Source organism: Thalassophryne amazonica, chromosome 1, assembly GCF_902500255.1.
Source record: "Thalassophryne amazonica chromosome 1, fThaAma1.1, whole genome shotgun sequence".
NCBI classification, from domain to species: domain Eukaryota; kingdom Metazoa; phylum Chordata; class Actinopteri; order Batrachoidiformes; family Batrachoididae; genus Thalassophryne; species Thalassophryne amazonica.
In genome coordinates, this window is record NC_047103.1 from 128,860,877 (window position 1) to 129,005,055 (window position 144,179).

Genomic DNA, 144,179 nt, shown 5'->3' on the forward strand with positions numbered 1-144,179 from the left:
TATCCCCATCTGACTCATCTGAGTCTATTGGTCTGTTCTGACATGAATCTTCATTATGACACATAGAACACAGTGCGTGTGATCCCAGCACTCCTACAGCTGCAAAAGGCCTTTCACTGCAACATGAACGTTAGGGTTATGACAAACGTCAAATTTATTAGCCTGGGATTATAAATGATGAACTTCTACCTAAAACTCACAAAAATGTCTTTGGTTTTGCCCGACCTTGAGAAAAACCTCCCGCACCTAAGACAGTTTCATATTTCACATTAAAACACCTAGCGGCTCAAACACTTTTTATTATAACATGTCAGTTTTACATATAATACACACGAGGAATACATGAAAATGAGTATATATAGCATTTGTAGTGTTTTTAATAGTGCTTCAGATTTGTGTATTAGTGTTAATAAATTTGCTGTTAACTCACACGATGCCATTGACTCTAAAACGCGTGTTTTCCGATAGTAACACCCCGCTCCAAAGACGTGTCATCGAGCCAATTTCTTTTCTTTTCTTTGCTTGTGGTATGTTTGTTGTTAACATGGACACAGAACTCAATTTTCTATGGGTCTTGAAAAAACACTCAGATGCTGAAGAAATCCTGGCACTGGGATGTTCTGAACTTTGAAAATGGCTGGCCCTCAATGAGTTAAGATATGTCTGTTCTGCAAGTAGAACGAACCTCCTCCATCAACTTTACAGCTCTCTGTTACTATGCTGGAGCGAGGCACATCAAGCACTGATGGTTCCTTTTTCCAGTGAGTAAAGAAGCATTTCACAACTTTGGGACACTTAAGTTTGGATATTGATGACAGCAGGACTTCATAATCCGTCTCTGAATAGTGTTGGTTAGAAAACCAGGCCCACGACCATGTAGTTGCAATGAAATCACAAGTTACCCTCAGCTGTTCTTGCCAATTTGGAAGAAGGAATAATGCAATAAGTGTAAAAAAAATTCCTTGTGAGTTCCACCTGGCACTGTGAAGTGATGGCAGCTTGTGCCATTTGATGCAAGGCCATTTTCCTCTGTTTTGTAAAACTTATATGCTTTCACAAAGCTCAAAAAGGAATTTAAAATCATCTCTCCAGCCAAGGTTCTCATACTCTGGTATCACTTCTATGCCCATGTATGCATTTTGCAAATAATCATACTGTTCCAAAATCTCATCAAACTCGTAGTTAATGTTAGGTGACCGTGACCGTATAGGAAAAAAGAAGTTCAACACGTCGCAGAACAAGATCAAGAATGCGGTGTTGGCAGCCGATGTATTGAGGTTCATTGAATCCCTTGTGTCAAAATGTTCTCTGAAGCCTGGCTACACCATTTTTGCGACCAGTATTGACTGCTGTTGTGTCAGAGATGATCATCTGAATACTGTTACATGCATTGTACTCATCAAGCAGGTCCTATAGTGGTATATAGATGTCTGCAGCAGTTCCACGGTCACAAGCCAAAATGCTAAGTTGTAATGTTTTTCTGTCATTCTTCAAGCACACAACTTGGTACTCTTTATTATTAATTTTCTTACCATCAAACTGCAAACAAAATTTGTCTTCAGAGATCAGTTCCATGAGGCGGTTCTTAACTTGTTCTGCATCTCTGTTCAACGCCAGACTCCAGACTGTGATGGTGTTGGGACACTAACTCCATCTTAAGCTAGACTTTGAAGCACCTGTGGCGCTTTTCTGGTTGACAAAGAGTGTTTAGACACCAGTTTGGCAGCAGACTTTGTTGAGTGGCGTGTTCAGTTTTATCTATTTTACCTTTATTTTTTTTATTTCTTTTAATTATTGTTTATTAATATATGTTAGCAATATTTATTTGTATTTTTTTTTGTTATTTCTTGATATTTGTTAATTCTTTTCTTGTTACGTTATTTTTTAAAAACGTATTGTGCAAAATTTTTTAAAGTGATGTGGCGCTAGGTGCGGGAGGTTTTTTCAAGAAATAAACTTCAAAAAAGTGATCTATGGGTAAAGGTTCATCAAATGCAACATCAGGAAAATGAAAGTTTTGAAAAAAAGTTTTGTAGTCATAACCCTATAGAACGTTTTGTCAGCCCCAGTATCTTGGCTGGTACCAGTTGCACCCTCTTGGCCACAGTTGTTAAACGGAGGATGTTGGATCCCACTTCTTTGGATCATCCATATGATGCTGGATCAAGATCAGGTGGCTCTGATTCCAGTGACTTTGCCATTTGGAGGTGTGCTCTGACCATGTTCTGCCTGAAAGACTCATTGGTGGCAAGGAACTAAGAAGGTGCAGCAGCTTTACTTCTTCACCCTTTCTGAGATTGATTAATCCTAATAATTCCAGTTGATATTTTCCAGTTCTTAATACCTTGAGCCCTGTTAACTTTACAGTTCCAAAACAAGTCACTGTATCACAGCCAGTGAGTGTATGTGTCTGTAGAAGCTCTGGTATATCTGTGTGCATTGCTCTGATGTTCAAAACACCTCTGCCTACAACTGGAGAGACAGTCATAACAGGACAAGTAATATCACCACAATCTCCAGAAGTACAACAGATGCAGAAAAATACGTCATCTGTGATGACCGTGACTGTACCTCTGTAATGGATGTCACCTGTTGTACAATTAATTATTGTGTCGGTCTCTTTGTGAGTAGTTCTGAGGGCTTCACATTGAGTAACCTGACCGTAGGATATCTCCACCGGCATAGGTTGCGTTCCATTGGATTCACCCACAACATTTCAGTTGTAAAACATGAGACATCATACAACACTATAGTGACCGTTCTTTTCTTGATATTAACTCATTTGAAACATTATATTTTACAGATTATAGTAAATGTCTTATTAGAAAATAAAGCAAAGTTGACAAGCACACAACACTCATGGGTTTTTTTGGGGTTTTTTTTTTTTTGGATTTTCATGATGTTGCAATGCAGATATATAATCTTACATATCACCTACATGTAAGAAACCTGCGATTAGGCGCCAAGATGAAGTCTCTCTCACTTGGGTTCAGCGATACGCAGTGATGCCGGTAACGCGTTACTCTAATCTGACCACTTTTTTTAGTAACGAGTAATCTAACGCGTTAATCTTTCCAAATCAGTAATCAGATTAAAGTTACTTCTCCATGTCACTGTGCGTTACTATTATTTTTCATTGTGGGTCGATAACAGCATTAAACTTGGTCTGTGGGCAGGAGGTCGGGGTTCGACTGAACTGCCCACTTTAAGCGAGCTGTGAGCTTTTCATCCGCGTTTTTTGCAGCTGCTCGACTCGTCCTCACCTCTTAAAGCGCGGTGATCAGCACACCTGCACTGAGCTTTACAAAGACATTTTTATACTTTTTCCCTCCTTTATTTAGAATTCTGATCTGAGCCGCTCCGTATCGTCTCGTTAAAAACAGCTGATCCTCCGCGACGCGTCAACAACTAACACTATTTTCCACTCAAATGCACCTAAACTCTCTTTCTGAGGACCACATGATGTGAAAACGCAATAAAACTTTCTTACCTGTAAATCTGGTCCTGTTTTCTGCATAAATAAATGTTATCCATTCTTTGTGCTCAAACGCCAAAGCAGGGGCGAATCCTGATGGAATGGGGGCGTGGGGCAAGGATGTGCCCCCTCCCCCACAACACCCCTAGATTAAAGGTCCAGTTTTGAAGCCGTTTTGTACTACAACTACTAATATTGCTTAAAATAATAATAATTTCGACAAGTAAAATGTTTAGAGAATTTAAATGTTAGAAAAATGTTTGAATTTAATAGTTACATTTATAAACAATGTAGGGTTGAAATTGCAAGTTTTACTGTTACAGTGCTGTCAACAGTTAATTATGAGGTCAAGAAAGAGGTCTTTATTTTACTTTTTATAAAACAAGTATTTGTTTTCATTGAAGTCAAGAAAGGGTGACTATAAAGTGAGTTTTGGCAAAACAGGTATCATTGTCATGTTGACATGGGTTGTTGTCGGCAGCTGGGGAAAGTAACTAAAAAAGTAACTAGTAATCTAACTTAGTTACTTATACAATTGAGTAATCAGTAAAGTAACTAAGTTACTTTTTCAAGGAGTAATCAGTAATTGGATTACTTTTTCAAAGTAACTGTGGCAACACTGGTGATACGTCACATTTAGCAGATACAACCCCTGGCAAAAATTATGGAATCACCGGTCTCGGAGGATGTTCATTCAGTTGTTTAATTTTGTAGAAAAAAAGCAGATCACAGACATGACACAAAACTAAAGTCATTTCAAATGGCAACTTTCTGGCTTTAAGAAACACTATAACAAATCAGAGAAAAAAATTGTGGCAGTCAGTAAGGGTTACTTTTTTAGACCAAGCAGAGGGAAAAAAAAAATATGGAATCACTCAATTCTGAGGAAAAAATTATGGAATCATGAAAAACAAAAGAACGCTCCAACACATCACTAGTATTTTGTTGCACCACCTCTGGCTTTTCTAACAGCTTGCAGTCTCTGAGGCATGGACTTAATGAGTGACAAACAGTACTCTTCATCAATCTGGCTCCAACTTTCTCTGATTGCTGTTGCCAGATCAGCTTTGCAGGTTGGAGCCTTGTCATGGACCTTTTTCTTCAACTTCCACCAAAGATTTTCAATTGGATTAAGATCCGGACTATTTGCAGGCCATGACATTGACCCTATGTGTCTTTTTGCAAGGAATGTTTTCACAGTTTTTGCTCTATGGCAAGATGCATTATCATCTTGAAAAATGATTTCATCCCCAAACATCCTTTCAATTGATGGGATAAGAAAAGTGTCCAAAATATCAACTTAAACTTGTGCATTTATTGATGATGTAATGACAGCCATCTCCCCAGTGCCTTTACCTGACATGCAGCCCCATATCATCAATGACTGTGGAAATTTACATGTTCTCTTCAGGCAGTCATCTTTATAAATCTCATTGGAACGGCACCAAACAAAAGTTCCAGCATCATCACCTTGCCCAATGCAGATTCGAGATTCATCACTGAATATGACTTTCATCCAGTCATCCACAGTCCACGATTGCTTTTCCTTAGCCCGTTGTAACCTTGTTTTTTTCTGTTTAGGTGTTAATGATGGCTTTCGTTTAGCTTTTCTGTATGTAAATCCCATTTCCTTTAGGCGGTTTCTTACAGTTCGGTCACAGACGTTGACTCCAGTTTCCTCCCATTCATTCCTCATTTGTTTTGTTGTGCATTTTCGATTTTTGAGACATACTGCTTTAAGTTTTCTGTCTTGTCGCTTTGATGTCTTCCTTGGTCTACCAGTATGTTTGCCTTTAACAACCTTCCCATGTTGTTTGTATTTGGTCCAGAGTTTAGACACAGCTGACTGTGAATAACCAACATCTTTTGCAACACTGCGTGATGATTTACTCTCTTTTAAGAGTTTGATAATCCTCTCCTTAGTTTCAATTGACATCTCTCGTGTTGGAGCCATGATTCATGTCAGTCCACTTGGTGCAACAGCTCTCCAAGGTGTGATCACTCCTTTTTAGATGCAGACTAATGAGCAGATCTGATTTGATGCAGGTGTTAGTTTTGGGGATGAAAATTTACAGGGTGATTCCATTATTTATTCCTCAGAATTGAGTGATTCCATATTTTTTTCCTCTGCTTGGTCTAAAAAAGTAACCGTTACTGACTGCCACAATTATTTTTCCTGATTTCTTATAGTGTTTCTTAAAGCCAGAAAGTTGCCATTTGAAATGACTTTAGTTTTGTGTCATGTCTGTGATCTGCTTTTTTTTCTACAAAATTAAATACCTGAATGAACATCCTCTGAGGCCGGTGATTCCATAATTATTGCCAGGGGTTGTATTCATGTGCTGGTGGCCATATTGGATTTTTGAGTTTTAAGCAAATTGCTCAAGGCTGAGAGCCCAAAACCCATCCGAATGGCATTCTGTCGTCTAATTCTGCACTTTTTATATATTTTTTAATCCATCAGCTTTAGTAGCATTTTTGGTTTGCACCTTTTGCATGCTGTATCGATTTTCAGAAACGTGTGGGTTTTTTTTCTCAAACATAGGCTTTGTAATGGGTGATCGTAGTTGCTGAATTAAACCATTGCTAGCATGAGACAGTTTTTAGCACTTTACACATGATTTTATATATATATATATATATATATATATATATATATATATATATATATATATATATATATATATATCATCATCAGCATCAATTTTATTTATATAGCGCCAAATCACAACAAACAGTTGCCCCAAGGCGCTTTATATTGTAAGGCAAGGCCATACAATAATTACGTAAAAACCCCAACGGTCAAAACGACCCCCTGTGAGCAAGCACTTGGCGACAGTGGGAAGGAAAAACTCCCTTTTAACAGGAAGTAACCTCCAGCAGAACCAGGCTCAGGGAGGGGCAGTCTTCTGCTGGGACTGGTTGGGGCTGAGGGGAGAGAACCAAGAAAAAGACAAAAAAAAAGTCAGCAAATTACATCATAAGAATGTTTGCACATTTCAAAAACAGCATTCAAGCATATAACCCAAGAGTATTTGAATATATACAAGTAGATATCATGTAATTAACCTTAACTATTGTTTAAATGTTTAATAAGCATTGATAAATATTGATCACTATGAACATATGAGTAATATATTCTTCAGCAACAAGCTCTAGTAATATACAAATGATGACTTCTAAACATTAAAACACACTCATGTAACAATATATTGTTAGCTCAATAAAAGATAAATAATATTATGATGATACTGAATGGGGAAAAAGCACAAAGGTTAATGCATAGTTTAAGCACATTTAGGATATATTTCTTCAATTTCCCCCTTTTGACCTCTGATACCAGAGGTCAACACCTTAAAGCATGATTTCCAATTCTGGTCAATTTAATATGATAATTCAATTCCTGACAATGATCCAATACTCCAATCAAAGCACTACTGCGTAAACATGTAGGCATATAGGCAACCATCAATTCGACCCCACCGCAGTACCCCTGTGCCGAACCCTCGTAACCAGACGTAGTGAGTCAGTGTCCCACAGAGACAAGGTCGAGTAATCGTGACTGTGCCTGCTTTAGGTTGTCCCAGGATTTAAGATGGGATCTTACCTGTCATGGGCCATCCAGCCTTCCAATACTCGCCTGAAAAAGGATACCAACTGGGCAGGGGGACCAAGGGGTGGGGGAACAACCATTTGAGGTGTCATGTCAAAACAGTTTTGAATTTTCACAGATCATCAAATTTGTAGGATCATTGAAAGTGAATTGAAGTTCCTCTTTAATAATTTATCTTCAGAATAGAGCTGTTGGATCAATCAATGCTTAAACAAAACATGACAGTAGTATCATAATAATAATAATACTAATAAGAAATATTAATAATAAAAAAGTGAACAAGGACAGGATCAGATATATATCATTACAGAATCTAAGGCCCCATTCAGTTTAGCCCGAACCCGTCACCGTGATGGTGTATAAGCACTTACTTCACTGCAGCACCTACATATCAGTAACAAAAAGGATGTAGCAGTTCTTTGTTGCCAGATTTAAGAACAGGAAAAATTCTTCATTGCACAGTGCATTATGGAAAACATCTACAGTGCGTATCAGTGACTCACTAAAAGTAGAAAATAAATAAAAATTGTGACAAAAAGAAGAGAGAAAAATAAAACATAGGACATAGTAATAGCAGTAATATCATATTGGTCTTCATTGAAGGTCTGGTTTCATTAGGAGAGTGCTGTACAATTTATTAGGGGTGAAGGGCCCCCAATTTGTTTTCAAGGCAGCAGTGATGCATCTGAGAGACAAATGTCTTATACAATGGACCAGTACAGTTACTGATACAAAGAAATTAGAATTGAAGCTACCAGTCCTTTCCACTTGCCAAAATGTTTGTAAAATCAGCTGTTATATTATTAATTGCAGATTTTTCAGCCAATTCCTCAGAGAGTGTCTGTTAGTCCTGTCTGGGCTCTGGTTACAGAACCGTCAAATACAACACTGTTTTGGGATAAATGCACAGCACTCTGTGGCCAAACATGTGGCATACATCCCCCTTCGGCTATAACAAAGTCCAAGTTCATTTTGCACATATTACATTGTAATATATAAATGCTACTGGGTAGCATTAGCATGGCTTAAAAAAAAACCGTCCTGCAATTTACACTCTAGTCACCGGCTGTCAAGGTGCGCGCTTGCCTCTCACTTTAATGTTCCTGGATTAAATGTTGACTCAACATTTAGCATTACCTGTTTCAGTGTCATCTGTGCACTGAATTCCCGTGAGATGTCCTCTATTCATGCAGATCTCTTTTTTTAAATCGAGACAAAAAGTTACACAAAAACCTTACAGAGGATAAACATACCAGCACATAAATAACATAATGAAAAACATTCGCTGGTATTATCAGTATTATTATTTTATTATTGCTTCTATTTTGTCATTTGATTTCTAAATGAACCACAGTGGAAATAAGTGTCTTCACTTTCTTGTGTCATCCATGTATTTTTAATGTATTTACAATTATATTATGTACCTACGATGAACTTAATAAAATTACAGTGAGGAAAATAAGTATTTGAACACCCTGCGATTTTGCAAGTTCTCCCACTTAAAAATCATGGAGGGGTCTGAAATTTTCATCTTTGGTGCATGTCCACGGTGAGAGACATAATCTAAAAGAAAAAATTCGGGTAATCACAATGTATGATTTTTTTTAATAATTTATTTGTATGTTACTGCTGCAAATAAGTATTTCAACACCTGTGAAAATCAATGTTAATATTTGGTACAGTAGCCTTTGTTTGCAATTACAGAGGTCAAACGTTTCCTGTAGTTCTTGACCAAGTTTTCACACACTGCAGCAGGGATTTTGGTCCACTCCTCCATACAGATCTTCTCCAAATCTTTCAGGTTTGGAGTTTTAGCTCCCTCCAAAGATTTTCTATTGAGTTCAGGTCTAGAGACTGGCCAGGCCACTCCGGGACCTTGAAATGCTTTTTACGGAGCCCCTCCTTAGTTGCCCTGGCTGTGTGTTTGGGGTCATTGTCATGCTGGAAGACCCAGCCATGACCCATCTTCAATGCTCTTACTGAGGGAAGGAGGTTGTTTGCCAAAATCTGACCACATGACCTTCTCCCATGCCTCCTCTGGATCATCCAGATGGTCAATGGTGAACTTCAAACGGGCCTGGACATGTGCTGGCTTGAGCAGGGGGACCTTGCTGCCCTGCAGGATTTTAAACCATGATAGCATCATGTGTTACTAATGTAATCTTTGTGACTGTGGTCCCAGCTCTCTTCAGGTCATTGACTGGGCCCTCCCGTGTAATTCTGAGCTTTCTCAGAATCATCCTTACCCCACAAAGTGAGATCTTGCATGGAATCCCAGACCAAGGGACATTGACAGTCATCTTGTGTTTCTTCCACTTTCTAATAAATAATCATAACAGTTGTCTTCTACAGAGCTGCTTGCCTGTTGTCCTGTAGTCCATCCCAGCCTTGTGCAGGTCTTGGAGTGTGATTGATTGGGTGTGTGAACAGGTGTATTTTATATAGGTAACAAGTTCAAACAGGTGCAATTATTACAGGTAAAGAGTGCAGAATAAGAGGACTTCTTGAAGAAAAATTAACAGGTCTGTGAGAGACAGAATTCTTGCTGGTTGGTAGGTGTTCAAATACTTATTTGCAGCAGTAACATACAAATAAATTATTAAAAAATCATACATTGTGATTTCCGGATTTTTTTTTTTTTTTTAAGATTATGTCTCTCACAGTGGACATGCACCTAAGATGAAAATTTCAGACCCCTCCATGATTTCTAAGTGGGAGAACTTGCAAAACCGCAGGGTGTTCAAATACTTATTTTCCTCATTGTATGTACGCATGCTTTTAATATACAGGTGATTTACTGCCCCCCTGCTGGAATAGTGTGTTGAATCCAGAATTTAATTGTCAATGTCTATTTCTCAGTGTTGTTAGCGAATATCTGTAGTTTCTCCAAAAATATTAGCCCTACCAATGTTCTGTTTTGGCGGCGTTCATCCTTTACCCAAAATACATAAGCATACCAAAAGGCAAATGTCAGCTCTCCCCAGTTTGTCCATGATCGAAGCCATGTATACATGTTCCCTTAGAATTGCAGTTCTGTTATTCATGCACGTGTTATCTCAAAACTCCTGTCATCAAAGTTTCAGGAATATGACAAAAAATTTGAATACCACAAATTAATTTATACAACATGTACTAATGCTTGCTTTCTAACCACAGTGTGAGTTACAATGTGACCAGATGCAGAAGTATGCCTGACTGCAAATGTTGTCTGAATAAGGTAGTAATACTAGTGCACCCCCTATGTAGGTTTGTAGGTAACTATATGTTATCTGGAGAATTGCTTGTCAAGTCTCTGTGGTTTGTTTCTGGCCTTATTTGTGTCCAGATGTCGCCGACTGAACGGTCTCTAAAAAAATCAGTCCACCCTGCCTTCACTGCACATGCATCATTTCAGACCACAGCAGCATGTTTGAGTCTGAGTCTCTACACCCAAAGCGATTATTAACCATCAAATGACAAAGTAAAACCTCTTAAATCGTTCTAAAGTCAGTTTTAAGCAGAAACGAGGCAATAATCGGTGAGTTGCTGACGGTCTGAAATGACGTAGGCGCAGCAGCACGTCTGAGTCAGACGTGCTGCTGTCCACTGATCTGTATATAACACTGCTGTGGCCCTCTGATCGATCCTCGTCTTTTATGATGAAATAATGCTGAATTTATGTGGAAATGATTGTTGTACAAAACCTTCAGATATCTGTCGCTGAGATAGATGATGACTGGAGTGCAGTTTGAAGCCACTGGTGATGCTCAGAAATGACACATCCACAGTGAAGGCAAAGGGACCAATTTTTAGGGGGAACCGTTCGGTCAGCGACACCGGTGTTTAGAGGAGAGATTGACTGAGTGGAGACATCTGGACCTTTTTGTTTCTGGTTCAGTTATTCACCGATCAGCTCACTCTTTGTTTTATTCTAGTTACAAATGTTTCTTTAAATGCCTCATTTTGTATTTCTCTTGTAGATGGTTAGTCTTCAGCTGGAGATAATGTGTCATATGTCTTACAGGTCTCCTGCCAGCAAAAAAAAAAAAAAAGCAAGTCACTGGTGTAGTTGGAGGAGGTGTGAATATTGATTTACTGGTGTTTTTTTTTTTGTTTGTTTTTTTAAAGGGCAAAAAAGCTTGCAGGACCCCTGAATTCAGTTCAGCAGCCAAATTCACATATTTTGCTTAACCTTGTTTGTCCAATGTAGTTCTTTCTCTGTTGATTATGTATGGCTGGGATCCCCAAAATGCCATCCAAATGGGCGTTGGACTCACCCTTCAGGTATTTGCTTAAAACTCAAAAATCCAATATGGCCACCAGCTCAAAATGAGTATCTGCTAAATACCTCCTAAACTAATTCAGTGAGAGACTTCATTTTGGTGTCTAATCATGTTTTGACATCTAGAAGCCCCTTGGTGACATTTCCATTTACCTGTCTTTATTGAAATGTGTTCAAATTAGAAAATGGCAGATCACATGGCCTATTTTCTTGCTAAAAAAAAAAAAAACACACCTTCCATTGCTTTGTAATAGTCTCTAATATATAATAAAAAATTCAGTTTGTCATGAGTGAATGGAGTAATTATTTATCCCCATCTGACTCATCTGAGTCTATTGGTCTGTTCTGACATGAATCTTCATTATGACACATAGAACACAGTGCGTGTGATCCCAGCACTCCTACAGCTGCAAAAGGCCTTTCACTGCAACATGAACGTTAGGGTTATGACAAACGTCAAATTTATTAGCCTGGGATTATAAATGATGAACTTCTACCTAAAACTCACAAAAATGTCTTTGGTTTTGCCCGACCTTGAGAAAAACCTCCCGCACCTAAGACAGTTTCATATTTCACATTAAAACACCTAGCGGCTCAAACACTTTTATTATAACATGTCAGTTTTACATATAATACACACGAGGAATACATGAAAATGAGTATATATAGCATTTGTAGTGTTTTTAATAGTGCTTCAGATTTGTGTATTAGTGTTAATAAATTTGCTGTTAACTCACACGATGCCATTGACTCTAAAACGCGTGTTTTCCGATAGTAACACCCCGCTCCAAAGACGTGTCATCGAGCCAATTTCTTTTCTTTTCTTTGCTTGTGGTATGTTTGTTGTTAACATGGACACAGAACTCAATTTTCTATGGGTCTTGAAAAAACACTCAGATGCTGAAGAAATCCTGGCACTGGGATGTTCTGAACTTTGAAAATGGCTGGCCCTCAATGAGTTAAGATATGTCTGTTCTGCAAGTAGAACGAACCTCCTCCATCAACTTTACAGCTCTCTGTTACTATGCTGGAGCGAGGCACATCAAGCACTGATGGTTCCTTTTTCCAGTGAGTAAAGAAGCATTTCACAACTTTGGGACACTTAAGTTTGGATATTGATGACAGCAGGACTTCATAATCCGTCTCTGAATAGTGTTGGTTAGAAAACCAGGCCCACGACCATGTAGTTGCAATGAAATCACAAGTTACCCTCAGCTGTTCTTGCCAATTTGGAAGAAGGAATAATGCAATAAGTGTAAAAAAAATTCCTTGTGAGTTCCACCTGGCACTGTGAAGTGATGGCAGCTTGTGCCATTTGATGCAAGGCCATTTTCCTCTGTTTTGTAAAACTTATATGCTTTCACAAAGCTCAAAAAGGAATTTAAAATCATCTCTCCAGCCAAGGTTCTCATACTCTGGTATCACTTCTATGCCCATGTATGCATTTTGCAAATAATCATACTGTTCCAAAATCTCATCAAACTCGTAGTTAATGTTAGGTGACCGTGACCGTATAGGAAAAAAGAAGTTCAACACGTCGCAGAACAAGATCAAGAATGCGGTGTTGGCAGCCGATGTATTGAGGTTCATTGAATCCCTTGTGTCAAAATGTTCTCTGAAGCCTGGCTACACCATTTTTGCGACCAGTATTGACTGCTGTTGTGTCAGAGATGATCATCTGAATACTGTTACATGCATTGTACTCATCAAGCAGGTCCTATAGTGGTATATAGATGTCTGCAGCAGTTCCACGGTCACAAGCCAAAATGCTAAGTTGTAATGTTTTTCTGTCATTCTTCAAGCACACAACTTGGTACTCTTTATTATTAATTTTCTTACCATCAAACTGCAAACAAAATTTGTCTTCAGAGATCAGTTCCATGAGGCGGTTCTTAACTTGTTCTGCATCTCTGTTCAACGCCAGACTCCAGACTGTGATGGTGTTGGGACACTAACTCCATCTTAAGCTAGACTTTGAAGCACCTGTGGCGCTTTTCTGGTTGACAAAGAGTGTTTAGACACCAGTTTGGCAGCAGACTTTGTTGAGTGGCGTGTTCAGTTTTATCTATTTTACCTTTATTTTTTTTATTTCTTTTAATTATTGTTTATTAATATATGTTAGCAATATTTATTTGTATTTTTTTTTGTTATTTCTTGATATTTGTTAATTCTTTTCTTGTTACGTTATTTTTTAAAAACGTATTGTGCAAAATTTTTTAAAGTGATGTGGCGCTAGGTGCGGGAGGTTTTTTCAAGAAATAAACTTCAAAAAAGTGATCTATGGGTAAAGGTTCATCAAATGCAACATCAGGAAAATGAAAGTTTTGAAAAAAAGTTTTGTAGTCATAACCCTATAGAACGTTTTGTCAGCCCCAGTATCTTGGCTGGTACCAGTTGCACCCTCTTGGCCACAGTTGTTAAACGGAGGATGTTGGATCCCACTTCTTTGGATCATCCATATGATGCTGGATCAAGATCAGGTGGCTCTGATTCCAGTGACTTTGCCATTTGGAGGTGTGCTCTGACCATGTTCTGCCTGAAAGACTCATTGGTGGCAAGGAACTAAGAAGGTGCAGCAGCTTTACTTCTTCACCCTTTCTGAGATTGATTAATCCTAATAATTCCAGTTGATATTTTCCAGTTCTTAATACCTTGAGCCCTGTTAACTTTACAGTTCCAAAACAAGTCACTGTATCACAGCCAGTGAGTGTATGTGTCTGTAGAAGCTCTGGTATATCTGTGTGCATTGCTCTGATGTTCAAAACACCTCTGCCTACAACTGGAGAGACAGTCATAACAGGACAAGTAATATCACCACAATCTCCAGAAGTACAACAGATGCAGAAAAATACGTCATCTGCGATGACCGTGACTGTACCTCTGTAATGGACGTCACCTGTTGTACAATTAATTATTGTGTCGGTCTCTTTGTGAGTAGTTCTGAGGGCTTCACATTGAGTAACCTGACCGTAGGATATCTCCACCGGCATAGGTTGCGTTCCATTGGATTCACCCACAACATTTCAGTTGTAAAACATGAGACATCATACAACACTATAGTGACCGTTCTTTTCTTGATATTAACTCATTTGAAACATTATATTTTACAGATTATAGTAAATGTCTTATTAGAAAATAAAGCAAAGTTGACAAGCACACAACACTCATGGGTTTTTTTGGGGTTTTTTTTTTTTGGATTTTCATGATGTTGCAATGCAGATATATAATCTTACATATCACCTACATGTAAGAAACCTGCGATTAGGCGCCAAGATGAAGTCTCTCTCACTTGGGTTCAGCGATACGCAGTGATGCCGGTAACGCGTTACTCTAATCTGACCACTTTTTTTAGTAACGAGTAATCTAACGCGTTAATCTTTCCAAATCAGTAATCAGATTAAAGTTACTTCTCCATGTCACTGTGCGTTACTATTATTTTTCATTGTGGGTCGATAACAGCATTAAACTTGGTCCGTGGGCAGGAGGTCGGGGTTCGACTGAACTGCCCACTTTAAGCGAGCTGTGAGCTTTTCATCCGCGTTTTTTGCAGCTGCTCGACTCGTCCTCACCTCTTAAAGCACGGTGATCAGCACACCTGCACTGAGCTTTACAAAGACATTTTTATACTTTTCCCCTCCTTTATTTAGAATTCTGATCTGATCCGCTCTGTATCGTCTCGTTAAAAACAGCTGATCCTCCGCGACGCGTCAACAACTAACACTATTTTCCACTCAAATGCACCTAAACTCTCTTTCTGAGGACCACATGATGTGAAAACGCAATAAAACTTTCTTACCTGTAAATCTGGTCCTGTTTTCTGCATAAATAAATGTTATCCATTCTTTGTGCTCAAACGCCAAAGCAGGGGCGAATCCTGATGGAATGGGGGCGTGGGGCAAGGATGTGCCCCCTCCCCCACAACACCCCTAGATTAAAGGTCCAGTTTTGAAGCCGTTTTGTACTACAACTACTAATATTGCTTAAAATAATAATAATTTCGACAAGTAAAATGTTTAGAGAATTTAAATGTTAGAAAAATGTTTGAATTTAATAGTTACATTTATAAACAATGTAGGGTTGAAATTGCAAGTTTTACTGTTACAGTGCTGTCAACAGTTAATTATGAGGTCAAGAAAGAGGTCTTTATTTTACTTTTTATAAAACAAGTATTTGTTTTCATTGAAGTCAAGAAAGGGTGACTATAAAGTGAGTTTTGGCAAAACAGGTATCATTGTCATGTTGACATGGGTTGTTGTCGGCAGCTGGGGAAAGTAACTAAAAAAGTAACTAGTAATCTAACTTAGTTACTTATACAATTGAGTAATCAGTAAAGTAACTAAGTTACTTTTTCAAGGAGTAATCAGTAATTGGATTACTTTTTCAAAGTAACTGTGGCAACACTGGTGATACGTCACATTTAGCAGATACAACCCCTGGCAAAAATTATGGAATCACCGGTCTCGGAGGATGTTCATTCAGTTGTTTAATTTTGTAGAAAAAAAGCAGATCACAGACATGACACAAAACTAAAGTCATTTCAAATGGCAACTTTCTGGCTTTAAGAAACACTATAACAAATCAGAGAAAAAAATTGTGGCAGTCAGTAAGGGTTACTTTTTTAGACCAAGCAGAGGGAAAAAAAAAATATGGAATCACTCAATTCTGAGGAAAAAATTATGGAATCATGAAAAACAAAAGAACGCTCCAACACATCACTAGTATTTTGTTGCACCACCTCTGGCTTTTCTAACAGCTTGCAGTCTCTGAGGCATGGACTTAATGAGTGACAAACAGTACTCTTCATCAATCTGGCTCCAACTTTCTCTGATTGCTGTTGCCAGATCAGCTTTGCAGGTTGGAGCCTTGTCATGGACCTTTTTCTTCAACTTCCACCAAAGATTTTCAATTGGATTAAGATCCGGACTATTTGCAGGCCATGACATTGACCCTATGTGTCTTTTTGCAAGGAATGTTTTCACAGTTTTTGCTCTATGGCAAGATGCATTATCATCTTGAAAAATGATTTCATCCCCAAACATCCTTTCAATTGATGGGATAAGAAAAGTGTCCAAAATATCAACTTAAACTTGTGCATTTATTGATGATGTAATGACAGCCATCTCCCCAGTGCCTTTACCTGACATGCAGCCCCATATCATCAATGACTGTGGAAATTTACATGTTCTCTTCAGGCAGTCATCTTTATAAATCTCATTGGAACGGCACCAAACAAAAGTTCCAGCATCATCACCTTGCCCAATGCAGATTCGAGATTCATCACTGAATATGACTTTCATCCAGTCATCCACAGTCCACGATTGCTTTTCCTTAGCCCGTTGTAACCTTGTTTTTTTCTGTTTAGGTGTTAATGATGGCTTTCGTTTAGCTTTTCTGTATGTAAATCCCATTTCCTTTAGGCGGTTTCTTACAGTTCGGTCACAGACGTTGACTCCAGTTTCCTCCCATTCATTCCTCATTTGTTTTGTTGTGCATTTTCGATTTTTGAGACATACTGCTTTAAGTTTTCTGTCTTGTCGCTTTGATGTCTTCCTTGGTCTACCAGTATGTTTGCCTTTAACAACCTTCCCATGTTGTTTGTATTTGGTCCAGAGTTTAGACACAGCTGACTGTGAATAACCAACATCTTTTGCAACACTGCGTGATGATTTACTCTCTTTTAAGAGTTTGATAATCCTCTCCTTAGTTTCAATTGACATCTCTCGTGTTGGAGCCATGATTCATGTCAGTCCACTTGGTGCAACAGCTCTCCAAGGTGTGATCACTCCTTTTTAGATGCAGACTAATGAGCAGATCTGATTTGATGCAGGTGTTAGTTTTGGGGATGAAAATTTACAGGGTGATTCCATTATTTATTCCTCAGAATTGAGTGATTCCATATTTTTTTCCTCTGCTTGGTCTAAAAAGTAACCGTTACTGACTGCCACAATTATTTTTCCTGATTTCTTATAGTGTTTCTTAAAGCCAGAAAGTTGCCATTTGAAATGACTTTAGTTTTGTGTCATGTCTGTGATCTGCTTTTTTTTCTACAAAATTAAATACCTGAATGAACATCCTCTGAGGCCGGTGATTCCATAATTATTGCCAGGGGTTGTATTCATGTGCTGGTGGCCATATTGGATTTTTGAGTTTTAAGCAAATTGCTCAAGGCTGAGAGCCCAAAACCCATCCGAATGGCATTCTGTCGTCTAATTCTGCACTTTTTATATATTTTTTAATCCATCAGCTTTAGTAGCATTTTTGGTTTGCACCTTTTGCATGCTGTATCGATTTTCAGAAACGTGTGGGTTTTTTTTCTCAAACATAGGCTTTGTAATGGGTGATCGTAGTTGCTGAATTAAACCATTGCTAGCATGAGACAGTTTTTAGCACTTTACACATGATTTTATATATATATATATATATATATATATATATATATATATATATATATATATATATATATATATATCATCATCAGCATCAATTTTATTTATATAGCGCCAAATCACAACAAACAGTTGCCCCAAGGCGCTTTATATTGTAAGGCAAGGCCATACAATAATTACGTAAAAACCCCAACGGTCAAAACGACCCCCTGTGAGCAAGCACTTGGCGACAGTGGGAAGGAAAAACTCCCTTTTAACAGGAAGTAACCTCCAGCAGAACCAGGCTCAGGGAGGGGCAGTCTTCTGCTGGGACTGGTTGGGGCTGAGGGGAGAGAACCAAGAAAAAGACAAAAAAAAGTCAGCAAATTACATCATAAGAATGTTTGCACATTTCAAAAACAGCATTCAAGCATATAACCCAAGAGTATTTGAATATATACAAGTAGATATCATGTAATTAACCTTAACTATTGTTTAAATGTTTAATAAGCATTGATAAATATTGATCACTATGAACATATGAGTAATATATTCTTCAGCAACAAGCTCTAGTAATATACAAATGATGACTTCTAAACATTAAAACACACTCATGTAACAATATATTGTTAGCTCAATAAAAGATAAATAATATTATGATGATACTGAATGGGGAAAAAGCACAAAGGTTAATGCATAGTTTAAGCACATTTAGGATATATTTCTTCAATTTCCCCCTTTTGACCTCTGATACCAGAGGTCAACACCTTAAAGCATGATTTCCAATTCTGGTCAATTTAATATGATAATTCAATTCCTGACAATGATCCAATACTCCAATCAAAGCACTACTGCGTAAACATGTAGGCATATAGGCAACCATCAATTCGACCCCACCGCAGTACCCCTGTGCCGAACCCTCGTAACCAGACGTAGTGAGTCAGTGTCCCACAGAGACAAGGTCGAGTAATCGTGACTGTGCCTGCTTTAGGTTGTCCCAGGATTTAAGATGGGATCTTACCTGTCATGGGCCATCCAGCCTTCCAATACTCGCCTGAAAAAGGATACCAACTGGGCAGGGGGACCAAGGGGTGGGGGAACAACCATTTGAGGTGTCATGTCAAAACAGTTTTGAATTTTCACAGATCATCAAATTTGTAGGATCATTGAAAGTGAATTGAAGTTCCTCTTTAATAATTTATCTTCAGAATAGAGCTGTTGGATCAATCAATGCTTAAACAAAACATGACAGTAGTATCATAATAATAATAATACTAATAAGAAATATTAATAATAAAAAAGTGAACAAGGACAGGATCAGATATATATCATTACAGAATCTAAGGCCCCATTCAGTTTAGCCCGAACCCGTCACCGTGATGGTGTATAAGCACTTACTTCACTGCAGCACCTACATATCAGTAACAAAAAGGATGTAGCAGTTCTTTGTTGCCAGATTTAAGAACAGGAAAAATTCTTCATTGCACAGTGCATTATGGAAAACATCTACAGTGCGTATCAGTGACTCACTAAAAGTAGAAAATAAATAAAAATTGTGACAAAAAGAAGAGAGAAAAATAAAACATAGGACATAGTAATAGCAGTAATATCATATTGGTCTTCATTGAAGGTCTGGTTTCATTAGGAGAGTGCTGTACAATTTATTAGGGGTGAAGGGCCCCCAATTTGTTTTCAAGGCAGCAGTGATGCATCTGAGAGACAAATGTCTTATACAATGGACCAGTACAGTTACTGATACAAAGAAATTAGAATTGAAGCTACCAGTCCTTTCCACTTGCCAAAATGTTTGTAAAATCAGCTGTTATATTATTAATTGCAGATTTTTCAGCCAATTCCTCAGAGAGTGTCTGTTAGTCCTGTCTGGGCTCTGGTTACAGAACCGTCAAATACAACACTGTTTTGGGATAAATGCACAGCACTCTGTGGCCAAACATGTGGCATACATCCCCCTTCGGCTATAACAAAGTCCAAGTTCATTTGTTTTGGTAATCCATCATTATAACTTTTAGTTGTCCATGTGATCCAGTCACAGTGTCTCTGATCAGATTATTCAATCAATGCACATTGAAATCACTGCAGAACTCTGATGCATTCCTTAGTTTACTTGTTGACTGCATTGTGGTGTTATGACTGTCCATTCGACACCTGCTGGTCTCCATTACATAAACTCAATTAAAATGAGTGAATGGAATGCACTGGAAATACATTACCAACACTTAAATGCCCCAAAACGTAAATGCACCTAAAGGAAGTGTGTTGTTATGACAACAAGTCATTTTTGAGTTAGTTTAATTAATGGAAATGAGTGACTAGAGCTTTTTCCAAAGTTTGAGTTTCATTAATTATTGTGTTAACATGGAGTGTTCGGTTTTAACAGTGAATTGATATACTTAAACCTATCTACATGTTTTGGTTATCTTGTACCCCTAACAGATGGTCGACTCAATCCCACTACAATTTGATCCTCCAATTTATATCCATCGGCCAACCCCTTTTTACCCCAGGAAACTACACTCATCACAAGGGATACAGCAATAGCACAATGCAGACATTGGATTCACTTAGTTATTTATATATATATACGTATATATATATATATATATATATACGTATATATATATATACGTATATATATATACGTATATATATATATATACGTATATATATATACGTATATATATATATATATACGTATATATTATAGTTTCATCTTCAGATGACCAAATAATATTATTCCTCTCAAGTTGTCACTCGAATCCTTTATTTTAAACAAATTTGGAACATGTTGGACTTCTGATGTTTTATAAAATGAAGACATCAGCTATATGTTTTAGTTTTAAAGTATTCCACAAATTTTGCAGGTTTTAGTTTGGACATGCTGTGTCCAGGTGCATTATGGGTAACTTCAGTACAGTCATGACAGGAGAAATGCATTTGAGACGCTCTGATCAGGCTCCACACAGACAACAGCATTAAACTCTTTGTATATTGTGCCTAAAACTCTCGTGAGAATATATTCTCTGGGTTTATAGACGTTATTGTGTTTATGTAAAAATGCCAGAAGAAGCTTTGGTTGCTTCTCCACGCAGATTAAACATAGTACACGGATAATTTGGAATATTTCTTTTGGCAAGTTTTCACGGTTTCTATTGCCATCTACTGGCCAGTAGTGTTCATGGCAGTATTTGCCCTGGCTATTGAGATATCTCATAATCCTTTGTGTGACAGAGTTGTTGCAGCCTCTTGCAGCAGCTAAAGAAATAAAAATGTACATTTTGGTTGTATAATGTTCATTTACAATTGTTGTCATGGATTCTGTTGTTTAAACAGCAGCTACTCTGGCAGGTGAAACAAAAACCCAAAATAAAACAAAAACTGGCATGCAAAGGATTATGGGTAAGGGTCTGAGCACCTGGGCAGTGTTCTATGCATTTTGACCCCGGTTATATAAGACAGTTGAAAAATCACAACTTGACTTTTGGCTTTTGCAAATGGCTTTTTTTTTTTTTTTTTTTTTTTTTTACATATGAATAAATTGGCATATTTTACAAAAGCACATTTATATGTAAATATTAACACACACGTCACATCACATTAACGTGTTGGTTTTTACATAGAATGAATGAGTCAACCAATCAGTGAGGCTCATTTACCAATAATCCCTTTGGCATCTGTCTGTGTTTGTTACAAAACTTCAGAATTAGTGCATTATTTAAAATTAAAAGATATGTGTTATATTTTAACTTTGTGCAAATGACAGAATTGGCATTAATGGCATTATTTTTAACCAAAACCATAAGTCAAAACTGCTTTATTTTCCAAGACCTCTGCCTCACGGTGGCATAGCTATATTCTGTTAAGGAATAATGACTTGTTTTGTGTGTAGAGTTGAGCTTAGCTCCTCTCAACTGCTTCACTGTTGCAAAATATGTAGCAAACAGGAGCTTCCAGCAGTGGGCAGCGCACACAAAGACAGAGGTTGTTGCAAGTGCACTGGAGACAATACTGAAAGTTATCAGTTAGTTGTAGCTTCTGATAAATTTTTGGGTGGTTTATCGGTTTAGCTTTATAAAAGATAACTTTTCGGTTAGCTGATTAGCTGTTATCGAAGCTAACTTTTTGGTTAGCTGTGCTCACCACTGGACCTGTGCACCTGCAGACAGGGTTCCTACAGTTTTTCCATACTTAGTTTCAGACTTTGTGGATTTCAACATACAACTAACTACTCATATATTGAAATATGTTATTTAAAAAGTTAACTGTTGAAGGAATATATATCCTAAATGTGCTTAATTATGCATTGACCATTTGTGCTGTTTCCCATTTTTCTTATAATCACTAGTTCATCTATATCTCTCATTACTTAGAAGTGATCATTTACTCATTTATTAATAGAACGTTTTGCTGTGCAGGTTATGAAGCAACAGATATATGCGCAGGTGGTTATAAACTGTTGTGAGGATGTTCAGTTTTGGTTCTGTTTCAACTGTGGTTAACTGTGGGCTTACTGAGAATTGCAGATGTTCCAGCAAATGTCACATTGTAGCTTTCAGTTACATTTCAGCTAGAAATGGGTCAAACAACTCCTTATTAGGTAAAGGTTAGGAGTCAAATGGAGACATGTCAAACGAAGAAGATATCACAGCGCAGTGGACAGGACCAGTGGTGGGCACAGATAACCAAAAAATTATCTTCGATAACAGATAATCAGATAACTGAAAAGTTATCTTTTATAAAGCTAAACCGATAAACCACCCAAAAATGTATCAGAAGTTACAGATAACTGATAAATTCCAGTATTGTTTCCAGTACACTTGCACCTACTAACAAGCTGATTTTGAGTTTTAACACCACGATCGCTTCTGGTAGCATCAAAAGCGACAACAAACCCAAACAATGGGTCAGCACTATTATCTTTGAACATCCAGCCCCCTGCTGGAAGCTCTTGTTAACTACATGGCTTCTAGCACAGAAGCAAAGCTCAACTCTCTACTCAACCACAATGCTGCCATCAGGCTTGGAAAATAAAGCAGTGCTGAGTTATGGTTTGGTATATAAATAAAATGAATACTGACAGAATAACTCCATTAATGTCAATTCTGTCATTTGTACAAAGTTAAAATATAACATATATCTTTTAATTTTGAATAATGCACCAATTCAGAAGTTTTGTAACAAACACAGACAGATCATAAAGGATTCTGGGTAAAACGTGCCTCTGCTAACACTGATTGGTTGACTCATTCATTATGTAAACCAACACGTCAATGTGTTGGTGTTTACAGATAAATGTGCTTTTGTAAAATATTCCTTTTATTTGTAAAAAAAAAAGGCATTTTCAAAAAAAAAAAAAAAAAAAATAGAACACTGCCATGATATATTGGTGCCAGACGTTCAGCTGGGTTTACACTGTGAGTTTTGGCCCTTTTTCAGTTGATTTTTCATTTGTGCAAGAATTTCTTTGGATCGCATCGAGTCTCTGGTTAATTGCGCGTCCTGCATCGTTTTGTATACATGGAGTAACGAGCTGCGTTTAACATCTCACGCCCACCTCCTGATCGGCGATCATATGGTCAGATGAAAATCAAACCTGTTTGATATTCTGGTCGGCCGTAGTGAGGGTATCCTGCTGCTGAAGTGCTACAAGCGTCCAACCTCTCGCACTGTGCCTGTGCAAACACCGCAGACCTGCCTTGTAAATTTTTTTTATTTTTATTTTGATGTCTCCCATTGAGAGTTTTTGTAAAAAATAAATGTAAATTAAGTTTGAAAAAAAAGCTTCTGTTTACGTTTTGCTTCTGGAAACACGAGTCCGACGTGGTTTTTCAATGTACGTGTGTGAGAACATAAATCGGGCGCTCTGAACTTTTACACCATGCAGTTCTGTCATACAGTTTAGCTGGAACTGAGTACAGTGACTGAAAATATCATACACTGTCTGCCCAGCTTCAGGACGAATACTGCCATGAACACTACTGGCCAGTAGATGGCAGTAGAGACTGTGAAAACTTGCCAAAACAAAATTCCAGATAATCCGTGTCTGCTACATTTAAGATGTGTGGAATTTAATAAACACAAACACAATAAAAACATCTATTAACCCAGAGAATATATTCACGAGAGTTTTAGGCACTAGAGTTGATCTGGTGGAACTCTATGTGCCGGCCCGGGCTTTGCGGTCGCAGGATGCGGGACTTCTCTGTGTTCCCAGGGTAAAGAAGAAGAAGTCAGCAGGTCAAAGAGCCTTTTCGTATTGTGCACCCACCCTGTGGAACAGTCTTCCTGCGACCTAATTAAATTAATTAGAGTTTAATGCTGTTGTCCGTGGAGCCTGATCAGAGTGTCTGAAATGCATTTCTCCTGTTGTGGACGTACTGAGATTACCCTATCCTACCCACAATGCACTTGCACAGCATGTCCACACTAAAACCTTAAAAATTAGCACATTACTTTAAAACTAAAACATATATCTGATATTTTCACTTTATAAAACTTCAGACATGACATTAATTTAAATAACTTGTCGGAAATTAGTTTGGTTAAAATTTGAGCCATAAGTTAAAAATGTATGACTCTGGATGCCTTGGGTGATATTGCCCGCATATCAGTATGGGGTTAAAAGAAGTGAGAATTTTTTTGTTGTTGTTTGTTTGTGATCAGTTCTCATTTAACTGCAAAGGATAGTGGTTACTTCTAGAAGCAGCTCTTTCTGTTTGCAGAGGGTAGAACTACACAACTGCTACGAAACATTTAACAGGTAGGTGCTCAACTGATTTTAAATTTTATAAAGGTCTGTAGCTGTTCAGCTTTGTTTACCACGTTAACGGTCTAAAAATTATCGGACAAAAATTTATCTATTTAAGATTATTATTTTTATTATTATTATTTAAGATAATCTGTCCGATAATGGTTTTTAAAGTTATCTGAAAAGATAATCCAATAATGAAAACATTATCTTTGATAATTATTGGTTATCGGATTATCGGAACTGTGCCCACCACTGGACAGGACTATGCCCCAAAGCAGATGAGAGAAGACCAATCAAAGAAGGACGACACCTAAGAGTAGAGTGACTTTGTCCAGACTAGGCGGAGCAGATTCGACCATTAAAAAAAGGGTCCAGGGAAGGATAGTTTCAGTCCCTCCTGATGTAATCTTTCCTGCTGCTGATCTGCTAGAGGCTAAGCTGAGGGACAGACTTCAGAACAGACCTACAGAATTCTGTATACGGTGTATCTTACTCACTCTGTTTCTTAATCAATTTTGTGTAATAAATTCCCGCATGAGAGGTCTATCTCCCGGGACAATTTGAATCATAATTTGGACTCTTGTAACCTTTGCATCAACGGACACGCGGGGACCAGAAGAGAGGACAGGGTCCTCTAACGAGGTCACAGGCTTACCTGATTTCCAACACTATACACATGTACTGTATGACACATTGTGGCATATCACCATATAACATGCCAAGTTATGGCATATCATAAAATTTAGTAGACCCCGAAGTTTGTATCAGCACCCATGGGTAAGTAGCCTACTCTACACTTACAAATCAATTGTGACCACATGAACCTGGAAATTAGGCATCTTGGAGATATTGGTTTTTCCAAGACACTAACCATTTTCTTTACCGGCCTCTATTCTTAGTGTTATAATGCTGTCATGGTGAATTACTGTCACATCATCGGTTGCCACGATAGCTCAGACAGAGTGACGGACCTGCATGACTATAGGACTGCCGAATGTGATTAGGAATCAGGGTGCAACTTGTGGAAAACTCAGATAAAGAACACATCTACGACTACTGCGACTGCAACAAAGTTTTGATGAGAAATACATGGACATCTGTGTATGCTCTTTACATTTCGTAAAGGAATTCTGATTTAGTTGCTGAGAGTGAGACAGATCAGCATTTTTAAACTTGTTTAAAAAATCTGTACTTTTTGTAATGTTAGCGTTTAGTTTGACTTCGTTCGACCAGTTGATTGTTTTCATACAGTGCAGAAGTTGGTTTGTGAAAGATGGACAAAGTGCGAGGCCCCTTTAGGCCCCCAGAAGCCAACGGTTTCTAGATAAGCTCAGATGCATTCTGAACACCCAGAACAGCAATTTTAATGTTTTGAGAAGACCATAAAGTGGACACCATTTGACTTATGCAATTTGAAACTGTGGATATTAGTACTTTATTCTGAGAATAGTCAGCATTGATTTTATTAACATCCTGGTGTAAATAAGGTATCACCACATGTGTAGAACTCAAAAAGAATCATAGGTTGAGTTTTCATTAAAAAAAAAAAAAACAACTGCAATGTGGTAAAATGTATTCATAAATATGAAAGAACAGGCTTTTAATAATTAACTATTGCATACTGTATTTTTTTTTCCTCAAGATTTGTGTTTGCTTAAGTTTGAAAAAACAAAACAAAAAACAAACAGACCATAAGTTTAGGATAAATTACTTATGAATTTAATTTTCGAAGTGGCACTAATGACAACACTCATACTGAACATAATTTCGCTTGCATAGACTGATTTTAGAGATCAAGCAATAATTGCAGATGGGCTTTCTGAGGTCCCAGATAGCTTTTCTGATTTCCTTTTCTAACTTTCAGAATTTAGTAAATTAGCATATGGTCCATTGATACTTATGTGTAGACACTGGTCCCTAGAGGCAACTATTTTTGGTTTCAAATCTGGGCAAATGCATTCCCAGAAAATTCTGAATGTGACAAACAAGAAACAGGTGTTGTAAACAAGTCAGTGCTGCTAAAAATACAAACTTGGAGAAACAAAGATACTATTCTGACATGGTTTGCACATAAGACTGGCATAGCATGTTTCAAGTACACACATATATGTCGGGGGGGGGGGGGGGGGGAGACATTTATGCATCTACCTAATTTTGTTTAAAGAATTATTGCACACTTTCTGAAAATCCTATCAACTTCATTTCACTTCTCAAATATCAGTGTGTCTGTCTGCTATATGATATGTTTAACTGAAATTGCTGATCCAAACAACCAATGATTTATAAAGGAAAATCATGGAAATTGTCAGGGGTGCCCAAACTTTTACATAGTGTTCAGAATAATAGTAGTGCTATGTGACTAAAAAGATTAATCCAGGTTTTGAGTATATTTCTTAAACACCCATTTCAAGGGCATGTCCTCTTCAGCATAAGGCAACATGACCTCTTCAAGTATTTTGACATATCCAAACTGATCCATGATACCTGGTATGCGATATATAGACCCACCACCATAGTAGGAGAAACATGCCCATATCATGATGCTTGCACCACCATGCTTCACTGTCTTCACTGTGAACTGTGGCTTGAATTCAGAGTTTGGGGGTTATCTCACAAACTGTCTGCGGCCCTTGGACCCAAAAAGAACAATTTTACTCTCATCAGTCCACAAAATATTTCTCCATTTCTCTTTAGGCCAGTTGATGTGTTCTTTATGTGTTTCTTCTATTGAAACCTACGCAAACACACGAGACAGCCTCAACTGATTCAACACAGAACCAGCTCACACTGCTGCACATCTTCACTTGGCTAAATATAGCAACATATTTCTTTGGTCTAAACATTTTATCTGGATTTTATGCTACATTTTAATATAGAACATAGTGGCAAAAGTGTGGAAACTCATATTTCCCCATACACCAATTCCCTTTTTGTATACTTATCCAGAAATGGAAATGACTATAATCAAATTCCATACTGCATAGGAACCATGTGCAGACATGGACAAAATTTGCAGATATTTTTGAGAGGTGGGGATGGTCTGGTTGTCTGGGTGGTTGCCATTCACGATTCAAAGTGTCTCCATGGTGTCGTTCACGCGGCAAAGCGTGTCAATGGCGTGTGCTCCCAGACTTGACTACCAAAGTGAAATGCAAAGTGAGTTACTAATCAACTGTCTAGTTTATCATGGGGTCCATAAAATCATCCATCTATCCATTTTCAAAACCCCCTGATTCTAGTTAAGGGTCATGGGGCAAATCTTGAAATTTAAACAAAATCAAGTGGGTTTTTCTGTATTGTTGAACTATTATCATCATCTTAGGGCTTGAACAACTCTTGCTTCATAGTGAAGTGGAGCAGAGAAAGATTTTCTTTCACTGAAACAGATGAAATCTAGGCTTGCATCTCAGACGTACCTTCTGCCAAATTATAGCTGAACTTTCTAGTTGTCTTTTGAAGAAAATCCTCCTCTATACCACTTCATCATGAAGCTGTATAACTGGGGATACAAAATACAAAACATCCACTGTGCACAATTTCTCTAATCACAGCCAGAGAAGCCTGTAATTTCTTCTGTGTTGTCTTGGTGGCTTTCCTCACTCTTCTCCTTCACAGTCACTCAGTTTTTGAGAACTGTCTACTCCACACAGATTTACCATAGAGTACCATACTGCATGCACTTCTTCATAATTGGTGTAAATAAAGTCCAAGACATATTCAGTGACTTGGAAATGTTCATGTATCCATCCCCTGACTTGTCTGAAGAAAAATGACAATAAAAATGATTTACAGATATTATACCAAAGGGGCTCATTACTTAAGCAACCAAACAACTTGGCTTTGATAATTTTATTTAATTTATATCAAGTTGTAGAGATTTACTCTGAGTTCAAGTTTAAGGAAGACAATTTTAGAAATTTGAATATCAAGAAGCCTGAATTACTTTTTGTATTTGAAATGGCATAAACAATTTACCAAGGGGCCGAATACTTTATCAAGGCACTGTATGTTACTTATAAAGCAAAAAAAAAAAAAAAAGAAAAAAAATTAAGAACTTCCAGTCAGCAAACTGCATTTTAAATTATTAAAGTATTTAAAACTGACCTGTATGTGTTCACAGACTCCCAAGTGTGTCAGACCCAGTACACTACACCACTGTGGCCAGCTGTAAAAATAATTATTAAAATAAAGTGAAACCCTGGGAAGTAGTTACACAGAAAAACCAGCACACCAGTCACAGCTGACCAAACAACTGACATGGACATAAATGAGGTACGTTGTGAAAGTAATGCATCTAGCGCCACATTTTCAGTCATGTGCTGTTACCTAACTGGTGGTGCCTTCGCCGCTCCCTCTAGTTTCATTTACGGTGCATCTGTAAAGTATTCACAGCACTTCACTTTTTCCACATTTTGTTCTGTTACAGCCTCATTCAAAAATGGATAAATCAGTCCCCCCCATCTCTAACAATTCTCCATAAAATACCCAATGACAATGTGAAAAGAGATTTTTGCAAATTCATAATAATAAATCAAATGTACATAAATATTCATAGCCTTTGCCATGAACCTCAAAATTGAGCTCAGGTGCATCCTGTTTCCACTGATCAGCCTTGAGATGTTACTACAGCTTAACTGGAGTCCACCTGGGGTAAATTCAGTTGATTGGACATGATTTGGAAAGACACACACCTGTCTACATACAAGGTACCACCGTTGACAGCGCATGTCAGAACACAAACCAAGCATGAACTCAAAGAAATTGTCTGTAGACCTCAAAGACAGAATTGTCTTGAGGCACATATCTGGGGAAGGGTACAGAAACATTTCTGCTGCTCTGAAGGTCTCAGTGAACACAGTGGCCACCATCATCCATAAGTGGAAGAAGTTCAGATCCACCAGGACTCTTCCTAGAGCTGGCCGCCTGTCTAAACAGAGATCAGGGGAGAAGGGCCTTATAGTCACGGAGGTCACTCTGTCAGAGCTCCAGCATTCGGACAACCATCTCTCCAGCAATCCACCAATCAGGCTTGTATGGTAGAGTGGCCACACGGAAGCCACTCCTTACTAAAAGGCACATGGCAGCCCACCTGGAGTTTGGAAAAAGGCACCTGAAGGAATTCTCTGGTCTGATGAAACAAAGATTGAATTCTTTGCTGTGAATGCCAGGCACCACGTTTGGAGGAAACCAGGCACCATCCCTACAGTGAAGCATGGTGGTGGCAGCATCATGCTCTGGGGATGTTTTTCAGCGGCAGGAACTGGGAGACTAGTCAGGATTGAGGGAAAGATGAATGCAGAAATGTACAGCGACATCCTGGATGAAAACTTGCTCCAGAGCACTCGTGACCTCAGAATGGGGTGACGGTTCATCTTTCAGCAGGACAATGACCCTAAGCACACAGCCAAGATATCAAAGGAGTGGCTTCAGGACAATTCTGTGAATGTCCTTGAGTGGCCTAACCAGAGTCTAGACCTGAATGTGATTGAACATCTCTGGAAAGATCTGAAAATGGCTGTGCACCGACGCTCCACCATCCAACGTGATGGAGCTTGAGAGGTGCTGCAAAGAGGAATGGGCAAAACTGCCTAAAGATAGGCAGCAAATACAGCCTCAAGTCTTCTTGCATGTGATGCCACAAGCTTGGTGCACCTAAGGTAATAAATTTGCTAAAATAAAATAATTTAAAAAAGCACTTTTCATATTGTCATTATGGGATGTTGAGAATTTTGATGGAAAAATTTACTCCTTTTTGAAGTAAGGTTCACATAAAGGTTTCCACATAAAATGTGGAAAAAGTGAAGCACTTAATACTTTCCAGATGCACTGTATTTTGACAAAGCTTGTATGATAAAGATTAATGACAAAGATGAGTGTCAATCATAAGCGAGGCTTAAGTACAGAAGGAAAAAGATCATTATCCAGGAGTCATTTATTATTATGCAAGATAAACATCTGATTTAATAGTGTTTTTTGCAGCATTCAGATAATTCACAATCTCCAACAATTTCAATCATAAAAAAAAAAAAAAAAAAAAAAACACTGCGCAAGTATAGTTCAATTTTAAATTACTGTGACAACTAAAAACAATGCTGCTGCAGGTCGCCAACAGACATGTTTGTACAGTAGCTTGTATCACATAATGTATCCTGCAGTAAGTAGTTGAGAAGCCTGCTGTCACTTAACTAAGCTGTACTTTAAAGCTACAGTGAGAAAGATTGGGGGGGTGTACATATGTTTGTAACAGTGTAATGATCTAAAGTGAATTTTCATGAGCTGACAATGAGTCCATATCCACATGGGAGAGAGACACAGAAAGAGCTAGAGAGAAAAAAATCAGTAGCTGCTCTCCTGTACACAGTCTGTCTACTGGTTCCTATTGAGGGGTACCAGGTTGGAGAACCCTCATTTTTGTGAAATGGAAGCTCATACATATTGCTTATCACAAGTGAAGGCAAGGGAACATGAATCCCCATCACCAAAGATCCACAAATGTAAAGATGAACAAACTTCACCACTATATGTCACTAAATTCTGCACACTGTAGCTTTAAGATGGATTCAAACAAATCATGCATTTTTCACATCTCAGAAGATAAAGCGCAGCTGCTTTCTCCTATACAAATCCCCTAAAACAGAGGTCTAAATTAAACATGACCCGTGCTGGATTTCAGCGTTCATGAAATCCAGCACACACGTAGATTTTTCCAGCACTGAAGAGCATGTATTTGTGAAAGCTAAATTCTGTGTTTGATCTCCAGAAATTGCGCTGAAGCTGCCAGAATGTCATTTTGTAAACTCATTTAAGAATGTTTCCCATCAGCCTCATGTGATTGACAAAATGACATCAGCTCGTAGTTTAAGACAATTAATTCTACAGCCTTAAAAAATAAGTTACTGAATCCCGTTTCAACTATAGCGAAGTGACAAAGCATAAGCTGCTTTTGTACTTGAGGAAAAAACTAAACAAAAACAAAACAGCCAAACAGCAAACTCAATGGTATTAATTAATTTTAAAATTATGCCACGGCTAACACCACAACCAAATTTTCCAATGTTAAAGGTGTAAAGCAGTAACTGTACAGTACTGACTAGGCCTTGTTCACCTCTCTAGGTAAGTGTTTCTGCATAATGGTCCACAGGGACCACAAGTACTGTACATCTACAGCCGTTTTGGCTAATCAGGCGTGGGTAGAGCAGACAGCCAGGCAGAATATAAACTGCTTGGGTCTCTGAACACCAGACTGAAGAGGAGGTAGTACCATTACCTATGTCATACCTCTTAAAACTAACCAGTCACTGTAGTTAGGGAATAACCCTGTTGTGTCTGATGATTTGCGGGCGTTAATGCTGGATTTTACAGTTGCAAATTGAGTTTTGTGCGTTAGACATTTGCGACCGTAATCCAGCATTAACAGCCGCAAATCATCAGACACGAGGTTATTCCCATTCTAATCCAATTCCATCGTTTGTCCGGTTTATTTTTCTGCAAGTAATTCGGTCAGCGAAGCTCACCGCAGCAACAGTGTCTTTATGCCAGAGTGGTAATTCTGTGAGCAGACCCACAGATTTCTCCATCTCGTCAACTGCATTGAGTAATTCTGTATCAGAATCCACATCAATAATTTCGTATGATAGATTAAATTCACCCATTTTGGTATCATCATCGCTGCACCAGTCAGGGCGTGGAGTAATACATCAATTGTGAAACAGTCAAATATTTTGCCACCAACGCTATATTTTATGGTCTGAAATCTCATATGATTAACCAATCAGATTTGCAGCACAAATGTAACTGGATTAGAACAAATATTTAACTGCCTTTAGTGATGTGTCAGATGAATAAAACAAGTCACTTCTTCACATATGCATTGCTCAAAAATTAAATTTTTCCAAAACAAAATAGTCTGATACATTCTATAAAACACAGATCTTATATATCAAGTCATCCTATGTAAACAGCTTTAGCATTACAAATTACTCAAAGTGCCAAAAACAAAAACAACAAAAAACATTTCAAATAGACAATACCTTTTACAATCCGAATTCATAAGGTGTGTGTGTGTGTGTGTGTGTGTGTTTGGGGCAGCAACTTGACAAACTGATTAACAAAGTAGTAAATTTAAAACAATTATACTGATGCGGTCAACCTGAAAAGGCATTTGGTCTATGAACTACGAAATCATAACATGAACAGAACTATTTTTGTTGTTGTTAAAGTATGATTATTCTGAAGCTATGTTTATCACACAATATCTTTTATCTTCATATCTTTAATCTTTCATGTCCCTGCTTAAAGGATCATGCTGATCATTTTCAGGTTTGAGCCCAATATATGCAAGCTATTATACATATTACTGCACAGTTATTTTGTCACTCAGAAGAGGTTGAAAACATATTTACCTACATCTCCTTGCCTGGGCTCTTCTGACTTCTGTTCTTTCTGGTACAATATTAACTATAACCTGTGTCAGACACGTTCAGTGCTGCTGTCAAAGTTTAACTAAGCCTTTGACATTTAGCTGCATTGGACTCATGTCAGGACTTTGACCACAATTAAAACAATTATTTAAAATAGATTTTTTTTTTTTTTTTTGGTGACACTATTTCTTCTGTGTTCAGCTGAATTCAGTACAGCTGAATGTGGAAAAACTGTCAAACCTTACTAGAACAATGCTCAACAATCTTCCTCTAATTACCCAAGATGGAGCCCCAACATGGGCAACTCAGTCATAGTGGTTAGCAATGATGCCGCACAGCGAGAAGGTCTCAGGTTCGCTTCCCACCTAGTCCTTTCAGATGGTGTTTGAATGTCATCTCTGTGTTTGCCTAGATTCCTCTGGGTGCTACAGCTTCTTCACACCTCCAAAGACATGTAGTTAAGTGAAATGGTGACTGTTGGCTAGACATTACCCTTGTGAAGCATATTGGGGCAACCTATATTGTGATTTGGTGATATATAAACAAACTGAATTGAAATTGGCCATCGGTGTGAGGGAGTCTGAATGAGTTTGACTATATGGGGCCCTACGACAGACTGGCAGCATGCCCAGAGCATACCCTGCATCTCGCCCAGTGCCGGCTGGGATACACTCCAGTTTCACAACACTGAAACAGCTTTAGTCAAACTAATGATATCAGATTAAACAGACAAACTTTCCATTCTCATTTTACAGGATCTCACAGCAGCCTTTCATATCATAGACCATGAGATATTAACAGGACTCCACAACAACACTGGACTCTGGCACCATCTTATTTTGTTCTCTTGCTACCTCAAACAGTCATTTCTTTTTGTCCATTCATAACTTTAAATCTAATAACTTCCAAATTACCTCTGGTGCCCCATAAGGTTCTATTTCAGGCCCGCTACTCTTCAAACTGTATATGATTCCACTTGAAGTCATATTAAATATTTTATATGCTGGCGACACTCAACTATATGTCGCCCTCTCTACCAATGTCAGTGTAATTGACAATGCATAGCAGAAATAGAAAAGTAGATGACAAACTTTCTTCAACTTAAGAACAAAACAGAAATGCTTCCCACTGGTTCTAAAAGTCAGACATGAAATAATCTTTGAAATATATCAACAGTAAAAAGATATCTCCAGCAGACCGAGAAACTGATTCATGCATTCATTTTCAATAGATTAGGTTACTGCATTGTTCCAGACACCCAGAAAAAACAGGTAAATGTGTTTTTAAGGCCTGAAACACACTGCATGTGTGGCTGCTGCATTGTCAATTTTCATTTAATATATTACATCTTGCAAACTGGTTACACGAGAGAAGCACTCTAGATAAGTTTTGCATCACAGCTGCCATGCCCCTCTAGCGCTGCAGATGATGTTTTACGTATGCCCCAAATGAAATGCTGCTAAAACAGACAGAAAAATGATCTGCTGGCATGTTGAACAGGATGTTGCAAGCCAGTAAAAAAAAAAAAAAAAAAAAAGAAGAATAAAAAAATTGTATGTCCTACTTGCATATTTTGGACTCAAAGTCAAAGGACCAACATAATCTGTCACAGCACATCAAGCAGTTTGTCACTAATCGGTGTGCATAAAAAATAAAATACAATCTTTTTCTTCTGTATAACTGATCAAATATGCTTTTATCAATATGTACATATAATGGGGAGGGGTGACAGTGGAGGCACTTCTGTGAATTCGGCTCAGCAGCTAATTACGAAGAACAAGCCCATTCCAGGCCCAGAATGATTGATCCTGCAAAATTAACAGTTTTAACTGTAAAAATTTAAACCTGCACATACAATAAGACCAGACAGGAGGAGCCATTAAGACACACTTGCGTTAAGCTTTGACACTTTCACCATGAGACAAAGATTCAGGAGTGGCTGCCATGTGTTGAAACTCTGTGGGCGTGGCCTGCTGCACATCCCTGGGCTGGTTTCTACAATGTCGTGTGATGACCACAGCAGCAGACACCAGGTAGCTGACAGTAAGAAGGCTAAAATAAAAGAAGTACACCAGGAACTGCAAAAGAAAAAACACATTAACTGAACACTCCACACAGTTTGGACACATTTCAGCATTCGTGAACATTCTAACATATTGAGCGCATCCTGATATTTGCACATTAATTCTGTCCAGATTACTTGGTTTTAATTCCACCTTTAAATTTTCAGGTTTCATTTTCAGTATTTGTTTAGCAGTTGAATGACAAAGCCACAACCCCAATTCCAATAAAGTTGGGTCGTTGTGTGAAATGTAAATTAAAAACAGAATGACTTGCAAATCCTCTTCAACCTATATTCAATTGAATACACCACAATGACAAGATATTTAATGTTCAAACTGATAAACTTTATTGTTTTTGTGCAAATATTTGCTCATTTTGAAATGGATGCCTGCAACATGTTTAAAAAAATTGGGACAGTAGTACAGTAGTGTTCAGAATAATAGTAGTGCTATGTGACTAAAAAGATTAATCCAGGTTTTGAGTATACGAGGTCTGTTAGAAAAGTATCGTACCTTTTTATTTTTTTCAAAAACTATATGGATTTGATTCATATGTTTTTACGTCAGCCAAGCTTGAACCTTCGTGCGCATGCGTGAGTTTTTCCACGCCTGTCGGTTGCATCATTCGCCTGTGGGCAGGCTGTGAGTGAGCACTGCTCCACCCCTCTCGTCGTCGTTTTATTGCGAGGAAATGGCGGAATGATTTGGGCTTTTTTTCCCATCAGATTTTTTTCAGAAACTGTTAGAGACAGGCAGCTGGAAACCATTCGAATAATTTATCTGGCTTTCGGTGAAAATTTTACGGGCTTCACAGAGAATAAGGAGTGTTACTACAGCTTTAAGGACGGCCCACAATGGCGCACGGCGCGCTGCGCTCCAAGCCACCATCGAGAGGTAGAAACCACCACATCATTTTTAAATGGATCGCTGTGTGGAGCCGGGACCGTCGTGTGCAATTTCTCTGGTTATCACAAGAGCTGGACATCAGCCATTTTCCGGCAGATTTCACTTTTAACAAGAGATTTTGTCATGGAAAGCCACGCGGAGGCTTCGTGCCTCACGACCGATTCGCTGACAAAGCGAGACAAAGAACACCTCCGTTTCGGAGTGTTAGAGGACAAGTTGGGACATGCCTATCTCGGCTTTCAGTGCTTACCAGTCGAGTGAGTATAAGAGAAATTGTGGAGAGCTGTGCATGTCCCAACTTGTCCTTTAACACTCCGAAACGGAGGTGTTCCTTTGTCTCGCTTCGTCAGAGAATCGGTCGTGACGCGCGAAGCCTCCGCGCGGCTTTCCATGACAAAATCTCTTGTTAAAAGTGAAATCTGCCGGAAAATGGCTGATGTCCAGCTCTTGTGACAACCAGAGAAATTGCACATGATGGTCCCAGCTCCACACAGCCATCGGTTTAGAAATGATGTGGTGGTTTCTGCCTCTCGATGGTGGCTCGGAGCGCAGCGTGCCGTGCGCCATTGTGGGCCGTCCTTAAAGCTGTAGTAACACTCATTCTCTGTGAAGCCCGTAAAATTTTCACCGAAAGCCAGATAAACTTTTGGAATGGTTTCCAGCTGCCTTTCTCTAACAGTTTCTGAAAAAATTCTGATGGAAAAAAAGCCCAAATCATTCCGCCATTTCCTCACAATGAAACGACGATGAGAGGGGTGGACCAGTGCTCACTCAAAGCCTGCCCACAGGCGAATGACGCAACCGACAGGCGTGGAAAAACTCACGCATGCGCACAAAGGTTCAAGCTTGGCTGACGTAAAAACATATGAATCAAATCCATATAGTTTTTGAAAAAAAAATAAAAAGGTACGATACTTTTCTAACAGACCTCGTATTTCTTATTGCAGTGCAGAATGTGGCTTGGCATTGTCTTACTGAAATAAGTAGGGACGTCCCTGCAAAAGACGTTGCTTGGATGGCAGCATGCGTTGCTCCAAAACCTGGATGTACCTTTCAGCATTGACGGTGACATCACAGATGTGTAAGCTGCCCATGCCATGGGCACTAACACACCCCCATACATCACAGATGCTGGCTTTTGAACTTTGTGCTGGTAACAATCTGGATGGTCTGAACTTTGTGCTGGTAACAATCTGGATGGTCTTTTCCCTCTTTCATCCAGAGGACACAATGTCCATGATTTCCAAAAACAATCTGAAATGTGGACTCATCACACCACACTTTTCCACTTTGCGTCTGTCCATTTCAAATGAGCTCGGGCCCAGAGAAGGTGGCGGTGTTTCTGGATGTTGTTGATGTTTGGCTTTCACTTTGCATGGTAGAGTTTTAACTTGCACTTGTAGATGAAGTGACGAATTGTGTTAACTGACAATGTTTTTCTGAAGTGTTCCTGAGCCCACGCGGTAAGATCTTTTACATAATGATGTTGGTTTTTAATGTAGTGCCACCTGAGGGATCGAAGGTCACGGGCATTCAATGTTGGTTTTCGGCCTTGCCACTTACGTGTAGAAAGTTCTCCAGATTCTCTGAATCTTCTGATGATATTATGGATTGTAGATGATGGAATCCCTAAATTCCTTGCAATTGCACGTTGAGAAACATTGTTCTTAAACTGTTGGACTATTTTTTCATGCAGTTGTTCACAAAGTGGTGATCCTCACCCCATCTCTGCTTGTGAATGGCTGAGCCTTTTGGGGATGCTCCTTTTATACCCAATCATGACACTCACGTGGTTCCAATTAGGTGTTCTATGAGCATTCATCAACTTTACCAGTCTTTTGTTGCCCCATCCCAACATTTTGAAATGTGATGCAGGCATCCATTTCATTTCATACCCAATCATGACACTCACCTGTTTCCAATTAACCTGTTCACCTGTGGAATATTCCAAACAGGTGTTCTTTGATCATTCATCAAAGCTTTTTTGAAACAAATCGTTGTATTCTGTTTTTATTTACATTTTACACAACATCCCAACTTCACTGGAATTGGGGTTGTAATACAATAAATGTTTTATTTTTTGTAGTAAAATGTTATAAATGCTTTACACTAACACCTAATGGATTTGCCTGTTAAGAGGTTACAATTACATTGCGACTCCGTGATATATCCCAGCAGCAGCTTGATTTGGACACCACCTCCCTGCCTCTTGTTTTAAAAAGAAAAATCATACTACCGTATGAGAGTTCAAAGTGTGCTCACATTTTAGTTTGATATAGTGTCAGTCGCTTTCACACTTGGGATGAAAGACAGAAATTCTTTAATATTCAGTTCTGATGTTACAGCTGTAAAGAGACATGGATAAACCCTGAGCAGTCTACTGCCACAGGTTAAGTGTACACCAGAAAAACAGAACATTCCAGGCACGTCAACATTCACATGACAATATCATAGAACGCAACACTGAAGGTTGAACAAATAGTTTGTTTTGAGAAATTTGTCTTTTTTTTTTTTTTTAATACTGTGTACAAACTGATGCCTTCTTCAGTCTGTTTTTAAAACTGACAGCGTGCAGCCACATTGACTGGGTAATGAATCTGTTAATTTCATCAATGAGCCCCACACAGCAGTAATTTTTTTGTTGTTGTTGAACCCAACTTTTTTTGGCCTTATAAATAGCACTTTAAACATTAATAGAGGAGCAGAAATAATTTTCTATTTTAAGATTTCATGGCTTAGTGGTGCCTGATGTAACGAATGAACCAACACTCCCTCTGTATGTTGTAATTTGAGCTTTTCTACTCATTGTTTACACTGAGAGCAAGGATAATTAGGGCATATTAGTCCATGGGTTAAAGCAATAAATTTTCATCTGACTGAAATTTTTTCCTGGCAAAAATCAATGCCAGCAATTCCCTAAAATGTGGCGTAGTGGGGGCACACTCTTTTTTCCTCAATAAATACAATCAAATCAAATCAAATCAATTTTATTTATATAGCGCCAAATCACAACAAACAATCGCCCCAAGGCGCTTTATATTGTAAGGCAAAAGCCATACAATAATTACAGAAAAACCCCAACGGTCAAAACTACCCCCTATGAGCAAGCACTTGGCGACAGTGGGAAGGAAAACTCCCTTTTAACAGGAAGAAGCCTCCAGCAGAACCAGGATCGGGGAGGGGCAGTCTTCTGCTGGGACTGGTTGGGGCTGAGGGAGAGAACCAGGAAAAAGACATGCTGTGGAAGAGAGCAGAGATCTATCACTAATGATTAAATGCAGAGTGGTGCATACAGAGCAAAAAGAGGTGAATAAAAAGAAACACTGGGTGCATCATTCCACAAGGTTCTGTGCTAGGACCAATTTTATTCACTTTATACATGCTTCCCTTAGGCAGTATTATTAGACGGTATTGCTTAAATTTTCATTGTTACGCAGATGATACCCAGCTTTATCTATCCATGAAGCCAGAGGACACACACCAATTAGCTAAACTGCAGGATTGTCTTACAGACATAAAGACATGGATGACCTCTAATTTCCTGCTTTTAAACTCAGATAAAACTGAAGTTATTGTACTTGGCCCCACAAATCTTAGAAACATGGTGTCTAACCAGATCCTTACTCTGGATGGCATTACCCTGACCTCTAGTAATACTGTGAGAAATCTTGGAGTCATTTTTGATCAGGATATGTCATTCAAAGTGCATATTAAACAAATATGTAGGACTGCTTTTTTGCATTTACGCAATATCTCTAAAATCAGAAAGGTCTTGTCTCAGAGTGATGCTGAAAAACTAATTCATGCATTTATTTCCTCTAGGCTGGACTATTGTAATTCATTATTATCAGGTTGTCCTAAAAGTTCCCTAAAAAGCCTTCAGTTAATTCAAAATGCTGCAGCTAGAGTACTGACGGGGACTAGAAGGAGAGAGCATATCTCACCCATATTGGCCTCTCTTCATTGGCTTCCTGTTAATTCTAGAATAGAATTTAAAATTCTTCTTCTTACTTATAAGGTTTTGAATAATCAGGTCCCATCTTATCTTAGGGACCTCGTAGTACCATATTACCCCAATAGAGCGCTTCGCTCTCAGACTGCAGGCTTACTTGTAGTTCCTAGGGTTTGTAAGAGTAGAATGGGAGGCAGAGCCTTCAGCTTTCAGGCTCCTCTCCTGTGGAACCAGCTCCCAATTCAGATCAGGGAGACAGACACCCTCTCTACTTTTAAGATTAGGCTTAAAACTTTCCTTTTTGCTAAAGCTTATAGTTAGGGCTGGATCAGGTGACCCTGAACCATCCCTTAGTTATGCTGCTATAGACGTAGACTGCTGGGGGGTTCCCATGATGCACTGTTTCTTTTTCTTTTTGCTCTGTATGCACCACTCTGCATTTAATCATTAGTGATCGATCTCTGCTCCCCTCCACAGCATGTCTTTTTCCTGGTTCTCTCCCTCAGCCCCAACCAGTCCCAGCAGAAGACTGCCCCTCCCTGAGCCTGGTTCTGCTGGAGGTTTCTTCCTGTTAAAAGGGAGTTTTTCCTTCCCACTGTAGCCAAGTGCTTGCTCACAGGGGGTCGTTTTGACCGTTGGGGTTTTACATAATTATTGTATGGCCTTGCCTTACAATATAAAGCGCCTTGGGGCAACTGTTTGTTGTGATTTGGCGCTATATAAAAAAAAATTGATTGATTGATCATGGGAAACCCCCCAGCAGTCTAAGTCTATAGCAGCATAACTAAGGGATGGTTCAGGGTCACCTGATCCAGCCCTAACTATAAGCTTTAGCAAAAAGGAAAGTTTTAAGCTTAATCTTAAAAGTAGAGAGGGTGTCTCTCTCCCTGATCCGAATTGGGAGCTGGTTCCACAGGAGAAGAGCCTGAAAGCTGAAGGCTCTGCCTCCCATTCTACTCTTACAAACCCTAGGAACTACAAGTAAGCCTGCAGTCTGAGAGCGAAGCGCTCTATTGGGGTGATATGGTACTATGAGGTTCGTAAGATAAGATGGGACCTGATTATTCAAAACCTTATAAGTAAGAAGAAGAATTTTAAATTCTATTCTTGAATTAACAGGGAGCCAATGAAGAGAAGCCAATATGGGTGAAATATGCTCTCTCCTTCTAGGAGAGAGCATAAACACATTATACAGTATACAAATCTATTCTAAATAGCCTCTAAGGCAGACCTGGGCCACATGTGGCCCTTTGCATGTCTCTGTCCGGCCCTCATGAGGTCTGTGATTATTACATATATTAAAAATGTCAAGCTTGTGTGTTGCAAATAATTAGAGAGGTTTATTTAGCTATATTTACATATTATTACAATAATAAAAATTACCTATAAAAGCTATTAACTAGGTAATTTTTTTTGTAAAATTTGTAATGGGAGACAGCTGAGTTACCGATGGTGTGGCCCTCGGACATAATTCAGGTTCCCTATGTGGCCCCTTGTAAAAATTAATTGCCCACCCCTGCTCTAAGGAGAGCATAAAAAAAAAAAAAAAAAAAAACCAACTCACTTCTGTCTGGGGGATCTCACCCAGAATTTTTTTAAAAGAGCAAGTCAAATTTTGTATATTCTGGTGAATTATAATGGGTATGAAGCCCTCTGAAACAAAGAAAACTCACTTCAAACTGTTCAGTAAAAACACAGTATTGATTATGGGGGGTCTGGGGGATCTCACCCAGAAATGTTTTAAAAGAGCAAGTCAAATTTTGTATATTCTGGTGAATTATAATAAGTATGAAGCCCTCTGAAACAAAGAAAACTCACTTCAAACTATGGGGGTCTGGGGGATCTCCCCCAGATTTTTTTTTTAAAGAGCAAGTCAAATTTTGTACATTCTGGTGAATTTTAATGAGTGTGAAGCCCACTGAAACAAATAAAAGTCACTTCAAAGTGTGAAGTAAAAACACACTATTGATTATGGAGGGGTCTGGGGGTGCTCCCCCAGAAATGTTTTAAAAGAGCAAGTCAAATTTTGTATATTCTGGTGAATTATAATAAGTATGAAGCCCTCTGAAACAAAGAAAACTCACTTCAAACTATGGGCGTCTGGGGGATCTCCCACAGAATTTTTTAAAAGAGCAAGTCAAATTTTGTATATTCTGGTGAATTTTAATGGGAATGAAGTCCTCTGAAACAAAGAAAACTCACTTCAACTCACTTTTGTTGTTGTTGGTATTATTATTATTATTATTATTATGAATATATGAATAAAAATAAATTACAATTCATAATACATTTGACTCTTACGACAACAAACACTAAGCAATTAATTATTTATTATACAGAAAACCTGCACACAAATTGTGCTGAGATGCGAACAGCTTAATGCTAACTTTAACATTGAAAATGCCATAGACATGCTAACGTGTTAGCATTGGTCCCATTTTTAAGTTATAAAATACATCTATCAACTGTTTTAGAAGACCATAACAGGTCGGTTTAATATAAAAAAGGTAAATATTACTCAGACATATGCTCTTTAGGGTTTTAGCGGGGGAAAATTAAGATAAAGCGACAAACCATCGTGAGTCGGATCAGTGCTTCATTGGTTCAAACCAAAGCCACGCCTCGCTCTACTTGAGGAAGGTCTGCAAATATTCCCATGAAGATAGGGAGGAGACCCGTGGCTCATGGCAAGCAGTAAACAGAATGGAGAGGAGTGAAAATTCACACAGTCCCTTCCTCAGCAGTCCACGCTGACATTGCTGCTGCATTGATTAGCGCAGAACGGGATGTTGCTTTGACAGTGAGTATCATATTTCGGCCCAAAAACACGCATGACACCACGAGCGCACGCGTATGTGTGGTTAAATTTTCCAAATGACGGAAATCCGTCGTGGTGACAGAGAACTTTAACCCATGTATTAGTCCCACCCTGTGAAGCATTTATGAAGTGAGTTTATGAAGTGACAGCAGTAGTGACCACCCACACAAATCTATACATTCATGATGGCAGACAGTCAAGATGTTCCAAAAATTACTCTCACCAAGAATAGCTCAGATTTAAAATGCCTCTGACGAAGAATGTGGTCAAACTAGAATCAGTAAAGGTCTGGCTTTACCCAAATGGAGACCCCTTGGAGTTGTGAAACTACTCCCACCTGATGTTCTTTCTCCTCAAAGTGTGTGTGTGTGGGGGGGGGGGGGGGGGGGGGGGGGGGGGCACAAAGGGAAGCTGGTTGTTTGTGAAGGCACAGTGAAAGTTCATGCACATCACCATAGTTAAGTAAACAAGTCAGATTATAGCCAGACTAATTTCCATCTGGTGTTTTTGTCAGACGCTGGGGCGACATTTAGCAGCTCTACATTTTTATTACTTTAATGTTAATTTTGCCGATTAGAGGTGGGCGGTACACCGGAATCTGTCAACACTGGTGACTGTTAAATGTGATACGGATAGAGCAGTGCTGTCAACACAGAGATAATATACAACCCCTGGCAGAAATTATGGACTCACCGGCCTCGGAGGATGTTCATTCAGTTGTTTAATTTTGTAGAAAAAAAGCAGATCACAGACATGACACAAACTAAAGTCATTTCAAATGGCAACTTTCTGGCTTTAAGAAACACTATAAGAAATCAGGAAAAATAATTGTGGCAGTCAGTAACGGTTACTTTTTTAGACCAAGCAGAGGGAAAAAAATATGGACTCACTCAATTCTGAGGAATAAATTATGGAATCACCCTGTAAATTTTCATCCCCAAAACTAACACCTGCATCAAATCAGATCTGCTCGTTAGTCTGCATCTAAAAAGGAGTGATCACACCTTGGAGAGCTGTTGCACCAAGTGGACTGACATGAATCATGGCTCCAACACGAGAGATGTCAATTGAAACAAAGGATTATCACACTCTTAAAAGAGGGTAAATCATCACGCAGTGTTTCAAAAGATGTTGGTTGTTCACAGTCAGCTGTGTCTAAACTCTGGACCAATTACAAACAACATGGGAAGGTTGTTAAAGGCAAACATACTGGTAGACCAAGGAAGACATCAAAGCGTCAAGACAGAAAACTTAAAGCAATATGTCTCAAAAATTGAAAATGCATAACAAAACAAATGAGGAACAAATGGGAGAAAAGTGGAGTCAACGTCTGTGACCGAACTGTAAGAAACCGCCTAAAGGAAATGGGATTTACATACAGAAAAGCTAAACGAAAGCCATCATTAACACCTAAACAGAAAAAAACAACGTTACAATGGGCTAAGGAAAAGCAATCGTGGACTATGGATGACTGGATGAAAGTCATATTCAGTGATGAATCTCAAATCTGCATTGGGCAAGGTGATGATGCTGGAACTTTTGTTTGGTGCCGTTTATAAAGATGACTGCCTGAAGAGAACATGTAAATTTCCACAGTCATTGATGATATGGGGCTGCATGTCAGGTAAAGGCACTGGGAGATGGCTGTCATTACATCATCAATAAATGCACACGTTTACGTTGATATTTTGGACACTTTTCTTATCCCATCAATTGAAAGGATGTTTGGGGATGATGAAATCATTTTTCAAGATGATAATGCATCTTGCCATAGAGCAAAAACTGTGAAAACATTCCTTGTAAAAAGACACATAGGGTCAATGTCATGGCCTGCAAACAGTCCGGATCTTAATCCAATTGAAAATCTTTGGTGGAAGTTGAAGAAAATGGTCCATGACAAGGCTCCAACCTGCAAAGCTGATCTGGCAACAGCAATCAGAGAAAGTTGGAGCCAGATTGATGAAGAGTACTGTTTGTCACTCATTAAGTCCATGCCTCAGAGACTGCAAGCTGTTATAAAAGCCAGAGGTGGTGCAACAAAATACTAGTGATGTGTTGGAGCGTTCTTTTGTTTTTCATGATTCCATAATTTTTTCCTCAGAATTGAGTGATTCCATATTTTTTTCCCTCTGCTTGGTCTAAAAAAGTAATCGTTACTGACTGCCACAGTTTCTTTTCCTGATTTCTTATAGTGTTTCTTAAAGCCAGAAAGTTGCCATTTGAAATGATTTTAGTTTTGTGTCATGTCTGTGATCTGCTTTTTTTCTACAAAATTAAACAACTGAATGAACATCCTCCGAGGCCGGTGATTCCATAATTTTTGCCAGGGGTTGTAGAACACACACTCTGCCTTTTTAATACACAAAGGAAAAAATAACATAAAATAATAAAAATGCCAAATATCCATAAATTTTGACATCAATCAACATTTCAGTACAGCTCTGATCAGCGCTGCTGTGATCAGAGACACAGACAGAGGTGGTCTGTCCAGCCATCACCCCCCCCAGTGCTCTAGTGAGTCAAAACACCTGTTAAAATAGTTTTCTTATAGGCATAAATCATTAGAAAGGAATTTTTACAACAACACACAGCAGTCTTCCATACGCCAGCTCTTCCCTCTTTGCTACAGCTGGTTGTCTCATCTGATCTTAAATCGTGGCAGAAAGAGGCGCATATGTGGTCCAGGGCTGCTTCCTGAGAGCTCTAAGCATTATCGGGGCACCGCAGGAGGCAACTGTTCCCACCACGGAAGAGCACCACTCAATGGATGGCCTGGACCACCACTTCAGATGCAGGTGGATAACACACAGAGGAAGGACACGGGCCGCATGGAGAGACTTGGGAGTCCACCGGCAGCAGTGCCTGACACGTGTACCTTACAGGCGCCCCCTCCCCATGTAAGGAGAAGAGTAAGGCAGTGTGGCCCTGCGGCCCCACGGCAGTATCACGGAAATAGTTCAACTGAATTAGTGGACTTACAGTGCTACAGAGTCACTTATGTCTTGTTAATTAACCCAGTCACTGACCTTTTAAAGACATAACATGTTAAAAACCTGTGATTCACTATGTTTTTCACCAAGGCTGTGGCTCTGAAGGACCACATTTGAAAATCAAAACAGTCTAGGTTAAACTTTTGCTCAAAAAGTGAAAACTAGTAATACTGTGATATACAGTGGGGTAAAAAGTATTTAGTCAGACTAGGGATGGGTATCGAGAACCGGTTCCTTTCGGGTATCGTTAAGAAATGATTCGATCCACCGACATCAATAAGCTTTGTGCTTAACGATTCTGTTATCGGTCCTTCAGAGTGGCCGTTGTTTTGGGGGGTGTTTGTCAGGAAAATTATAATTTCTCTACATTGATTACAGACCCTGCAGCGGGTCCATGATCAACTTTTCTGCAGCACGGCTTTGCTCTGAACCTTGAACCAATCGAAGCAGTGGTTCGCAGATTGAAGCAATGCAATGGTGACAAATGGAGGACAGAAGAGCTTCTTAAAGAAGAGAGCCAGAAATCTTGCTTGTTTGTGGGTGACCAAATACTTATTTTCCACCATAATTTACAAATAAATTCTTTAAAAATCCTACAATGTGATTTTCTGGATTTTTTTTCTGATTTTGTCTCTCATAGTTGAAGTGTACATATGATGAAAATTACAAACCTCTCACATCTTTCTAAGTAAGAGAACTTGCACAATCAGGGGCTGACTAAATACTTTTTTATCCCACTGTAATACAGTCACCATCAAAAAAGTATTAAAAACACTGATATCAATTTTAGGTCATATCCCCCACCCCCTACCTCTCACACAGCCAGATAATATATCCAGGAGAAAGAACCATAATATTAAAAACAGACAATAAGGTGATAAAACAATTTGCTTTACCTGAGAATGGATGTCCAATGCCAGTCCCTTCTTATCAACAATGATCAAGTTGATGATTGTCTTTAGTATGGTCCCCAAGAAGGTGTTAATGCCAAACACCAGCGCACACAGTTCCTTGGTGAGGGATGAGGCAATCTGGAATCTGTAAAGTGATAATGGCAACATAAACACGAGCATGATGTGAGGCAATTAATTAATCAGTTGTACAATCAAAATGTTGACTCAAAACAAAAAAAAAAACAAAACAAAACAAAAAAAACTAAGCCCAATCATCATTTACACAGTTTTTATTCATGAAATGCACTGTGAAGTGATCAAAACAACAAGCAATATGTACAGGGAGTTATTTATCTATTAGGTAACACTTCACTTCAGGGTATCACCATAGTAGTGACATGACACTCAACTGTTACACAACACAGTCATGAAGGCGTCATAAACATTTATGACTGCTGTCATTAAGTGTCATTCGGTTTTTGTAATGACACACACGCCACATAATTAGTGAACATGTCTAAAAAGGAGCAGAAAGAAGTAAAATTTATCTAATCCTACCTCTTCATTATTCAGCTCTAACCATGACAGTCACATTCATCAATCATATGCCATTTAGGTTTCACACACACACACACACACACACACACACACACACACACACACACACACACACACACACACACACACACACACACACACACACACACACACACACACACACACACACACACACACACACACACACACACACACACACACACACACACTTGTAAAAGTATTCGTCCATTTGGTATTTTTAAAACTTTCTAAAATAATCTTATACTTAAACTCAAAGTCAAGCCAAATCTCTACAACTTGATATAAATTAATTATAAATATAAAAGCCAAGATGATGAGCTGCACACGTAATGGATCACTTTGGTATAATACCTGTAAATAACTAGTTTTGTTGCCAGTTTTCTTCAGACACATCAGGGGATGGCTACATGAACATCAAAGTCACTGAATATGTCTTAGACTTTATTTACATCAGTTATGAAGAAATACAAACAGTATGGCACTCTGTGGTAAATCTGTGTGGAGTAGACAGTTCTCAAAAACTGAGTGACTGTGAAGGAGAAGAGTGAGGAAAGCCACCAAGACACCCAGACAACTCAAAAGAAGTTATATGTTTCTGTGGCTGTGATTGGAGAAATTGTGCACAGTGCATGTTTTACATTTTGTATCCCCAGTTATATAGCTTCATGATGAAGAGGTACAGAGGAGGATTTTCTTTAAAAGAAAAGCTGAATGTTCAGCTACAATCTGCCAGAAGATACATCTTGGATGCAAACCAAGATTTAATGTTTTGGTGAAAGAGAATCCTCCTCTGCTCTACTTGACCTTCTCCCATGCCTCCTCTGGATCATCCAGATGGTCACTTCAAACAGTCCTGGACATGTGCTGGCTTAAGCAGGGGACCTTGCACACCCTGCAGGATTTTAAACCATGACGGTGTCACGGACCGAGTGGTCCCCCCCTAAAAATCAGTCCGTCCCTGCCTTCAGTGCGCATGCATCATTAGCTGCAGTTCACCGTTTATCACCTTGTTTCTGCTTCAAACTGCACTCCAGTCATCATCTATCTCAGCGGCATATCTGAAGCTTTTGTCCAACAATCATTTCCACATAAATTTAGTATTATTTCATCATAAAAGATGTAGGAAGCGATCAGAGCACCGCAGCTACCCGAGCTGCTACCTGATGCGTTCACTGCTCCTCGGCCATTTCAAAGCGTCACCAAGTATTGCCTCATTTCTGCTTTTACCTTGTCATCTGATGGTTAATAATCCCATTAATCCATTTGATCGCATTGGGTGAATGAGCTGCTGTGGTCCCAAATGACATGTGCAGTAGAGGCAGGGCGGACCAATGTTTAGGGGAGGACCGTTCTGTCTGCGACATCGGCATAGTGTGTTACTAATGTAATCTTTCCATACTGACTTTCTGAAAGTAGTTTATGTTCATCAATGAATTTAACCAATCTGTCAACGTTTTTTCTAAAATTTTGGAAAATTGTGAGAGTAAAGAAACAGGCCTGTAATTTGTGAATTGGTGTTTGTCCCTAGTTTTATACAGTGGTATGACTTGCAATTTTTTTGATTGGAAATTTACCAGTTTGGAATGACACTTGACAGATGTGGGTCAGTGGTTTAACAACTGCACCAATAACTTCTCTGTTGTCATATCTGGGTGATTCTTTAACTACGGCACTATTGGCCCTGTAAATGTAATTTCCACCACACCATTGCCTTACAATATAAAGTGCCTTGGGGCAACTGTTTGTTGTGATTTGGCGCTATATACATGTGCTCTGATGTCACTGTTTATCTCCATAGAAACTACCCAAACAATCTTTCATACAAACTGTTTAAAGGGACATTAAAGTGTTGTGGTGGAAATTACGGCAATAGTGTGGGACAACTACATTTTGTTTAAAAAAATCACAACAGCTGTATGACACTGAATACCCCAATTATGTTTTGATTATTTTACTGATATTTTATTCAGAGATATTTTAAAACATTAGAAAAAACGTTTCTTTACCATTTATTTTTATCATTGAAGATCAAACGTCTGGGTGTGGGACAAGCACAAAACGGCAATATATGCATATAATGATGCTGAAAAAAGGTGAAAAAGTCATCATAGACTACTAGAACAAATTTCTTAACACACTTTCATTGTAAAGATAACTATAAAAGTGTGAAATTTCCCCTTTTTTCTGTTTTTCATACAATATGATCAAAGGACATAATAAGTGCCCGTAGTCTAAGAATCACCCATCTATGTCATCACAGTCAGGGGAGCTTTTGTTTTTACATTTATTAAGAATAGCTTGGACTTCTTTCCCTCCACGACTGTGAGAAACATTGAATTTATATTTCTAGTTTTGAGTTCATCATTCCAGACATTCGTTATTCAAGAATCAGGGATTTTCTCTGCCAGTTTTGGGCAGACAGTAATATATTCCATATACTTTTAATATTTTTATTCTCATCTAATAATTTACTGTAATATTCCTGTTTAGCTGTCCTTAAAATATTAATTAACCTACATGCATACATACATACATATATATATATATATATATATATATATATATATACACTCAACAAAAATATAAACGCAACACTTTTGGTTTTGCTCCCATTTTGTATGAGATGAACTCAAAGATCTAAAACCTTTTCCACATATACAATATCACCATTTCTCTCAAATATTGTTCACAAACCAGTCTAAACCTGTGATAGTGAGCACTTCTCCTTTGCTGAGATAATCCATCCCACCTCACAGGTGTGCCATATCAAGATGCTGATTAGACACCATGATTAGTGCACAAGTGTGCCTTAGACTGCCCACAATAAAAGGCCACTCTGAAAGATGCAGTTTTATCACACAGCACAATGCCACAGATGTCGCAAGATTTGAGGGAGCGTGCAATTGGCATGCTGACAGCAGGAATGTCAACCAGAGCTGTTGCTCGTGTATTGAATGTTCATTTCTTTACCATAAGCCGTCTCCAAAGGCGTTTCAGAGAATTTGGCACTACATCCAACCAGCCTCACAACCGCAGACCACGTGTAACCACACCAGCCCAGGACCTCCACATCCAGCATGTTCACCTCAAAGATCGTCTGAGACCAGCCACTCGGACAGCTGCTGAAACAATCGGTTTGCATAACCAAAGAATGTCTGCACAAACTGTCAGAAACCGTCTCAGGGAAGCTCATCTGCATGCTCGTCGTCCTCATCGGGGTCTCGACCTGACTCCAGTTCGTCGTCGTAACCAATTTGAGTGGGCAAATGCTCACATTCGCTGCCATTTGGCACGTTGGCGAGGTGTTCTCTTCACGGATGATGCGAAGGAGATGTGTTGCACTGCATGAGGCAAATGGTGGTCACACCAGATACTGACTGGTATCCCCCCCCAATAAAACAAAACTGCACCTTTCAGAGTGGCCTTTTATTGTGGGCAGTCTAAGGCACACCTGTGCACTAATCATGGTGTCTAATCAGCATCTTGATATGGCACACCTGTGAGGTGGGATGGATTATCTCAGCAAAGGAGAAGTGCTCACTATCACAGATTTAGACTGGTTTGTGAACAATATTTGAGGGAAATGGTGATATTGTGTATGTGGAAAAAGGTTTAGATCTTTGAGCTCATCTCATACAAAATGGGAGCAAAACCAAAAGTGTTGCGTTTATATTTTTGTTGAGTATATATATATATATATATATATATATATATATATATATATATATTAACCTCTGTAGAGCTATACTTTATAAATTCTCTGGAAAGTGTGTGTGTTTTTTACAGGCATTCTGCAATCCCTTTGTGATTCATTATGTATCTAAACATTTATCTTAATTTTTTTTTTTATTATCATTGGACAGGATCTATCATATGATGATTTAAAAGTGTTTAAATGTCACATCCCTCGTAATACGAATCATGGTGGGGGTGTTGCTGTAATTTATAAATTTGCAATTAGTTTACTAGCTGCTGGGGGTCTAAAATATATTTCATTTAGCCAAGGTCAGAAGGATAAGAAAAAATTAAAACAAAAAAGACAAATCGACTGTGCTATTTTGTCACCGTATATAGGCCCGCGGGCCCACACGCTGAATTCTTAGATGAATTTGGTGAGTTTCTCTCTAACTTTGCAACCCATGCGGATATTATTGTGATTGTTGGTGACTTTGACATTCATATAAATAAGCCTTCTGACCCCCTTTGTTTTCCTGTAACCGCCGTCAACAAAATGGGCAGATGATCACCAATATCACTGATAAATAATCTGCTTATTATGTTATCTATGAGATTTGTAAATATATCTATTAATGTGGCACTGTGTGATGTGATCCTACTGGGTCTGGTGATTTGGGAGTAAAGGCTCACACTGTATTTCTAAACTCTTCAGTAGATTTATGATTCACTGAGTTAAGCAAATCACTATTAAAATCCCCACAGATGAACAGGACCGTCTGAGTTACAGCAACAAAATGTTTCCTCAAATCAGTCCTGAAAGATTTCCATGTTGGAGCCTGGTGTTCTATAGATGCAGCTAACAATTACATTTTTCTTCTTTTCCATACAAACTTCTATTGTTATACATTCCACTATGCCTTCTATCACCACTGACATTTTCCCTTCTCTTCATATTTGAGGTTTTTCTCCACATACACAAGCCACTACCCCTCCAGTCTTGTCCACTCTGTTCATATAACTGAATTTATATCCACCCAGATCAAAGTCTATCCCCTTCTCATTACTAATCCATGTCTCTGCTATTGTAATTATACTAAATCTCTGTGAGAACTGGCCTAGATAGTTTTTGATGTTGTTGAAGTTTGCATATAGGCTTTGACCTTTGAAATGTATAGTGGACAATTCTTTATCTGCTTTAACTGTCCTGATATACTGCTCCTCTGTGTAATAATAGCAGCAGTTATCAATAATATTACTGTACGAATTATTTTCCGGGTCAATGTCCTCCTCCATGCCCTGTCTTCTGTACCCGGTGTAGTTAAAGGTTTTCAGTTCCAGCTTATCACAGTGCACTATCAGATGTTGAAGTAATATTTGCAGCCATTATTGGGTCAGTACTTACAGTCTGTGCCATCCTGTCTGTGTGTTAAATATACCCAGTGTTACTATCTCTGTCAGTGAATCTGTCCAACTCCTCGATATCCCTGATGACCAAAACTTTTGCCTCCTCTGGCGATCCGTTCCGCTTGAAAAAATTTTACAGTTTGAAGTCCATGTTGCCTGATTCTTCAGGATCTGGGCTTTCCTAGCAATGTCTGTGTTCCATTTGGTCAAATCTTCGTTCATGTAGACATCAGTTCCCTTTAACTTCCTCCCTTGTTTTAAAAGGGCTGTTTTTGTGCTTTCTGCTCATAAACCTCATGATGACAGCAGGTTTATCCTTTGAGTTTTTCCTGGGCAGAGGGTGGCAAGCTTCAATGTTATCACAGTCAAACTCTACCCCATGGGACTGGAGTAACTTAGCCACTTGTTCTATGGAATTAATGTCAAAATCCCTGGGCTCACCCCCGCTGTCAAAGGCCACCGCCTGTGCGTATGACCGGGGTTTAATTTGGAGTCCAGTGAAAATAACGTTCATCCTTGTGGACTGCTCAAGGTCGGCGACTCTGTTCTCCAAGGAGGCAATCCTCTTGTCCTTCTCAACACTTTGGAGGCAAAGAGCTTGCACTTCCTCAATCAACTCCAGGAAGCCTTTCTGCTGCAGCGACAGCAGACTTCCTTCGACAGAAAGTCAAGTGACTTTCTAATGTCGTCTACCTCCTCAGTCAATCTTCTTCTTTGGTCCCATGCTGCACTGGCTCGCTTGCTGGTTTCAGCTGACTGCAAGATCAGCTGCTTAGCAGCCAGTCAGCTGTTAGCTTAGTGGCTCGTAGAAAGTAGCAAACATAACTTTTAATGTTTTGGACATTCGTCATTTATGTACAGAAAGAATCATTTTGGAACGAAAACTGATCCCTGAAGTAAGCCACAGGTGGTATTTATAGATGACAGTGATTAATTGTTGTTAATCCTATGAACACCAAAGCAGCTGAAACTGATTATGTCCTCTGCTACTTAACTAACCAGATCAATATCCCAGAAGTTGAAATGACTTTAAATTTTACATACATACACACACTAATATATATATATATATATATATATATATATATATATATATATATATATATATACATACATACATATATATATATATATATATACATACACACACACACACACACACACACACGAGGTCTGTTAGAAAAGTATCCGACCTTATTTTTTTCAAAAACCATATGGATTTGAATCACGTGTGATTGCGTCAGCCAAGCTTGAACCCTCGTGCGCATGCGTGAGTTTTTTCATGCCAGTCGGTTGCTTCATTCGCCTGTGAGCAGGCTTTGAGTGAGGTGTGGTCTACCCCTCTCGTCTATTATTATTGCGAATAAATGTCTGAACGATTTGGATCTTTGCTGCATCAATTTTTTTCCAGAAACTGTAAAAGACCTCCAGGTGGACACCGTTCGAAAAATTAATATGGCTTTCAGGGACGATTTTATGGGGATTAAACAGATTAAGGAGTGTTACTGCCCCTTTAAGGACGGCCCACAACTGCTGAGAGCGCCGATGGACAGGCTGACACCCCGCACAAACAACCAGATCACTTCCAACGTGAAAGCTTTGTTGATCCGGGACCTCGTCTGACTTTCACAAAAAGGCAGAAGATGTGGACATCAGCACTTTTTCCGGCACATTCCACCGTTACAGGAGTTTTTTTTCATGGAAAAAGAAGCCGAAAAAGTGCGCTCCCAGCAGTTGTGGGCCGTCCTTAAAGGGGCTCACGCAAGCAGGCTTGATTCAAATACATCAGGTTTTTGCAAAAAAAGAATAAGGTCTGATACTTTTCTAACAGACCTCGTATAATTGACACTATGATTCTCAGATTACCATTTGAAATACTTGTTCTCTGTCCATCAATTTTCTCTTTTTGCCACAATAATATTAATAGTTTAATTAAATTCCATTGTCATTTAATGTGTCATAACTGCACCAAACCAAACTTGAAATTTCAGTGATTTATAAAGGAAATCTTAAATACTGGAAAAGTTTGACACACATGCAGGTCATTCCATGTCAATTCAACATTATTTGAGCGGCCTCACGCACTTTGTCTCAGATTTTCTTTAAATTTTAATCAAATATTCCCAGACTATTCAGAACAACAAATCTGACGTTTGAGGCCTGTAGGCCAAGTAGTTTTTGAGTGTAATGGTATGCTTCAATGTCTCAAACATGGATGCTCGCAATAGTCAATGTAATATTTTCCATAGTTTGAGCATACATAAACTTCACAGTTTAATGTCAATGTCTGTTGTTTGACTATAGTTCAAGTCTGGGTGTCCATGACAACTGCCACAGAAAATTTCAGGCCTTTAAGTCCATTATTTGCTGAGATATTCTACCTTGAACATGGCTCCAGAAATGAGGGCCATAATTTTTGCCTAAAAAAATGACAGACACCATGCACACTAAATTGGCCATATCTCAGAAACTACTTGGCCTACAGGCCTCAAACTTCAGATTTGTTGTTCTGAATAGTCTGGGAATATTTGATTAAAATTTGAAGAAAGTCTGAGACAAAGTGTGTGAGGCCCTTGTTGAATTGACATGGAATGACCCATAACCAAGCATTGACGACCCAGTCAATGACCAGTACAAGTAGAGTTAGTTAAGGTTGTTCCTTTTCTACACCATGAAACTTAAACATCGGATGTAACCCATACGTTTTTAAGAATACTAGCACCAGGTAGCACAATAATTTGTCTGCCTGATCTTGAATTTCTCCCTATGCTTCTTTGTTTGGCAGTGTTGCTCTAGCATCTTTGATTGTGATGTGTAATTGATCAAATTTGACCACAACATGCACAAAGCTTCTCTGGGAACTTCTACCTTATGGGGAAATTCATCTAAACTTGAGTGCGTTTCAACAATTCACCACTTCATTTTAGCCAGATCCACTTAAAATGGTTCTTGATACTTCTGTCGATTTCTCAGACGTGACCCTCATCATTCATCTCATTTATTATCGCCATATTCCTGGCTGAAATTGTAATCTTCGTGCAGAAATAGAAATTTAATGATGGTGCTTCCTGGAAATCAAGAAAGTTTTTTTTTTATTAATTGCATCCTAATTGGCTGGAATGGGATCGTACGTGGGAAACTATCAAATGAAATTGCGCGTTTTACATTTGTAAGCTGGTAATGCTAGTCTGGTTCCCATTCACGTGTAAATCAAATTTAATAAAATAAACTATGAGAGGGACACCAGAAAATGGTTTATTTATACAGTGGCTTGAGAGAGAGACTGACACAGCAAATAACTTTGGCAAAGCGAGCGAGCTATTCCCAGGGCCTCCCCAACCACAAATTTTCTCAATGGTACACCGATCTCAAAAATGGTCCTGGTAAAAAAAAAAAAAGTTGCAAATCCATGGAAAATACCCATATTCTTCCCTGGCCCATAACCCACCACTCCACAAAGGTTAATAAAAATTACCAAACAATACAGGGAGATTGAGTTGTTGTTGTGTTGTCCATTCGGCTGCTTCCGTTTTGTGTTCGGGGTCGCCACAGCGGATACAGCCAGATCTGCATTGGTAGTTGGCACAAGTTTTATGGCGGATGCCCTTCCTGGCGCAACTACGCTGCGCTGGCTCACTGGCTGTTTGGGTTTGTGATCACCTTTGATTCTATTAGAAGCTTTGGCGGTGTTTAAACTCAAAATCAGCTTCTTAGTATCTGAGAGTATATGGGAGGCAAAACTGAAAGTTACTGGTTATTGATTATCTGTAGCTTCCGATAATGTTTTAGACAGTTTATCAGTTTAGCCTTAAAAAAAGATAACTTTTTAGTTAGCTGATTACTAGTTATCGAAGCTAACTTTTTGGTTAGCTGTGCCCACCACTGGTCCCTTCTTAGACGGTGCATCCACAAAGTTTTCACAGTGCTTCATTTTTTCTGCATTTTGTTATGTTACAGCCTTATTCCAAAATGGAATGAAGTCATTTATCCCTCAAAATTCTACTCAGCGCTCCATAATGACAACATGAAAAAAGTTTTTTTTTTATTCTAAATTTATTAAGAAATTGCATGTACATAAGTAATCACACTCTTCTCTTTGCAGCAATTACAGCCTCAAGTCTACTTGAATATGATGCCACAAGCCATGAGCAAAACTTTGGTGCACCTATCCAAAATAGGTGCACCAAAGTTTTGCTCATTCCTCTTTGCAGTACCTCCCAAGCTCCATCAGGTAGGATGTGGAGCATCAGTGCACAGCCATTTTCATATCTCTGCAGAAAGGTTCAATCGGAGTCAGGTTGGAGCCACTCAAGGACATTCACAGAGTTGTCCTTAAGCCACTTATTTGATATCTTGGCTGTGTGCTTTGAGTCATTTTCCTTCTGAAAGATCAACAGTCATCCCAGTCTGAGGTCAAGAGCACTCTAGAGCAGGTTTTCATCCAGGATATCTCGGTACATTGCTGCATTCATCGTTCCCTCAATCCTGACGAGTCTCCCAGTTCCTGCTGCTGAAAAACATCCTCACAGCATGATGCTGCCACCACCATGCTTCACTGTAGGGACGGTGCCTGGTTTCCTCCAAACATGATGCCTGGCATTCACACCAAAGAGTTCAATCTTTGCCCCATCAGACCAGAGAATTTTGTTTCTCATGGTCTGAGAGTCCTTCAGGTGCCTTTTTGTAAACTCCAGGTGGGCTGCCATGTGCCTTTTACTAAGGAGTGGCTTCCATCTGGATGTTCTACCATACAGCCCTGATTGGTGGATTGCTGGAGAGATGGTTGTCCTTCTGAAAGGTTCTCCCCTCTCCACAGAGGAATGCTGGAGCTCTGACAGAGTGACCACTGGGTTCTTGGTCACCTCCCTGACTAAGGCCCTTCTCCCCCGATTGCTCAGTTTAGATGGGCAGCCAGCTCTAGGAAGAGTCCTGGTGGATCAAAGCTGCAGAAATGGTTCTGTACCCTACCTCAGATTTGTGCCTCAAGACAATCTTGTCTCAGAGGTCTACAGACAATTCCTTTGACTTCATACTTGGTTTGTGCTCTGACATGCACTGTACAATGTGGGATCGCATATGTAGACAGGTTTGTGTCTTTCCAAATCATGTCCAATCAACCATAATTACCCCAGGTGGACTCCAATTAAGCTGTAGAAACATGTCATGGATGATCAGTGGGAAAAGGATGCACCTGAGCTCAATTTTGTGCTTCATGGCCATGGCTGTGAATACTTATGTACATGTGATTTCTTATTTTATTATTATTATTATTATAATCTAAAAAAAACTAACATCGTCATTACGGGGTACTGCGTGCAGAATTTTGAGGAAAAAAATTCTGGAATAAAATGTGGAAAAAGTGAAGCGCTGTGAATACTTCACTGTACATACTACAGAAAAAGAGCAATTAGGATCGTACATAATGTGGGGTACAGGGAGCACACAAACACACTGTTTTTGCATTGAAATTTGGGGATGTTATTGCATTTAATACAGCACAGGTTATGTGCTGAGAAAAAAATAATTTACATCCAGGAAATATTAAAAAAATGTTTTGTGACAGGGGGCTATTATTTAAGAAGAGGATTAAACTTAAAAAAGCAAGGGCGGGGTGGTAGCCAAGTGGTTAGTGAACTTTCAGTTTCAGTGCAGAAGGTTCCCAGTTCAAACACCACCCCTGTCACATTTCTTCATGTGATGTGGAGGTGCGTTGGGAAGGGCATCCGGTGTAAAACCTGTGCCAAATTAACATGTAGATCCACCTTAGATTTGCTGTGGCGACCCCGAGTGCAAGCAAGGCAGCAGCCAAAGGGACTTTCTTTTTATTAAACTTTTAAAAGCACTGTTTTCATACAACTATGATGAGTATGTGTATTTCAGTTTGTGGGGTGGATTTGTAGAACGGCTGGTTGAAGAATTAGAGAGAAGCACTGGTATCGAGCAATTTAAAAGTACAAAGGAACACTTTAAGAGCATATGCAGATGAGCAGGTTAACAATGAGAGATGGGTTATGTCTCGATAAAAATGTTTTTGTCTATTTATATAACTGATTTATTTAATTATGCATTTTTGTTTCTTATTTATTTTTCGGCAGTGGGTGGGTGGGACTGTAAACACCTTGGATTAACATGGTGATGTAATTGATTTGTCATTTATTTTAATGTATGAATAGTGAGAAGGGGGTAGGACCTTACAAGTGTTTACTTTACTCCTTTTCCAGCGTTGTTCTTAGTCGACATACTTGTGTATTTTTTTGTTTTGTTTGAAATCATTTTCATTCAATGAAGCACTGCCAAGATTCACACCAGCAAAATGAAAAATATTTTTCCAACACTTACGTGGCTATAGGCACCAGAAACTGGTAGGCGCCTCGGAAGACAATGTAGGAAATGTAGCAGACCCATATGTTGTCTGTGGAGCCCATGAGGAGCAGAAGACCTGCCTGCACTGCAGTGATGATACCAATGACCAGCTCAGACCAGATATTCCATCGAATTTTCACAAAGCCCGCAATGAAAGACATCACTGCACCTGCAACATGAGATATGCATGATGATTTTCCAATTTCATATATTACAATGTTGAAACTAAACAGCTAACTTAGACACAGTACACAGGAGGCAAAACTGGTGGTGGCAAATCTGAAGATGTTTGAATTCTCTGTGGGAGTGACGAGGATAGACAGGATTAAGAATGAACACATCAGAGGGACAGCTAAAATCAGACGGTTTGGAAACATTGTCAAAGGAGCAAGATTGAGATATTTTGGACATGTGGAGAGGAGGCATTCAGGGCATATAAGGAGAAGGATGCTGAGGATGGAGCCACTAGGCAAGAGGGAGGGAGGCCACAGACAATTTGTCAGATAACCACCAACAACTGAATTCAAGCCACAGTACACTGTGAAGACAGTGAAGCATGGTGGAGCACGCATCATGATATGGGATGTTTCTCATACTGTGGTGTCAGGACTATTTATTGCATACCAGGGATCAGTTTGAATACATCCAAATACTTGAGGAGATTATGTTGCTTTATACCAGGGCTATTCAACTGGCGGCCCGTGGGCCAGAACCGGCCCTTTAATAAGTTTGGACTGGCCCGTGGCCCATTTACACATAAATATTAATAAATACACGCTCAAAAGCCGCTACAAAGCGCATTCGCCAATTTTCGGCATTTTGCGACATTTTGTGGCGCTTTGCGGCACGTTGAATCCTTTACGGCATGTCAGCACAGCCCCACCTCACGTGAAGGCATTGCGGGCACTCGAACAGTTGGTGGCGGTAATGTACCATATTGGTTTGCAAACCACCAGTAAACTCGAACGAAGAAGACGACGACAACAGGGCGCATTCAAAGGAGAAGAGATGTAAAAAGTTGACAACGAAAATAGAAGATTTAATAATGACTGGCCTGGTAAATATGTGCACGTAGAAAATGCCGAAGGCAATCCTATGTACCTGCTGTGTTATGACTGTTGCTCGGTGAATAAGGAATATAACGTGCGGAGGCACTTCATTGACTCACTCCCGTTTTGACAATGAATATTCACCGGGTTCTGATGCTTGTCAAATAAAAATAAAATGACTTAATCTGAACTACAAGCGAAGCACTGCAATCTTCACCCGTAGCTGCACTCTGCAGCAGAAGACAACGACAGCATCCCCGCGTGTTGCGGGTTCTTGCTAAAAAGAAAATGCCGTTCACTGACTCCGAAACAGTGAAAGAATGTATATTAGCTGCCACTGATGAGCTGGTAGCGCACAAGCTAAAACAGCAGGTAATGTCTTCAATCAAGCTGCAAGACGACTGGATGTTTTAGCCACAGACGTTTGAGACTCTTCTAACTCAGTTGAAGAAAAGAAAGTTGAATTCATGTCGCTGGCTGTGGATGAGTCAACTGACAGCTCAGATATACAGTAGCACAACTTTGTATGTGCGGTTTTTCAATGGTGACTGTTTCAAGGAGGATCTGTTGGGCCTAATTCCACTGGAAGGACAAACAAAGGGGAAATAGTTTTTCAAAAGATTATTGCTTTTTAAAGACAATGGACTGGACCTGGAGCGTATTAATCTGCTGGTTACAGATGGAGCTCCCTCAATGACAGGAAGGGTCAAAGGACTGTCTGCACGAATGTCTGCTGTTGCACCAAAACTACAGTCTGTCCACTGTCTCGTTCACCAGAGTGTCCTCTGCTCTTAGCTTAGTGGTGAGTTGAAAAGTACCGTGGAGTCTGTGACTGCTGCAGTGAACTTTATCAGAGCAACATCCAGTCTTCACCACAGGTTGTTTCGCAGACTACTTGCTGATATGTCAGCTGAGCACTCTGACCTACTGTTACACAACAACGTCAGGTGGTTAAGCCAGGGCAATGCACTTCAGAGAGTCTGTGAACTGAGGGAAGAAATTATCACCTTTCTATGTGAATGCAAGCACAAGAAGGCTGAAACATTTGTGACAAAAATGCTGGGTGAGAAATTTGTCTCAGAAATGTGCTTTTTAAGTAATATCATGCATCATTTGAATGGTCTTAATCCGAGAGTCTTCAGGGGAGGGATAAACCAGTGGCTGATGTGGTTGAAAAGCTGACTGCTTTTATAAAAAAAAAAAAACCTAGACATTTTCGCATGTGATCTTAATGACAGCCTGCTGCACTTTCCCACACTCAGTGACTTCATTAGTATATACTTTTGATGTTCTGTTAAATAAAAAGGGAAAAAGAAATGCAGTAGCATTTGCCTCAAATGTACATCCGACAGTAATAGTACAGGTCACGAGAATGTCCGGCTCACAGATCATAGTATTCTGACAAATTTGGCCCTCGGAAAAATATAGTTGAATAGCCCTGCTTTATACCAAAGAGGAAATGCCCTTGAAATGGATGTTTCAACAAGACAATGATTCCCTCATGGGATGTGACACAAAAATATTATGTACAGTGCATACAGAATGTATACACAGTGCTTCACTTTTTTCCACATTTTATGTTATAGCCTTATTCTAAAATGGATGAAATTCATTATTTCCTCAAAATCCTATACCTAATCCCCCAAAATGATGATGTGAAATACATTTTTTGTTTCTTTTTTTTGATTTTGTAAATTCATTAAGAATAAAAACTAAGAAATCACATGAACATAAATATTCACAGCCTTTGCCATGAAACTCAAAAATGAGCTCAGGTGCCTCCTGTTTCCACTGATCAGCCTTGAGATGTTTCTATAACTTAATTGGAGTCCACCTGGGGTAAATTCAGTGATTGGACATGATTTGTAAAGACACACACCTGTCTACATATAAGGTCCCACAGTTGACAGTGCATGTCAGAGCACAAACCAAGCATGAAGTCAAAGGAATTGTCTGTAGACCTCTGAGATAGGATTGTCTTGATGTACAAATATGGGGAAATGTACAGAAACATTTCTGCTGCTTTGAAGGTCCCAATGAGCACAGCGGCCTCCATCATCCATAAATGGAAGAAACTCGGACCCACCAGGACTCTTCCTAGAGCTGGCCACCCGTCTAAACTGAGTGATCGGAGAGAAGGGCCTTAGTCAGGGAGATGACCAAAACCCGATGGTCACTCTGTCAGAGCTCCAGCATTCCTCTGTAGAGAGTGGAGAAACTTCCAGAAGGACAACCATCTCTGCAGCAATCCACCAATCAAGCCTGTATAGTAGAGTGGCCAAATGGAAGCCACTCCTTTTGAACTCTTTAGCATGAATGCCGGGCGTTATGTTTGGAGAAAACCAGGCACCATCCCTACAGTGAAGCATGGTGGTGGCAGCATCATGCTGTGGGGATGTTTTTCAGCGGCAGGAACTGGGAGACTACAACCCCTGGCAGAAATTATGGAATCACCGGCCGCAGAGGATGTTGATTCAGTTGTTTAATTTTGTAGAAAAAAGCAGATCACAGACATGACACAAAACTAAAGTCATTTCAAATGGCAACTTTTCTGGCTTTAAGAAACACTATAAGAAATCAGGAAAAAAAAATTGTGGCAGTCAGTAACGGCTACTTTTTTAGACCAAACAGAGGGAAAAAAATACGGACTCACTCAATTCTGAGGAATAAATTATGGAATCACCCTGTAAATTTTCATCCCCAAAACTAACACCTGCATCAAATCAGATCTGCTCATTAGTCTGCATCTAAAAAGGAGTGATCACACCTTGGAGAGCTGTTACACCAAGTGGACTGACATGAATCATGGCTCCAACACGAGAGATGTCAATTGAAACAAAGGAGAGGATTAGCAAACTCTTAAAAGAGGGTAAATCATCATGCAATGTTGCAAAAGATGTTGGTTGTTCACAGTCAGCTGTGTCTAAACTCTGGACCAAATACAAACAACATGGGAAGATTGTTAAAGGCAAAGATACTGGTAGACCAAGGAAGACATCAAAGTGTCAAGACAGAAAACTTAAAGCAATATGTCTCAAAAATCGAAAATGCACAACAAAACAAATGAGGAACGAATGGGAGGAAACTGGAGTCACGTCTGTGACTGAACTGTAAGAAACCGCCTAAAGGAAATGGGGATTTACATACAGAAAAGCTAAACGAAAGCCATCATTAACACCTAAACAGAAAAAAACAAGGTTACAATGGGCTAAGGAAAAGCAACCGTGGACATCACTTGCTTCTACTGGTGGTTGGCTCTCACTGCGGTATTGTATCACTTCCTGTTCCGGAGCACAGCGGTGTTTTGCTGTATCTGTTAGCTGTTTAATCTGCGCAGTTAGATTGATCTAGATAATTTGTTTCACAGTGTAATCTTCACGTGCCTTAACTAAAGCACTCCCTCTGCTGAATCACCTCTAAATTATTTACACATTATTCACTTTGTGTGTTTTTAGGAATCCGCTAGCTTAGCGCAACTACTAGCTCTTAGCCGATTTAGCATGGCGGCTTCTCCTGTCTCTCCCGCACTTTTCTGCTCTGGGTGTGAAATGTTTAGTTATTCCTCGGCCTCCTTTAGCAGTAATGGTACTTGTAATAAGTGTAGCTTATTCGTAGCTTTGGAGGCCAGGCTGGGCGAATTGGAGACTCGGCTCCGCACCTTGGAAAATCCTACAGCTAGCCAGGCCCCTGTAGTGGGTGCGGACCAAGGTAGCTTAGCCGCCGTTAGTTCCCTTCCAGCAGATCCCGAGCAGCCGGGAAAGCAGGCCGACTGGGTGACTGTGAGGAGGAAGCGTAGCCCTAAACAGAAGCCCCATGTACACCGCCAACCCGTTCACATCTCTAACCGTTTTCCCACTCGGCGACACACCCACCGAGGATCAAACTCTGGTTACTGGTGACTCTGTTTTGAGAAATGTGAAGTTAGCGACACCAGCAACCATAGTCAATTGTCTTTTGGGGGCCAGATCAGGCGACATTGAAGGAAATTTGAAACTGCTGGCTAAGGTTAAGCGTAAATTTGGTAAGATTGTAATTCACGTCGGCAGTAATGACACCCGGTTACGCCAATCGGAGGTCACTAAAATTAACATTGAATCGGTGTGTAACTTTGCAAAAACAATGTCGGACTCTGTACTTTTCTCTGGGCCCCTCCCCAATTGGACCAGGAGTGACATGTTTAGCCGCATGTTCTCCTTGAATTGCTGGCTGTCTGAGTGGTGTCCAAAAAATGAGGTGGGCTTCATAGATAATTGGCAAAGCTTCTGGGGAAAAGCTGGTCTTGTTAGGAGAGACGGCATCCATCCCACTTTGGATGGAGCAGCTCTCATTTCTAGAAATCTGGCCAATTTCTTAAATCCTCCAAACCGTGACTATCCAGGGTTCAAATCAAATCATTGTATTGTATTGTATGGCCTTGCCTTACAATATAAAGCGCCTTGGGGCAACTGTTTGTTGTGATTTGGCGCTATATAAATAAAATTGATTTGATTTTGATTTGACTGTGGATGATTGGATGAAAGTCATATTCAGTGATGAATCTCGAATCTGCATTGGGCAAGGTCATGATGCTGGAACTTTTGTTTGGTGCCGTTCCAATGAGATTTATAAAGATGACTGCCTGAAGAGAACATGTAAATTTCCACAGTCATTGATGATATGGGGCTGCATGTCAGGTAAAGGCATTGGGGAGATGGCTGTCATTACATCATCAATAAATGCACAAGTTTATGTTGATATTTTGGACACTTTTCTTATCCCATCAATTGAAAGGATGTTTGGGGATGATGAAATCATTTTTCAAGATGATATGTATCTTGCCATAGAGCAAAAACTGTGAAAACATTCCTTGCAAAAAGACACATAGGGTCAATGTCACGGCCTGCAAATAGTCCAGATCTTAATCCAATTGAAAATCTTTGGTGGAAGTTGAAGAAAATGGTCCATGACAAGGCTCCAACCTGCAAAGCTGATCTGGCAACAGCAATCAGAGAAAGCTGGAGCCAGATTGACGAAGAGTACTGTTTGTCACTCATTAAGTCCATGCCTCAGAGACTGCAAGCTGTTATAAAAGCCAGAGGTGGTGCAACAAAATACTAGTGATGTGTTGGAGCGTTCCTTTTGTTTTCATGATTCCATAATTGTTTTCCTCAGAATTGAGTGATTCCATATTTTTTCCCTCTGCTTGGTCTAAAAAAGTAACCATTACTGACTGCCACAATTTTTTTTCCTGATTTCTTTATAGTGTTTCTTAAGCCAAAAAGTTGCCATTTGAAATGACTTTAGTTTTGTGTCATGTCTGTGATCTGCTTTTTTCTACAAAATTAAACACTGAATGAACATCCCCCGAGGCCAGTGATTCCATAATTTTGCCAGGGGTTGTAAATTCTCTCAATGAGTCCAGTGTCTTTCAAGTATTTAAAAAGCCAACACTTTCCCCTCTCATTTGACCTTATGGTTAAAATACTTCCTACAGAAACTTCTTTCAGGTCTTACAAGTGATTTCCTTCAGTTTTTACTCTGAATAGATAAACCATTCAAAAATGACAAGATATAGTTTGTAAAATAAAATATTTTGAGGGAAAATTAAGGCACTGTGCTAAATACATGACTGCTGGTGAGAAAATAATTTTTGACTGAAACCTTTTTGGCATTCAACTTGAGCACCAAAGGCGTGAAGTCCATCTACCTTCCTTACACTCTTAGTTGTGTCACTGCTCCAACACACCTGAATCCAATGAAAGGTTCATTAAAAGTCTGCTAACAAGTCTTTCACTGAATTCAGTTGTGTTGGAACAGGGGGATAACTAAGTTTCAGGAAGGTAGATCTTGAGGACCGAACTTGAGTACCCCTGCTCTAGGGGGTCGGGGGCATGCTCCCACAGAAAAGTTTTTTTTTCAAAATGGTGCATTCTAGTAGATTCTTCACACACAATTCTTACTTAGAAAAATCAGTGTTCTCAGTTCTCAATTTTCTGGAGAATATCTTAATCACTTCACTGTAAAATCATACTTTAATCAATAATAGCAATCTCAATAAAATATGAACGTAAATGTTTAAACATACTTTTATTATAACACTTATTTTAGCTTATATCTTCACCATATGCACCACAAGTTGACTGGGTGGGCATCTCTTATTTTTCACATGGGGTTGTGCTGATTTTTTCCTGTCTTGGTTTGGACTTGAGAGACATTATTTGCTATTAATTCAGAATATTTTTGGGCTATGTGATCTTTTTCAATAGATTTAACAACATTTGAATCAAATGCTAACAGTCGCTACCATCTGAATGTGTTCAGTGACTTTTCTCACTCGTCCAGATAGCAGTGTTCTGTGGAAATTGACCATTTCTAGACTAGAAAAGACTAGACAATTTCCCACATGGATAAATGCAACTGTATATTGTTTATTTTGTCTCAGGTTCAAAACCTCACTGACTTCAAAAACACTGTGGCCCATCAAAAACACATCCGTCCCAATGCAAAAATAAAAGAGAACGCATCTCTGTAGCTCTAAACGAGACACAGAATGTGCACGGCACCCCACACACCTCAGCACATCCTCAAATGCACACCACAGAACACACTAACCACAAATGACAACCTGTGAATTATGTCCACAATGTCTGTTACATGCTGAATTATCTCCACCACATACGCCCCCCCAGAATTCACCATAAATGAAAACAACAAATGTCACTGAGGGGAGCCAGCAAATAACCCAGCCACAACAACTTGTCCGAGGCACTGTGGTGTAAGGCCCCCGGTAAGGAAACCCTAGGCCTTCCCTGTGGAGGAGGACGGGCGAGCTCTGTGGGTCTGTCCAGATCCAGGTGGGCTGGCTTGAGGCGGTCCACCGAAACATGTTCGGCTTTACTGCCTATGCCACCATAAAGTTATTTTTTACTATGTCTCTATTCTAATTCATTATGAAACAATGTCTTATTCATTATTAATTGTAGCATTCTTACCTTTGATTACAACAGAGAAAATAAATTGCAAATTCCATACTGAAAACCACGCGGCGCGGGAAGCTGATGAATGGATGTCTCAACCACAAATGTACAGCTGCTATATTAGAGAACGCGATGACCGAGACACTTTGATTTCCGAACAATTACAATTCGTGTAACAAGTTTGTCCATTTTAGTTTCATTCCGGAACTAGCGCTCATCGCATTGAGAAGTCTTAGCACTGTATTCTTTGCATTTCACCCATTTTGTGGGGGAAAAACACAAACGGAAAGAGAGGAATATTCACTTTGATTTAGACGGAAAGCAGTCATACAATGGAAGACTAACACCCACGTGTACCAGCCTTGGCCTCTGTGACACTTGGTGCCAGCGTGCCTCCCTCCCCAGACGGACTGGCGATTGCAGCGTGCCACACGTTGGGACGTTTTTCTGACTGCTCCTCCTCGGCTACACGGGTTGTGTTCACCAAGACGAAACACAAAATGCAGATATTGTTCTCTCATCATCGGACTTCCTGTAACGCTTGCATTTTATTATGGTTTGTGTCATCTGGATGTAACAGGATAAAATAAAGAGCTAAAGTAGTTTATGTGAAATTTCACCGCAAAAATGGGTTTGCACGCAGTCAGGTTCCCACCAAGTTTTGCGCTGAAACATTGTGAGATGACGCCCCTCGTGTAGCAGCACTGTGAGAGCAGTACAGGAATAATTTATTATACGGAAATAACAAATCTGAAATTTGATTAAAATCAAACCAGTCATGTGACTGAAGACGAGCAACCATGTAAATACTGTACAGGTATATTCATTGATTCTGATTTTTATTATTATTTATACTACAACTGGTGCCATTTGAAAGTGCTGGATTCTGGTAATGGCATTTCACAACACTATTTAGAATTCAGTTGGTCTGGTGGTGGTATTCAGAAGTATTATGAAGTATTAATCTAGTGATGGTCCTTTTTTAAATAAAATTTTTTAGCTCTGAATTTTGTATAGGATTACAAACTTCCTACAGGCACTGCACTAGTATATCAAATAGGAGTGTCTAATGACAGAACTGCGCCATAAAAACGTATAGGAACAGACATTCATATATGTGTGTGTGTGTGTGTGTATACTGTTACAGCTCAAACAAACAGATGTTCATGTTTCTGTGCATGCATGCGCAGTGTGCTGTAACAGCACAAACAGACATTTGTGTCTGTGTGCTGTTACAGCACACCACATGTGCACACACACTGATTCAATTTTCAAGATCATAGGTCAAAGGTCAGTCTGGAAAATGCCTCTCTTTTAATATTGAATAAATTTTCAAATATTCACAACTGTCAAAAATGATCGAACTTCTTTCATGTTTGGTAGCATTTTGTAGAATGGTATTTTATCAACTGACGACATTTGATCCGCATCTGATCCAGATTTTTTTGGCCATTTAAATTTAACTTTAAATCCCCATTTAATGTATATTTTACAATATATCTTAATCAAATGTGCCCCAATCACTCTCATATTTGAAAGTGAGGTGCAGGCTGGCACTCACTATAGACTGACAAAGATTGATGTGGATCTGATTCAGACTGTAAATTTAGTGAACATTTGAATTTAATATTGAAAAACCCCTTTAGTGTACATTTTGCATTATATCTCAGTTAAAGATATCAGTCACTTTCACTTTTTGTTATGGATTTACCTCCACCACCAAAATTGGATGGAGGTTCCAATTTTATGCCTGCCTGTCTGTCTTCCAGCTATCAGTCGGAAACCAAGTACCAAAAAGCAATGACAAATTGTGCACAGCAAAAATAACCAATGTCCTGTGAAAATTATCTGACAAAGAATTCAGAAAACAGAAAAGATGGGAAAAAACCCGACACCACACACACACACACACACACACAATTCAACTACATGCACTAAATATATTCTCCTGAGTCCTGACATTTGATCACGTGTAATTTAGCTTATGAAAAGCCACTTCTAACCAGACTTTGACCTTGAAAATGTCTTCCAAGGTAAAAATTGGTGGAATTGGAAAGTATTTTTGGTGGAGGTTTGTGCTCTACAAGCACGGTGCTCTAGTTTTCTATGTCATTACAAAAGTCAGAAATATAACAGCTCAAGGGTTTATAAGCCTTTGAGAACCACTGTATGTATGTATGTATGAGCCAAAATGTGGTTAATGTAGTTTTGTAGCTGCAGAAAACTCACTCAGTAAGGTCGAAGCTGCTTCCACTCCACCGTTGTAAATGCGCTTGTTCTCAGTGGCTGGGTAGACTTTGCTCCACAGAATGTGAACGTAGAACAGCACCAGGTAGTACCCCGTGGAGTTAAACACCCACCACAGGCACCACAGCCTGAGTTTGGGCCTCTTCACAACATTTCTCAACTCCAGTAGCATCTGCACCAAGACAGAATCTCTCCAGTGCGTCTCAGAGCATCCAGGTAGTTCAGAGGAACGGTCACCCTGGCTTAGGTTCATTTTGGCCAGTTCAGCTCTGGTAGCTACTGTCTCAGTCTGTTTTCTTGGCTCCAGACTATGCGCTTTGTGGAAATACAATGAGCGCTTAGGCCAGGGCAGGAAAAGTGACAAAAGTAGGCCAAAGCTGACAAAACCCAATGATATACCATTAAGAGTAGCAAAGGTAATGTTGCCCACAGACATGCAAACTTGGCCCAGCACAGAGCTGGTGAACACCCCCATGAGGACTGAGGTGCGTGAGTAGCTGGCCACTTGCTGGTAGAAAACTGGGCTGACCAGAGAAAAGATGTAAGAGGAGTAGGCCACTCGGCATGCCATGGTGACGCCGTAAAAGACCTCCATAAACTGCATCTGGATAAGAGTCGTACCCAGGAGCAGAATCAGCCAAATGGACACCTGGCTGATGCCCTGAAAAATCAGCACTGGCTTGTAGCGTAGGAAGTCTGTTAGCAAGAAGGCTGGCACCAGCATTGCCATGTAAGAGTATGTCAACACTGGAATGATCTCATTGGTCACCTAGAAATAACAGATAAGGATTAAAAGCAAGGACAGTGAAAAGACAATAGGTTTTATCAAACAGACCATCCTGCTCTTATTGCAGGGCATAACTGCAAATTTGAGCAAAATTGTTGAAATGGTGAGAAATTATTCATCAAAATTTAGATAAATGATGACTAGAGGTCATTTGTTCAAAAGAAAAATGTTGCCCAGGATAGTAACCATTTTCAAATTGCCATGAATCATGACAGAACTACTAGTTCAAGTAGTGCATGTAGCCAATGTATAATTCATCTGGTCGAGGTGCAGCTTGCTAAGGGACATTTATCCAAATATTAGTGGGGGTGTACGTATCTATTTGAGCCTGTATGTATTATTTTGACCCTGTGTAGATTAGAGAAGATCACAAATAAATTAAAACTTGTGCACCAGTTCTTTTTTTTTTTTTTTTTAAAGTCATTCATGATAAATGCTGTACAATCATTTCACTCTGGCAAAAGAACACTCATGCCCAATGTTCAACAACAACTGTATATGTGGTAGTAAAATCTTTGCTGGTGAGATACCTCAATTAACAAACTTCAACAAAAATCCAACAAGTGACAGGACATACACATACAGGGATTAAAGCAAAACAAAACAAAACAAAAACAAACAAACAAAAAAAAAAATCAAACACCCTGAAATTTTTTTCACAGCCAAATCATAAGCATTTCACCATCTACCTTTTTATAGAAACCCTTTTGCAATCATCCTAGAGTTTAAGGTAAAACAATGTGGCAACAGGTAAGAAAACAGCAAGTAGTTCTCCCTTTCTATTGCAGCATCATACTGTAGACCAGTGATTCTCAACCGGGGTGCCGCGGCACCCTAGGGTGCCGTGATCGATCGTCAGGGGTGCCGTGGGTATTTTTCATATTCGCGATTATTTTTCATATTCGCGATTACCGTGAATTATTTATTTTATCCACAAAGCATAAAACGACTCAGAATCTGACGTCATTGTGCTGCAGCCTCGCTCTCGTCTTAAGGCGGGACAATAACAAGGAGGCTGACGGCCGATTAAAACAGTGCCGTCTCCTTCAAAAGCCGTCTAAAATGCGGAGCTGTCGGTGTGTGTGTCTGTGCCTGTGTGTGCACGCGCGCAGAGTTAACAGGCTGCAGACTGCGAGGGAGGGGGTGAGTGAGGGAGGGGGTGGGTGAGGGAGGGGGATTCCTGAATGCAGGCGCGACACGTTCAGTGCGCAGCGAGCGCGGAGCAGAGAGAGGATTTTAAATGGAGTGAACATGTTAACAAAACGAAAACGTGAAGCTTTTACTTCTCTCTGAACTTTCTCTAAAGGTGTGATTCTGCCGTTACCGTCCTGTTCACACCATGTGCGCGTCGTATGCTGAATTTATGAGATCATGAGATGAAATAAACGGTCAAATATCTTAAAAACATATTTAAAAAATGAGAATATATGAATGAACTGAGATACACAAAAAAAAAATGTTCAGACGCACAGATCACAAAAAGCAGGTGAGAACTCTGAACTTTAACAGCTGTTACTTTCCAAAGGTATTTATTTGTCCAATATGGGCTTAATGCAGTGTTTAAGCACAAAACGTGACTGATGAGGAGAAACAATTTCAGAAATGCAACAGAAACAACCACAAATCAGAAACAGTTGGGACTGTATGTAAAATGAAGATAAAAATAAAAATGTTGCACCATTCCCAGTTTCTCCACTCACAGAAGCCAAACGTTCTTCCAGAGTTGTGTAATTATACTACAATAGTAGAATATAAAGAATGGGAAAAAGAGAAAAAAAAAATAGACAATATATTCGTCAATCGCAATATTTGTCTGACATTAATCGTCTCCAGAAATTTCTAATCGTGACAGCCCTACTTGAGATCAAGCGACCAAATGCTTGAGGATTTCGAAATGCGATGTTTTCTGTATCGATTTTCTATTGCGATAATTGGGTTTTCCGCAAAACCAGAGGTAATAGCATTATAATATTATTTTAGTTGGTGGTGTGCCGCAGGATTTTGTAAATATAAAAAGGGTGCCGCGACTCAAAAAAGGTTGAGAAACACTGCTGTAGACTAACCTACACATTATTTAAAGGATAAGCACATTTGAAGGGGCCAGCTTTTCTATAGGTTTTACATAATTCAACCATGAAACTGAACCTTTGTCAGCAGGGGTTTTTGATGTCCAGGGATGGATTCTGGAGGGTTTGCTGATGAATATCATTATATATGAATATTATTATAAGTAGTATGAAAAATGTCTTCAAAGGCAGACATTCAAAGGCTCCCCCAACACCCTCTTTCTCTCTGGATTCACCCCTGGTTTTCAGTCTCTGAGGTGGAACATTAAAGAATTTGTGTATTTATGTGGAAAGTGCGAACTGATTGAGGGGTAAGAAGGCTTTATCAGGTTTGATCATTTATGTCATGTCGTCCTCACAAAAAGATTTTGGAGGAAAAAAGAAAAAAAAAAGCGTTAGTTCTTGTTAATGCATCACAGGTCTGTAACTGTGTTTTTAGTTTAACCACAGCAAAGACACTCTCAGAGACGCTCAGAGCAGACTTTAAGAATATAATAAAGTTTAAGAATAAGTTTTAAAACTCTGCACTCTGCTCACTGTTGTCACCCCGGCACAGAGACAAACACACTGCTGCCCCTCCCTCCTGCAGACAGAACATAGAGGAACAGACACAGGGACTCGCTGCCAGGGAGAAAAAAACAAAACAGAGACGTTATTCTAAATTGATTTTTGAACATGGTAAATTGTATATCTTGCATCTAGCCTTAATTTTGCATCAAGATGGGGTCAGTGTGAACACTGCCTTTTGGCAACTTAGCTGACAGAAATCCATCATAAGCGATGGAGAGCTTTAATCCCTACATTAACTGACATATCAGTGTATGAAATAAAAACAAATAGCCCTACTATAGCCCTCAATTATACCAATTTTTACCTTGTAAAAAATTTTCAAGGTCAAACTCCTGTAGAAAGTGGCTTTTCATAAGCTAAAATGTAATACAAAATTTAGATCAAAATAGTGGAGCAGATAACTGTATAATTGTTCATTTCTGCAAACAAGCACCAAAATTGTCATACATACTCCTTAGTAGAGATGTACCGAATCCTGATTTTTAAGGTTCTGCCGAATACCGAATCCACTGCTTAAGATTTGGCCGAATCCGAAACCGAATACCGAATCCTACTCCGATCATCAGCTAGTACATTATAATGCAATGAAACCATTGCACAGTGTATTTCCTTTCCTTAACAGTAAGATAAAACATAGGCAATAACTTCTACCATTATTTTTTAAATTTGAATATAGTCACACTTAGAGAACACCACTGAAATGTTAAGCTTAAAGCCATTCAGTGTACAGGCTTAGTGTTCTGTTCATTCCAAAGAACAAAGAGAGCAAACAGGTTATCTTCTCTTAAGCCTGGTTCCGACAGGATTTAAATATTCTTTAGGTTTTCCAAAACCTGAAAGCCACACACACGTGAAGATAAAAAAAATCAAGCTCTAGCAGGTTTGATCGTACAGTGGTGTGGTGTTTAGCCACACGGTACGAACCCACCACACACACGAACAGATTTTCACGCACGACAGTCACAGCTCAGACAGGAAATCTCGCAAATTCCTCTCGAGATTAAACGTGACTTCAGAGTAAACAAACAGAGACACTTTGTGGACTATTTAAAACAGAGGGGAAAAAAACGATACAAAAAGAAAAAGAAAAGGCGTTCTTTAAAGGAGCGGAGATAGCGCGACCACCGGACTTTCTGGTAAGTCAGAACAGCTGTTTTGATTTTATTTTCCGCTCCGTGTGTCCGTCACCTTTCTTTCTGATTGGCTGCACGTCACATTCAGCAGGCTGCTCGTTTGTGGTCGGAGGATACAATACGCTGCGATATTGGGCCAAAAAAAATCCAACATGTTGAATATCCCCGATTTGCGATCGTAGCGCTCCTGATGGCCTTCCGAGCAGATCAGAGCACTCAACACACCACAAACAACAGGAATATCTGATAAGATTATCTTTAGCGTCATCACGATTGTCGGGGGCCTCCATAAGATTGTCGGAAGGGGAAGATCGGGTCCAATATCGGGCTAATTATCCTGCCATGTGAACCTGGCCTTAAACATTAACGACGTAATCACGTTGTGCTTACGCGCGGTAGGATTCGGTTCGGTTGGCGCTCTAGGGTTCGGCCGAAACCGAACGCTGTCAACAAGGTCAATGTTCGGCCGAACAGCAGTCAAAAGTTAAAACTGCTCTAATTTTGGAAAACCGTTATGCAATTATTGGTTATTAGGGTTTTAAAAAGGAAGTTGCATCATGTGTCATGCTTAGTAATCACATTACAAGGGAACATGCGTCACATCACAGAATCCAATGGACATCGTCATTGTTTGACCTTTACTTTGCAGACCAAACACAACACAGTCAAAACGATTCCATGTATTCATCGTATTAGCTCAACCAATAATTTGCACCACTTTTTTAAAAACCAAAATTGGAGCAACTTTAACTTTTGACACCTGAATAAACTGAAATTGACCTTTGTCACCATTCTTGCTGTTTTACCCCATAACATTCAGTCATAGACAGTCCAAACTATACGTTTTTGGAATATTTAATATCAGACATTATATAACGGCTGAATGGATCTTTGTCGTTTGATTGGTGCTTTTTATGTCACATGACATGGATTAATTCATCCCATTTGTGTTGCATTGCATTTAGAGTGCGGCTTGGTTCCATTTAGAGTGCAAATTTGGTTCCATACATTTGGTACCACTGCACTCTGCACGTGCACACACGCATGTTCGTGCACACCCATACATGCTCGTGCACACATGCAAGCACACACTAAACAAATTATTATTATTTTTTTTTGGTAGTACACAAACGCACAAGTGCCGACCCGGTTGCGCGTGCGCATGTGCGCACGCACGGGGGGGGGGGGGGGACAACGACAGGATGATTTGATTGAGCTAACTGACGCTGCTAATTCTTGTAACACAAACACACACACACACACACACACACACACGCACACAAAATCCACTCCGCTATAAGCCATCTGGATGCATGAAGAACTATTCAGATGAAACAATGACGTAATTTTTGGCTGGACTGAGGAACTACACAGTCTTTTTTATGGAAGTCTGAAGTCAGTGCACAGCATCACTGGACTACACATCACAATTTGGACTTTAGCAGCAGTGGAACACCAAAATGTAAGTCCCTTTTCTGTTGTTTATAAATGAATAAAATGTCAAATGACACGGATCTATTTTAGCCGTTATATAAAACAAATAATGAATGTTTTTACATTCTTTCAATGGAATGAATATTTGATTCGGTGAAAGCTGGAACAAACCATTCAACGAGGCGAAGCCGAGTCAAATGGTACCTCACCTCATGAAATATTCGTACCATTTAACTCATAAACATTCATTATTTGTAGAATATTTTTCAATGATTGGAGCATCTGTGTAATTTGTAAATTGACCCCTACCTGGCTGCCTATTGAATATTCAAGTGGCCAACTGGTATTTTCAAAAGTACAATAGACCTTAGAGTATTCAGCACAAATACTTAAGAGTATTTGTGCTGAATTTGGTGCTTGTTTAACAATTCCTCTGTAAATATTATCGACTGCACTAAAAGGACTTTTCAATATTATAATCAAATATCCGCTAAAGCCGCAATACGGTTGAGATGCTGATCAAACTTAGTCTATTCACTGAGAGTGACAGTTTACACATCACTGTCACAAATGAGTGTAATTGAGGCACTTTTAACTGTGATATAATGCAAAATGTACATTAAATGGGCTTTTTAATGTTAAATTCAAATTTCCACAAAATCCACAGTCCAAATCAGATCAAGATCAAACTTTGTCAGGCAATAGCGAGTGCCACTCTTATCGCACCTTATTTTCAAATATGATAGTTATTGGGGCATGTTTGATTAAGATATAATGTAAAATATACATTAATTGGGGTTTTCAATGCTAAATTTAAATGGCCACAAAATATGTAATCTGCATCAGATCCAGATCAAACTATCAGTTGATAAAGGATACCATCCTACATAATGCTCTCAAATATGAAATAAATTTGATCATTTTTGACAAAGGCATGAATTTTTGAAAATTCGTTCAATGATGAAGACAGGGATTTTCCCAGTTTTCCAAGATTATTCCTGACTCTGACTTATGACCTTGAAAACTGAATCAGTTCTCATCTATCAGGATATGAATCTTTAGTAAAAATTTCATAACGATATATGAAAAACAGACAAACAAACAACCAGGGGCGAAAACATAACCTAATTGTGTTCCACTTCAAGGCATCAGACGGAATTATTTTACTTCATGCAAATCTTATGGTATACTATCATTGTTATACTAAAAGTAAGTCACTTCAGCTGCTCCCTTATTTGCACTTGGGGCGCTATCATTATCATAAGTTTCATTAAAGTCCACCAGCTAGTTTAGGAGAAGCTGACCTCACAAGACAGATGATTAGTCAGAGTTATTCCTATAGGCACCTTGACACTAGCACAAATTTTGCTATTTTGCACAAATTCTGAGTCTGCTGCGCAATTCATCATGCCAATGCGTCCCACTTTGTCCCACTGGACGCCATGGTATATAAAATAATCATTTTGCAGCCGATGACGCATTTGCTCTCAGAACTTGGCTGATAAAATCATTCTTCGCTCCCAGAATCACAGAGAAATTATCTACAACTGCAAGTTGTCTCGTGCACATAGTGCGGTGGAGAATGCATTGGAATCTGGTCTCAAAGGTAATCATTTATGATATTTTATATACATATATACATATACATATATATATATACATACATACACACACACACACACAAGGTCTGTTAGAAAAGTAACGGACCTTTTTTTTTTATGCAAAAAAATATATGGATTTGATTCGTATGTTTTTACGTCAGCCAAGCTTGAACCTTCGTGCGCATGCGTGAGTTTTTTCACGCCTGTCGGTTGCGTCATTTGCCTGTGGGCAGGCTTTGAGTGAGCACTGGTCCACCCCCCTTGTCGGATTTTTATTGTCAGGGAAATGGCGGAATGATTTGGGCTTTGCTCCATCAGAATTTTTTCAGAAACTGTTAGAGACAGGCAGCTGGAAACCATTCGGAAAATTAATTTGGCTTTCGGTGAAAATTTTTTGGGCTTCACAGAGATTAAGGAGTGTTACTACCGCTTTAAGGACGGCCCACAATGGCGCACGGCACGCCGCGCTCCGAACCGCAATCGACAGGTAGAAACGACCATTTCATTTCTAAACAGATCGCTGTATGGATCCGGGACCATCGTGTGCAATTTCTCTGGTTATCGCAAGAGCTGGACATCAGCCATTTTCCGGCAGATTTCACTTTTAACAAGAGATTTTGTCACGGAAAGCCGCGCGGAGGCTTTGCACGTCATGACGGAGCCGCTGATGGAGCGAGACAAAGAACACCTCCGTTTTGGAGTGTCAGAGGACAAGTTGGGACATGCCTATCTCGGCATTCAGTGGCTTACCAGTCGAGTGAGTATAAGAGAAATTGTGGAGAGCTGGGCATGTCCCCAGACCTCGTGTGTGTATATATATATATATATATATATATATATATATATATACACACACACACACACACACACACACACTCAACAAAAATATAAACGCAACACTTTTGGTTTTGCTCCCATTTTGTATGAGATGAACTCAAAGATCTAAAACTTTTTCCACATACACAATATCACCATTTCCCTCAAATATTGTTCACAAACCAGTCTAAATCTGTGATAGTGAGCACTTCTCCTTTGCTGAGATAATCCATCCCACCTCACAGGTGTGCCATATCAAGATGCTGATTAGACACCATGATTAGTGCACAGGTGTGCCTTAGACTGCCCACAATAAAAGGCCACTCTGAAAGGTGCAGTTTTGTTTTATTGGGGGGGGGATACCAGTCAGTATCTGGTGTGACCACCATTTGCCTCATGCAGTGCAATTGGCATGCTGACAGCAGGAATGTCAACCAGAGCTGTTGCTCGTGTATTGAATGTTCATTTCTCTACCATAAGCCGTCTCCAAAGGCGTTTCAGAGAATTTGGCAGTACATCCAACCAGTCTCACAACTGCAGACCACGTGTAACCACACCAGCCCAGGACCTCCACATCCAACATGTTCACCTCAAAGATCGTCTGAGACCAGCCACTCGGACAGCTGCTGAAACAATCGGTTTGCATAACCAAAGAATTTCTGCACAAACTGTCAGAAACCGTCTCAGGGAAGCTCATCTGCATGCTCGTCGTCCTCATCGGGGTCTCGACCTGACTCCAGTTCGTCGTCGTAACCGACTTGAGTGGGCAAATGCTCACATTCGCTGGCGTTTGGCACGTTGGAGAGGTGTTCTCTTCACGGATGAATCCCGGTTCACACTGTTCAGGGCAGATGGCAGACAGCGTGTGTGGCGTCGTGTGGGTGAGCGGTTTTCTGATGTCAATGTTGTGGATTGAGTGGCCCATGGTGGCGGTGGGGTTATGGTATGGGCGAAGAACACAGGTGCATTTTATTGATGGCATTTTGAATGCACAGAGATACTGTGACGAGATCCTGAGGCCCATTGTTGTGCCATACATCCAAGAACATCACCTCATGTTGCAGCAGGATAATGCACGGCCCCATGTTGCAAGGATCTGTACACAATTCTTGGAAGCTGAAAATGTCCCAGTTCTTGCATGGCCAACATACTCACCGGACATGTCACCCATTGAGCATGTTTGGGATGCTCTGGACCAGCGTATATGACAGCGTGTACCAGTTCCTGCCAATATCCAGCAACTTCGCACAGCCATTGAAGAGGAGTGGACCAACATTCCACACGCCACAATTGACAACCTGATCAACTCTATGCGAAGATGTGTTGCACTGCATGAGGCAAATGGTGGTCACACCAGATACTGACTGATATCCCCCCCCAATAAAACAAAACTGCACCTTTCAGAGTGGCCTTTTATTGTGGGCAGTCTAAGGCACACCTGTGCACTAATCATGGTGTCTAATCAGCATCTTGATATGGCACACCTGTGAGGTGGGATGGATTATCTCAGCAAAGGAGAAGTGCTCACTATCACAGATTTAGACTGGTTTATGAACAATATTTGAGGGAAATGGTGATATTGTGTATGTGGAAAAAGTTTTAGATCTTTGAGTTCATCTCATACAAAATGGGAGCAAAACCAAAAGTGTTGCGTTTATATTTTTGTTGAGTATATATACACACACACACAGAGAAATGGTTTGGTAAAACAGTTGGATTTTCATTTCTACTCATGAGTTAGATAATGTATCTGTAAAGTTATATTTATTATAGATCTAACATCTCATCTTAATCGTTCAGGGCCCTGCTCGCAGTGACATGCAGTGTTTTCCAATAGGTTGGGCAATGTTCACTAGTTCACAAAATTAATGCGTGCCAGACGCTTTGAAGATTTCAAAATTTTCTTTGTGCACTAACACGCAGCAGCACACAGTTCACAACATGTTTACTCATTGGCACCCAAGATTTTGTGCCAGTGTGGGGATCAAATTTGTGCAAGTGTCGAGGTGCTTTAAGCATCGCCCCAAACCTTTGCTTGTTGCTGGCTACAACTACTACTTTGTGCCTTCTGCTGAATAAAATGGTACATCCTTGCCATCTCATCCATAAGCAACTGAATTTAAATTATATAGAGTCTAGATTTTAAATACTAATTTTCATATCGTAAAAATAAAGTACCATGATACTGCAAGTTTAGATTTTTTTTTTCCCCCTCAGCCCTATTACCTTGCCAGAAATAAAAAGCTGTAGTCATGATTGTCTACAAATCACAAACTATTCAGCCCTTACATAATTAAACTATTATAAACCTATTAGGACTGTCACTGGCCTATTTATGAGGAATGTGAACTTTTGTCCTCAGAAGGATCAGCAAAACTCCCCAGAGTACATTTTGTAGACTGGAATAAGGCACACTAAGACTGTACAGAAGAGTTCCAGACTTTCTCAATCTTAACCCATTTATGCCCAGATTTTTTGTTTTAAAGTGAAAAAATTTGCATTAGTACCTTTGAGATTTTTCATTGTGAGCAGAAAATGATACACTTTGGGCAAAACGGGTTAAACACACACACCACAAAACTTGCTAATATTACAATCCTAGCAGATCATCTCTGATCCTGTTTTTACACACACACACACAAGGTGGGTAGGATTACATGTATGTATGTACATTTGGATTACTTGTAATCTGATTACTTTTGGATTACAAACCAAATACATTTGTAATGACGGCTTGACCACAAACACACTCCAGTTACGACTAACCTGTTGAATGGTGAAGTTCTGCTCAGGGCTGAGTAGATACGGTGTGATGAATGGCTCGCCGGGCTTTATTGATGCCATAAATCCATAGAAACACAAAAATACCATGGAACATATCCAGTTCCTGGACTCACTGGGTTCCCCAGTAGGTGTAGAGATGACCTCAGCAGCAGACAACTCCATCTTCAAATATCTGTCTTCATGTTCATCCATGTTTTCTATTGGCTGCATCTTGCAAGGCAGCTTCTCTTTGTCAGAAGGTTCTACACTGAGTGCACGCACAGACATCTCATTCACTACCATTCTGTCAGCCATTTGTGGAAGCACTCGCAGGTCGACAGTGGAATCTTTTACAGTCTAAAATTTAAGTGAGGATTTGTCCTTGCAAAAAAGGGGATGAATTTAAAATTAAAGGCGGGGAAACTAACCTAAACTTTTTTGGACAAAAACCTGAAAAGACCTATTTTTCAGCTCTTGTTTACTCTCAACGCTCATGCTGGAAGATACTGAGCCGGTGACCAGATTTAAAAATAGTGAAAATACGTTAAAATGCTACATACTTTAAAAAAAAAAAAAAAAAAAAAAGCCTTGCCAATAAAAATGGTTGACCTTTGCTCCATTCCACGCTGTAAAAGTGAGCTATCCAGCAGCTGGGTCAGGTGTCACAGTTGACCTGAAAAGATAACAGTGCCGTCAGCTGATTCTGACACAGTGCATAATCATCGCAGCTGACAGCAAGAACTCTACTTTTCTTATGTGCAAGTAACAACTGTGCACACAGTCATTTTTGATATTCATTTTCATTTCTTTATTTCACCTTTAAATGAAGAAATGTAAAATAAACACAAGTATAAAAGTCACATATATAAAAATAACATTTAAATTCAAACACTGCAAATAATACATCGGCTAAATGTGACCAATAAGAGTTTAAAACATATATATATATAACATGTGAAATTCAAACACCGCATATAATCGACTAAAATGGTATCAGAAAAAGGCTTAAAAGTAGATATGTGAAAGAAACACCAACAAAAACAACTCAGTCACTCTGCACTACTGCTGCCACTCCCATATTTGCAGTTTGTTAGGGCCGCACAGTATATCCAGTTTAACCGTTACACGGTATAATTTTGTCCAACGGTAGCGATTTGGACTCCACCGACTAATCGCGTTAACGCACGCAGGTTTTCAATCCAGGACTCCTCTTCTGTGTGTGAACTACAGCTGCAGAGGAGGGAGGAGGGGGTGTTCTGAGCTGAGGCATGTCTCTTACTGAGACCAGAGTGTTCCTATGAGTTTGAGAGATGCCTGAATGTCTTCCACACTTAGCAGTTCTGTCGCTGATATTTGCAAAGCCATTGTTCATTTATTTCAGCGGACGCTCCGGGTAGTGACGGACGCTCCGTTGCAATCTGAAACATTTCAAAAAGTGCCACATTAAATAAGAATTTTTCAACCGGATTAGAAAAACAAAATCAGCCAGGTAACGATTTACCCAGACCGACTTCAAATATGAGTTAAATGAAATATTTTTAGCAACTTTTTGATGGTTTCGTGTTGAGTTTTGTAAATGAGGAATTGCACCAGTGACCATCCTGAAAACACCTCATGTATTCAGAGTGGGTATGCAATCTAGCATTCAAGAGATGGAACTTCAGCCACTGACCCAACAAAAAATAAATTCAATTCTTTCACCAAAACATCAAATCTAGGCTTGCATCAAATGCCTGGTTCACACCGCAAGTTAATTAGGCCAATATTGGACCCAATCTTCCCCTTCTGACAATCTTAAGGACGCCACACTTGTCATGATGACACAAAAGATAATCTTATCAGATATTCCTGCCATGTGTGGTGTGTTAAGAGCGCTCTGAACTGCTCCGGAGGACGTCAGGAGTGCTCCGATCGCAAATCAGGGATATCCAACATGTTGGATTGTCTTGGCCTGATATCGCAGTGTGTGGTGTCCCCCGACCACAAACGAGCACGCAGCCTGCTGAATGTGACGTGCACATGGATGCTTAGGAGAAAAAAAACAAAACAAAAAAAAAAAAACAGACAGCAACGTGATTCATCTATAATATTCAAGATGGCAAAAGTTACCGCGAATGCCATAGGCGTTTAGAAAACTAAATTTCTCATAAAATTTTGAGAATATAAGTGCATTGTGGTGCATTCTTTGGACTAAATTTGGACCTGAAACAGCTGTTAAATTTCTCTTGTGATCTCATGCAGTATGGCTCAACATGTGGCTTTGGAATGCATGTTGTGCATCCTGTAGGAGCATGTACAGAAGCTAAATCTTAATGAAAACTTTTAGTTTTTGTTTGGGCTGAAGGACTAGGCAATTAAAAATCATAACTCTCAACTAACATGTTATAATTTCATAACTGCTTTCAGACTAGGTCTATTATTACTATTAATACTACTATTACTATTATTCATTCAATAATGCACAACAATAAAATGTTAAATTTGTTTAAATTATCTATCTCAGTCTGAGCCCAAACACCTCTAAGAATCTGAACCTCAATTTTTCTTTTGATTATACAGAAATTTATTTATTGATTTCCGTGTGTAATATGTTTCAATGTTATATGTTTCGTGTGTAATATGTTTTTCAATACAAGATGTATTTCTCATGGAAAGAGGCTACATAGGAACTATTTCAGCTTGTATCAAAGATTCCATCGATTTGGCAGGTGATTTAACAGTTTAACAACCAAAAACAGACATGGTCACATAGTAAAATGTGTGGTGGATGGTGCCATTGGTGGTAACAAACTTCAATGATTGCTGTGTTTTACTCCCTAAGCATTACATTTATCATACAACAATCCCAAAATATCACAGAATTTACATGTTTAATGATATCAGCCATATCTGTATTTATCTTGTGTAATATAATGGAAATAAATGATGAGAAACTGATGAGGTAGAAAATTTGTTGAACAATGCTATGAGATTTGGCGGGGGAAGCAGGCAGGAAATTGTAACATGGAGACGTTGCGCATTTACTACCTTCACAAGAGTGTATGGCAAAAAGCTATTCCGCGTGGAGAGTCGTTTTCACCCCTTGCTCACATTGCCTCCGGTGTTACCGTTGCAGAGTTCGGATGCAGGCCCCGAAGAGAATCCAAGTCATTAAAAAGATACAAACCTCTCTCAGTGGTCACGGAGCTCTGCAGCTGCGGTTACCGAGACGCTGCGGCACTGCAGAATTTTCCGCAAAGAAGTCTATCCTTGCGGGCTGCCGGAGTGCTCCGCATCAAAACAGATGTGTTTCCATGCCCGCTCATGTAGAAATGTTCGAGCAGTCTCTGGACCTGTTGCCGTAGTTGGCTGCAGCTCCGCACAGCAGACGTGGGTGGTGTGAGTGGCCCGCTGCGGCGCTTACCAAGCCCACAGACTCGGAAAACGCATCGGAGGCAGTGAGAGCGAGACCTCATTTTTTCGACCAATGAGAATGCGCGTTTAACTGATTTCAACAGTTTGGGTGTTTTACTGCAAAATATTAGTTTGTCGATTTGAAGAAATAAAAAATGATGTTCTGCCATTTCTTTCAGATGGCAAGAATTTACAAAAAGATGGAAAACCGTCGAAAGAAGGTGAATAAGCATCCCTGTGTGCAGCCAATCTGAAAGCGAGGTGACGGACGCACGGAGCGAAATGTCTCCACCCTTTTAAAGAATGCCTTTTCTTTTTGTACCATTTTTTTTCCCTCTGTTGTAAATAGTCTACAAACTATCTCTGTTTGTGAAGTCACGTTTAATTTCGAGAGATTTTGTGAGATTTCCTGTCTAACCTGGGAATGTTTGTGTGTGAAATCTGTTTGTGTGTGGTGTGTTGTTCTTACCGTGTGGCTGCACACCACACACTGTACAACCAAACCTGTTAGATCTATGATGATTTTTTTTTTTTTAATCTCCGTGTGTGGTCTCTCAGGTTTTGGAAACCTACAGATAATTTTTTTCATTTCATTCATTTAAAAGAAAAAACAGAAAAGCAGAAACAAAGCACCACAACACCAGAATGAAAAGAAGCAGAAAGAAGAACAAGTCTTATGATTTCTGCCCCTTTTAATACAGTCTTTCAATATCCAGCATCATAGTCAACATTATTTAACAGATTGCATTTCTTTAACTTGTCACATACCACTGACCCATTTCATAATTATGACCATTAATTAATAGATTACATCTCTGACAGGTTACATTTTAAACTTAAGACACTCCAAACATTATTAACAGATTACTTTTTTTTTTTTTAAATCTTGCCATGTGAACCAGGCTTTAGATGTACCTTCTGACAAACTGTAGCTGTTTTGAGATCTGCGCAATAAATGTTCTCAAAATTACATTATATCTGTTTTTGTTTTTTGTAGTCATTTATTTATTTTTATCAATTTACCTTTGCTAAGGGACCCATTCAGAAACAATATAATTTTTACACTTAAGCTTATATCACGATATATACAGTTACCGTGAAGGGATTCAATTTATACCGTGATATGAATTTTAGGTCGTATCGCCCAGCCCTACTGTTCGAATTAGTCATTTTACACAAACTGTACTCAGGACATATTGAGAATTTACTGCTTTTACAATTCTTTTTTTTTTTTATATAATCACTTTAATCATATCACCAGTGTGTCCTCGATATAGGTTCAAGCCGTACCGCCAGATCAATGCGAACCCGCACCAGGCTATATATACAACCCCTGGCAATAATTATGGAATCACCAGCCTCGGAGGATGTTCATTCAGTTGTTTAATTTTGTAGAAAAAAAGCAGATCACAGACATGACACAAAACTAAAGGCATTTCAAATGGCAACTTTCTGGCTTTAAGAAACACTATAAGAAATCAGGAAAAATAACTGTGGCAGTCAGTAACGGTTACTTTTTTAGACCAAGCAGAGGGGAAAAAATATGGAGTCACTCAATTCTGAGGAATAAATTATGGAATCACCCAGTACATTTTCATCCCCAAAACTAACACCTGCATCAAATCAGATCTGCTCGTTAGTCTGCATCTAAAAAGGAGTGATCACACCTTGGAGAGCTGTTGCACCAAGTGGACTGACATGAATCATGGCTCCAACACGAGAGATGTCAATTGAAACAAAGGAGAGGATTAACAAACTCTTAAAAGAGGGTAAATCATCACGCAATGTTGCAAAAGATGTTGGTTGTTCACAGTCAGCTGTGTCTAAACTCTAGACCAAATACAAACAACATGGGAAGGTTGTTAAAGGCAAACATACTGGAAGACCAAGGAAGACATCAAAGCATCAAGACAGAAAACTTAAAGCAATATGTCTCAAAAATCGAAAACGCACAACAAAACAAATGAGGAACGGAATGGGAGGAAACTGGAGTCAACATCTGTGACCGAACTGTAAGAAACCGCCTAAAGGAAATGGGATTTGCATACAGAAAAGCTAAACGAAAGCCATCATTAACACCTAAACAGAAAAAAACAAGGTTACAATGGGCTAAGGAAAAGCAATCGTGGACTGTGGATGACTGGATGAAAGTCATATTCAGTGATGAATCTCGAATCTGCATTGGGCAAGGTGATGATGCTGGAACTTTTGTTTGGTGCCGTTCCAATGAGATTTATAAAGATGACTGCCCGAAGAGAACATGTAAATTTCCACAGTCATTGATGATATGGGGCTGCATGTCAGGTAAAGGCACTGGGGAGACGGCTGTCATTACATCATCAATAAATGCACAAGTTTACGTTGATATTTTGGACACTTTTCTTATCCCATCAATTGAAAGGATGTTTGGGGATGATGAAATCATTTTTCAAGATGATAATGCATCTTGCCATAGAGCAAAAACTGTGAAAACATTCCTTGCAAAAAGACACAGGGTCAATGTCATGGCCTGCAAATAGTCCGGATCTTAATCCAATTGAAAATCTTTGGTGGAAGTTGAAAAGTGATAGAGAGAGGTTGAGGCATTAATCCTTGTTCTGTGATGTGATATGAATCCCCCAAAAAATTGGTTGGGTCTGTAATGGCTCAGAACCTTCCTAAAAGACTCTCTGAAACAGCTATGTTATTATGCTGGGTTTAGAATGCGTCGTTTGCCCTTAATGGCATCATTTCGGAGCTTATTTGGCAACCTCATTATGAAATGCACGTAGGTGTTGGCGCTGATCGGTTGCCGTTGTTTGATTGGCTGCCCTTGCTCTCACTGAAAAGAAAGCACTCCAACTTTATCGGCTAACTTTCACAGGTGGTAAGGTTGACTGCTACTGACAATTACCAATATTTAGATAGCCTATAATATAAGATACGATAAAAAAAAAATAGCCATGGCCCATTCGCGGATCTAGCCCTATATGTACGAGCCAGAATCAGAGGAAGATCACATTTCAACATTGCTGTTGAGTGATAAATCTTGTTCCTCGCCCACCAACATGAAGTCAGTCAGAGGCTGACTGTGACATAAAGTCCAGTCACAAAATAATAATGATAATAAAAAAACAATCCGAAATAAATTTAAAAACAAATTTCAAACAAAAGAAAATGTGATACTTACAGGCTGTACTGATTGCTGGGGTTGATTTTGTCGCAAAGTCGGAACTGACCCTCTACTGAGTATTAAATGCCGACTGAAGCCAGCTCGAAATTGTGCAAGGTTTGTGAAACAGTCCTCCGTGAAATGCGCAGAGCAAAGAAATAGTCAGCGGTTGTATGTACTGGGGATGCGGTTAAAAATGAATAAAAGCCATTGATCGCGTACATTGCTTTCCGTGGGAAGAATATGTAAAGATCGTAGTCCGCTATGACAGCCTGGGAAGGCACACCTGTAGCTCGCCATTGCTCCTCTTCCAGTGGTAGGAATGGGTGGGCACAACCTTATGAATAATTAATTTCGAAGGGGCATGTGTGTGTGGGGGGGGAGGGGTGGGGGTCTATTGGTGAAAATGTGACGCAATGTTTCCCTCAAACACGGATTGGCCAATTTTCTGGCGGCAATTCAAAAAAGGAGAAATACTTGAAACAGAGGTTCTGACACTTGCTGGCACTTCGTGCGTTTTCCCCACAGCGGGGAGACTCCGAACTAACACCAAAAACATGAAAAAGATGATTTTGATTCTCTATCCCCTTTGAAGAAAATGGTCCATGACAAGGCTCCAACCTGCAAAGCTGATCTGGCAACAGCAATCAGAGAAAGTTGGAGCCAGATTGATGAAGAGTACTGTTTGTCACTCATTAAGACCATGCCTCAGAGACTGCAAACTGTTATAAAAGCCAGAGGTGGTGCAACAAAATACTAGTGATGTGTTGGAGCGTTCTTTTGTTTTTCATGATTCCATAATTTATTCCTCAGAATTGAGTGGGAGAGGTGATGGTCTAATGGTTAAGGTGTTGGGCTTGAGTCCAGAAGATCATGGGTTCAAATCCCCACCTGACTGGAAAATCACTAAGGGCCCTTGGGCAAGGCCTTTAATCCCCTATTGCTCCCGGTGTGTACTGAGCACCTTGTATGGCAGCACCCTGACATCGGGGTGAATGTGAGGCATAATTGTAAAGTGCTTTGAGCGTCTGATGCAGATGGAAAAGCGCTATATAAATGCAGTCCATTTACCATTTAAAATATATTTCATTTAGCCAAGGTCAGAATGATAAGAAAAAAAAAAAAAAAAAAAAAAAGACAAATCCACTGTGCTATTTTGTCACCGTATATAGGCCTCCGGGTCCACACTCTTAGATGAATTTGGTGAGTTTCTCTCTAACTTTGCAACCCATGTGGATATTATTGTGATTGTTGGTGACTTTGACATTCATATAAATAAGCCTTCTGACCCCCTTTGTTTTCCTGTAACCGCTGTCAACAAAAATGGGTAGACGATCACCAATATCACTGATAAATAATCTGCTTATTATGTTATCTATGAGGTTTGTAAATATATTATCTATTAATGTGGCACTGTGTGATGTGATCCTACTGGGTCTGGTGATTTGGGGGTAAAGGCTCACACTGTATTTCTAAACTCTTCAGTAGATTTATGATTCACTGAGTTAAGCAAATCACTATTAAAATCCCCACAGATGAACAGGACCGTCTGAGTTACAGCAACAAAATGTTTCCTCAAACCAGTCCTGAAAGATTTCCATGTTGGAGCCTGGTGTTCTATAGAGATAGAACAAATTTATTAGTGCCGCCCCCCCGCTCAAGTTTCTCAAGTGCTTTTTTAACAGAGCAAAGAATTTTTAACACAGCTTGTCCAAACATTCATTCATTTTCTGTACCCGCTTAATCCAATAGCAGGTCACAGGGAGCTGGAGCCTATCCCATCAGTCATAGGGCGAGAGACAGGGACAGGACAGGACGCCAGCCGACCGCAGGGCCACATGTAGACAAACAAACACATTCGCACGGACAATTTAAAGTTATCAATTCACCTATCTACATGTCTTTGGAAGTGGGAGGATGCCGGAGTACCCGGAGGAAGCCCACATGAACACAGGGAGAACATGCAAACTCCCTAAAGGGCCTAGGTAGGAAGCGATCCTCCAACCTTCTTGCTCTGAGGCAACAGTGCAAACCACTAACCCACCGGGCTACCCCATTTCTAGACATCTTAGTTTCATTTTGGCTGCTTACATTATTTTACTTTTCACACAGAACAAAATTATTTCACAAAAACTACAAAGGTCAACATTATTGGCCCCCTTAAAACCCATTTACACAGGGATACGGTCCTTGTGCGGTTACGAAATTGCAACTTATGCCACATGATGCCAAAGCAGTGCTCAGCTGCCACCAGGACCTTACAAGATCCACTTGGTATCCTCTCACAAACCGCCGTAATCGCAATGGTTACCATGAAGTATGAAACCTGATTTCCGCAGGAAATTCACCAAGCCCGGAAAACACAGAAATACCACATAGGCCACGCAAAAGCACCTAAGAGAGCACCCGACGATCATCCGACAGATGCACAACAGCAGATTGTCCATTGTAACATGATCGGACCAGTGCGAGTTTGGATATGAACTCAGAAAAAAGAAAAAATATCATTTAAATATCACAGCTAATATGATTGGGACCTTTTCCAATTTAGACCCCTGTAGGTCATGAGAAGTCTACACCAGGATGCCCCCACATCTGAAAATAAGCATTAATTTACAATATGTGTGCCAAATTTCATGTTTTAGTCACAAAATGCAATCATTTTGCCTATCTGCTGCACTATTACTAATCTTAATAATAAACACAATAAAATCACTCACCAGTTCCAGCGTTTCCCGTCTCCTTCATTGGATGACAAATGGAAAAACCCTCACAAAAAATGTCCACTTGTTGCTTTATGGGGTGGGGGCTTGCCTATCCATGAAAAAAAATTAGTCCATCCATGTTTATGCACTACAGTTTGCATTTTCTAGAGCTAAACAAAAATGTAAGTGTTTTCAGTTAAGGCAGGACCATTCTTTTAGCATTCATGAGTGTTTAGTAGCAGTGTGAGTCCATAAGAATCCATACAGTGCTCTAACTGCAACCTGTGGAGGGAGGGAGAGGGAGAGAGGGAGAGAGAGAGAGAGAGAGAGAGAGAGAGAGAGAGAGAGAGAGAGAGCTGTGAATGAATGATTTACAACAGAGGTGGAAACAAGAAGTGACACGGTAATTTCAGGAAGTAGTCAATATAGGTCTGCGACATTCTGTCACTGATCTATCAACAGAAACATGACAAAAAAAAAAAAGTTGGATGTAGGGCCGCGTCCATCAACCCCAGAGCTAAGATAGGACTGTTTCATGGGAACAGGGCACTACAGTCTCATCTGAACCCTGAGTGATATGGTGGGATCTGACCACTTATGGAGACCTCCGCTGCCATTGCGCAATATATACACAGCATAACTTCACACAGACAAATGGTGTACTGTTTTGTTTTCGGCTGCAGTCGCTGAAGCAGTCGCAAAAAGTTTTTTTTTTTCAGTTCCCAGTGGAGAAAGGAAAACGAAGCGAGTGGGAGACGTCATGTTGTAAGTGTTAGCCTGAACAGCTAACCAGAGTAGCTGCGTTGTCAAAACTGCCTCAACATGGTTGTGCTCCGAGTCAAACAAACAGCAACACATGTCCACTTTCCCACAGCATCGTCACTTTTTCTTTGCATTTTCACTTTTTTTGGGCATAATTTGCCAAAAACTCAGAAAATGCAGTGTTCAATGCAGGGAAGTAGAAAAATCACGTCACATGCGTCATATATTACCCCTTTAGTGTCAAATGAATTTACAAGCCTATTTTTGAAGGATCAGGTGGGCTGTGATTCAAGCCGACTTGGATTTCAACAAAACTTCGACACAGAAAATGAACAAAGAAATGAACTTTCCCAAAATTTTTCAACCAAAAACCAAACAGTGACCTTGCTAGGGGTCATCAAAGTTCAAGGCAAAAATACGCAAAAACTGATATTTCATTGGTGTAACAGTCAGCACCATCACGTCCACAAGCCAGTTATCAAATGAGTTATGGAGGCAAACTCTTTCTTCTTACATACATATCTGGTTGGTGGATCGATGACGCTGAATATAGGGGGCGCTCAAAGTCTGGTCATTTTGGGAAATTGGCTGCATTTAAAGGCCCATAACCCTCTGCACCATCAAGACCCCAACCAGATTTCAGTGTTATCAACAAATATAGGCCCTACTCCATCAAATGCAACTGAAAAAACATTGGGGTCTTGATGGCGCTGGCCACCAGGGGGTGCCAAAGTACTCGACTTGCCCAATCTTGAGGAAGTTTAGCGACACCTGGTGGCCCACGCTATCAGCCTTTTTTAACAAAATTTGCAGAGTGGATAAACCAACACCTCTACTTTATATAACAGCTGGCAGAATTTTGGGGACTCCTCTTCATAAATCTAAGAATTTATATTTACTACATGTATTTTACTCTACCAATCAATGCATTAATAGACGTATTTAAGTTGTTTAAGCCGCAGGGTTGAAAGCATGTGAAAAATGACGGTATATATAATACCGAGATAAACTGTGACTTCTAATACTGTGTTTTACTGATTTTGAAAGATGATGACAGTGTTTGGGGTTTTATTTTTTATTCATTCATTTTTTGTGCATTCTTGTGTGTTTGTGATCCTTGAATTTATCCAGCAGCCCCTGCGGCACTTAAAGCGAAACTGGTTTATCAGAAACCGACAGTGTAATCTGATGTGGCCGCGTCCGGATCAATGCTAAAAGTTATCGGTTATGGGTTGTCTGCAATAAAGATAATTTTTTGAGCAGTTTATCGGTTTATCCTCATAAAAGACAACTTTTCCATTACCTGATTAATGGTTATTGAAGCTAAGTTTTTGGTTAGCTGTGCCCACCACTGCATATTTTACAAAAGCACATTTATTTGTAAACACCAACACGTTACTATGATTCACTTTCGTTGTTTTTTTCAAAGAATGAATTAGTCAACCAAGCAGTATGAGCGGAGACTAAGTTTACCCATAATCCCTTTGGGCAATTGTGTGATAATGTTCAAATCTTCAGAATTAGTGCATTATTTTAAAATGAACAGATGTGTTATATATCACTTTGTACAATTTACATTAATATAGTTATTCTATCCAGATTAATTTGATTTATAAATCAAAACTTAAGTCAAACCTGCTTTCCTTTTCAAGACCTCTGCCTCATGGCTAGACCACTGTATGCTGTCAAGGTAAATGACGCTTCCCTACAGCAGTGGGCAGGGCACACAAAGACGGAAGCACTGACTCATTGGCTGTGTTTGGGTTTGTGATCACCTTTGATTCTAACAGAAGCTCTGATGGTGCTTAAACTCAAAATCAGCTTGTTCGTAGCCGAGAGTATACGGGAGACATAACTGAAAGTTAATGGTTAACGGTTAGCTGTAGCTTCCGATACATTTTTAGGCAGTTTATTGGTTTAGCATGATAAAAGATAACTTTTCAGTTAGCTGATTAGCAGTTATCGAAGCTAACTTTTTGGTTAGCTGTGCTCACCACTGACTGATAAGGGCATCGTCAAGCAAAAAGGCTATTGATGTCAGTGGATCAAATTATTTCTTAACAATACCCGAAAAGAACCGGTTCTCAATTCCCAACCCGACACAGTAAAAAGGGAAAATGAAATGTGCAAGCAAAATAAAATGTGTAATACAGTGGTCCCTCGCTATATCGCGGTTCGCTGTTTTGCGGATTTTTTTTAGTGCAATCATGCATGCTTCTTTTTTTAAACTGTCTGCTGTGCTTAGTTGCAGCCAAAATCTGGCAACAGGTCCAGAGACTACACTCGCTGTTTTGATGCAGAGCACTCCAGCAGCCTGCAAGGATAGAATTCAGCAGCGCTGCATGGTCTCGGTGGCCACTGAGAGAAGTTTGTATCTTTTTAATGACTTGGATTCTTTGCAGGTCCCGCATCCGTCCCGCAACGGTAACACCGGAGGCAGTGAATGAAGAAACAGCACGCGCATTGTGTTCTGCGTGTGTTCTGCGTGTGGCCAACAACTACCCATAACTGTGTTCTTCACTCGTAAAAAGACACCTGCCCCGAGGTGGAAAAACATGCTGCGCAGCGACGTCAGGATGAAGAGGCGCGATCAGAGGAACTGTGAAATACTGGTCAGTCAATATTAATAATTTCTTATGTGTCCACCCTCGTAGGTTGATCGTTAAAATTAAATTTGTTAGTTCTAAAAGCCATCATAATTACTTATAGGAAAACGTTCTATTTTTATTTCTCAAATGTTTGGGCCTGAAAACAGGTTTTGATCTTTGGTTTCATTCTATAATACTGGACTTATTTTTCTACTAAGGTTTGAACTTTGAGAGTGTTTACACAGGAGAGAAAAGTGAGAAAATGTGTGTAGTGAGGGGTTTTACAGCCTTAAAACATCTATAATAATTGTAAAAATAACACGGACTACTTCGCGGAATTCACCTATCGTAGCATCCCAAGGCTGTGAAATGCTTTGAAACACAAGCTCAGGGCACAGCTGAGGAGGACAGTCGAACAGAGATTCTGTGGACTGAAAAGGAAAAAATATCCATTAAAATCCTTCAGTATGAATTCAGTTTGTCGCATGAACATCACTGGTGATACATTTAGAAATTTACGCCTTATTTCTTCCTGTTTCTATAAAGGTCCAAGTTTGTTCAGCAGGAAAACAGCGAGAGAGAGAGACTTAATTTTTACTCTTAACATTTGCTTTGACAATGAAAACATGTCTCCCATGTCAATAAAGCTCCACTGAAATTGAAAAATGAGGAGAGACAGGCAGAGAGAGAGAGACTTAATTTTTATTAACACTTGCTTTGACAATGTAATGTTTCCCATGTCAACAAAGCTCGTTTGAAACTGAAAATTGAGAGAGAGAGACAGAGAGAGGGAGTGCTGTCTTTTCTCTTTCAGGCTATAAAAGTCCATAAAAAATAAAAAGTACTTAATTCTTTCACCAAAATATCAAATCTAGGCTTTCATCTTAGATACACCTTCTGGCAAGTTGTAGCTGAACTTTCAGGTCTCCTTTTTAAGAAAATCCTTATAAAATCAACAATAATAATAATAATATGCTAAACTGCAGGATTGTGTTACAGACATAAAGACATGGATGACCTCTAATTTCCTGCTTTTAAACTCAGATAAAACTGAAGTTATTGTACTTGGCCCCACAAATCTTAGAAACATGGTGTCTAACCAGATCCTTACTCTGGATGGCATTACCCTGACCTCTAGTAATACTGTGAGAAATCTTGGAGTCATTTTTGATCAGGATATGTCATTCAATGCGCATATTAAACAAATATGTAGAACTGCTTTTTTGCATTTACGCAATATCTCTAAAATTAGAAAGGTCTTGTCTCAGAGTGATGCTGAAAAACTAATTCATGCTTTTATTTCCTCTAGGCTGGACTATTGTAATTCATTATTATCAGGTTGTCCTAAAAATTCCCTGAAAAGCCTTCAGTTAATTCAAAATGCTGCAGCTAGAGTACTAATGGGGACTAGAAGGAGAGAGCATATCTCACCCATATTGGCCTCTTTTCATTGGCTTCCTGTTAATTCTAGAATAGAATTTAAAATTCTTCTTCTTACTTATAAGGTTTTGAATAATCAGGTCCCATCTTATCTTAGGGACCTCATAGTACCATATCACCCCAATAGAGCGCTTCGCTCTCAGACTGCAGGCTTACTTGAGAGTAGAATGGGAGGCAGAGCCTTCAGCTTTCAGGCTCCTCTCCTGTGGAACCAGCTCCCAATTCAGATCAGGGAGACAGACACCCTCTCTACTTTTAAGATTAGGCTTAAAACTTTCCTTTTTGCTAAAGCTTATAGTTAGGGCTGGATCAGGTGACCCTGAACCATCCATTAGTTATGCTGCTATAGACTTAGACTGCTGGGGGGTTCCCATGATGCACTGAGTGTTTCTTTCTCTTTTTGCTCTGTATGCACCACTCTGCATTTAATCATTAGTGATTGATCTCTGCTCCCCTCCACAGCATGTCTTTTTCCTGGTTCTCTCCCTCAGCCCCAACCAGTCCCAGCAGAAGACTGCCCCTCCCTGAGCCTGGTTCTGCTGGAGGTTTCTTCCTGTTAAAAGGGAGTTTTTCCTTCCCACTGTCGCCAAGTGCTTGCTCACAGGGGGTCGTTTTGACCATTCGGGTTTTTACGTAATTATTGTATGGCCTTGCCTTACAATATAAAGCGCCTTGGGGCAACTGTTTGTTGTGATTCGGCGCTATATAAATAAAATTGATTGATTTATTGATTGATAATATTAAAGCAAACAGAGCTCTGGTATTGGATTGGAGAAGTATTGGTATCGGATCAGAAGTGAAAAAGTGTGGATCGGTGCATCCCTACTCCAGGCATCATCTCTTGCAGTGACACATCTGAAGCTTTTGTACAACAATCATTTCCACATAAATTCAGCATTATTTAATCATAAAAGATGGAGGAAGCGATCAGAGCGCTGCAGCTACACGAGCTGCTAGTTGTTGCATTCACTCCGCCTCCATCATTTCATTTGACTGTCTGTCGGTCTGCCGGTTTGACCCGGAAATTAACCCTCTCGAGTCATCTGACGTATCGCTGCGTAAAAGTCACATGACCAAATTAAGCTGTCTTCCCATCAAATACATGAGACTGACTCTCCATTTAAATATGTGTTGAAACTATATACACTAGTTTTTAAAATTCTGTAGAATTCTGTAATAGGCCTAGTATAACTTGAATTATGATTAATAATTTCCTCTGTTTTTTCCTGAATATTATGGCCATTTTTGGTGCGTATACAACCCCTAGCAAAAATTATTGAATCACCGGCCTCGGAGGATGTTCATTCAGCTGTTTAATTTTGTAGAAAAAAAGCAGATCACAGACATGACACAAAACTAAAGTCATTTCAAATGGCAACTTTCTGGCTTTAAGAAACACTATAAGAAATCAAGAAAAAAAGATTGTGGCAGTCAGTAACGGTTACTTTTTTAGACCAAGCAGAGGAAAAAAATATGGAATCACTCAATTCTGAGGAAAAAATTATGGAATCACCCTGTACATTTTCATCCCCAAAACTAACACCTGCATCAAATCAGATCTGCTCGTTAGTCTGCATCTAAAAAGGACTGAACACACCTTGGAGAGCTGTTGCACCAAGTGGACTGACATAAATCATGGCTCCAACACAAGAGATGTCAATTGAAACAAAGGAGAGGATTATCAAACTCTTAAAAGAGGGTAAATCATCACGCAATGTTGCAAAAGATGTTGGTTGTTCACAGTCAGGTGTGTCTAAACTCTGGACCAAATACAAACAACATGGGAAGGTTGTTAAAGGCAAACATATTGGTAGACCAAGAAGACATCAAAGCGTCAAGACAGAAAACTTAAAGCAATATGTCTCAAAAATCGAAAAATGTACAACAAAACAAATGAGGAACGAATGGGAGGAAACTGGAGTCAACGTCTGTGACCGAACTGTAAGAAACCGCTTAAAGGAAATGGGATTTACATACAGAAAAGCTAAACGAAAGCCATCATTAACACCTAAACAGAAAAAAAACAAGGTTACAATGGGCTAAGGAAAAGCAATTGTGGACTGTGGATGACTGGATGAAAGTCATATTCAGTGATGAATCTCAAATCTGCATTGGGCAAGGTGATGATGCTGGAACTTTTGTTTGGTGCCTTTCCAATGAGATTTATAAAGATGACTGCCTGAAGAGAACGTAAATTTCCACAGTCATTGATGATATGGGGCTGCATGTCAGGTAAAGGCACTGGGGAGATGGCTGTCATTACATCATCAATAAATGCACAAGTTTATGTTGATATTTTGGACAATTGAAAAGATGTTTGGGGATGATGAAATCATTTTTCAAGATGATAATGCATCTTGCCATAGAGCAAAAACTGCAAAAACATTCTTTGCAAAAAGACACATAGGGTCAATGTCATGGCATAGGGTCAATGTCAATGAGCAGATCTGATTTGATGCAGGTGTTAATTTGACTTGGTGGAGCAAACGCAAGTCTCATTTCCTGGCGGATCGCCATCTTGCTGCAGCAGAAGCAGAGAGGAAACAAAACAAAAAAAACAAAAAAACAAAAAAAAAAAACACACAACTTCTTCAACACTGGTGGAAAAACGAACGACCTAAGCCATTCAAAATCACCAACCCCATGTGGGTTGATCACTAATCCATGTGGTTGGTCGCTGAGGACAAAACATCACCAAAGGCAGACAAAAGTACCAAAACTGCCTCCAGGTGGACAACAGGACGAGTGACAGTCCTGTGGGTGAGGCCTGTGTCCAATCTGTCTTGTGTTGGACAGGAATTGTTTTATTTTTGAGTGGCACAAATAATTTGAGTGGCATCTTATTGTTTGTAAATAACTGTACAAAAAAAACAAAAAAAACACCAGAAACATTTCCTGCATTTTAATGTAAATAGTTGTATAAATTTGACATTTGATGGAAGCGTGCGCCCAATAAGACACGGAGTAACAAGACACGCCTAAGTTCAAGAAATCCTCCTCCCACCCACAGCCAGTCAGCAGGCTAGCATTAAGCAGTTGCTGGAGCTGGCCATCTTTTCATCACGTCTGCTGTTTGGAAATATTTCACACTACAAAGCAAGAAACACCACAAAGCAAGACCACAACGTGCAATGTTTACAAAGCCATTGTACCGAGAGGCAGAAGCTCCATCACGACCTACAATACAGCAAACAAACATTTGAAAAAGCACCACATTAAAGAGCATAAGGATTTTTTTTAGCCGGGGGCAGAAAGACCAAAGGACCCGACAGGAAGGGTACGAGGATTTACTCAGACCCAGAGTGACTCCAAATATGAGTACATTAAGTACTTTTATGTATTTTTTTGGTGGTTTCTTGTGGGAGTTTGGAAATGCACTCCATTTTTAACTGTACATGTACTCGGGGCAGGTGTGACATCTGGTGTTCAAGAGATGAAACTTCAGCCACTGACCCACCAATGGCCCCCTTTACATGTACATAAACTATACCATTAATCAGATTTATTTCATTCTTTTACACTGTGCATGTTTCAGCATTCTAAAGTGCTCATTTCAAGGGTCTGAGATACAACTTCTCACTTAAAAAGTGGGAGACGTTATCCTGTAGGGGGTTTCTGTTAAAAGAACATCTCTAGGGCTTCATATAAATAGGAGTCCCAAGCACTGAAGTGTCATACCTGCTTCACCTGTGCATGATGTCTGTCTCTGCAGGTTCTTCATCCTTAAGTGGTATGTGCAAAAGAGGTCAGACCAAGACCAAGAAGCCCTGGGATGTGACCAATGCTCCCAGTGGCAACATAGAACCAGCAACTCAAGGATCATCCAGCATCCTCAGGAAAGAAGACAGGCCAGGGAGAAGAGGACCTGCCATATTGTCAATATACAATATGCAGCCAAAAGAACAACTTCATGTCACCCTCACCCCCAGCAGACAGCACCTACTTGTCAATATTCATGATGAAGAGGGATGAGGAGGGCATGGATTTTGAAGAGACAGAAAGCTTAATTACAGAAGGTCAAGTTACTTCACCTTTCCATGCTGACACAAAGGACAACCAAAATGAGTGGGAGAGTGAAAGAAACATTAACGATTCCATATTTCTTGAAATGGACCTCCCAAGCTTCACAGTTCAGGAACAAGTCAATGAAAGTTCTTTTAAGGAACCACCTGCTGAACAGACCTGACCTTAAGACCTTAATGAGCATGTAACCTATGAAGTGGAAGTGGCGATGTCCCCGAGGCAGTAGCCAAAGTTCTTTGGCCCACTCGTGTGCTCCGACGCAAAAATGGTAAGCTTCACTTACCGAGTTCCTAACGTCCCCTTAAGCACTCAGTCCTGTAAAATATTTTCCTCAGTCAATCAGCAACCATGGATATTGCTAGGGAAAGTGATCATGTAACCAACAAGGTGTAAATAAGTCATGGGTTAAAGCAATAAATTTTCATCTGACTGAAATTTTTTCCTGGCAAAACTCAATGCCAGCAATTCCCTAAAATGTGGCGTAGTGGGGGCACACACTGTTTTTTCCTCAATAAATACAATAAACACATAATACAGCATACAAATAAATTCTAAATAGCCTCTAAGGAGAGACAGACAATGCAATAAAAAGAATCCAAACACCTGAACATAAAGGTACATAAAAGGGTGGTGGGGGTTGGGTGTAGTCTTGATTCTGGGGGGTCTGGGGGTGCTCCCCAGAACTTTTTTTTAAAGACCAGTCAAATTTTGAGTATTCTGGTGAATTTTAATGGGTATGAAGCCCTCTTAATCAAATAAAACTCACTTCAATCTGTGAAGGTAAACAAACACAGTATTAATTATGGGGGGTCTGGGGGATCTCCCCATAACATTTTTTTAAAGACCAAGTCAAATTTGTATATTCTGGTGAATTTTAATGGGTTGTGAAGCCCTCTGATAAAACAAGAAAACTCACTTCAACCTGTTAAGTAAAAACACCGTATTGACTATGGGGGGTCTGGGGGTTCTCCCCCCAGAATTTTTTAGAAAAGCAAGTCAAATTTTTATATTCTGGTGAATTTACATTGGTATGAAGCCCTCTGAAAACAAGAAAACTCACTTCAAACTATGGGGTCTAGGGGATCTTCCACAGAATATTTTTTTAAAAGAGCAGTCAAATTTTGTATATTCTGGTGAATTTTAATGGTATGAAGTCTTCTGAAACAAAGAAAACGCACTTCAAACTGTCCAGTAAAAATTCTTTGTCTTTCTGTAGTATTTTTGATTTGTTCTAATCCGTAAATGCACCAAATGGGTGCTGTGTCGCTGTACAGTCAATAAAATACAAAATTAGGGCCTAAAGCAACTTGACACACGTTGTTCTTGCTGTGCACAAAGTACAACTGTCACCAGTTTTGAAAACGCATGCGCACTCAGAAACTCAAAACTGGCTTATTCACATTTAATCTGTAAAATGCTCTCACTCCTAAAACAAACTGGGGCTGCAACTAACGATTATTTTAGTAATCGATTAATCTTTTTTTTTTTGTTGTTTGTTTTTTTTTTTTTTTTACTTACATGTGAGTTTTGCCATTATTTCTTGAAGTGAGTTATTAATAAAAGGTCTTTATCACGCAACATCAACGTTTGACCTTGTAATAAAGTTATGATGTTATATTCTCGTCAAAAACATACCTCGAATAATGTTTTGTTTTGAGAGATTTCCATCAGGTTTCATCCGATTATGCGCATTTTTAGATGCCTACAGAAACTATCTCAACCACTGACAACATATTACAGCAAGAGTCCACAAAAGTATATGTGATCTTTAATAAGTTATTTTCATGAAAAAGACACAAATGTGCAATTTCTGCATTTTATTTTTTGTGTAAAAACAGCTTAGATGTGTTTTGACCGAAACAAATTGTCATTAAAACTTAACCAGTTGTATATAATTCCATTTGGCATTACTAGTCCACATTTCACTTTATTTTATCTTATGTTTATATTAGTGTGCATATACTCTGAATAATTTACCGTTAAATTTCACGATCTTTCATTTGGCTAAAAATTACTCGCACCACGGAAAGCACCTTTTTGGAATTGCACTCAAATCTCGTAATGGAAATTACATGACAATAAAGGCGATTCTGATCTCTTCTGATTATTATTATTATTATTAATATATAAATAAAAATAAATAATTCATAATACATTTGACTCTTTTACGACAACAAACACTAAGCCATTATTTATTATACTGAAAACATGCACACAAACTGTGCTGAGATGCGAACTGCTTAATGACTAACTTTATCATTGAAACGCCATAGACATGCTAACACGTTAGCATCGGCCCCGTTTTTAAGTTATAAAATACATCTATCAACTGTTTTAGAAGACCATAACAGGTCAGTTTAATATACAAAAGGTAAATATTACTCACAGACATATGCTCTTTAGGGTTTTAGCGGGGGAAAATTAAGATAAAGCGGCAAACCATCGAAGCAGAGTCGGATCATTGCTTCATTGGTTCAAACCAAAGCCACACCCCGCTCTACTTGGGGAGTGTCTGCAATGTTCCACAAAGACAGAGAGGAGAAGGACCGTGGCTCATAGCAAGCAGTAAACAGAGCGGAGAGGAGTGAAAATCACACAGTCCCTTCCTCCGCAGTTCACACTGACATTGCTGCTGTTTTGATTAGCGCAGAATGGGATGTTGCTTGACAGTGAGACTATCATATTTCGGCCCAAAACACGCATACACCACGTGCGCACGTGTATGTGTGGTTAAATTTTCCAAATGACGGAAATCCGTCGCAGTGACAGAGAACTTTAACCCATGAAATAAGTGAGATAGCAGCGAAGAACGCCAAACGTCAGCCTCTACAGGTTCCCTGTAATGCAATAACTGGAACTGCTACTGCGACAATGAATATGCCTGTTTTTAACAAAATAAGACCAGACTGTTCTACAAAACAACATCTTGGTAGATGTACCAGAAACTGTTAAATTGTTCAGTGTATCTTGTAACCACTGTGGTGAGTAATAATTAACCACTGTGATAAATACACTAGTAATTTACATCATTTAGATTGCAGGTGTTCAACACAGTGCCACACATACCCAATTTAGAAATCACTTGATGCTTCTACATGTATCATAGCTAACTATAATAGCTCCTGCAATCAGGGAAAAAATTCCAGTCCCGTGACAGAAATATAACAAACACAGACGTACAACCCCTGGCAAAAATTATGGAATCACCGGCCTCGGAGAATGTTCATTCAGTTGTTTAATTTTGTAGAAAAAAAGCAGATCACAGACATGACACAAAACTAAAGTCATTTCATATGGCAACTTTCTGGCTTTAAGAAACACTATAAGAAATCAGGAAAAAAAATTGTGGCAGTCAGTAACGGTTACTTTTTTAGACCAAGCAGAGGGGAAAAAAAATATGGACTCACTCAATTCTGAGGAATAAATTATGGAATCACCCTGTAAATTGTCATCCCCAAAACTAACACCTGCATCAAATCAGATCTGCTCGTTAGTCTGCATCTAAAAAGGAGTGATCACACCTTGGAGAGCTGTTGCACCAAGTGGACTGACATGAATCATGGCTCCAACACGAAAGATGTCAATTGAAACAAAGGAGAGGATTATCAAACTCTTAAAAGAGGGTAAATCATGACGCAATGTTGCAAAAGATGTTGGTTGTTCAGTCAGCTGTGTCTAAACTCTGGAGCAAGTACAAGCTGTTATAAAAGCCAGAGGTGGTGCAACAAAATACTAGTGATGTGTTGGAGCGTTCTTTTGTTTTTCATGATTCCATAATTTTTTCCTCAGAATTGAGTGATTCCATTTTTTCCCTCTGCTTTGTCTAAAAAAGTAACCGTTACTGACTGCCACAATTTTTTTTCCTGATTTCTTATAGTGTTTCTTAAAGCCAGAAAGTTGCCTTTTGAAATGTCTTTAGTTTTGTGTCATGTCTGTGATCTGCTTTTTTTTTCTACAAAATTAAACAACTGAATGAACATCCTCTGAGGCCGGTGATTCCATAATTTTTGCCAGGGGTTGTAGGTGAAGGTGACCTCACCTAAATGAAGTGGGGTGACAAATGACTGAAATATAAGAAGCACACACTGGGCTGAGTTCACAGAAAAAAAGTGGGGTGACTTCACCTGGACTGGGGTGACTGGGGCGCGTTCGCAGTGGGGTGACTTCACTCACTACAGTTTGCTTTGAGTTGAATGTGACTGTTTATTGTTTTTGTTTGTTTCCGGTTTCCAGTTTTGAGTTTTGAAATTGCACAATGCATTTCATACATGTTCAAAGGTACAGCAACAAAGTTCATTCATTCATGCTCGCTGACCTGACGTGTGTAGAACAGAGGTGTGAGGACCAGGTTTAAAAACCACTGTGCTTAATAACAAGAAAGAAAATCTGTGGATAAGCAAACCTAAAACTGACCTGTTTTACTGAATCCAAATCAATTCTTTATTAGGGATACGTATCGAAAACCGGTTCCTGTTAAGAATCGATAAGAAATGATTTGATCCACTGATATCAATAGCCTTTTTACTTAACGATTCCCTTATCGGTAATTCTTTAACTCACATTATGTCGGCGCTAGCTGGTTACTTGCCATGACAAACACACATTTGTTTTTGTCTCATGCACACTCTGCTGAGGAAACAAGAATAGCTGCACAATCAATGGGAACGAGTCCAAAGATTTACCCAGACGGACAACAAATATGAGTAAATTAAGTACTTTTATGCATTTTTTTTTTGTGGTTTCTTGAGGCATTTTGTGAATGCAGAAATGTGCTCCTTTGGCATAAAACAAACCCTTGCACACGTTCTGGTGAGGAAACAAGTTTAACTGCACAATCAATGGGTCCTAGTCCGACAATTTACTCAGACTGACAACAAATATGAGTAAATTAAGTACTTTTATACATTTTTTTAGGTTTCTTGAGCCATTTTGTGACTGCAGAAATTCGCTCTGGCCTCAAAACGCACTCCTGTGATATAAACCAAACGTACGTACTCTTCTGTGGCGTTTAATGGCAGCTGGAATCCTTATTGTTGCCACCTACTGCATCAGTCTGTTATAGCAGTACTAAATCCTCGAGTCCAGCGGCTTTCAAGTATTTAAAAAGCCAAGACTTCCCCCTCCCACTTTAATTTAATCTTCATTTAACCAGGTTTGTCCCATTGAGATCAAGATCTCTTTTACATGGGAGACGTGGACAATTCTAAAGTTTCCTATTCACCTAACCTGCTGATTCTATGTCTAAAATACTTCCAACAGAAGCTTCTTTCAGGCCTGTTCTAAATTCGGGGTTAAGATCTTGCCTTTCTCTAGAATATTTATTACAATATCAAAGGACATCCCTAATCACCAAAACAATGTCCCAAACAAGGTATTGCCGACTCCTCGATGAACCTGTCCCAGAAATCTAGGATCCAGTGACCATGTACAGATTTTACTCATTTTTATTTATGTCTAGAGATCAAGGATCCAGTGACCAATTTCACATTTATTTACTTTAAGACTCAATAAAATGTTGTTGACATAGAAAATCTGCAAAGCCTACTTTTTGTACACAGAAAATTCACAAGAGGTATTGATAAGGGAATCAATAAAATCTTATCAATACCCATCCCTATTCTTGATTAGCTAAAGAACATGATGTGATACAAACATTGGAAACAAGTGTTTTACGCTGTTATCCCCAGTTTTATTTGTACCTGTATTTTTTTTTATTTTATTTTTGCTGTATGAATTCTACAAAATAAATCCAAATCCAAAATGAAAGGCAGTTTAACAAAACAGCCCAATAGACAGTACAATTAAACTAGCATTGTTGCATAAACTACTTAACACTGCGCTTCGTGCGCCACTCTCGCTGAAGCGACATCTCTGCTATTTTGGAATTGTGGGATAGTTCGCCGGACTACTTCCGCCTGACGCAGCGCTGAATTTGCAGACATGAAAAGATGCTGCTGGATGAGTGTGAGTATATGGATTTACGATCATTCAGGCGTAAAAACACACGAGCTACACAAATTCTTGTGCCAAATATACGCCTTATGTTTTTTCTTACCCATGAAAACGCAGTCTCTGGGAACTACTTTTTGCGCAGGAATTCATCAAGCACATTGACCGCGGGCGCGTACTAACATAGAATATACAAAAACTGTATAGTTGTTCGGCCAAAACGAGAGCGTCGACTCCACTTTTAGCTTGCCACAAACTAAGCTAGTGATGCGCGTGAGAGTATGACTACTAAACTCTCAAGTGAAGCGATAATCGTTTAGTGGCTCACAACTTACACAGCTAGCTAGCGAGCTCACAAACAATCCACCAAACCATAACACAACCTTTACACACTGAACTTTACAGCTCATTTCCAACACGCCACAGCAGCATTTCAGCACAACAATTCGATTTAAGGATATTTAATTACAATTTATGTAATTTACTGGAATACCTCGTGCGCATCACACGCGTCGGTGATTCTACTTCTTCTTTCTCTTCTATACCGTTTAACGGCAGCTGTGGCATCCTCATTGTTGCATTGCTGCCACCTTCTGCATCAGTTTGTTATAGCAGTACTCTCCCACTTGACTATGTCTAAAATACTTCCAACAGAATCTTCTTTTAGGCCTGTTCTTCTAAATTCTGAAAGAAACTCTTGCCTTTCTCTTGAATATTTATTACAATACATGAGAACATGCTGCACTGTCTCTGGATGTGGACATTCCAAAACATAGTCCATCCTGATGTTTTCCGAATAGGAAGAGAGTACTGTTCAAGAAAGTATGACCAGTTCTCAGTCTAGCAATAGTGACTTCATCCATATAAACATATGGAACCAAATAGTGACTTTTCCACCCTCTTATACAACTATTTACTGAATCTGTCGCTCTACTAGTTATTGAAAATAAGTGCCTACCCTTCGTCTCCTACTCCCAGCATTTTTGCAATTGTAAGTTAATTTCCCTCTATGCAATACACTTGCCCTCTGCTTTGGAAAGATTGATACTGATGTCTGTGGTTTCATTTGTGATAGCTTTTGTGTCCAACCTATCCACCTTCTCATTTGTTGGGATACCTCTGCAATGAAACCCACATCAATGTTATCTCAACCCCTTTCCTTGCCACATCCCATATCCCAAATAGAGTGAATGGAACATTATACTTATCTTGAGACTTTTCTTTGACTTACATCAGAATTGGCCCCCATTTTTTCTGACTACATCATCAGGATTGTTAGGAGTTATATTATACAAATAATGAATGTTTATGAGTGCAATGGTAAGAATATTTCATGAAGTGAAAGATGGACTGTTCCCTTCAACGAGGTGCAGCTGAGTTGAATGGAATATTCCATTCAGTGAGGTGATGTGGTCCGTACCTAGCACTTTGAGATTTCTTTGAAATGTAAGGTGCAATACAAATAAAATGTATTATTATTATTACCTGATGCCATGTTTTGACGTCTTCATGTATAGACTGCCGTTGGCTTTCCTCAGTCCAGCGAAAAATAGCAAAAACTGGATTTGTTTTTGTATTAGAAGAATGAGCACCATCAATAAAACACCAATGTTTGTTTTTAGGCTAAGTGGCATCGCCGCTAGTGTGAGCGTGCAATGGTACAAAACATATAGAACCGAATTTGCATGGTAAATGTAACCAAAATTGCATGGTAAATTGAACACAATGGGAAATGGGATGAATAATTAATATCACATGACATACCATCCACCAATCAAATGACAAGCAGGGTTCTCACTAGGATTTTTTCACAGTATAGGGGGGAACTTACCAGGGCATACCTGCGTGACAAAAGTTTTAGGCGCAAGCATTGTAGGAAGGTTCAGTGGCATCCCCCCCCAAAAAACTTTGAAATTTATAACCCTCTGAAACACTGTTTCCTGCATTTTGAGGGCCAATTTGTGTTGCTAACTGGGACATTAAATAATGTGCGACTGTCCTTTAAAATAGAAAAAAAAGAGAAAAGCCCCCCTATGTTGGTTAAATCACAGCATTGGGGCTCAAATCACAACATAGGGGAGCCAAATCACAGCATAGGGCCCCCTATGCTCAACTGCACTAGCGAGAACCCTAACAAAGATTGATTTAGCTGTTGTATATAAAACAAATAATTAATGTTTTTCATTCATCCATTGCAAAGAATATTTCATTCTGTGAACTATTTATACCACTGCACTCACAAACATTCATTGTATACTATTACCTTCCATCCCCTTGACTCAGTCCCATATTCATCTATAATAGTGATATTTCAATAGAGCCACAATAATCCCTCTAGTATATCCTTTGTCTATAGTTCTATCCGTTGTTTAGTTTTTAAAGAAATAATTACAAAAAACAATTACTATACCCCAATGACTCAGGCAGTAATCTCGATTCTTCCTAAAAAAAAAAAAGGGAAAGACCCCCTGGACTGTGCTGTCTATAGGCCACGTAGTATTCTCTGTCTGACTATAAATTTTGACTAAAATTCTCTCACAGCGGCTTGAAGCTAATATATTGAGCCTTTGGCTATCGCACTCAGGGTGGAGGGGGGCATTGATGGGATCACGACGGGAGTGATCTATCCATAAGACCTCCTTATATGTGGATGATCTTCTTCTCTACATATCTAATCCATTACCATCCTTCGGCGTCACGACCGATTCGCTGATGAAGCGAGACAAGGAACACCTCCGTTTCGGAGTGTTAGAGGAAAGTGGGACATGCCTATCTCGGCTTTCCAGTGCTTACCAGTCGAGTGAGTCTAAGAGAAATTGTGGAGAGCTGGGCATGTCCCGAACTGGAGGGTTCCTTTGTCTCGCTTCATCAGCGAATCGGTCGTGACCGCGAAGCCTCCCGCGCGCGGCTTTCATGACAAAATCGCTTGTTAAAAGTGAAATCTGCCAGAAAAGGCTGATGTCCAGCTTTGTGATAACCAGAGAAATTGCACACGACGGTCCCGGCTCCACACAGCCATCTGTTTAGAAATGATGTGGTGGTTTCTGCCTCTCGATGGCGGCTCGGAGCGCGGCGCACCGTGCGCCATTGTGGGCCGTCCTTAAAGCTGTAGTAACACTCCTTATTCTCTGTGAAGCCCGTAAAATTTTCACCGAAAGCCAGATACATTTTCGAATGGTTTCCAGCTGCCTGTCTCTAACAGTTTCTGAAAAAAATTCTGATGGAAAAAAAGCCCAAATCATTCCGCCATTTCCTCGCAATGAAACAACGACGAGAGGGGTGGAGCAGTGCTCACTCAAAGCCTGCCCACAGGCGAATGACGCAACAGGACAGGTGTGGAAAAACCCACGCATGCGCACGAAGGTTCAAGCTTGTCTGAACGCAATCACACGTGATTCAAATCCATATAGTTTTTGAAAAAATAAAAAGGTACAATACTTTTCTAACAGATCTCGTATTGCAATTGATCAAATTTTTTCTTACCTAAATCTTTCTTTCAGGAACTTAATACCCATATTTCCTCTTTTATGTGGCATGGGCCCACCCCCAGACCAAGAGATCTCTCTGGGAAATGCCCAAATCAATGGGAGGGCTAGGTTTACCCAACTTTATTTTTTATGACTGGTCAGCAAAATATGCCAAGTTAATTTATTGGATCTCAATGTACAAAAGCAAGAGGGGTCCTACTTGGCATATAAGGAAGTGTTTTCTTATCCTGACACCTGTCCCATTTCTCTAATGTGCTCTCCACTGCCTGCCCTAAAAGGTAACAGCATAAAAAAAATTGGGCTGCTAAAGAGTCTCTTTGAGTTTGGTTCCAGTTCAGAAACATTTTAATTTCGATATTTACATGTGGGCATATGACCTTGTCTGCTAACCATCTTTTTCCTGTACCTCAGAGTGATGCAGGATTTCAAGTATGGCACAATAAGGTCTGATCTTTTTAGTGACTGTTCTCAGATGGCCATCTTTGTAACATTTGAAAACCTCAGTAGGATCATGTTGTACCAAGAACACATTACTTTAGATACCTTCAGGCCCGAAGGTTTGCCAGAAATCACTACTTGTTTCCACATATTTCAGGCAAGGACACACTTGACACTATATTGGACTGGGACCTAGTCCAATATAGTGTCAAGGCAACATTGCAAAATTATCTAAAACATTGCAGGCTAAGGATATGTCTTCCTTGGACAAAATTAAATCTGTGTGGGAGCAGGATCTCAATATTGAGTTTACAGCTGAGATTTGAGAGCATACTGTACAGCGTATTCACTCATCCTCACTCTGTCTAAGGCATAGTCTAATCCAGTTTAAGATACTGCACAGATTGCATCTCAGTAGAGTTGAGCTTCTAGGTTTTATACAAATACGATCCACTGTACAACCGCCAATTCCAATGAAGTTGGGACATTGTGTAAAATGTAAATAAAAACAGAGTACAATGATTTGCAAATCCTCTTCAACCTATATCCAACTGAATACACCACAAAGACATTTAATGTTCAAACTGATAAACTTTATTGTTTTTGTGCAAATATTTGCTCATTTTGAAATGGATGCCTGCAACGCTTTTCAAAAAAAGCTGGGACAGTGGTATGTTTACCACTGTGTTACATCACCTTTCCTTCTAACAACACTCAATTGTCATGATTGGGTGTGTGTGTGTGTGTGTGTGTGTGTGTGTGTGTGTGTGTGTGTGGTGTGTGTGGTGTGGTGTGTGTGTGTGTGTGTGGTGTGTGGTGTGTTGTGTGTTGGGGGGGTTATTGTTTATTGCTTGGGTATGCATTTAGTTTTGCACTGGGGTTTTGGTGGCTGGATTTCTTTGTGTTGTTTGGTGTTGGGCGTTCCCTCCTGTCTGCCCTTCCTGTGGCCACGCCCTTTCTGGATCTTTCCTCACACACCTGCGGTGCATTTACCTTGATCACATCCCCTTTATTCGTCAAACCTGCTTCCTCTCTCCACTTGCGAGATTGTTGTGCCTTGTGCCTCATTCGAGCGTTTGTCTTCAGAGTTTTCACAGTCCTGTTTTGCTTATCGTGTATCGACCTGTCTGCCTGTTTCTGGATTCTGTCTCTGCCAAATGCTTCAGTTACTGTTGATATTTTTGGACTGTCTTTTTGGTGTACCGACTCACGCAAGTCCTGACATTGAACTCTGAAGCTGAGACCTGAATCCTGCATTGTGTCCGATCACTTGGTGCCGTCGGCCCGTCACTCAATAAGGTTTGGAAGTGAGGACACTCATGATTGGGTATAAAAGGAGCATCCCCAAAAGTCTCAGCCATCACAAGCAAAGATGGGGCAAGGAGCACCACTTGTGAACAACTGCATGAAAAAAATAGTCCAACAGTTTAAGAACAATGTTTCTGAATGTTCATTTGCAAGGATTTTAAGGATTCCATCGTCTACAGTCCATAATATAATCAGAAGATTCAGAGAATCTGGAGAACTTTCTACACATAAGTGGTAAGGCCGAAAACCAACACTGATTGCTCGTGAATGACCTTTGATCCCTCAGGTGGCACTGCATTAAAAACCGACATCATTGTGTAAAGGATCTTACTGCGTGGGCTCAGTAACACTTCAGAAAACCATTGTCAGTTAACACAGTTCGTTGCTACATCTACAAGTGCAAGTTAAAACTCTACCATGCAAAGCGAAAGCCAAACATCGACAACATCCAGAAATGCCACTGCCTTCTCTGGGCCTGAGCTCATTTGAAATGGACAGACGCAAAGTGGAAAAGTGTGCTGTGGTCTGATGAGTCCACATTTCAGATTGTTTTTGGAAATCATGGACGTCGTGTCCTCCGGACAAAAGAGGACAAAGACCACCCAGATTGTTACCAGTGCAAAGTTTAAAAGCCAGTATCTGTGATGGTATGAGGGTGTGTTAGTGCCCATGGCATGGGCAACTTACACATTTGTGATGGCACCATCAATGGTGCCATCCAAGCAATGTCTTTTTCAGGGACGTCCCTGCTTATGTCAGCAAGACAATGCCAAGCCCCATTTGCACGTGTTACAACAGCGTGGCTTCGTAGTAAAAGAGTGTGGGTACTAGACTGGCCTACGTGCAGTCCAGACCTGTCACCCATTGAAAATGTGTGGCGCATTATGAAGCGCAAAATACGACAACAGAGATCCCGGACTGTTGAACAACTGAAGTCATACATCAAGCAAAATGGGAAGAATTCCACCTACAAAGCTTCAACAATAGTGACCCCAGTTCCCAAATGGTTATTGAGTGTTGTTAGAAGTTAAGGTGATGTACACAGTGGTAAACATACCACTGTCCCAGCTTTTTTTTTTTTTAAATGTGTTGCAGGCATCCATTTCAAAATGAGCAAATATTTGCACAAAAACAATAAAGTTTATCAGTTTGAACATTAACTATCTTGTCTGTGTGGTGTATTCAGTTGAATATAGGTTGAAGAGATTTGCAAATCATTGTATTCTGTTTTTATTTACAGTTTACACAACGTCCCAACTTCATTGGAATTGGGGTTGTACGTAGATTCAATTTTTGAAGTCAGATTTATCATAACTGTTGATCCTTTCTCCCTATAAGGCTGCGAATGGAGTGTAAATTGGAGCTCCAGTCAATAGAAAACTCATGTCAGTCATCTCTCTGGCTGATTCCTCTTTTTTTTCCTCTGTGTTTTGACAGCGAAGGATTAGAACAAAATCATGTGCAGAAGAGGCAAAACAGGCAGTAAAGCCAGAGCCAAGACCAAATCTCACTCCTCCCATGCTAGATTGCAGTTTCCAGTCGGTTGTGTCCACCATCTGCTGGGGGGGGGGGGGGTGCGGGTGGTGCGGGCGTGTGGGTGCCGGAGCCCCCGTTTACCTAGCGGCTGTGCTTGAGTGTCTGGTCTCTGGGATCCTCGAGCTGGCTGGCGACGCTGCTCGGGACAGTGGGAAGACTCGTATCATTCCCCGTCACCTGCAGCTGGCTGTCCGCAATGACAAGGAGCTCATAAGTGGTGTTGACAGCCAGTTTGGGGATCTTGGTGGTTGGGTGCTTGAGTGCGGTTACCGGGTGGGCACGGCCACCCACGCGTCCGCGTGGTTGCCCTTCCTCTGTGGACGATGGGCGCAGTCGGCTGGAGGCTGCGGTCCAGCACGGCATGATTTCGTTCTAATCCTTCACTGTCAAAGCACAGAGAGAGAAAAAAATGAGGAATCAGCCATGACATGAGTTTCCTATTGACAGGAGCCCCACTTTACGCTCCATTCGCAGCCTTATAGGGAGAATGGATCAACAGTTATGATAAATCTAACTTCAGAAATCAAATCTATGTATCTGAATGGACCTAAGCACAAGTTTTCATGTCTTAAATGTAAATAACGGCGGAAAAGTCCACCAGAGAATGGACAGTGATTACAAGTGCAGAGTATGTATGACAGCGCGAGACCACTGCAGCGCTTCAACCTTCCAAGATGGCGGGGCAGCGATCTGCTCGGGGCAGGTGATCTTGCACCTTGCACTGCCTTCATGCCACGCCTCTTTTCCAGATCCTTCTCCCACACATGCATCTCATTATCCAATCACCAACTTCCTTATTTAAGCTGCGTCTGTTCACTCCTTCCTTGCTCGTTTGACCTACCAGGTCTTCATCACAGTTCTGTTGTTTGCCTAGCCGTGTTTAGACCCTGCTTTGTTTTTTGGAACCCACCTTTTGTCACAGCTCTGATTACTCTGTTTGCTCATATACTGAACCTTGCTTGTTTTTAACCACGTCTTATTGCCTTGCCCCTGCCTGTTACCTTTGCACCGTGGACTGCTTACCTGTGTACCGTACCCTTGCCAGCAATAAAGAGCCTACCTTTTTTATTCTTACGCCTTGCCTGTGAATCTGCATACTGTGTGCAGCCTCTGTCAGTGCCTCGCTTCCTCTCAGCCTGACAGTATTACAAATTTTGCAATGTTTGCGCCAGATGACGGTGCGCCATCTGGTGGACAAAAACAACCCAAACTACAATTACTCTATTATTACTATGGTATCACTACTACTAACAATAATAATTTCCTCTTCCTATTTGCAACGATGATACATTAATTAAATGGGTACTCCCAAGTGCATATCACGTTGATCACACTGTTGTAAGTTATTGCAATTTTTACCATAAAACACAAAATAATTTCACATAATCTCACAAAATAAACACTCTTTTCTGTCTGTCATTTTTAAGGTTGGTGAAATACATTCTTATGGAATATATGCAGTTTTTATATATATATATATATATATATATATATATATATATATATATAATATCATCTTTTGTTATGGGTTCATATTGTCAAAGTTTGAGTTTTATTGGTTTTGTATTATTGGGGGGTTTGGTTTATTTATTCTCTTGTTGGGATTTTTCTGCTTGGGTCTGTCTGTCTCTGTTTTTCTTCTCTCTCTCTTGGTGATGGGTGTTTTTCCTCTCTCTCTGGTCACGCCCTGCTTCTGGTGCTTTCCATGAGCACCTGTTCTTGATTTACTGATTACCACCTGGGGTTTTATAAGCTCACTGGGTGGTTTTGTTCTTCACCAGTTTGTCACGCCTTGGTCCTGCATTCGAGCACTGTACCTGCATCCTTGTTCCTGCCTGCCTCATAGTGTGTAGTGTCCTACCATTCCTGAGCACCCCACCTGTCACATATCATGAAGATAGACTTTATTTAACTGCATTTCTTGGACTGTGGATTCTGTTTCTTTTATGATGTTAAGTGATTCTTTACAATTTACTCCTGCACAGGAGCTCAATTAAAAAGTTTTTGATGATACCGAACATAGATTTCATAGCATTAAAAGTAATATTGTCCGGATTGTTTTTTCTCAAATAGAAATCATCTTTGTAATTATTTATTGCTTATGAATATTTTTCAGTTACTGCAATGACTGAGAAACTGTATGCTTAAAAGATGCGTATGTTGACTCTGTCCAGTTTTAGGGTTATTTTTTTTGCTAGAAATAGGGCGAATAATAGGGGCTCAGGTGTGGCACTTTATGTCAGAACTAGCCGTCATTGTGAAATTGTTTAAAATATGTCATTTTTTCTGGATAACATTATGGAATGTGTTACTGTGGAAATTATATGTGAAAAATCAAAAAACATAATTATAAGTTGTATTTATAGAGTTCCCGGATCAAATACAAATAGCGGAATTTTTAGATTCTATGTTTTGTATGGGATTGCATCTAGTGATAACACATCCAACCAGGATTACTACGAACACATCGACACACATTGATAATGTATTAACAAATATTCCAGTCCAGTGTCTGGACACTGGACACATCCAAGTCTCGGCTGTCGTCTGTCGTCTGATTTGTTTTTGTTATGATTGTTTTTCTGTGCTATGTGTTTTTTTTTTTTGTTTTTTTTTTTGCTCTCCAGTGGTGCTGCGTGAGTTCAACACAGCAGCAATGGAGGTTTTTCTTTTCCCAATTCTTTCCTTGTGTGTGCTTTTATATGCGTTCATGTACCGGACCGGCTTATGTGTGTTGTTGTTGTTTAAGTGTGTCATGAAGCCGGTCAAGGTTTGCTCAGCCCTGCTCGTGACCCAGGGCAGGGATATACATCTGGAGCTGGGTCCCCGGGCGCCAAAAAAGGCGACCTCTGCTCCTAACTGGCAATTAGGATGGGTAAAATGCAGTAAACACATTTCATTGTGCAGGGAACATGTTCCTATGTGCATATGACAATAAACTCCTTTTGAATCCTTGAATCCAAATGTTAATGTTGGGAATCTAACAGGTGGGTTACTTATTAGTGGCATTAGTGATCACTTACCAGTCTTTGTTATTTACAATTCCTTAGTTGATAAAATTGATCATTTTGAAATTACAAATTTCAAAAGGAAAATAACAGAGGAAACTATGGCAGATCTTAGAACAGATTTAATGCACCAAAATTGGTGTGACATTTATACTGAGGACCTTGATCAATAATATAAATCATTTATCTCCATTATTTCTAATTTATATAATAAACATTGTCCATTGTTAAAAGTTGGTAATACTGAAACACTCAAACCTTGGATCACAAAGGGACTGCTGAATGCATATATAAAGAAAAAACATTTTTTGGTACAAGCAATTTCTAAAACTCAGAATAATTGAAGCTGAGTGTAGATATATAAAAGCATCTTATTGGAAAACATAAAACAAACATTAAAAGGTATTGGAAGCTCTTAAATGAAATAATCAAAAATAAAAACGTTGTCAAAGATTATCCAACATATTTTTTACACAAATACTGGTACAATTAAGTAAAGAAAGCTATAGTAGTTCAATTTAATGATTATTTTGCTAATGTGGCGAAAAATTTAGCAAATTCAATTGTACCTTCTAATATGAGTTCTTGGGATAACAGGACAACAAGGAATAACCTTTTTGATTCAATGTTTATCAGATAAACTGATTAATATGAAATAACTGACATAGTTCATAAACTAAAGGGGAAAAAAATCTACTGATTGTGATAATTTGTATATGTTTTTGATAAAAAATTTCTTGATTGTGTCGCCAAACCTTTAACCTATATTTGTAATTTGTCATTCATGACTGGGAGATTTCCTTCCAAAATGAAAATAGCTAAAGTGATGCCGCTGTTCAAATCTGGTGACAAACATGTTTTTTCGAACTACATTGCCAATCTCCCTGTTACCTCAATTTTCAAAAATTCTGGAAAAGGTATTCATTAAGAGGTTAAATGATTTTCTATCCAAACATCACATACTAAATGAGCAGCAATATGGATTTAGAAAAAATCTTACTACTTCATTGTCAGTAATTGATTTTGTGGAACATACGAATGCAATTGAAAACAAGCAATATACGAGGTCTGTCAATAAAGTAACGGTCCTTTTTATTTTTTTCAAAAACTATATGGATTTCATTCATATGTTTTTACGTCAGACATGCTTGAACCCTCGTGCGCATGCGTGAGTTTTTCCACGCCTGTCGGTTACGTCATTCGCCTGTGAGCAGGCCTTGGGAAGAAGTGGTCCCGCCCCCTCGTCAGATTTTCATTGTCTGGAAATGGCGGAATGAAAAGGACTTTTTTTCCATCAGAATTTTTTCAGAAGCTGTTAGAAACTGGCACCTGGAAACCATTCGAAAAATTTATCTGGCTTTCGGTGAAAATTTTACGGGCTTCACAGAGAATAAGGACTGTTACTACAGCTTTAAGGACCCCTTTAAGGACACTCGGCGCGCCGCGCTCCGAGCTGCGACGACGCAGCAAAAGCCACCGGACCATTTCTAAGGTGATGGCTCTGTGGATACGAGACCGTCGTGTGCTCTTTCTCTGGTTATCACAAGAGCTGGACATCAGCCATTTTCTGTCAGATTTCACTTTTAACAAGAGATTTTGTCATGGAAAGCCGCGCGGAGGCTTCGCGCGTAAAGACCGATTCGCTTTGGAAGTGAGACAAAGAACACCTCCGTTTCAGCGTGTCAGAGGACAAGTTTGGACATGTCCAGCTCTCCACAATTTCTCTGATACTTACTGGACTGGTAAGCATTGAAAGCCGAGATAAGCATGTCCAAACTTGTCCTCTGACACGCCGAAACGGAGGTGTTCTTTGTCTCGCTTCCAAAGCGAATCGGTCTTTATGCTCCACGCGGCTTTCCATGACAAAATCTCTTGTTAAAAGTGAAATCTGCCGGAAAATGGCTGATATCCAGCTCTTGTGATAACCAGAGAAAGAGCACACGACGGTCTCGTATCCACAGAGCCATCAGCTTAGAAATGGTCCAGTGGCTTGTGCCGAGTCGTTGCAGCTTGGAGTGCGGCGCGCTGAGCGTCCTTAAAGGGGTCCTTAAAGCTGTAGTAACAGTCCTTATTCTCTGTGAAGCCCGTAAAATTTTCACCGAAAGCCACATAAATTTTTCGAATGGTTTCCAGGTGCCAGTCTCTAACAGCTTCTGAAAAAATTCTGATGGAAAAAAAGTCCTTTTCATTCCGCCATTTCCAGACAATGAAAATCCGACGAGGGGGCGGGACCACTCCTTTCCAAGGCGTGCTCACAGGCGAATGATGTAACCGACAGGCGTGGAAAAACTCACGCATGCGCACGAGGGTTCAAGCATGTCTGACGTAAAAACATATGAATGAAATCCATGTAGTTTTTGAAAAAAATAAAAAGGACCGTTACTTTATTGACAGACCTCATACTGTGGGTTTTTTTCCAACTTACAGAAAGCATTTGATACCATAGCTCACGCCTTATTATTGGATAAATTATGGAAGTATGGTATCAGAGGATTAGCTCACGATTAGATAGCAAGTTATCTGCACAATAGGTATCAATGTGTTCATATTCTTGGGATAAAGTTTTAATTTTTGAAGTGCACTTGTGGGGTGCCCCAGGGCTCAGTCCTTGGGCCTTTGTCCTTTCTTTTATATATTAATGACATATGTTGATTTCTAAGTTTGTGAGTTGCATTTTATTTGCTGATGACACAACTGTGTTTTGTAGTGGAGATCATTTGGAACAGGTTCTGGACATGATGAAGAGGGAACTACAGAAGTTCAAAGAATGGTTTTATTCAAATAAATGATCGCTTCATTTTGATAAAACAAACTGTATCATATTTGGAAATAAACCCAGGAATTTATGTAAAAATTTACTAGTACACAATATTGCGTCATGGTTCTCCCTGACCCCTGTTTTTATTGTTTTTAACCCTGTTGTCATGTCTGAGTTGTTCCCCCAGATGGTGCTCTTGGGTTAGTTCCACACCTGCTGTGCCATACCGCTCACCTGCTGTGAATAAGTGACTGATCAGCGGCAGACTGTTTAAACTCAGACTTTCAGATCAGTGGTTGCCAGATTCTTGCATGAGATTCCACAGCCAGATTCTTCCCAGAGATTCTGCATGCTTTCAAGCGCTTCCATTATACTGTGGACCAAGCCTGATTCCTCTCTGTGACATTGACCGCATCTTCTTGCTGCTCCCGTGCACCTAAGATGTCGGAGCTTCCCGCAGCTAAACTCAAGGTAACCTGGACAACTCTCTAATTCCTGTATTAGAGCAAACTGTCTTTTCTGGTGTTGCAGACACATTCATGAGTGGCTCCCACGCTACCCTGGTTCCTGGCTCCCTTCTACCTGTACAGCAACGTCACTTTGGAACTCTACATCTCTCAGCCCAGAGCGTGGCTCTGCTTCATGCCAGTTAAGTTCCTCAGTGGGATTCCGTTCTCACTTATTCCTGTCTGTGACTATGCTATGATAAAGAACTGTTCCAAGAACTCTTCCTAAGAACTGTATAAACTCTGACATTGAGCTATTAAGAGCCCAGCCGTCCTGCTTAATTGGAACTGCGTCACAAACATGCAGTAATTGACCTCTGACCAGTGTAGCCAATTTATGAACTATGAACTCTTTGTGAACAGTAAACCTTCTTTTCTAAGAAGAGAACATTATTTACAGAACTGTAAACAATTCTATTTTAAGTCTTCTGGGAGCTGTGAATTGTTTAGGCTTCCAGTGTTACGAGTGCATTCACTCACCATCTGTGTCTTTGTTCCCTCAGTTCCTGGTCTCAGATCTGTGCATCCCACCTGGTCCTGGTCCCTGAACCCCAGCTCTTAGGTCTCCTTCAAGACTGGCTTGTGAAACTGCAGCTCCCTATTTTCATTGCCCGCAGTGGGCTAGCTCTCCATTCTGCAGGCATCCCCAGTGCAGCACTTTCATTTGTCCTTATAAATAAATATCTTTTCTTTTGCAAACCACTCTTTGTCTTGCTCCCTTGCATTTGGGTCCATTACCTGAATTGGTCCGGTCCCGTCCAGACCTCTAATCATAACATATTGAAATTGAACTTGGTTTTCATTGACAATGAATTGAATTGGAAAACACATATACAAAATTATGTTAAAAATGCTAAAAGCCATTGCCATTTTGTATAAAGCACAAGACGTCCTCCAACTCTCATTCCTTACCATATATCATTCATTACTTGTTCCGTACATGACCTATTGTATTGAAGTTTGGGGAACCACCTACAAAACGAGGACAAATTGAATATTTTTACTACAAAAGAAAGCCCTAAGAATGATCAGTAATAAACCATATTGTGAGCCAACAAATCCATTGTTTGTCTGTTTATGCATTTCAAAATTTTGGGACCTGTTTGATTATAGCATAATACAAATTATGTTTAAAGTAAAAAATAAACTTTTACCACATGTCCAGGACCTGTTCAAAATGAGGGACTCCTATAATTTGTGAGGAACATTGTTATTTCAAAAATCAAAGATTTGAACTACTGTAAAAAAGACATTTATGTTACAGGTGTGTTAAAGGTGTGCACGGATAACATAAAATCACTCTGTATCTTGGTTGGCTTTTAAAGGTTCTACAAAAAACATTTAATTACTTTTTATGGCATTATGATTTAGGTTTATTGATTTTTGTCTTGTTTTTGGGTTTGTGCATGGTGCACTGCTGTTTGCACATTTGTGTTTTGAAATTTTAGTTCAGTGATTAATTTATATTTTGTATTAGTTATCATGGGTATATATATATATTTTTACAGATGTATACATTTTAACTTTTTTGATTAAAGGGGTGGGCGTTTCTAAGCTTTTGCTTCTGCCTACACCTTTTCTGGCATATGGGTGCATTGTTTTCTTTGTGATTTTACGGTGTTATTTTTGGTCTGTGTGTGCCGAATAAATAAATTCATTAATTCATTATATATATATATATATATATATATATATATATATATATAAAATCACATTGTATGGTTTATAAATAAATAATTTGCTTTTTATTGCATAAAATAAGTATTTGACCCCCTACCAACCAGCAAGAATTCTGGCTCTCACAGACCTGTTAATTTTTCTTTAAGAAGCCCTCTTATTCTGCACTCTTTACCTGTATTAATTGCACCTGTTTGAACTTGTTACCTGTATAAAAGACACCTGTTCACACACTCAATCAATCACACTCCAACCTGTCCACCATAGCCAAGACTAAAGAGCTGTCTAAGGACACCAGGGACAAAACTGTAGACCTGTACAAGGCTGGGATGGACTACAGGACAACAGTGTGTGAAAACTTGGTCAAGAACTACAGGAAATGGCAGACAAATGTTTCTGTACCAATTGTTAAGCTCTGTTTTTATAGGGGGTCAAATACTTATTTTATGCAATAAAATGCAAATTAATTATTTAAAAATCATACAATGTGATTTTCTGGATTTTTTTTTTTTTTTTTTTTTTTTTTAGCTTCTCTCACAGTTGACGTGTACCTATGATTTATTTATTTATTTAATCCTTTATTTAGACAGGAAAATCTCTTGAGACTCATTTACAAGAGAGAGCTGTAAAAGTTACAAAATTACGCTAAAAATTACAGACCTCTTCATTCTTTGTAGGTGGGAAAACCTGCAAAACTGACAGGGGATTTTGGTTTTGCTCCCATTTTGTATGAGATGAACTCAAAGATCTAAAACTTTTTCCACATACACAATATCACCATTTCCCTCAAATGTTGTTCACAAACCAGTCTAAATCTGTGATAGTGAGCACTTCTCCTTTGCTGAGATAATCCATCCCACCTCACAGGTGTGCCATATCAAGATGCTGATTAGACACCACGATTAGTGCACAGGTGTGCCTTAGACTGCCCACAATAAAAGGCCACTCTGAAAGGTGCAGTTTTGTTTTATTGGGGGGGGATACCAGTCAGTATCTGGTGTGACCACCATTTGCCTCATGCAGTGCAACACATCTCCTTCGCATAGAGTTGATCAGGTTGTCAATTATGGCCTGTGGATTGTTGGTCCACTCCTCTTCAATGGCTGTGCGAAGTTGCTGGATATTGGCAGAAACTGGTACACGCTGTCGTATACGCCGGTCCAGAGCATCCCAAACATGCTCAATGGGTGACATGTCCGGTGAGTATGCCGGCCATGCAAGAACTGGGACATTTTCAGCTTCCAAGAATTGTGTACAGATCCTTGCAACATGGGGCCGTGCATTATCCTGCTGCAACATGAGGTGATGTTCTTGGATGTTGGCACAACAATGGGCCTCAGGATCTCATCACGGTATCTCTTTGCATTCAAAATGCCATCAATAAAATGCACCTGTGTTCTTCATCCATAACAGATGCCTGCCCATACCATAATCCCACTGCCACCATGGGCCACTCGATCCACAACATTGACATCAGAAAACCGCCCACCCACAGGACACCACACACGCTGTCTGCCATCTGCCCTGAACAGTGTGAACCGGGATTCATCCGTGAAGAGAACACCTCTCCAACGTGCCAAACGGCAGCAAATGTGAGCATTTGCCCACTCAAGTCGGTTACGACGACGAACTGGAGTCAGGTCGAGACCCCGATGAGGACGACGAGCATGCAGATGAGCTTCCCTGAGACGGTTTCTGACAGTTTGTGCAGAAATTCTTTGGTTATGCAAACCGATTGTTTCAGCAGCTGTCCGAGTGGCTGGTCTCAGACGATCTTGGAGGTGAACATGCTGGATGTGGAGGTCCTGGGCTGGTGTGGTTACACGTGGTGTGCGGTTGTGAGGCTGGTTGGATGTACTGCCAAATTCTCTTCGACGGCTTATGGTAGAGAAATGAACATTCAATACACGAGCAACAGCTCTGGTTGACATTCCTGCTGTCAGCATGCCAATTGCACGCTCCCTCAAATCTTGCGACATCTGTGGCATTGTGCTGTGTGATAAAACTGCACCTTTCAGAGTGGCCTTTTATTGTGGGCAGTCTAAGGCACACCTGTGCACTAATCATGGTGTCTAATCGGCAACTTGATATGGCACACCTGTGAGGTGGGATGGATTATCTCAGCAAAGGAGAAGTGCTCACTATCACAGATTTAGACTGGTTTGTGAACATTTGAGGGAAATGGTGATATTGTGTATGTGGAAAAAGTTTTAGATCTTTGAGTTCATCTCATACAAAATGGGAGCAAAACCAAAAGTGTTGCATTTAGATTGTTGTTGAGTGTGTATATATATATATATATATATATACACACACACACCAGGGGCTGTGTATGTTTCTTCAGGTAGGACTAGAGTTGCATCAGGAAGGACATTTGGCGTAAAAGCTGTGGCAAATACCACTGTGGATCTGACAGTATCCTCTGTGGCAATGACCCCCTTAGAAACAGGAGCAACCGAAAGGACAGCGACAACATTATTGTTATTGTTGTTGCTATTACTGATTGATTTATTTATTTACCTGACCCTGAGAATACTTGCAAAGCATGCATCAACAGGAATAAAGGAGCAGTGTTTAAAAAAACAAAACAAATAAAACAAACCTATACATTTGGTTAAAAACACCACATACATTGCATATTCAATTACAGTGCATATTCACATTACATATCACCACTTCGCTTTGCTTTCATAAAGGTGGACCTCTCTTGATTGAAAACAGAGATTAAATAGAAAAATGAAACAATAATTAATCAAAAACAGAATATCCAATTGTTTTGAAAACTAGAGGCTGACAATGCAGAGTTTCACCAGCAGATGTCAATCTGTTTCAAAAGATGGCAGCAGTATAACCCACAAGTTCAAGGTTGGGCAAAAACACCCAAACAACCAGTGGTGGGCACAGCCAACCTCAAAACCTACCTCCAAAATCTTAGTCTGCTAACTGAAAAGTCAACCAATAAACTGCTCAAAGATTTAGCTAAAGCTACTAATAACAGCTGTTAACTGACATTATACGAGTATGAATTTAGCTTTGACTTATTTTATTTTGGCCCTTAAACCCAGAAAAACAGATCTAAAGAGCTGAATTGTCACGTTACTACAAATAAAAATAACTTTATTTATTTAGTGCTTCCCAAATCAAAACATTGGACAAAAAAGGTTCAGCATTTCAACAGCAGAGAATGATCAAGATGTACATTAATAATTAACAGGTTTTTCACCATACTAGAAACTATTAAATGAAGAAGAAATGTTAAGAAATTAAAAGGCACATGGAAAGTAATTTTAATAATCTATTTAATGCATTTAATATGGAGGAGCTCCTGCTCCTTCATCTCCTTGAGGTGAAGCTTGTTGCCTTAGCACAATGTGTTAATTTAATTTACTGCAGTATTCTATAAGTTCTACGACAAAAAGAGGTGTATAATTTTAAGGCTTACAAACGTTTTTGAATGTTGAACTTAAAAAAAGTTTGCTGACAAAGTTAATGAATCTAAATTTAGTGGAAGCTAATCCGTCCATTCTTTTCAAAGGTAATTGAAACATTAACTTAGGAATGAAGTAGTTTTGCTATTCAGCTGTTAACAAATTTGCTGAACTGTGTCCACCTCTGCAAACAACCCACAGTATCTCTCATCTCCAGCAGCAAATTCTTAGGCCTAGAGAATTAATCAATGCAGTGCCAGGTGTCATAAATCACTCCTTTATAAAATCTACATCTCTGGTTATGTCTTGCAATACAATGGCAGAATTTGGGATAGGCAGAAATTCAAAAATGCAACCATGCTTTCAGAGAGCAGACCCGCTGCCCTCTGAGGTCTGAGATGTAGACCTGCTGAACTTTGACCCTGACATCCTTTCCTTTCTGAGTTTCTTCTGAAGAAGTAGCTTTAGGTTGTTTCTGAACTTCTCCCCCACAAAGGCATACAGGATGGGGTTGATGCAGCTGTGGAACAGGGCCAGGCCGTGGGTGACAATCAAAGCTACGTCCACTGAAATCCTCATTGCACAGGAGAATGGCACCAGATCAGCCCTCAGGATGCTGTCCACTATCATTGTAAAATGGTATGGCGCCCAGCACAGCAGAAAAGCTGCCACCACCACCAAGATCACCTTCATGGCCCGGTGCTTCTGGAAGCCTCGAGTGCGCAGCAGCCTAGCAATAGTGATGCTGTAGCATGTTACCATGACAATCAGTGGGAGAAAGAAGCCAAATATATGGCGGATCCCTCGCGTGGTAATCCTCCATGAGGTGGCGCTGCCGATGTCATAACGCTCAGAGCAAATGATCTTGTTCGAGTCTGGGTGGGGTTGGAAGGCATCATTAAAAAGAGCAGGCAAAGCCAGGGCCCAACCAAGGACCCACACCGCCCCACAGAGAAGCCGGCTACACATCTGTTGGCGACTCTTTCGAGTCTCAGTGGTGTGCACAATCGCAAGATAACGATCAATGCTGATACAAGCCAGAAAGAGAATGCTGGTATAGAAGTTTGCTTCGAGGATGAGGCTGAGGAATTTGCACATGAAGTCTCCAAAGAGCCATCTTTGCGTCATTGCTTGAATTGCCCAGAATGGGAGGGTCAGAGCCAGAAGACCATCAGCTACTGTTAGGTGGAACAAATAAACATCTGATGGAGCCAGGTTCTGCCTTCGACTGCAGATCACACATCCCACTAGAAGGTTCCCTGGTATTGCTAGTAAAAAAATGCTAAAGTGGACGATGCACATGGTCACAGCTGCAGAAAAACCCAGCGGTTGCGCCTCACATGATAGTGTCTTGGGATCCACAATGTAGGGTGTATGATTGGTCTCGATGGTGTCATTGATGATGTCCAAGAAATCTTCCAAGTCAATAATGAAGGACATGACTGTGGGAGACAATAAGACAATTCTATCAGAACAAAGACAACAGGTTCTATCATGTTTGATAAACTTCCAAACTCCATCTTCATTTCAGATGTGATTCACTTTTTTGTTTGTTTGTTTGTTTGTCTTTTTTTTTTTTTTTTGGTCAACTGTAAATGTATTTCATTACTTTGTAAATTTGAGGAACTGTACAGACACAGCCCCACAAAACACAAAAGATGAGGGGCGGTGAGTGCTGCACCCACACCTTACACTTTTGACACCGGTTCTTGGAAATAAATTCTTTGTAACTCAGGGAAAACTGGTTGTTTTGCCTTGAGATTTAGTCAATTCCATTAAAAACCATTCCATTAAAAGAAGAACGAATTGCAAAACCCCAGTTTCTCCCATGTGTTCATTTAATATTTAATGATTTAGCTGTTCTTTTAATCTTTAATGTAAACACTGGACCAGGGTGGTGAAGCGTTTGGAAAATGCACAATCCATCCATCCATCCATCTTCTACAGCTTTGTCCAATTAAGGGTCACAGGGGGCTGGAGCCTATCCCAGCAATCACCAGCGGGGTACACCCAGGACAGGACGCCACTCTGTTGCAGGGCCACAAACAGACAAACAAACACAGACACACCCACATGCACACCTATGGACAATTTAAAGATTCCAATCCACCCAACCCGCATGTCTTTGGATGTGGGAGGAAACCGGAGCACCCGGAGGAAACCCACGCAAACAGGGGGAGAACATGCAAACTTCACACAGAAAGGCCACGGGAATTGAACCCACGACCTTCTTGCTGTGAGGCAACAGTGCTAACCACTAATCCACTGTGCTGCCCAAAATGCACAATCTTTGTCAGATAATGAATTCACCAAACACATGATCGACCCTGTTGCAAGTCATTGGGCAACCAGGTTGTGTGGTAAGGTAATTTACAAATTTCACTTCAGGATGTCAACTGTCATACCTTCTGGAACAAGAAGTACTTTCTTCCTGGTCTTGTTTTTTTCAGCAGTTTAGCAACATTCCACCTTATTATTTTCTAATTTCAGATCCTCATCTCTCTGCCAAAAGAGCTCCATATAGCCTGCTTACATTCAGAAACAATGGACTCTTTAGTGCAACTTGTCTCCATAAATCACATCATAAGCTTTTTGCTGGTAGGATAAACAGTAATCAACATAGCAGTATGTTTCATCACTGCCGCTGCCTCTTGGCTGACACATACAGTGGAAGTGAACAGAGACATCAAGGCTACAGAATCTTAACTTGAATGGCCTGTTTTTAGTTTCTGGTTTAACACAGGGTCAACACTGTGAGCGTGCATGTCCACGGGTGTCTACAAATGTCACCATAATGAATAACAAATGCATATAAAATAAGTGAAAAAAACCCCAATTGTAGATAACTTATTAAAAAAATGATGAACAAATGAAGATTAGAGCAGCACTAATGTGAGAACATGCTGTATTCTTACCACGGGCAATGATACTGTTGGAATAAGATCCCAATAGGGATATGGACCAAAATGCATTTGCTTGCCTGGCAGTTTAAAGTATACATCCTGCTGGATCCACATCCAGACTGATACATAACGCCAAGGCTGCTGGACCCCACCCCTCATCAGCCTCCAACCAGGGATGCTTTGTAGTTTTGTTGACTACTGGTGGATCCTCCGTCCTTGGTGCCACCAAGCAGTTTAATTCCACTGGCGGGTGTTTTCTAATACAGGCTACATCACTACAACATCAGGTCAAAGGCTTCTGAGTCTGTGATCAAATCCAGCTTAGTATCATACTGTAGGCATTTTGAAGCAGCTCTCAAGGACCACCCAATGAGACCCAGATGTGAAAAGAAGGCAGTTGTGGAAGAGCCAACCTTCACTGGCAACACAACACAAGACCATACACCTACCGCGTGCTGGGTAATCGGGAGAGTCAGGAGTTTTCCCGGTGGGCTGGTCCAACCTGGGGCCGTTGTGAGGGGGTGTTAATATATATGCATACATATATGACCACCATTAACTGTTAGGCTACATAGCAAGACACTTGGGCAGCTGTATCTTAAAGAGAAGACATTAAATGTTGTAAATGTTTTACAATCATGAAAATTCACAAGAAAATAACTTAAGACTGCTTCTTTTGCAACGCTGTTATCTTTTCCAAAGCCTAAGGCAGGGACATACCATTACACGTTTAACACCCCTATGCATTCATTACAGTTAGTTCAGTCCAATCAAGCCCTGTGCGCCCAGATGGGACTTGTGCTACCTGTGAGTGAAAAGATGGACAGAAAAAAGCCAGGTGGAGCTGAAAAAGCTAGATTAAGAAAAAGAAAAGCTTTGGAGGAAGATGCTGCCAAGTGTGCAAAGCTCACAGATATTTTTTCAAGAAGACACCTCTTCAAGCTACTTACAGACTTCACTGACTTAAGCTGGGCATACACTGTACGATATTTTCAGTCGTACTTGGCTCCAGCTCAAACTGTGCAATAAAACCGCAGGGATTAAAAGTTAAGAGCGCACGGTTCATGGTCTCACACTGTACGGCCCGATGCTCTGATGCGATCTGACTACTAACATTGGGCCTCATGTATCAACGTTGCGTACAGCGATATTTGAGCGTATATGGGGTGTACGCCAAAACGGCTGTGCTACTTGGCATGTATCAATGTGGTCGTTGCCGTACGCTGCGCTGAAAATATACACCAGGTCGAGAGGTGGCGTAAATTATACACCAAAATGAACCAGCGCTGGAATCCACATAAAAATTAAAATGATCAACATGATAAACAGTGCCATTATACAAATCAATGCATATGTTACATAAATAACACTTTCCTGATTATACTACATAATAATTAATACAAATCCCGCTTTTGTGGGATTGTTGGTCTCGAGCACGATCCGTGGCCACAGCGCTGACTGCAAAGACAGTGCTGCGCGTCTTTTTCCAGACTACGAGCCTGGAGCCAGAGCAGCGCTGAGCTTAACTTTATGTGGTGTGACCATTTTAGACAATTAAATTGATAATTACAACTGTAGTGTTGTCATTCCCTTCGCCCGTGCTGCAATCAGGTTTTGTCTTCTCCATTTGTTTGTTACAATAAAATAAATAAAGAAATACATTTTAAAAATAAAGAAATCTGACAGATTAGGCGTGTCTTATTAATTGAGCGAGAAAATATCCACGTCAAGAATTATTGACATGAAAAGAGAATACAGTGGTCCCTCGCTATAACGCGGTTCACCTTTCGCGGCCTCGCCGTTTCGTGGATTTTTTTTGTCCAATTTTGCATGCTTTTTTTACAGTGCATTGTGGTCTGCGTGTCTGTTTATAAGAATCTTCTCACCCAGAAGAAAAAAGAGCGCCAACAACTACTCTTAACTGTGTTTGTCACTCGGAAACAGACACCTGCAGCGAGGTGTAACTCAGTGGAAAAAGGCGCGACAGTGGCGCAGCGCCAGGACGAAGAGGCGCGGTCAGAGGAACTGTGAAATACTGGTCAGTCACTATTAATAATTTCTTATGTGTCCAACCTCGTATGTTGATCGTTAAAATTAAATTTGTTAGTTCTAAAAGCCATCATAATTATTTATAGGAAAATGTTCTACCCTGTCCTGAAACAGTTTGGTATTATTTTCCTACTATGGTTTGAACTTTGAGAGTGTTTACACACGAGAGAAAAGTGAGAAAATGTTCATGCCTGATTGAGAAAGTGTATAAACTGTGTAGTGAGGGGTTTTACAGCTTTGAAACATCTATAATAATTGTAAAAAATAACGCTGACTACGTCGCGGTTTTGCGTATTATGGGCTATTTTTTAGAACGTAACTCCAGCGATTAATGAGGGACCACTGTAACACTTTATTGATTATATACTACAAAACAATTGATATGACAGCCGCTTTTGACACTCTATTGGCACGCGTCGTGATTGGTGGAGTTCTTTTTCATTGCCGTCTTCCCGGCTTCCATGTCTTAAATGAGGGTGTGTCTGAAGCAGAGTCTGAATATTTATGGGCGTTTATTATAATTACGATTGTTTTCACCCGCTGCATTTATCAAGATCACGCCAGGCGTATGCCGGAAATGGGCAGGTGCTCACTGCTTGATACATGTCACGGCAACTTTGGTGTACTTCAAATTTACACCGTAAATTTACTCCACAAGTGCGCAACTTTGACACATGAGGCCCATTGTACGTTCAAAAACCACACATCTGGGTCACGTTTCTTTTTTTTTTTTTAAATGTATTTCATGCCTATCAGTGCGCACAGTGGGCTTCATGTATCAATGTTGCGCACTTGTGGCGTAAATTTACGGCATAAACTTGAAACACCAAAGTCGCCGTGACATGTATCAAGCAGTGCGCACCTGTCCATTTCTGGCGTACGCCTGACGTGATCTTGATAAATTCGGCGGGTGGAAACGATCATAATTATAATAAACACGCCCATAAATATTCAGACTCCGCTTCAGACACACCCTCATTTTACGACATGGAAGCCGGGAAGACGGCAATGAAAAAGAACTCCACCAATCACGACGCGTGCCAATAGAGCGTCAAAAGCGGCTGTCATATCAATTGTTTTGTAGTATATAATCAATAAAGTGTTACAGTGGTCCCTCATTAATCGCTGGAGTTACGTTCTAAAAAATAGCCCATAATACGCGAAACCGCGACGTAGTCAGCGTTATTTTTTACAATTATTATAGACGTTTCAAAGCTGTAAAACCCCTCGCTACACAGTTTATACACTTTCACAATCAGGCATGAACATTTTCTCACTTTTCTCTCGTGTGTAAACACTTTCAAAGTTCAAACCTTAGTAGGAAAATAATACCAAACTGTTTCAAGCCCAAACATTTGTTTGAGAAATAAAAATAGAATGTTTTCCTATAAATAATTATGATTGCATTTAGAACTAACAAATTAATTTTAATGATCAACGAACGAGGTCAGACACATAAGAAATTATTAATAGTGACTGACCAGTATGTCACAGATCGGGCCTCTGCGGCCTGACGCCACGCCTTTTCCCACTCACATCTCGCTGCAGCAGGTGTCTGTTTCCGTGTGACAAACACAATTATGAGTAGTTGTTGGCGTTCTTTTCTCTTCTGGGCAACAAGATTCGTATAAACAGATACGCAGAACACAGAACACTGTAAAAAAAAGGCATGCAAAATTGGACTAAATACTCCGCGAGACTCCGAGGCCACGACAGGTGAACGGCGTTATAGCGAGGGACCACTGTATTCTCTTTTCACATGTCAATAATTCTTGACGTGGATATTTGCTCGCTCAATTAAGACACGCCTAATCTGTCAGATTTCTTTATTTTTTAAATGTATTTCTGTATTTATTTTATTGTGACAACCGAATGGAGACGACAAAACCTGGTTGCAGCACGGGCGAAGGGAATGACAACACTACAGTTGTAATTATCAATTTCATTGTCTAAAATGGTCACACCACATAAAGTTAAGCTCAGCGCTGCTCTGGCTCCAGGCTTGAAGTCTGGAAAAAGGCACGCAGCGCTGTAGCCACGGATCGTGCTCCATAACAAGTATGTATTGATTATTATGTAGTATAATCAGGAAGGTGTTATTTATGTAACATATGCATTGATTTGTATAATGGCACAGTTTATCATGTTGATCATCTTCATTTTTATGTGGATTCCAGCGCTGGTTCATTTTGGTGTATAATTTACGCCACCTCTCGACCTGGTGTATATTTTCAGAGCAGCGTACGCCAACGACCACATTGATAAATGCCAAGTAGCGCAGCCGTTTTGGCGTACACCCCATATACGCTCAAATATCGCCGTACGCAACGTTGATACATGAGGCCCACTGTGCGCGCTGATAGGCATGAACTTTAATATGATATTAGGTTATTGTGAGGGAACGCAATAACATAACGTACACATGTGTACGTGCGAACCACACGTACACATGTGTTGGGGGGGAACGGGGGGAGCATGCGAAACACACGCACACGTGTTGTGGGAGAACCGACACTCTGGCACACCACATGTGCATTCAGCAACTTCACAGTCGTGAGGCACTTAGACAAATTTCACTGCCATCTCGACAATGATTGTCTGCTGTCGTGTTAATGGTGTGAGTGGCCACACATTTTGTAAGTGCCAAATGAGCGGTGTTAGATGTTCGTGTGTTTCAGCTGGAATTTGGCCAAAACCTGCCGCGAGAGGGATCGATGGGCTTGCACAGTGCGCACTCTGTCTTTCAGCCACTGGTGTGCACAAATAGTTTTAGCAACAGGTGAAGGAGGCAGCTAAAATTTTACACATTTTGCACACAATTCCTGCTTCATGCACACTTTATGCGCAAATCGACCAAATACGCACTGTGTGAAGGGGCCCTAAAAAGGTGCTGTCTCAATGAGAAAAATTGATGTAACAATTTGCATATATATTTTCTCTTTGTTACCGTATTTCAATTTAGTTATTTCATAATGCCAGAAGATGTCTCTAGTTATGTAAGTTGAAATAACTTTATGTAGTTACTATAAAATAACTCTCAATTGCTAAAACACTAAACCCTGTTGTCTGAACCAAATGCTCAGTTGCCTGAACCCACTGAGTGAATCACTCACTCTTTTGGCAAAACCATAAGCACTTTTTACCTGTTTAGACACAACTTGCCAACACATTTTCATTGTAATGCACCTGTGTTGCATAATGGTGAGCACACATGGCAAAAGTCAAACACAGTTAAAGCACTGGTGTCACCGGTTGAACACAACTCAAAACTGATCACACTTGTGACCACTGATGTGAGGGAACAGATATTACAGTTTTTCTTAAATGCTAAAACACAAAAGCCAATCCTCTAAACCAAATGACCAGTTGTCTAAACACATGTACTAAATTTTAAATCTAGCCATCATTTGCCAATATCATAAACACATTTCACATGAAGACACAATTCATAAAACACAATCCCCCGTTCTCATAAATCTAAACACATTTTTCCTTGCTAAAACACAAGTTGCAAAAGAACTCTGCTCATATTCTCAAATGAAAGCTCATGTGATGCAAAATGCTTGCCACAGTCAGCAATATTTGAACACAATGAACACACCTGGCGTCATTCATTACACACAACGACTCAAAATTGAAGACACATGTTGCCAATGCTGTGACCACATGTATAAAAGCAAGTTCAGAGTGCACAGTTTGCTGAAGATTCCAAACAAACACAATGGATGAAGGCAGAGTCAGGGGAAGAGGAATTCAAGTCAGAGGAGGGAGAGGAGCTGGCCAACGAGGAAGAGGAGTTCCAATCAGATGAGGAAGAGGAGCAGGCCAACAAGGGAGAGGAGAAGGTCCAGGAGGGAGAGGAGAAGGTCCAGGAGGAAGAGCAAGACAACCTCGCACCATCATTACGGACGAGATGCGAGCAACAGTCACTGACCATGTCATTGTCCGTGGCATGACAATGGCTGAAGCAGGACTAAGAGTCCGTTCAAACCTGAGTAGGCCACCATTATCAGGGCATTCAGACAACACAACAGGTATTGTACTCTATTGCTTTCTTCGTCACAATACAGTTTTACAAGCCTGTGAAAGTAGTCTATTGGTTCCAAATCAGTTGTTATTGTAAAACATGTCAATTGACAACACATGTTCCTTTCTTTAGAGTTGAAAGAATGCCACATAGAGGTGGGAGGGTTGCCATATTTACAGCGGCACAAGAAACCCTCATTGTGGATATGGTTCAGGAGAACAACCTCATCAGACTCCGGGAGATCAGAGACAAAGTCATTGCCGATAATGTCAACTTCGAGAGCATTGATGATGTCAGCTTGGCCACAATAGACCGAGTTCTCCGGCGCCAAAAGATGCGGATGAAACAGGTCTATAGAGTTCCCTTTGAGTGCAACTCTGCACGACACAAAGACCTACGTTACGAGTATGTGCAAGTAAGTATACATCCATGTTCACAGTACAGTTAGTGGACATACTGTGTTGCTCAGTGGCCTACAGTACTTCTGGACAATACTGCGCTACCTGATTGACTGTTGTTCTGAACACCTGTGCACTTTCACATTTTCACAGAGGATATTACAGTTGGACGCGATGGCCAGACCTCATGAGTAGCTCTTCCTGGATGAGGCTGGCTTCAACCTGCAGAAACGAAGGCAAAGAGGCCGTAACATCATTGGCCAAAGAGCCATCACTGAGGTTCCTGGCCAATGGGGGGGTAATATTACTCTTTGTGTGGTCATGAGTTCGGAGGGGCTTGTCCACCGGCATGCTGTCCTTGGGTCTTACAATACCCAACGTCTCCTCACCTTCCTAGAGGAGCTAAGAGACATCCTCCTGGACCACCACCAACACCATCCTGTGCCCGCACATCCCATTTATGTGATCATTTGGGACAATGTCAGCTTCCACAGAACAAACCAAATCAGCGAGTGGTTCACCACCAACAGTAACCAGTTTTTAAATGTCTGTCTGCCACCCTACTCCCCTTTCCTGAACCCTATAGAGGAGTTCTTCTCATCGTGGAGGTGGAAGGTTTATGACAGACAACCATACACTAGAGAGAACCTCCTAAGGGCAATGGAGCTGGCCTGTGATGACATCCCAGTGGAGGCCTTCCAAGGATGGATTCGCCATTCCAGGGCATTTTTCCCGCGGTGCCTGGCAAGAGAGAATATAGCCTGCGATGTGGATGAGGTGATGTGGCCCGATGCAGCTCAGCGACATGATGCCGCACAGTGATTGTGGTGTGTGTGTGTGTGGTGTGAATAAAGTAAATAAAACAACTTCACACTCTGTGTTGTGAAAGTGTAGGAACACGGACCCACAACAGGGGGCGCAATGAACGGACAATGGAGAAGGTAAATAACAAGGTTTACTATTGTGAAACGAGCACAATAAATACAACAATCACAATTTGGGGTCGAATCCGCTGGTGTCGTGTGGGCAGGCTCGAAGGTAGGAGACGTCCGTCTCAGTCGAACCGGAACCACCCAGATCTCCTCTGCCACCGAACCCTGGAAATACTGGAACCGCCAAGTCCCGAATTCCCAGGTGGCCACTGCCTCCGCTCGTCGGATCCGGTACTGCTGGCGGGAGAGAGCAACAACACACAGGTGTGGATGCGACCGCACCCAGTAACGGAGAGGGGAGAAGCCGCCTCCACCTCTTGTCAAAGTACAGCAGGAAGGTGAGTACTTATCCAAGCAATGAAGCTATCAGTAGTCAACAGTCCTGAAAAGGTTTAACAAGTTTAGCTGGTTGTTCAGAATATAAATGCAGAGAATATTACCTCAGTCTTAGGCGATATCTCGGCACTGAGGTGGAGACGCCGTCCTCCTGATATACCTCTGTGCTGAGTGGAACAGCTGTGTCTGGTGATGGGTGACAGCTGTCACCCAGGCTACTCCCATAAGGCGGCAGCGCCCTCTGGTGCCTGGAGCCCGCACTCCAGGCAGGGCGCCCTCTGGTGGTGGTGGGCCAGCAGTACCTCCTCTTCAGCGGCCCACACAACACTCTGAACATGTTTTCAAGGGTACTGTTGTGTGCAATAGATTCTGTTTTTGCATTGAGTTGTGTTACAGTAGTTTACATGCAGTATTTTCTATAGATTTATACTCTTCATATGAAACTCACAAATCTAAATGCCTAATCCTCTACAGAGATTTAAGAAGATCCGTTACTGTAAAGTTCCTAGGAATATGCATTGGCAGTTATGAAACAAAGAACCTTCTCACAAACTGAGCATTGTGTTTTCAATTGTTTTGCTGTAGTGTGTAATGATGTGTATAGTGTTTACATTTTTGAAAGCTTCGAGCTGCTCTTTTGCTGTGAAAGTTTGAGTTTTGAAGTGCGAAGGTATGGTTGTGTTTGTGTAGCTTTAGAAAAGGGTGTTGTGTTTAGACATTGGGGGACATGGAGGAAACGTTTGTGAAATGTGTTTTAGCATTTGAGAAAAACTGTACCAGTATGTTTGCCTTTAACAACCTTCCCATGTTGTTTGTATTTGGTCCAGAGTTTAGACACAGCTGACTGTGAATAACCAACATCTTTTGCAACATTGCATGATGATTTACTCTCTTTTAAGAGTTTGATAATCCTCTCCTTTGTTTCAATTGACATCTCTCGTGTTGGAGCCATGATTCATGTCAGTCCACTTCGTGCAACAGCTCTCCAAGGTGTGTTCACTCCTTTTTAGATGCAGACTAATGAGCAGATCTGATATGATACAGGTGTTAGTTTGGGGGATGAAAATTTACAGGGTGATTCCATAATTTTTTCCTCAGAATTGAGTGATTCCATATTTTTTTTCCTCTGTTTGGTCTAAAAAAGTAACCGTTACTGACTGCCACAATCTTTTTTTCTTGATTTCTTATAGTGTTTCTTAAAGCCAGAAAGTTGCCATTTGAAATGACTTTAGTTTTGTGTCATGTCTGTGATCTGCTTTTTTTCTACAAAATTAAACAACTGAATGAACATCCTCCGAGGCCGGTGATTCCATAATTTTTGCCAGGGGTTGTATAAGCCAGTTCTGAGAGCACTGGTTTGTGAGACACTGGATAGAAATCTGAGAGGACGAGTTCGTATGAGAGGTGGTCGAAGTGGTCAGCAAAGACAAAGAACAGTAATATCTGATGAACTCAGTGCTACTGTGATCGACCATGTTCTTGTCCATGGTATGAGCATGAGGGAGGGTGGACAAAGGGTCCAACCAAACATCAGTAGATTCACTGTGTCCACCAGAATCCAAAGATTTAGAGAAGAGGTCATTACCTTTTCTGACATTATAGTATGTAAATGTTGACAGGAATTACTGTATGACTGTACTATATACTGTACCACAGTATACCGTAAGTAAATACATGTTTCAGTACATCACTGTGCCATTGTACTGTAGTTTTGTAATGGAGGGTTAGTCTAACTGTTTGTAGGTCTAGTATTCCATGTATATTGTACTTTATTTTTACGTAGGCTTACTGTATACAAGTACTAAATGCAAATGATTTCTGTTAGTTTTGTACTGTACAAGTGCTACATGTAAATGCACAGAATTTCTGTTATTTGTACTTTTTTTTACTATGTACAAGTGCTAAATGCACAGGGTTTTTGTTTTGCAACATGCTTTTAGCCTACAGTGAACAATAAACATTTATTTCTACAGCTTCATGTCCTGAGCATTGTAGTTTCTATTTTTCTATGGAGTGACTGCTCAGTAGTGCTTTTAATTTTGATTGACTCAGGGCGCAATTTGACAGCATAGTTCAGTTTTGAGCACAGATTGAACTGTTTTGAGGTGAAAGTTGGGTTTTGTGAGAAGAGTCTGGGGTTTTGTGAATGTAGCTTGAAAACTGTGTTTTGTGTTCACAGTTTAGAGAAAAAGACAGCAGCTTTCGAGAAATGTGTCTTAGCAATTGAGAAAAACTGTAAGAAAATCTATGAAAATTGTAATATTACTTTTTCTCATTGAGACAGCGGTTCATTTTAAGAGTGTGGACAAAGGGTCAGTTCAAACCTCAGCCACCACACAGTGGATAGTACTGTCAAGTGCAATATCATTCTGATATTACTGTACAATGTATGTAAACTACAGTACTGTAAACACTTGTTTTCATTGTTTTGAATTTGAACTGTACAGTACTCTGTCCTTCTTTAGGTATGTGTAAGAATTTTCTATTTCTTTGGAAAAATAAATAAATAAATAAATAAAATGAAAACAGGGAAATATCACTTTTGTTGCTAAATACTGTAACTTTCAGCTGTTGTTTGAGGGAAAAGTAAATAAAAACATATTGACTTCAGTGTTTTGTGTAAAACACGACCAGTGTGTTGCTGTTGATTTGAAAGTGTTTCAGAATGATGCATGTGTGTATCATTTTGTTGCTAAAATGACATTTTTAGAAGAGATTGTTAGGTTTTGATTGTAGGGTTTCATTTTGACAGAACTGTGAGGAGTTTTACAACAAGTGTTGTTTCTTTTCTTACTTGTGTGTCGAGTTTTGACACAGCGAGCCAAATTTTGCAAAATGTGTGTAAGCAATTGGCAAAAACTGTAAAGTATCAAGATTTGTTCCCCATATTTACTCAATTTTCTTCAAATAAATCAAGTAAATAAATAAAATAATAATCTTACTTTGCTCAACAGATATTATAATTGCCCCCCCCCCCCCAAAAAAGCAATTTTCTTCTGTAATAGTTTTGTTAATATTCCTTCACATTATTTTTTCCTACACAACATACTCTTGAACCTCTAAAGAAAAAAGTTATTGCTACACTCACCTGTTTCAGCGGCTTGACAGTATGTCAAATTGAAAACAATCAACACTCAAAAGCTCATTATTGTTACAGGACTGATGAAATGTTCTACTTCCTTCCCCAATTCGGCAGATGACTGCAAACCTTTTTCCTGTAAGATTGCAGTTTTAAAACAGTTGTGAGACCTAAATGAGGATAAAAAAAAAAAAAAAATTAATATCCCAACATGTGAAGTATGTCAACATTTTTTCATTCAACAATAACTTATTGAATCAAAATATAAACCTGTATATTATTAGAAATTAAGAATAACTATGTTAAATTTCTTTTTTAGCAGTTAGACTACAAGATATTGTTAAGGCCCTGGGCCATGTGGGCTGGGCATTTGGTTGTTTGTTTTGCCCTCTTCTTTGTCTGCAGGGTGTCAAGTCATACAACATGACTTGAGTTATGTAGGTGATGACCAGGTGAACCACGAACCATGAACCACCAAGATGGTGCAGGGTTTACCTGCTACCTAACCTCAGCAGGTGATGTCATGGTCAGTACTTTTAATTGAAGGAGGAGCTCATCAGTAAAACTGCCTGCTGAGGTGAATAATTGCAAAGGAAACCAGCATAGGCCTGACCATTCATGGCACAGTGCTGCCCACCCTTGGCCTAGAGGTTAGTGCAGTGGGGTTGTAACCAGAGAGAGTCTCCCAACCAAGAAGTATCAGGACCTAAAGGTTTGGACCTTCATTCAAATGCAAAAGTATCTGCATTATCGCAGCCACCTGTCCTGTGACTACATGGTTCTTCCCCTAAGTTTCTCGATTGCAAAGACAGAAGACCCACAGACATGAACATTACTACCAAGATAAATGAATGTCTCATGTTTTCACGGCATACACACAGTAAATTTTGCTGAGTAAAATATACTCTGCCGGGATAACATTTGGTCCCAGTCTAAATGCACTCTATTATAGAGTGAAATCAGTCTTGTCAAATCAAGTGTTTCTACTCCAATAAGAGTTGATTTTACACTGTGATAGAGTTGATTTAGCACTGTGATAGAGTATATTTAACTCTATTTGGATTAGGACCAAAATTTACTGTGCAGATACCACTCTGATGGCTGAGACCAGGAAATCATTAAAAGCCGAGGCCCGTATCCACAATGCACCTCAAAGTCCTCTCAAAGAGCTCCTAACTTAGCCTAAAAATTCATTGCAAGGATCTTAGCCTGATCCAGGAGGTGTCTGAAAGCAAATCTGAAGAGGACAGAAACCCCTATCTTTGTGAGGAGGCGGGGTTGACCCTGTTGCTAGGTATAAGAGCTGTGATTGGTTGTCACAGAAAGGCAAGGAGAAATTAAAAACAAATACACGCTGTGGTCCTACTTATGAATGGACAGTGAAATCAACCAATCATATAACCTGTACTGTATTAAGAAATGTGTAATCGTGAAAATAATTTAATGCCATGATGAAACTCAGTAAAATTAAATTATTACACAGCTTCAAAATGTTTGAACATACCTCAGTCACATGCCGATTCTATATATTAAAAGCTTGCATACATGCATTTATTTAGTAAGTTCATTGTTATACAAATAATAGATATTTATGAGTTAAATGGTATGAATATTTCATGAGGTGAAAGATGGAACATATCATTCAATGAGGCAAAGCCGAATGAAATATTTGTTCCATTGAAAGAATGTAAAAATATTCATTATTTGTTTTATATAATGGCTAAAATAGATCCTTGTCATTTTATATTACACCCCCAATTCCAATGAAGTTAGGACGTGTAAAATGTAAATAAAAACAGAATGCAATGATTTGCAAATCCTCTTCAACCTATATTCAATTGAATACACCACACAGACAAGATATTTAATGTCAAGATATTTAAAATTTTTTTGTGCAAATATTTGCTCATTTTGAAATGGATACCTGGAACATGTTTCCAAAAAGCTGGGACAGTGGTATGTTTACCACTGTGTTACATCACCTTTCCTTCTAACAACACTCAATAAGCGTTTGGGAACTGACGACACTAATTGATGAACCTTTGTAGGTGGAATTCTTTCCCATTCTTTCTTGATGTATGACTTCAGCTGTTCAACAGTCCGGGGTCTCTGTTGTCATATTTTGCGCTTCATAATGTGCCACACATTTTCAATGGGTGACAGGTCTGGACTGCAGGCAGGGCAGTCTAGTACCTGCACTCTTTTTACTACAAAGCCACCCTGTTGTAACACGTGCAGAATGTGGCTTGGCATTGTCTTTGCTGAAATAAGCAGGGACGTCCCTGAAAAAGACATGGCTTGGATGGCAGCATGTGTTGCTCCAAAACCTGGATGTACCTTTCAGCACTGATGTTGCCATCACAGATGTGTAAGTTGCCCATGCCATGGGCACGAACACACCCCATACCATCACAGATGCTGGCTTTTGAACTTTGTGCTGGTAACAGTCTGGATGGTCTTCTTCCTCTTTTGTCAGAAGGACACGGCGTCCATGATTTCCAAAAACAATTTGAAATGTGGACTCATCAGACCACAGCACACTTTTCCACTTTGCGTCTGTCCATTTCAAATGAGTTCAGGCCCAGAGAAGGTGGCGGCGTTTCTGGATGTTGTTGATGTATAGGCTTTCACTTTGCTTGGTAGCGTTTTAACTTGCACTTGTAGATGTAGCGACGAACTGTGTTAACTGACTATGGTTTTCTGAAGTGTTCCTGAGCCCACGCAGTAAGATTCTTTACACAATGATGTCGGTTTTTAATGCAGCGCCACCTGAGGGATTGAAGGTCACGGGCATTCAATGTTGGTTTTTGGCCTTGCTGCTTACGTGTAGAAAGTTCTCCAGATTCTCTGAATCTTCTGAGAATCTTGCTTCTGCTCACCCCCTTTTGGTCACACATGTCACTGTGGAATTGTCTTGTGTATCAGTTTTTTGTTACTGTTAAGTTTGCGTGCCAAATAAATTCATTCATTCATTCATTCATTCAATCTTCTGATTATATTATGGACTGAAGATGATGGAATCCCTAAATTCCTTGCAATTGAACATTGAAAAACATTGTTCTTAAAATGTTAGACTACTTTTTTCACGCAGTTGTTCACAAATCATTGTATTTTTTTTTTTTTACAATTCACACAATGTCCCAACTTCACTGGAATTGGGGTCGTATATTAATTTCTAAACAACAGAAAAGGGACTTACATGTTGGTGTGCGTCACTGGTGCTTTGACGTCAACAAACCAGCATGACCTTTAAATAGGAGTCCAAAAATAATTCTGACAATGTCATCCGTGACGCCGTCACTGACTTCATGTACTTCCAAATAAATAAATAAATAAATAAAAGACTGTGTGTTTCCTCACTCCAGCAAAAAAATCATGTCAGAAATTTGTCCAGCTTTTCATCCAAACTTTATCCTCTTAACAGCTCTTCATGCCTCCAGGTGGCTTACGGTGTCGTGGATTTGGTTTTGTGTGTGTGTGTGTCTTAGAACAATTAGCACAGTCAATTAGCTTGTTCACATTGTCGTCCGTCAGCAAAACCAGCTCTGCTATGTTTAGCTAAACACTGCCCCCACTCGTGTGTGCGTGGATGGGGTTTGCAGCATGCAATGGTACAAAATGTGTGGAACCAAACTGCATGGTAAATGGAACCAAATTTGCACGGTAAATGTAATGCAACACAAATGGAACAAATAATCCATCATGTAACATACAAAGCACCTATCAAATGACAAGGATCCACTCAGCTGGTATATAAAATAACATAATATAATTGTAAATACACTAAAAATAAATGCATAACACATGATGAATGAATGAATGAATGGTTCATTCAGCACGCACAAACAAAAGCTCTCATTTACAAAACAAATCAAGAGAAAACAAAAATTAAAACATATGGAACAAAACTCAAACAATTTACCAATTTAGTGCAGCTGAAAGGGTGTGGGCAGAAGCAGAAGCTTATAAACAGCCACCCCGTACATCAGTTTCTGTGTACAAACAAAACATAAACACAAAAACAAATGCCAGTCAGTAATGTAACGCAGTGAAACAAAGTAATACAAGAGACTAACAAACAAAAAATAGTGACACAGGCAATTTACTTAATTACTCAAACTATAACAAGTTAATATATTATTTTTATACAGTCTTTTAAAACAAGCCAATGTACTAGATACTTTAAAACAATCTAAACAATTATTCCACACTCTAACACCCTTTACTGAAACGCAGTGACCTTTAGCAGTAGTTTGAATGTTTCTTCTTCTATCAAATACCAAAGTTCCACGCAAATTATAACTGGATTTTCTCATTTTAAACAACTCCTGGACATGTTGAGGCAAGAGTCCATTTTTAAATGTATACATTTCAATTTCAAAAACTGAAGACGAACAAACTGTTGTGTGGGCCGCCAGAAGAGGAGGTACTGCTGGCCCACCACCAGAGGGCGCCCTGCCTGAAGTGCGGGCTTCAGGCACGAGAGGGCGCTGCCGCCTCAGGAACAAGCCATGGTGACAGCTGTCACCCATCATCCGTGACAGCTGTCACTAATCATCACATCTGGTATAAAAGCTGGAAGACACCTCCACCAAACTGCCGAGATATCATCTTCATCTGGAAGTAATATCCTCAGCCTTTTGTGATATTTGTAAATCTGTTATTGTGAGTGTTTGCAGGAGTACCGGTCCGTTTAGTGGAGGCTGTGCAAGACGGTGCTCTTTTTCTTCTGAGGGACCGCTGCAAAGTGTTGAGTGAGAGGTGGAGGTGGAATTCCCACCAGGATTGTTACTGGGTGTTCACACACCCACCCTTTGACTGTCTTTTGCTTTCTGCCAGCAGTACCAGATCCGACACGCCGGGAAGGTGGCCACCTGGGGACTCCGGGACTTGGCGGCTCCAGTATTCCTCGGGTTCGGTGGTGGTGGAAATCATGTGGTTCCGGTTCGTTTCCAGACGGGCGTCTCCTATCGTCGAGCCTGCCCACACGACACCTTTATTAATTGACTGTTGCACATTCTGAATCTGCTGTGTTTGGTTGTGTCATTCACAACAGTAAAGTGTTATAATTTGACTCCTTCCATTGTCCGTTCATTTACGCCCCCTGTTGTGGGTCCGTGTCACTACACTTTCCCAACAGGATATCTCGGCCAGCGTCATGGACTCCGAGGGGCGTCACCAGGCTGTTGAATAACCAATGGGAGAGCAGGGAGCGCAGGCATCTGCAGGAGGTGTGATTGGTGAGCTACAGCATATTCTCACCGCCTTTACGGCTCGAATGGATCAAATAGCCGAGCAAAACATCCTCCTGAACCGCAGGGTGGAGGCTCTCTCCGCGCAAGTGGCGGCGAGCGCTCAGGGCGCTGCTGCAGCTCCTCCTCCTGTCGATCCTGTGCTAGATATTAATGTTCCAGTGGTGGTTCAACAACTCCTCCCACCATCCCCTGAAGCATACATAAGCCCTCCTGAGCCGTACGGAGGTTGTGTGGAGACCTGCGCGGACTTTCTTATGCAGTGTTCGCTCGTCTTTGCACAACGTCCCGTCATGTACGCGTCAGACGCAAGCAAAATAGCTTATGTGATTACTCTGCTTCGGGGAGAGGCACGCGCTTGGGCTACGGCGCTTTGGGAGCAAAATTCACGGCTCCTTCACACATACACTGGGTTTGTGAGGGAGTTCAGAACTGTGTTTGATCACCCTAACAGGGGAGAGACCGCTTCAACTGTGCTGCTGTCAATGAGACAGGGGCGCCGCAGCGCAGCTGCTTATGCAGTCGACTTCCGCATCGCGGCTGCGAGGTCCGGCTGGAATAACGCTGCGCTCCGTGCCGCCTTTGTAAACGGACTGTCGTCAGTCCTAAAGGAGCACCTAGTGGCCAAGGATGAACCGCGGGAATTAGATGGGCTTATTGATCTCGTTATACGGTTAGACAATCGGTTGGAGGAACGCCATCGGGAACGAGACGAAGGACGTGGCCGGGCGCGCGCCGTCCCTCTTCCTTCCGGGTCCGAGAAAGGTCCGCCCTTCTCACGCTCCCTGGCCTCTACATCCCGTGGGGCGACAGCTCCCCCTGCTGACGAAGCTATGGACACGAGCAGGGCCACATTTAGACCACCTAATAGACAGAGGAGGTTTCCACGCGGGGCGTGTTTTGTTTGTGGCTCAGTGGAGCATCAATTGAGCAATTGCCCCGAACGGTTAAACACCAACGCCCGCCCCTAGAGACTGGGCTTAGGGTGGGCCAAGAAATTCACGTGGGACACACACATATTGCCGCACGACTCCCAGTTACAATCCTTAGTGGGGATTTAACCCTTCAGGCCCCAGCACTGGTAGACACAGGGTCAGAAGGGAATCTGTTAGACAGCAGATGGGCCAGGGAGGTAGGGCTCCCTCTGGTGGCGCTACCTACACCATTGCAGGTGCGAGCACTAGATGGCACCCTACTCCCTTTAATCACACACAAGACACCACCAGTAACTCTGGTAGTGTCAGGGAATCATAGGGAGGAGATTGAGTTTTTTGTGACTCCTTCTACCTCCCGTGTGATTCTGGGGTTCCCCTGGATGATGAAACACAATCCCCAGATTGATTGGCCGTCCGGGGTGGTGGTACAGTGGAGCGAAACCTGCCATCGGATGTGTTTGGGATCCTCGGTTCCTCCCGGTTCCCAGGCTAAGGAGCAGGTCCAAGTTCCCCCCAATCTGTCGGCGGTGCCGGTTGAGTACCACGATCTTGCTGACGTTTTTAGCAAGGATCGGGTACTCACTCTTCCCCCGCACCGTCCATATGATTGTGCCATCGATTTGTTGCCAGGCGTGGAGTTCCCGTCCAGCAGGCTGTACAACCTCTCCCGACCTGAGCGCGAATCAATGAAGACCTACATCCGGGACTCCTTAGCTGCCGGGCTGATCCGTAACTCCACCTCTCCGATGGGAGCAGGTTTCTTTTTTGTGGGCAAAAAAGATGGCGGTCTTCGTCCATGCATTGATTATCGGGGGCTGAACGAGATCACGGTTCGCAACCGATACCCGTTGCCTTTGTTGGATTCAGTGTTCACCCCCCTGCATGGAGCCAAAATCTTCACAAAGTTGGATCTTAGGAACGCATACCACCTAGTTCGGATCCGGAAGGGAGACGAATGGAAGACGGCATTTAACACCCCGTTAGGTCATTTTGAGTACCTGGTCATGCCGTTCGGCCTCACTAACGCCCCCGCGACGTTCCAAGCTTTGGTTAATGACGTCTTGCGGGACTTCCTGCACCGATTCGTCTTCGTATATCTGGATGATATACTCATCTTTTCTCCAGACCCTGAGACCCATGTACGGCATGTACGTCAGGTCCTGCAGCGGTTGTTGGAGAACCGGTTGTTTGTGAAGGGCGAGAAGTGTGAGTTTCACCGCACTTCTTTGTCCTTCCTGGGGTTTATCATCTCCTCCAACTCCGTCGCCCCGGATCCGGCCAAGGTCGCAGCGGTGAGAGACTGGCCCCAACCTACAAGCCGTAGGAAGCTGCAACAGTTCCTCGGCTTCGCAGATTTCTACAGGAGGTTCATTAAGGGGTATAGTCAGGTAGTTAGCCCCCTGACGGCCCTGACCTCACCAAAAGTTCCCTTCACCTGGTCGGATCGGTGCGAAGCCGCGTTTAGGGAGTTGAAACGCCGGTTCTCGACTGCACCGGTCTTGGTGCAGCCCGATCCTGGTCGCCAGTTTGTGGTTGAAGTGGACGCCTCTGACTCAGGGATAGGAGCCGTGCTATCCCAGAGCGGAGAAACCGATAAGGTTCTTCACCCGTGTGCCTATTTTTCCCGCAGGTTGACCTCAGCAGAGCGGAACTATGACGTGGGCAATCGAGAGCTCCTTGCAGTGAAAGAGGCTCTTGAGGAGTGGAGACACCTGCTGGAGGGAGCGTCAGTGCCTTTCATGGTTTTCACTGACCACCGGAACCTGGAGTATATCAGGACCGCCAAGCGACTGAACCCCAGGCAAGCCCGCTGGTCACTGTTTTTCGGCCATTTTGACTTCCGGATCACCTACCGCCCCGGGACCAAAAACCAAAGATCGGATGCCCTGTCCCGGGTGCATGAACAGGAAGTCAAGACCGAGCTGTCGGATCCACCGGAACCCATTCTCCCGGAGTCCACTATCGTGGCTGCTCTGACCTGGAACGTGGAGAAGACCGTCCGGGAGGCCCTGGCACGGAGCCCGGATCCCGGAACAGGGCCGAAGAACAGACTATATGTCCCACCAGAAGCCAGAGCTGCCGTTCTTGACTTCTGTCACGGGTCCAAGCTCTCCTGCCACCCAGGGGTGCGTAGGACCG

General features: G+C 40.2%; 2 protein-coding genes across 2 annotated transcripts; both read right to left on the reverse strand.

The window, feature by feature from the left end:
- Positions 1 to 34,565: 34,565 nt before the first annotated feature.
- On the reverse strand, positions 34,566 to 104,521 carry slc19a1 (solute carrier family 19 member 1). Its single transcript, XM_034174389.1, has 8 exons — positions 104,476 to 104,521; positions 89,236 to 89,502; positions 79,975 to 80,644; positions 68,784 to 69,570; positions 58,526 to 58,718; positions 46,529 to 46,670; positions 34,799 to 34,981; positions 34,566 to 34,716 (listed from the first exon to the last, which is right to left on the reverse strand). Exons 3-7 carry the CDS (start codon positions 80,284 to 80,286, stop codon positions 34,799 to 34,801), a joined length of 1,617 nt encoding a protein of 538 aa, XP_034030280.1. The 5' UTR covers positions 80,287 to 80,644; positions 89,236 to 89,502; positions 104,476 to 104,521; the 3' UTR covers positions 34,566 to 34,716.
- Positions 104,522 to 122,413: 17,892 nt separating this feature from the next.
- On the reverse strand, positions 122,414 to 123,653 carry LOC117520373 (C-X-C chemokine receptor type 1). Its single transcript, XM_034181719.1, has one exon. It carries the CDS (start codon positions 123,567 to 123,569, stop codon positions 122,493 to 122,495), a length of 1,077 nt encoding a protein of 358 aa, XP_034037610.1. The 5' UTR covers positions 123,570 to 123,653; the 3' UTR covers positions 122,414 to 122,492.
- Positions 123,654 to 144,179: the final 20,526 nt, after the last annotated feature.

What these genes read in the sequence shown, in the direction of transcription:
- slc19a1 (XM_034174389.1), bottom strand. Translation starts at nt 80,286, where the DNA reads ATGGCTGACAGAATGGTAGTGAATGAGATGTCTGTGCGTGCACTCAGT. An exon ending in AGCAGCTTCGACCTTACTGA is followed by an intron (nt 58,719 to 68,783) that starts GTGAGTTTTCTG and finishes CTCATGTTGCAG; the next exon opens with GTGCAGTGATGTCTTTCATT. An exon ending in TTTCTGGTGCCTATAGCCAC is followed by an intron (nt 46,671 to 58,525) that starts GTAAGTGTTGGA and finishes ATCACTTTACAG; the next exon opens with ATTCCAGATTGCCTCATCCC.
- LOC117520373 (XM_034181719.1), bottom strand. Translation starts at nt 123,569, where the DNA reads ATGTCCTTCATTATTGACTTGGAAGATTTCTTGGACATCATCAATGAC.